The sequence below is a fragment of the Lemur catta genome, chromosome 11, assembly GCF_020740605.2.
Source record: "Lemur catta isolate mLemCat1 chromosome 11, mLemCat1.pri, whole genome shotgun sequence".
In the NCBI taxonomy this organism is placed as follows: Eukaryota; Metazoa; Chordata; class Mammalia; order Primates; family Lemuridae; genus Lemur; species Lemur catta.
The window spans coordinates 87,641,042-87,776,209 of record NC_059138.1 but is presented as its reverse complement, the minus strand read 5'-3'; the positions used below and the strand labels follow the sequence as shown (position 1 = coordinate 87,776,209).

The following is a 135,168-nucleotide window of genomic DNA, read 5'->3' as shown; positions in this document are numbered from 1 at the left end:
ATGCACCACCATGCCCAGCTAATTTTTTCTATATATATTTTTAGTTGGCCAGATAATTTCTTTCTATTTTTAGTAGAGACGGGGTCTTGCTCTTGCTCAGGCTGGTCTCGAACTCCTGACCTCAAGTGATCCACCTACCTCGGCCTCCCAGATTGCTAGGATTACAGGCGTGAGCCACCATGCCCGGCCTATAGTTTGCATTTAGATCCATGATTTATTTTGAGTTAATTTTTGTTTAAGGTGTGAGGTTTAGGTGTTTTGTATATGGATGTCCAATTGTTCTAGCACCATTTGTTGGAAACACTGTCCTTTCTTTTTTTTTGTTTTTTATCTAATCCTGTTTCAAAAACACTGTCCTTTCTTTATTGAATTGCCTTTTTACTTTTGTAAAAATCTGTTGACTGTGTTTATGTGGTTCTATTTATGAACTCTATTCTGTTCATTTAATTCTGGGTCTGTCCCTTCACAAATACCATATTAACTCTATTAACTTGAGTTTTAGAATAATGCCTAATATCAGGTTGTGTGACTCCTCCAATTTCATTCTTTTTCAGATTGTTTTGGCTACTTCATTTTCTTGGACTTTCCATAATTTTAGAATCAGCCTGTTTGTACCTATAAAATAATATTTTGGGATTTTGATTGGAATTGACACTAAATCTATAGAACAATTTGGGGAGACTAACACCTTAACTATTAATATATTGAATCTTTCAATTCATGAACATAGTATGTCTCTCCATTTCTTTTTGTTTTTTTTTTTTTCTTTTCTTTCATCAGTGTTTGGTAGTTTTTCAACATACAGACCTGGCACGTTTTGTTAGATTTATATCTAAGTATTTTATTTTCTTGGAGCTGCTATAAATTTTTTTCTTTCACTTTCCAGTTGTTCACTGGTAGCACATAGAAATACAATTAATTTTCATTTGTTGATCTTGTATCCCAAAACCTCACAACACTTTTAAGAGATTTTTGGTGGATTCCATGGTATTGTTTACAAAACTGTCTTATTTCTCCCTTTCCAATCTTGATGCCTTTTATTTCTTTTTCTTGCATTATTGCACTGGCTAGGACTTCCACTACAGTGTTGCATAGGGGTAGTAAGAGTGGACATCTTTGCTTTGTTCCTGATCTTAGCTAGAAAGGATTCAAAGTTTTACCATTACATATGATGTTAGATGGTAGGTATTTTGTAGATGACCTTTATCAGGTGAAGGAAGTTCCCTTTTATTCATAGTTTTCTGAAAGTTTTTGTAATGAACAGGTATTGAATTTTGTTAGATGCTGTATCATATCAAGTGATGATTATGTGAATTTTATTCTTTAGCCTGCTAACATTGGTTAATTTTAAAATATTGAACCAATTTTGAATTCTTGAGATAAATTCTACTTGGTCTTGGTATATTATTCTTTTTATGTGTTGTGGGATTGATTTGCTAATATTTTGTTGAGGTTTTTTGTGTCTATGTTCATGAAGGATATTGGTCTGTAGTTTTCTAGTACTCCCTCTGGTTTTGGTATCAGGTTATTGCTGACTTCAAACACTTTCTGGCCTCGGTGTGCCTGGCTGAGGATTAAGAATTATATTGATCTTTTTGAAGAACCTAGGGTTAGGTTTGGCGTGGTGGCTCACACCTATAATCCTAGCACTCTGGGAGGCCAAGGCAGGAGGATCACTTGAGCTCAGTTTGAGACCAGCCTGAGCAAGAGTGAGACCCCGTCTCTACTAAAAATACAAAAATTAACTGAGTGTAGTGGTGCCGGCCTATAGTCCCAGCTACTCGGGAGGCTGAGGCAGGAGGATCACTTGAACTCGGTAGTTTGAGGTTATAGTGCGCTATGATGACAGCACTCACTCTACCCAGGGTGACATAGCCAGCAACGTGTCAGTCTCATAATCTGAAGATCCTGAGTTTAAAGTATCACCTTTTTGTTCCATTGATTCCCTGCCCGCTGTGTTAATTTTACTGATTTCTGCTGTTATTGCTGTTACTCCCATACCTCTGCTTGCAGTGAAAGCTTAGCTTGTTGATTTGAGACCTGTTCTTCTTTTCTAATAAAAGCATATAGTGCTCTAAATTTCCTTCAGACACTGCTTTAGCTGCATCTCACAATTTTGATATTGTAGTTTCATCGTTTTGGACATAATTCCCTTAGAATTAATACTTGCTAGAAAATGGAGTTTGATGTTATTTAAAATTATACCAATATTCACGGAGGCTGAATATCACAGGCATAAAGGCACATCGTGACTATAGGATGTCTTTTCATACTTCCCAAGTAGTTTTATAGTTTAGCTATGAAGGTCCGTTACCAGAGCCAAACTTGTTCTTAACAAGAATTTTTATGTCCATTCAAAGCCTCTTACACCTTTCCGGGCCCATCCGTTCGCAGCTAGGAGTAGAAACTAACCAGCTTCTTCATACCAGGCGTGCTCGGGTGACGCCATGTCTTGATGTGCTGTCTAGTTTCTTTACGATGAAAGGAGCGGCTGGTAGCAGGGCCATGTAGATGAGGAGGTTCCGTGTGGAGGAGACCATGTCCTCGTGAATCTTCGATTTCGTCTCCTCCGGGTCCAGCTTCAGCCCGAGGCCGTCTGTCCGGAGCGTCGCAGCTCTGCCTCGCTGGCTGGAAGCCGCTGCACTCCACTCCCCTCGGCCTCAGTTTTCTTCAGTTCAAAATATTTTCTAATTCCCCTTGAGACTTCCTCTTTGACCTACGGATTATTTAGAAGTGTTTAATTTCCAGGTGGTGGTGTTCATATTTCTAATAATGATTTCTAGTTTTTAATTCCTTCATGGTCCGAAAATGTATTTTGTATGATTTTAAGTCTTTTAAGTTTGTTGAGGTCTCATTTAGATCCAGGCTATTGTCCATCTCGGTGAATGTCCAGTGTGTACTTGAGAAGATGTCTGTTCTCTTGTTGTTGAGTGTTTTATAAACGCCAGTTAGACAGCATCGGTTGGCCTTGTTGTTCAGTTCTTCTGTATCCTTATTTATTTTCTGGCTACCAAGAAAGAGGTAGGTTACCAAGAGAGGAATCTTGAAGTCTCAAACTATAATTGGGGATTTACTCATTTCTCCTTTTAGTCATATCAGTTTGTGCCTCATGGATTTTGAAGCTCTATCATAGGATTGCTATGTCTTAGTATCATTACTATGTGATGCCCCTTTATTTCTGACAATTTTTTTTAAATTTTTATTTTTTAATAAAAATAGATGGAATTTCACTCTGTCACCCAGACTGAAGTGCAGTGGCGCCATCATAGCTCACTGCAGCCTGGAACTCCCAGGCTCAAGTGATCCTCCCACCTCAGCCCCCCAAGTAGTTGGGATTCCAGGCATGAGCCACCGCACCAGGCCCTGATAATGTTTCTTCCACTGAAGTCGGCTTTGTCTAATATTAATATAGCCATTCTAGCTTTGTTTTTATCAGTGTTTGAATGGTATTCTTTTCCTTCTAATCTATATATGTCCTTACCTTTTACTATTTTCTTTTTTTTTAAGAGACAATGTCTTACTCTGTCACCCAGGCTGGAGTACAGTGGCATGATCATAGCTCACTGTAACCTCACCTCCTAGCCTCAAGCGATCCTCCCAAATTGCTGGGATTGCCGGCATGAGCCACCATGCCCAGCCTTTTTACTATTTTTTTAACAGCTTTATTGAGATATAATTCACCCATTTAAAGTCTACAATTCAGTGATTTCTCATATATTTATAGTTGTGCAACCATCACCACAATCAATTTTAGAATTTTCATTACCTCTGGAAGGAAACCCTGTACCCATTAGCTGTCATCCGCCAACCTCCCTATACTATCCCCCCACACCCAGCCCCAGGCAACCACTAATCTACTGCGTTTCATTCATTATAGATTGTCCCATTCTGGGCATTCCATAGAGAGTATTATACAGTGTGTGGTCTTTTGTGTCTGGCTGCTTTCACTTACCATTACATTTTCAAAGGTTCATCCTGTTGTAGAATGAGTCAGTACTTCATTCCTTTTTATGTGTGAATAATGATCTGTCATGTGGATGTACCACATTTTATTTATCCGTTCATCAGTTGATGGAGATTCAGGTTGCTTTCACTTTTGGGCTGTCATGAATAATGCTGCTATGAACATTTGTGTACAAGTTTTTGTGTGGACATATGTTTTAATTCTTTTGGGAGTAGAATTAACAGGTCATATGGTAACTCTTTAACTTTTTGAGGAACTGCCAGACTTTTGCAAAGCAGCTGCGTCATTTTATGATTCCCACCAGTAGTGTATGAAGGTTCCAATTTCTTCACATCCTCACCAGTACTTGTTATTGTCTGTCGATAGTCATAGCCATCCTAGTAGATGGAAAGTGATATCTCCTTATGGTTTTGATTTGCATTCCCTCATGACTAGTAATGCTGAGCATTTTTTCATTTTCTTATTGGCCATTTCTTTTTAGGAGAATTGTCTATTCATGTCCTTTGCCCATTTCTCAACTGGGTTATTTGCCTTTTCATTGCGTTATAAGATTTCTTTATATATTCTGGATTCTAGACACTCAGTCAGATAAATACTTTGCAAATTTTTTTCCCCATTCTGTGAGTTTTTTCTTTACTTTCTTGAGAGCTTGGAGGTTTTAGGAGGTGAACACAGCTACTCATATACCCTTGACTGAAGAACAGTTCTCCTCTATTGGGGAAGGTCGTCCTCTTTGACCAACCGTGCAGCTTCAGGAGGGAAGCACATGGAACAGTGAGGGAGGAAGGGGACGCCCACCTAGCCAGCCAGATCAGCCACATCAACCCTAGACTGACAGATACCACAGCCATTATCGTCCTCACATCCTCTTTACTTTCTTAATGGTGTCTTTTTTAGCTTAAAAACTCTTAATTTTCATGAGGTCTAATGTATCTATTTTTTTCTTTGGTTGCTTATGCTTTTTATGTCATGTTTAAGAAACCGTTGCCTTAGTTTACCCCTGAGTTTTCTTCTAAGAAGTTTATAGTTTTTGTTCTTACATTTAGGTATTGATTCATTTTGAGGTTTTTTTGTTTGTTTGAGACAGAATCTCACTCTGTTGCCCTGGCTAGAGCGCAGTGGAATCATGATAACTCCTGTAACCTTAAACTCCTGACCTCAAGGGATCATCCCACCTTGGCCTCCCACAGTGCTAGGATTACAGGTGTGAGCTGGCCTGGCCAATTTTTTTTCTTAAATGAGTTCATTTTATTTATATAGATGGGAGGTAGGGGTCCGACTTCATTGTTTTGTCTGTGGAAATCCAGTTGTCCCAGTACCGTTTGTTAAACATACTATCCTTTCCCCGTTGAATGCTTTTGGTACCCTTGTTGAAAATCAGTTAACCGTAGTGTGAGGTTTTTTTCCCCCTGGACTCTCAAATTTTGCATTATTGGTCTGTAGTTTTCTTGTGGTTTCTTTGTCTGGGTTTGGTATCAGGGTAATATTGTCCTCATAGAATGAGTTGTTGCCTTCTACTTTAACCTGTGTATATCCCATTATATTTAACATGAATTTCTTAGAGACAGCACAGAATTAGGTTATTTTTTAAAATACAAACTGATAATCTTTTAATTGGTATTATAAGACATTTACATTTAATGCAACTATTGAAATGCTTGGGTTTAGATATACCATTGTATTGTTTTTTATTTCTTCCTTTTTTTTTTACCCTATCTCTCCCTCTCCCTCTCTATACATATACGTACACACACACAGAGGCCAGGCACAGTGGCTCATGCCTATAATCCCAGCACCTTGGGAGGCTGAGGTGGGAGGATCACTTGAGGCCAAGAGTTCAAGACCAGCTTGGGCAACATAGTGAGACCTTGTCTCTACAAAAAAAAATTTTAAAAATTAGCTCCCAGCTACTTAGGAGGCTGAGGTAGAAGGATCACTTGAGCCCAGGAGTTCAAGGTTACATTAAGCTATGATTGTGCTGCTGTACTCCAGCCTGGACAACAGAGCAAGACCCTGTGTCTAAAAAAAAAAAAAAGTAAAAATAATTAAAATTTTAAAATATGCACATATGTAGCTGTTCTAGGGGTTGTAATATACATACTTTTACAATGGATTTAGAATTAATGTCTTACCTCACCACACAGGTCCCTTTTCCCTTCTCCCCTCATGTTATAGTTGTATTACATCTACATACATTGCAGCCTCCATCAGACAACGTCATACCTTTTATTTCAGCCATTATATATATCTTAAGGAAGTGAAGAATAGTCTCATATTTACGTAGATTTTTACCATTTATGTTGTTCTTCCTGCATTCCCAATGTTTTGAGTTTTCCCTTTGTATCATTTCTCATCTGTTTGAATAACTTGCCTTAACATTTCTTTTGGATTAGATGCGTTGGTTATGATTCTCTTAGTTTGCCTTCATTTGAGAATGTCTTTATTTTACCTTCATTCCTAAAGAGTATTTTTGCTGGATATAGAATTCTTGGGTGACAGTTATTTCAACATTGTTGAAATGTTGTTCCCCTTCCTCTGGCCTCCATGTTTTCTGGTGAGATATCCATACCCTTTCAAACAGTTGTTCCTCTACATGAAATGTATCATTTTTCTCTAGCTGATCTTAGAGTTTGTCTAGGTCTTTAGTTTGCAGAAGTTTTTTTTTTTTTTTTTTTTTTTTGAGACAGAGTCTCACTTTGTTGCCTGGGCTAGAGTGAGTGCCGTGGCATCAGCCTAGCTCACAGCAACCTCAAACTCCTGGGCTTAAGCGATCCTACTGCCTCAGCCTCCCAAGTAGCTGGGACTACAGACATGTGCCACCATGCCCAGCTAATTTTTTCTATATATACTTTTAGTTGTCCAGATAATCTACCTCTATTTTTAGTAGAGACGGGGTCTCACTCAGGCCGGTCTCAAACTCCTGACCTCGAGCGATCCACCCGCCTCGGCCTCCCACAGGGCTAGCATTACAGGCATGAGCCACCGTGCCTGGCCTTTTTTTTTTTTTTTTTTTTTGTAGAGACAAGGTCTTGCTATTGCCCAAGCTAGTCTTGAACTCCTGGCCTCAAGCGATCCTCCTGCCTCAGCCTCCCAGAGTGCTAGGATTACAGGTGTGAGCCACCACACCTGGCCTTCAGAAGTTTCTTTATGATGATTCCAGGCTTGGGTTTTTGTTGTGGTTGATTTATCCTGTTTGTGTAGTTCACTGTGCTTCTTTTATTTTTTTTTTAACAGAGTCTCGCTCTACTGCCCAGGCTAGAGTGCTGTGGCGTCAGCCTAGCTCACAGCAACCTCAAACTCCTGGCCTCAAGTGATCCTCCTGCCTCAGCCTCCCAAAATGCTAGTATTACAGGCATCAGCCACTGCTACCAGCTCTTTATTTTTTTCTTTTTCTAAATTTTTCTATCCTCTTTAGAGTTAGTCCTTTGATTTAGAGAACAAAGACTACAAAGCTCTCTGTTTGTTTTTTTTTTTTTTTTTTGAGACAGAGTCTCGCTGTGTTGCCCGGGCTAGAGTGAGTGCTGTGGCGTCAGCCTAGCTCACAGCAACCTCAAACTCTTGGGCTTCAGTGATCCTACTGCCTCAGCCTCCCCAGTACCTGGGACTACAGGTATGCGCCACCATGCCTGGCTAATTTTTTCTATATATATATTTTAGTTGGCCAGATAATTTCTTTCTATTTTTAGTAGAGACGAGGTCTCGCTCTTGCTGAGGCTGGTCTCGAACTCCTGACCTCGAGCAATCCACCGGCCTTGGCCTCCCAGAGTGCTAGGATTACAGGTGTGAGCCACCTCGCCCGGCCTGCAAAGCTCTCTGATGGCAAGTCTGCATCCTTCTATCTTTTTTTTTCCTTGTTATTTTATTATTTTTTTTTCTTTTAAGATTTTTTTTTTATTTCAGCATATTATGGGGGTACAAAAGTTTAGGTTATGTATATTACCCATGCCCCGCCCCACGCCCCCAAGTCAGAGCTTCAAGCATGTCCATTCCCCAGACAGTGCGCATCGTACTCATTATGTAGGTATACACCCATCCCCTCCCCCCCACATCTGCCCAACACCTGGTTAGTGTTATTCCCAAATGCTTTCATCTTTGTTTATATTTATCTTATTCCTGGCACTTAGCACAAGTCTCTAAGAATTACATAAAGAATTATTTCAGGCCGGGCGTGGTGGCTCACACCTGTAATCCTAGCACTCTGGGAGGCCAAGGCAGGTGGATTGCTCGAGGTCAGGAGTTCGAGACCAGCCTGAGCAAGAGCAAGACCCCATCTCTACTAAAAATAGAAAGAAATTATCTGGCCAACTAAAATATATATAGAAAAAATTAGCCAGGCATGGTGACACATGCCTGTCGTCCCAGCTACTCAGGAGGCTGAGGCAGTAGGATTGCTTAAGTCCAGGAGTTTGAGGTTGCTGTGAGCTAGGCTGACGCCATGGCACTCACTCTAGCCTGGGCAACAGCAAAGCAAAACTCTCTCAAAAAAAAAAAATTTTCAGTCATGCAAATTACCTGAATAGAATCAAGGGGAAAAAACAATGATTTCGTGTAGTAACACTAAGTCTTTTCCTTCTGCAATGATGGTTTGTTGGTGTTTTGCTCTTTTTTGTCTTTTTTATTTACTTTTTAAAAATTTTTTTATTTTTTATTTCAGCATATTATGGGGGTACAAAGTTTAGGTTATGTATATTGCCTATCCCCCCTCCCCCCCAATCAGAGCTTCAAGCGTGTCCATTGCCTAGACGGTGCGCATCACACTCATGTATGTATGTATACACTCATCTCCTCCCCCCCACATCTGCCTGACACCCGATTAATGTTATTCCTAAATGTGCTCTTAGGTGATGATCAGTGAAACCAATTTGATGGTGGGTACATGTGGTGCTTATTTTTCCATTTTTGGGATACTTCACTTAGTCGAATGGGTTCCAGTTCTAACCAGGAAAATACAAGAGGTGCTATATCACCATTGTTTCTTATAGCGGAGTAGTACTCCATGGTATACGTATACCATATTTTATTAATCCACTCATGTATTGATTGGGCACTTGGGTTGTTTCCACATCTTTGCAATTGTGAATTGTGCTGCACTGTGCTTCTTGATTTGTAAGTTTTTATCTTTTTCCAAACTATCATCTACTGACTCTATCCTTTGTTATTTCCATTCTACTATTACTCCCATCCAGCGGATTTTAAATTTTGGTTATGGCCGGGTGCGGTGGCTCACGCCTGTAATCCTAGCACTCTGGGAGGCCGAGGCTGGCGGATCGTTTGAGCTCAGGAGTTCAAGACCAGCCTGAGCAAGAGTGAGACTCTGTCTCTACTAAAAAAAAAAAAATAGAAAGAAATGATCTGGACAACTAAAAATATGTAGAAAAAATTATCCAGGCATGGTGGCGCATGCCTGTAGTCCCAGCTACTTGGGAGGCTGAGGCAGGAGGATCACTTGAGCCCAGGAGTTTGAGGTTGCTGTGAGCTAAGCTGATGCCACAGCCCTCTAGCCTGGGCAATAGAGCAAGATTCTGTCTCCAAAAAAAAAAAAAAAAATTTTTTTTTTTGTTATTTTTCAGTTCTAAAATTACTGTTTTGTTCCCCATTATATCTTCTGTTTCTTACCTGATAATTTCTGTCTTCATTTTAAGAATGTTCAATACTTTTTGAAGGCTGGTTATAAATAGCTGCTTTAAAGTCTGTATCTGATCATTTCAATATGTGAGTCATCTTAGTGTGGGCATCTGTTGATTGCTTTTTCTTCCATGTTGAGATTTTCCTGGTTTTCATACTCTGGGTTATTTTGGATTATATCTTGGATATTTTGCATATTATATTGAGACTCTGGACCTTGTGTAAACCCTAAACAGAATGTTGATTGTTTAAAGCGATTGCACCACTAGTCAGATTAGTCCTGTGTCTGCATTGGTCAGTCTGGGACCTGGACCTGTGCATCTAGGGTCAGACCCCATGTGCGCAGCTCAGCAGCAAGCCCACAAATTCACATGTCACTCTGTTGGGTCACTCCGCCATTTCCCTCTCTACTCTCCCTGACACTTGACAGTTCCCTGGGGCCTCCCTTCCGAGACCTCCAGCCAGAAATCCGAGGCTTCCTCTTCCCCGGCCTGCTGCACACTTCCTCCAGCTGCATCCGGGGCCCAGTGCAGAAGGGCAGGGAGAGGAGCCCCAACAGGTGGTTGTCCCCTGTTCTTGGGGCCATGGCTCCTCCAGGTAGAGGGTAGGGCTCCCTCTCAAGTTTCAGGTGCCTGCCTGGCAGATGCTGCCGTCACTGTCACTGGTGCTACTACCTCTGTGGCCCAGGAGCTGGGATGGGGAAGAGAGGAAAAAGGGAGGGGGATTCTTTCAACTTTCTGATTCGTAAGGACTTCATTTTCTGTTTCCCGGACATACTTTCTCCTGGAGTCCTTTGTGTCCCCACTGGGTGCGCTTCAGGTTTCAAGCTGCCTTTGTGTCCAGGCTGGGCAATACTGGAAGAAAAAAATGGTAACCGCCCCACTGTTCCATGGAACTTTGAATCTGGTCTCCTTTGGGCTGCCCCTGCGTCTGTCCAGGATTGGTGGTGGTCGAGGGAGACCATCCTGTTCGCTCGGCAGCCTCGTCACTGCCCACAGTGCCACGCCTTCCTGCATGGAGGCCCCCAGGGCGGGGCCTGGCTTTTCCCACTGCTGTGCCCCCATTCTGGAAAGCCCTTGCACAGCAGAGAGGCAAAGAGCCAAGCCAGAGCCAAGGCTCTGAAGCTGGGGCTCAGTTCCCCAGCCCCGAGCTCTTCCCTGGGCTCCCCCTGCCTTCTCGATATTCCTTGCTGGGTCGGCAGTGAAGCTGGCATCTCTCCAGTCTCGGGGCTCCCTGCCACCCCTTCTGCACCCAGCCCAGGCTGAGCAGCCCTGTTCTCACCTGACCCAAAGCTGTCACCTCCCCTGGGGCATTCGGCTTCTACTGCCTCTACACAGCTGCAAGTGATTTTTAAAATATGACCACGCTTCAAACTCTCCAGTGACCACTGTGTCAGGACACAAAGCCCACCTCTCTGCCATGCACCCCGAATGGCCACCACCCACAGGCTCTTTGCTGTTTCAGGGCTTTGGTCTTTGCTGGCCGTCTGCCAGACTGCTCTCCTCGTAGGACTCATCATAGCTGAGTCCTTTGCATTCTGCTGTTTCCACTCAAATGTCACCCGAGGGACAGTCCCTGGCCTCACGTCCCCCTGCCTGAAAGTAGCTGCTCTCTCCCCAGCCCGCTGTGTCCCTTCCTTCCTAGCACCGGGTGCTGTCTGCAGTGGGCTTGCTTTGCTGCAGGTGTGGCCCCTCTCCCCACTGGAACATGGGCTTCCTGTGTGGTCCCTGCTGGGCCCCAAGGCCTGACCCTCAGTCACATTTAGTTGAGCCAGTGAGTCAACTCGGATGGTCAAGAGGACAAAAAGTAGATCAGGAGACCTGGCTTCAATCAGGATAGATTTGTAGCAGGGAGACCTGCCTGTGGCACTGCTAGCGGGGTGGGTTCCATCTGCCAGCCTCGGGGTCTCCCCAGCCCACAGGAAGTTCTCCCAACTTGGTCCACTGGGACTCTCGTGCCAGACTTGGGGTGCAGAGCCTCAGCCTTGTGTTCCCCAAATGGGGAGCCTGTCTCCAGCTGGGCCAGCAGGGATGGGAGGGAGATGCGTTGAGGGCATCTTGCACTTTCACATCCAGGTCTCAGAGTGGTGGCCAGCCCCTCTGCTGGCCTCCCACCTGCCCTCTTCTATTATCAGAGCATGACAGGTGACGGTGAGGCCACTGGGGTAGAGAGGGAGGAGGTGGGAGGCCCTGGACAGGACCTATGCCCAGGGGTCTGCCCAGGGCCCCCTCGTGAGGGCCGCAGCTGCGACTCCACTCCGCATCGTCTCCTCCCACCTCTGCCCCAGTGGCTTTTGTCCCCAGCCTCAATGCAGAAGTCCTGGGCCTAGACTTGACTCCACACCACCCCGCCCCACCCGCTTCAGCCTCTGTTCGGGCATGCGTGCTAAGTCTAAGTCGAGCATGTCCCTAACAATCAGTACCTGTGACACTCCTTAAACCTGTCCCCAGAAGGTGGGAGGGCCCCTCCGGGGCTTAAATCTTGGATTTCTTTTTATCAAGGTGGTTTCAGCTGGGAGGAATGAGCTATGGCTTAGGCAAGGACAGGTAGGGTGAGAGTCTATGGCAGATGTGGACAAGAACTTGACGCAGGGACCCCACAGAAAAGAAGGGGACCCTTTCCTCCTGGATGTCACAGAAACCCAGCTCAGCCCCAGTGCCTTACCCACACTGCTGCCTGTTAGCCTCTCCCACAAAGCCAGACCTCCTTTCTCCCCAAAGCTGTGGTCTGCTCCTCTGTCCCAGCCTGGCCGCCAGTCACAGGCTCCTGCAGGGACCAGCCTGTGGGCAGGGCTGGAGCGGAGAGAGCCTGCCAGGAAGCCAGGGAGGGGGTCAGGATGTCTGAGGAAGGCCCCCACCAATACACAGCCCTCTACTCCAGACAACAGCGCAAAACCATAGGGGGGGAGGACCCTCTTGGCAACCCACATGTATGCATGTGCACATGTGTACACACAACATGTGTGCACTGTAGACAATGCATACATGCATGTGCGCTTACATGAATACAACAGACACAATGCAGACACACAAGTACACATGTGCACACAGCACAGGTGTGTGATGTATGCATGCACATGTGCACACACAACAGACGTGTGTCTGTCTGGACAGACAACACAGACCTACACACATGCCTATGTGTCACACACCCCTTGGCTTCCCTTAACGCACTAGTTTCCTTAGTGAGATGCAGGCTTGTCCCCAGTTGTGTTGAGTGACCAGGAGAAAGGGGTTGGGATTTTTTTTGTGCCTGAGTGGGAAGGGCTGATGGGGCCACCGAGAGTCCCAACCTAAAGGAGTCTGCCCCTGGAGAGCCCCCGCCTCCTGTTCCTGCCCCTGCCTTCCCCAGCCCTGCTCAGCAGCCCCATCCAGCCCAAGCTCTGGGCTGGTTACGGACGTGCCACCTGAGCCCAGGCCAGGGGCTATTTTAGGTACAGCTCCTTGGCCGGCAGCCCCCTTCTGCCAGCAGCTTTTCTACTGGCCACCTGCCGCCTGTCAGGCCTAGAATGCTGATTGGCAGTTAGCAGGGGTGGGGGCAGGGGAGAGACTGTTATAAAGCTGGGGGTGCCGGAGAGTAGCTGTCCCCGTCCAGAGCCCCCGTGGTCCCTGCTGCCACCATGGCCACCCACCACCGCCTTGTGATGGTCCGGCACGGTGAGAGCACATGGAACCAGGAAAACCGTTTCTGTGGCTGGTTCGATGCAGAGCTGAGTGAGAAGGGGGCCGAGGAGGCCAAGCGGGGAGCCAAAGCCATCAAGGACGCCAAGATGGAGTTTGACATCTGCTACACATCGGTGCTGAAGAGGGCCATCCGCACCCTCTGGGCCATCCTGGACGGCACGGACCAGATGTGGCTGCCCGTGATACGCACCTGGCGTCTCAACGAGCGGCACTACGGGGGCCTCACGGGCCTCAACAAGGCAGAGACAGCCGCCAAGCACGGGGAGGAGCAGGTGAAGATCTGGAGGCGCTCCTTCGACATCCCGCCGCCCCCCATGGATGAGAAGCACCCCTACTACAACGCCATCAGCAAGGTGGGCTGCCACAGGGAAGGCCTCTGGGAGGCTGCGGGGTCGGGAGCTGGGGTGGGGGGCCAGCTGTCTAGGGAGGGAACAGCTGTGTTCCTGTGTCCCCAGGAACGTCGGTACGCGGGCCTGAAGCCCGGGGAGCTGCCCACCTGCGAGAGCCTCAAGGACACCATCGCCCGGGCCCTGCCCTTCTGGAACGAGGAGATTGCTCCGCAGATCAAGGCCGGCAAGAGAGTGCTCATCGCGGCCCATGGGAACAGCCTGCGGGGCATCGTCAAGCACTTGGACGGTGAGGCCCTCCCCGGGGAGGGGCAGGGCTGTGCAGGCGGCCGCAGGAGGGCTGACAGCCCTGACTTCTTATTTTAGCAGAAGTTCCCACCGCCTGGTCGAGGCAGCCTTCCAGAGATGGGGTTTTCAAACTGTCCACTAATCGGGGGAGAGTTGAGAAACGACTTTAAAAAGTTTTGTGAAGCTTTTGCTTCCTTTCTGTGTGGGACACCACGTACCTGCGTCTTTCTGCAGGCTGTGGGTGAAAAGTCTGCACAGCACTGACCGGGCCCACCCTCGGCCTGGCTCCCTGGGAGGCAGCTCGCTGCGGTCAGAGGTGGGGCCGGCTCTGCGGGTGGAATCTGGCCTAAGGACACCCAGCTAGGAAAAAGAGGGCCCCACCACAGAGCATCGGGCTCCAAGTCCTGGTTTACGGTGGGATCCTGGGCAAGCCGCTTCAGCCGCTGGGGCGGCAGCAGCTCCCTGGCTCCTCCTGGCACTGCCTCTTGACGTGGGGCTAGAACCCCTGTACACACCCCCACCACCCTCCTCCCCACACCCTCTCCAGGCAAAGGCAAGACCACTCAAAAGAGCTATAGAGTGGCCAGATGCCCCCACTAAAAAGCAAGGGCTGAGAAATGGGCCTGGGGCAACAGCCTGGGGAGGCCCCACCACAGCACCCGGCGCCTCCACCTCTTAGGATCCCCAGACGCCAGGGCCGTCTAAGTTTAGCATCTAAATGACCTTCAAGCTTGCTGGGATCCTGGAAAGGCAAGAAGGGAGCAGGGTGTGCCCCAAACCTCTTGCTCCTGAGGGCTGATGGGCAGCCAGCCAGCGCCAGGTCTGCCAGCTCTACCCGCAGACGCCCGGCCCTGGCCCTGCTGCCTCTCCCTTCTGGGGGCTTCACTGGCCCCATGTGCCTCTCACAGCCTGGCCTGGGGGAAGGGGATGCACCACGATGAATGCGATGGGATTTCTATGGGAGTCAGGGTGTCCCTCTTCCCCCAGAGAACATCCTCTTAAGCCCTCCTGCACCGAGGGGGTGGGGTGGCGTGAACACCAAAGGTCGAGCTGCTATTCCCAGCACAGGGGCTGCAGGAGGCTGGCAGGGTCGGGTTTCCACCCAGCATGGCCCCCCCAGCTCCTCGGCAGGCCTGTCTCCCTGTCCTTCCTCCAGCCCCATTCCTCATCTCTTCTGCTCAGGATGTCTAGAATTGAGAACACCCTGGAAACCAAATGGCTGTTTTTCCTAACCCTCAACTTCAGTCTGGCCAGGGTTCACCCTGGACTGAGGAGTTTGGGGATGGCACCACCTCAAGTCACAGCCATTCAGGCAGGGACAGGTCTCTGTTTGATTTGCCACCGGCTATTTCTTAGGCTCTTGGCCCAACTCAGCTTTGCCTTGACCAGTTGGTACATTTCTGTGGCTTTACTCTCAGGGCTGGTAGGGCTGCTGCCAGGTGGACTGGCTCTGCAGCCCAGAAAGGTCACGGCATCTGCTGTATGGACAGGCGGGGGGCAAAGGGGCTAAGGACACCTGTTCTTCCTGTCCAGGGATGTCGGACGAGGCTATCATGGAGCTGAACCTGCCCACGGGGATCCCCATTGTGTATGAGCTGGACCAGGCACTGAAGCCCACCAAGCCCATGCAGTTCCTGGGTGACGAGGAGACTGTGCGGAAGGCCATGGAGGCTGTGGCTGCCCAGGGCAAGGCCAAGTGAGGGGTGGGCTTGGGCAATAAAGGCACCTCCTAGCACTGCCTGGAGTCAAGTGTGGCCAGGCACGCCAGGCTCTCAGGCTGGCTCCACAGGCCTGGCCTCTGGGGCCTGCCCTGCTCACCCCCACCATTAGTTGTGGGGACTCCAGGGACTAGGGGTACAGCTATCCCCCCAGGCCCATGTCACCAGGGGCAGGAGCCCAGTGCGCATCGCTCATCATCAGGCAGCTGAGCCAGTGCTACAACCACCCCAGAAACTTGCACTCTGGACAAGCCCCTGGGCTGACCCTGAAGCTTCAGAGCCATTTGGTAACCATGTTCTAGAATCAGTGTACTTGAGGCTACTTAGGGAGAAGAGGCCGAGTGACCCAGCCCTCCCTGTGGAGCAAGGACCACAGACAGGACACCACTTCTCTGTCAGCTTCCTTCAAAGGATGGGTGCTCCTCTGCTGTCCCTGTAGCCCCCGGGGTGGCACCTTGAGCCTCACATCCTGGATGGGACAGACAAGACCACAGGGGGTCTCAAAGCCAGCAACACCCCAGACTCTTGGGGCTTCCACAGCCTGGGAGGGGGACTTTCGGGGGACTGCCATTTCCACGGGAAAGAGACCAGGAAGCCCTGGTAAGAAAAGCGAGAGGCCTAAGGGGCAGGAAGGATGGGAGGAGGGGTTGGGCTCAGCCACCACCTGGGGCCAGCAGACTCCCAAGTGCAGCCATCACCCCAGGCCACTGGCAGGTGAGGCTGGGAGTTGGGCGTGTCTGCCTAGCACCTCCCAGGCACAAGAGGGACCTAATTCCCCAGAGGCTGGGTGGATGCCAGGCGGCGAGATCCATCATGGGCAGAGGCTCCCCAAGGCAGAGCAGCCCACGGCCCCCTCCCAGAGGAACTGGAACACAGGAGGGCTCTGGTTCCAGTCACACCATAACGTTTCTGCCTCTTCCTGGTAGCTCACTGTTGGCTGCACAGGGCGGAGGGTGCGTGCACACCCTGGGCACGGAGCAGGCGCACACCCAGGCAGGGGTCTGTTTCCGCATGGGGCTTTCAGCCTACAGCAGGGCAGCTCAGGGCTGGGAGCCTGTGTGAACCAAACTGGCAATTCTTAGTCCAAACGCAAATTGTTCAGAGACACAGATAGGCTGGGACAGAAAATAGTGGGCAGACAACAGGCAAAGGCCACTCTGTGTTACTTTTCCTGAAGCCAGAGTCAGCTGAGCGCACACCGGGGGGGGGGCAGCAGTGAGTGAGCCACATGGAAGAGCACATTGTGTCTGTTGTTTTCACGTACCCAGAGATGGGAGCTTGGTCATCCCTGTTCCCACTTCCACAGCCCAGGCAGAGGGACAGAGAAATGGAGTGGGGAGCACAGAACAGGCTCCAGTAAGATGACTTCCCTGCTGCCAAAACCGTCATGATCCACTCTGACTTTGGTCACAAACTCTGCTAAAAGCAATTCTCTAAGTTCACTGTTCCCAAGGGTCATTCTAAACAGCCACCACCCCTTACAAGCATGAGAAAAAGAAAAGGCAAATGTAAAAGGCAGCCTGGAGCCTCCAGATGCCCCAGCTCAGAACCCCTGTCCCTAGCTTGGCAGCAGACACACGAGGTCACAAGGGGGCTGGCCACAGGCGGAGCCTGGCTCAATATCCTGTTGGGGTCAAGGGCCAGGCTGCCTGGGAGGGCCTGGGAGCCTGCAGGAAGTGTGTCTGGGAATCACCAGGTAATTGCTGCATTTGGAGTGACAGGCTGAGCCACCCAAGCCAGAAGGAGCCCCGAGGCCCCGTCCTCATTAGGGACACCATTCCTGAAAGAGTGCCGAACCTAACTCTGAGGCCTCCTCTTCCAGGAATAAGGAAGCCACGTCTGAGAGGGAAGGGAAAGACAGGCTCCCAGCCTCACTCAATGAGCTCCACGTAGTTGGCAGGGAACATGCCAAAGTGGCCGTCTGGCCCATAGCCACGCCACCAGCCTTCGTCGATCACCTCGATGCCTGTGATGAGGTTCTCAGGGTCGAAGGAGATCTCTGTGTCATCAGCTGCAAGAAGGGCAAGCCCGGTTGCTGCATCAGCGGCTCCCTGCCACAACCCAAACCCCGAGCCCCGCCTGCTCAGGCAGCCCCCAGCGGACCTCACTGCACTGTGCTTCCTCCTCGGAAACATCCCTCTGCCATCGCACTAAGCCTCTGCCTAAGTGGAGCCGCACTGGTGACCACTGCCCAGGCGACCACACCCCCAGGGCACATCTTCCCACAAAGAATTCCCACAAAAGGCTGGAGTAGATGCCGCCCTCCAGCCTGCTCCGTGGAGAGCCTCAGTCTCCTTCCCCAAGACCTCCACCCAGGGATGCCCGGGGAACCAGCGTCCAGGCCTGGCCCACCTCCCCAGTCAGACCTCCAGGTTCTACAACAAGGATGGCAATTGGGATTCACACCAGGGGCCAGCAAACACAGGGAGGCCTGAGCTGTGTGGGATGGATGCTCCAGGGCCACACCAGAGGTGCTTCCACTCCTAAATGCCCCTCCCACCTTCCTGTCTTCTTGATGACATCCTCCCACATAGCCCCAGATCCTCCTGTCTCCTAACCTGGGGACCCTGTGGTCTGTGGCAGCTGGGCTGGGGCACCTTACCTGCCTGGTAGTCGTACAGGGCCCGGGCACAGAGCCCTTGCCCACTGAGCCCCTGGCCCTGCATGTGATGGTCGATGTGCCCAGAGCCAGCACCTTGCTGCTGCACCTGACCAGGGACAAGAAGATGTTACCCCAAACTCAGCCTTGACACCGGATCCCTGCCCCACGTGGCTCAGGTCAAGATGGGAGGGCATGGAGGGAAAGCAGTCTGTGGGCTTGGGGACTGCTGCTGTCCCCGTCCCCCCCTGGGTATAGAAGTCACAGGACAGTGGCAAATCCCAGCCATGGGTCACAAGGTACTCTCCCCACCCAGCATCTCCACAGAGTAGTGTTTGCCCAGATGACTTATGGCACAGGGCTGCTCCAAAAATTAATCGAGATAATCCATATGCGCTTTAAAAGCCGTAGCATGCCCCAGAAAACTCAGGCATTACATGATCAGTGTTCCTGAGCATGCAGCCCCTCCATGGTCCCACCTCCACTGCAGGGGACCCACCAGTGGGGGCTCCTCGTAGAAGTTCTCCTGCTCCGGGGGCTCCTCATACACAGCCTCCTCTTCCGCCTGCACCAGATGTGGAGGAGTGCCGGGTGCCGGCTCCTCACAGAGATCTGCACCAGGGAGCACAGCAGGTCTGACTCCCACACACCCCCCTTCTCCACCACCGCCCCCCTCCAGGGTCCCCATGGGGTGGCAAGTGCCATACCTGCCCTGGGCCTTGAGACAGCGGGAGTTGGCTCTCTGCTGAAGGGGGTCTCCGGTTGGGTGAGCTGCTTCTGCAGGAAGGGGCTCCGCAGCTTGCCTGCAAACCCAGGCAAACGACACACGACACCACTTCAGAAACACCACCTGGTTATGTGCACACACACCCTTGGTGTGCTCAAAGCAGGCTCCTGGGTCTTGTTCCAGCTTGCACAGCCACAGAGACCCAGTGCTGTGTGGGGAGCTGGTGAACAGTGCAGCCCTGTGTCCTTTGGGGCCAAAGTGGTGACCAGCACGGTCACTGACAAGGTCAAGGGCAGGAGGGGCTACCTGGGCCCCAGGAGTCCCTCCTCTTTGCTCACTCATCCCTGCCACCCTCTGATACCTCTTTCACTAGCCTCAGGGATGCCCTACATAGGCCCCAGGCTCCCTCTCAGCCTGCCCCTGCCCGGTGGCCAGGCCCAGAGGGAGGTCTCACCTGGCTGAGGGCTGGAGACAGAGGTGGTAGACATGGCCCTCTCCTTCTGTTTGAAAATCTCCCTCGCGTGTGTGGCCTGCTGACTGGCAGACTTCTAGGGGGAGCACATGTTGACTCCGGCGGGGGGCAATCACCTCCACTGCCCCTCCCCAGACGGCAGCCCCTCAAAAGTGTGTGTGGGACCAGGAAGCAACACGCAGAAGCCAAGAGGCTCACGGGGATTCTCTCGGGACAGGGCTTCGGTCCATGCCAGAGGCTTCCGCCCTTGGCTTCCCTCTCCGCTGCCACCGCTGAGGCGCCCGGATTCCAATCCGCCCAGCTGGCAGCAGGGCAGCCTCTGCTCAGGTCTGGCTGAGCCCTCAACCTGAGATCAGAGACCTCACGTGCGACTGTGACAGGCCCAGATGCGAAGGGCATCCGCGTCTTACCTGCTCCTCTCTGTTGCGTGAAACCACTTCTTGCTCCTGCTCACACATCCTGCTGGGAAGGGTGGGGGTGAAGGCGCACGCCCCTCAGTCATCCTTGCCTCCGTAGATGAGTGAGTGCTGGGACTGGGCCCCCCACCCGGCCCCCCACCTCCGGCTCACCTCTGAGGGCCACCCTGCTCCTGATAGCGCTGCTCCCGGCTCGCGGCCTCACGCAGCTCCCGCTCCCGGCGCTCCTGCTCCAGCTGCCGCTGTGCCTCCTCGGCCCGCCGCTTCTCCTCCAGCCGGCGGTTCTCCTCCTCCTTCTGCAGAGACAGCCTCCACCTCAGCCCCATTCTGCCCCGTGGCCTCACCCCCGCCCAGGCCTGGGTCCCACAGGCACGAGGTCAAGGGTGGGTGCCAGAGGCAGTCACTCGCTAGCCTTGTGACTTAACTCATCTACGCCTTAGACCGACCATCTGTAAATAGGCGCCGAGGAGACCAGATGCTATGTGGGCTACATGAGGAAAACCGAGACATAGCAAGTGGTGCTCACTCTATCTTCCATGTGCCTGGCACGCCCTGGGCAGCACTCACCTCAGCTTTGGCCCAGAAGCTGTCTTTGCCAACTCTTTTGATCTCAGATACAGCATTGGTTTTCTGGTACACAGAGCCCTGTGGGGAACAGAGCACCCACTAGAGACCCAGGCCCAGGGTGCAAGGTCAAGCCCACAGGCACCAAAGGTAGGGAGAATTTACTAGACTCTCGAGAGCGCAGGGGAGAGCTGCCAGGACTGGACCCAGCAGAGGCAGCGGAGCCTTGTCCAATGACCCTGGAGGAAACAAACACCAAGATGACCTGAAAGCGGCCCAGGAAACTGCCCCAACTGGGACACTGAGTCCCAGACAACACCTGAGGGGTCTCTGGTGGCACCTGGCCCTCATGAATGGGGCCAGGGCCCCTGCAACCCCACCTGCATACTCCTGGACAATGAGCAGGTCTGAGGCAGGCCTCCAGCCAGGGGCCACTCCCAGAAGCTGACTAGCATAACAGCGTCCACAGGAATCACCGCTGATGCCAAATGCACGTCTGAGGACGCCGTTCCTGGCCGGCAGCTCCAGCCAGCACCAGGGCCACAGGCCCACAGGTGTCTCCCCGCAACTCAGAGGGGCCTGCTCTGATTTTAGGCTCTGTCCTAATGCCACCTGAAATTCCTCCACAGCAGCTCCCTCCAGGGGCTTCCCAGGACGTGTTGGTGCCGTGGCCTCGAGGGTAGCTGGACTATCAGAGCCCCGTGTCCCTGCAGAGCCCCCACTCCGACCACACAGAGCAGGCTCCAGAACAGCTAGTCCAACTACCAGGTAGGGTCAGTGGGCGCTCACCACAGCTTGGGGGTTCATGACAGAGGCAGCCAAGCAGGCCGGGGCCCAGCCAGCCTGGATGCTGGGAACTGCACACTCCTGGCCCCCTGCCCGTGGGCCCCGAGCAAGAAGAGGGAAGGCGATGGGCGGGCAGCACTCACCACTGGGGCCTGCGGCCCCGTGTCCTGGAAGCGGCCACTCTCCCTGTGGAAGCTGTAATTGGCACCAGAGGCCTTGGCTACCTTCTCCATGATGCACTCGGGCTCCACGTCCTCCTCAGCCCGCGCGTTGATGGTCACATGGGCCCCCTGTGACGGGAGCAGTACTTGACTTAGGCTTTGCAAGGCCAGGAGTGGACGGGCCAAACTCCTGTCAGTCTGCACAGCACAGGCCACCACTGCACGAAGGACTGGGGTCAGGGGACCAGAAGGCGCCAGTCTGGCTGCTGGGAACCAAGGCATGAGTTCCCCTCAAGGGCTCATACAACTTGGAGCAAACCCCCTCAAACCCATCCCATCGTCTGTGAGGCCCTCGCCTCCACTGTGCCATCCAGCGGTTCGTCCTTCAGGTGCCGTACACTCCATGCTGCAGATCAGCAGATGGCTCAGCAATGATCTGCATGAAAAGCCTGCCTTCTAATCAATGAAAACTAACTTTAAATGCCATCTGGAAACCACAAAAGACCCTGAATAGCCAAAGCAATCCTGAGCAAAAAGAACAAAGCTGTCAGCATCACACTACTTGATTTCAAATTATACTATTATACAAAGCTACAGTAACCCAAACAGCATGGTACTGGCATAAAAACAGACACACAGACCAGTGGAACAGAAGAGAGAAGCTAGAAATAAATCCATACATTATAGCAAACTCATTTTTGACAAAGGCACCAAGAACATCCATTGGGGAAAGGACAGTCTTTTTCATAAATCGTGCTGGAAAACTGGATATCTATTTGCAGACGACGAAACTAGATCCCTACCTTTCACCATAGACAAAAATCAACTCAAAATGGATTAAATACTTTAACGTGAGACCTGAAACTATGAAACAACCAAAGAAAATATTGGGGAAACACTACAGGACATTGGTCTGGGCAAAGATTTTTTTGGGTAAGACCTCAAAAGCACAGGCAACAAAAGCAAAAATACACAAAAGAGAACACATCAAGCTAAAAAGCTTCTGCACAGCAAACGAAACAATCAATAATGTGACAGATAACATACACAATTGGAGAAATATTTGCAAACTATTCATTTGACAAGGGATTAATAACCAGACTATATAAGGAACTCAAACAACTCAACAGCAAAAATCAAACAATATGATTTTAAAAAGGGCAAAAGACCTAAACAGACATTTCTCAAAAGACATACAAATGGCCATCAAATATATGAGAAAAAAAATGCTCAACATCACTATATCAGGGAAATGCAAATCAAAACTATAATGAGGTATCATCTCATCCTGGTTAGAATGGCTATTAAAAGACAAAAAATTAAAATTGCCGGAGAGGATGTGGGTAAAGGGGAATTTTTTTTTTTTAAAGACACAGTCTCGCTCTGTTGCCTGGGCTAGAGTGTAGTGGCGTCATCACAGCTCATTGCAACCCTCAAAATTCCTGGGCTCAAGCGATCCTCCTGCCTCAGCCTCCTGAGTACCTGGGACTACAGGTGTGTGCCACCAGGCCAGCTAATTTTTCTACTTTTTTGTAGAGACAGGGTCTCGAGCGTGCTCAGGCTGGTCTTGAACTCCTGGTCTCAAGCAATCCTCTCACCTAGGCCTCCTAAAGTGCCAGGATTACAGGTGTGAGCCACCGTACCTAGCCAGGGGAACTTTTATATGCTGTTAGTGGGAATGTAAATTAGTATGGCCATTATGGAAAACAGTATGAAGGTTCCTCAAAAACTAAAAATAGAACTACCATATGATCCAGCAATCCTACTGCTGGGTATATATCCAAAAGAAATCAGTATATCAAAGAGATACCTGCACACCCATTTTTGTTGAGCACCATTCACAACAACCAAGATATGGAGTCAACCAAAATGTCCATCAACGGATGAATGGATAAAGAAATTGTGGTACATATACACAATGGAATACTATTTGGCCATAAAAATGAATGAAATCCTGTCATTTGCAGTAACATGGATAGAACTGGAGATCATTATGTTAAGTGAAATAGCCAAGCACAGAAAGACAAATATCACATGTTCTCACTTATATGTGGGAGCTAAAAAAGTGGATCTCATGGAGGTAGAGGATAGAATGGTGATTACTATAGGCTGGGAAGGGAAAGGTGGAGAGGGACAAAGAGAAGTTGGTTAATGAGTACAAAAATACAGTTACATATAAAGAATAAGTTCTAGTTCGAGCATTTGATAGTACAGTAGGGAAATTATAGTTAACAATAATTTGTGTATTTCAAAATAGCTAAAAGAAAAATATTGCAATGTTCCCAACACAAAGATAAATGTTCGAGGTGACAAATATGCTAATTACCTTGATTTGATCATTGCACATTGTACACACGTATCAAAATAGCACATGTACCCCAAAAATGTGTACAACTACTATATATCATTTTTTTTAATTGTGAAAAAAACTGCCATCTGGAAACAAGCACATTTTCTGGGAGCCACTGATTTCTTCCTAAGAAGCGACATCCATGACCTTATTCACTGGGTATACAGGTTGAGTATCCCTAATCCTAAAATCTGAAATCTGAAATCCTCTAGTGAACATTTCCTTTGAGTATCATGTCAGTGGTCAAAAGGTTTCAGATTCTGGCAGGGCGCAGTGGGTCATGTCTGTAATTCTAGCACTCTGGGAGGCCGAGGCGGGAGGATTGCTTGAGCTCAAGAGTTTGAGACCAGCCTGAGCAAGAGCAAGACCCTGTCTCTACTAAAAATAGAAACAAATTAGCCAAACAACTAAAAACAGAAAAAATTAGCCGGGCATGGCGGCACGTGCTTATAGTCCCAGCTACTCGGGCGGCTGAGGCAGGAGGATTGCTTGAGCCCAGGAGTTTGAGGTTGCTGTGAGCTATGCTAACGCCACGGCACTCTAGCCCAGGCAAGAGAGTGAGACTCTGTCTCAAAAAAAAAAAAAAAAAAAGTTTCAGATTCTGAGGTATTCTAGATTTTGGATTTTTGGATTAGGGATGCTGAACCTTTAAGTATATAAAGCAAATATTCCAAATATCCCAAATCTGAAACCCTTCTGGTCCTAAGCATTTCCGATAAACGATACTCAAGCTGTATACTCATTAAGCTTGGGATCTTCTCTTTCAGCTCCTAGACGGAGAAACTGAGGTATATCTGAAGAAATGTTGGCAGAACCAGAATCAAAGTCCTCAGTCTCCTTGCCAGTAACCAAAGAAATGCAAAAAGTCACCTGACAGGGGAACAATAAATCCCTTTAAAACAAATGTTTTTAGATTTAAAAAAGGTTCTATTATAGGACTGACAGGAATACATGCAGAAATGGACTGGAAAAGAACGCATCAAAGGGAATGTGCATATTAAGGTGGCGGGGACGAGGAACTCTCCCCGTCCTCCAAATCCTGACAACACTGCTAAGCTGTTTAGAGTCATCATGAAGCAAAATGGAACCCAGGGCCCAGCCTTCCCACGGGACCAGCTCCAGCATGGTCCTTCATCCTGCCATGCTGACGCCGGCCTGCAGGTGGCGCTGGCCACATTCCGACCTCCCTTGCACTTGCCGACTGAGAGTGCAGCGGCCCCTGGTCAAGTCCTAAAAGCCAGACAGAGAGTTAGTCGTGAGCACATGTCCGATTCCGGCTCTGCTCCCCGCTCACGCACACCCAGGAACCTGGGGGAGCTCAAGGTGCGAGGCCTGTTCTGAGTGGGGCAGGTCCCGCCGGGCCTCACCTTCAGGAAGCTGGCCATCGTGCTGACGTGGCTGGCGCAGGCCCCCTTCCGCACATCGTTCACGCCCTCGCCAGTCTGCAACACAAGCACGTCCAGCATGACCTTAGGTCTCCCCAAAACCCACTTCCATCCCCTGGGGACCCAGCAGCTTCCCTGTGTTCCAGAAAAGAGAAAACAGCAATCCCCACAACAAAAGCCATTCTTCTGTGTCACACAGGCAAGGTAAGTCCCCACACCTCCAAGGGGCTTACGGAGGCTCCCTGGGCAAGATGGCCATCAATTTCGACTGTGGGGGGTGCTTCCTGACTTTTCCTTGTCCCCACTAAGGGGTTCTGTTCTGCTGGAGCCCATCTCTATACTCCAGGTTCCTGAACACTCCCCTAAAGCCTTCTACTCCATCAGAACAACTACCCTGAAGGGGATGGAGCCAGAATTTCCTGTCACTGCTTTTACTCCATTTTGCAGGACTAATTCTGGGCTTGGAAGGTTAATTCTGCACACCAAGGCCACAGTTATTCTTTGGGCTGCAATAAATTAACTGACTATTCTGTTCATTCACCAGCTCTGAGCTGTTCTGCTGATCTGCAATGTTGTGCCCGTAAAACACTCCACTCCTGAAGTCAAGTCAGAGCAGCAAAGAAGACAATGGTGTTTTCGGGGTCACACTAGATGAGACAAGTTCCACGTACCCAGTTGATGAGGACAAACTTGGGCAGGCCGGAGTTGGGGTCCTTCACTCTGCAGAAGCCGTACATCACCTTCCCACTGTTGAGCTCCTCCACCATCTCCTCCAGGCCACCCTCTGCCAGAGTCATGAGGAGGGTCAGAGGCAGCCCCGGCACCCTCTGCTGGCCCTGACCCCTAGTCAAACAGGAAGGGAACTCAAGCTGCCCCAAACCAGGGCTTCTCACCTTCACCTGCATCAGAATCTTCCTGGGGACAAGTTTAAAATCAGATGCCTGGGCCCCACCCTCTCTAAACTGACTTATGAGAGCTGGATGGGACCCAGGAGTCTACAATTCTGACAAGCACCTCAGGTGATATTTATACCCACGCTAATTTAAAAACCACTCCTCTATACCCATAGGTGACTCTTGAAATTAAAAAATGTCACTTCCACTGCAGATGAGCCACCAGACTTCCCAAAGGACAATCTCTATGTCAATTTTATTGTTGCCTGGACCCCAAAGGGCCACAAAACAGTAGGGCCCATTGAGTCACCCCTGCCTGCACCCGTGCCCCCTCAGACTCCAGGGCCACCCAGATGCAAGGACCAGGTGGAACGTCCTGCAGCTGCGTAACTGGCTCAGACCTCACAGACCCTCAGAGGAAGAGGTGATGGGGGCCCAGGAGTGAGCTGCCCTAAACCATTCTCCCCTGACACTGAGGCTTAGGCCCCGTCTTTCCCAGGTTATAGAGAGGAGGAAGTGATCAGGTTTTTAGCTATAGGGCTCCACAGAGCCTGGGGCAGTCCAGAGTCCCCACTCGGGAGACAGCAACCTGCTGCCCTTGCAGCAGAGCCCTGTTCTGTGTCACTGGGGATGACAACAGGAAACTCGGGTTGCTGATCCCCGCAACTCCCAGTCACCTGCTTTGTCACCTGAGTCTATCGTTCAATGGCTATCCTTCTAGAGAGAGGATGCCTCAGGGAGAAGAGGTTGTAAGAGGGGCTTTCTACCAACAACAGTCACCAAATGGTGGAGAACACGCTCCAGACACTCACTGAACAATGAAGCCATGTCTAGCTCAGGACAAGAGGGGTCAGGCGAGCTCCAGAGGCGGAGGAGCGAGCTGGCCTTGAGGATGCAGAGCAGTCCGGGATATCAGCCGGGGGGTCCACAGGTCACACCCCACTGCCTCTGGCCCAGCCTACTCGGACAGCCTCTGCCCAGTGCTGGCCAACAGACTGTCCTTCCCTATGACCATCTGCACTGGCAACGCCTCTCCCCAGTGAGGGTGGGACCCCTGCGTACACTTGGCTCATGGCCAGGGCAGGACAAAAGCAGAGGAGGATGTGTCTGTGGGCTTTCTCCTCTGCCAGCATGAGCCCTGGGACTGGCATCCTCCCAGCTGCAGCTCCCTGGACACAGGTTGCCCATGTGCTGCAGAGGGCCAGCCTGTTTTCCCTCTCAGCTCTCCCAAACTAGACACAGAGAACGTGCTGCCCTCCACCCCCAGCAGAGAAAGTCAAGGAGGAGTATCTTCATTTACAAATATCTGAAGCCTGCCAGAAGCAGCCAGTGAGCACTGGAGGCCTCGTGCTATTCGGTGGACTAAGATGGCCAAGGCCCTAGTCTTGCCTGCTGCTGGTGCACGTCTCAACCAGGTGGGCCAGGGAACCCCCAGTGCAGTTGAGGTGGGTGGGTCTGCAGGAGGCAGGCTTGGGCCTACTCCCCACCCTCAGTGGGGGAAAAGTGTCACTGCAGTTGAGCCGCATGCAGGGGATACCTGTGTGTTGAGTCCTTTTCCTCCCACTGCAATAGCTGAAATGCCAGCCAAGATGGACCGCTGATAGTCACAACCCTCTCTTTTTTGCACACCTCACCCTTCTGTCTCCTGTTGTCCCTGAGAGCCCATTTGGGGTCATACTCACCCCCCGTGCCGGCCACACGGATGTCATTGCTGTTGCCTTCATAGGTAAAGAGAGCCCTGAAACAAAACACAAGTGGGCTCTGTAGCTGGCACCTTGGGTTCCATCTGCCCTCATCACACCTACCATGGCTTCCCACCACACACCAAAGAGCTTGGCCTAACAGTAACACCGTGGGCCCACTCTGCTCTGACCTGCTAGGCAGGTTCTCAGGAGGCTGCTGTGTAGTCTTCTCAGCTCTAAAGCTGGGACAGTGCTGGCCTGACTTACCATGGGGCTTGATGTGAGGGGAAAAGCCATGGAGACGGGGCCAAACATCTACTGCAAGGTAAATATGAAGTGTGGACTTTTACAATGACTTTGTACACATTCACGTATGAAATACTCACCTGGCTTCCAGGTATATGGATTTGAAAAGACAAAACATACCTACATATTCCTGAACCCAGAACACCCAAAAGGAGAAGCAATGAGACATACACACATCAGGCTCCACGGAAGGCCACCCACCATGCCTGTGCGTGTCTGCCCCAGCTCCCGTAAAGCCTGGCCGGTGGGGCAGTGGGTCCTTCTGGGCTTGAGACTCTCCGGCAAATGCGGATTTTACAGGTTGTGTTCAGCATCAGAAACCGCAGGGGCAATGACACAACATTGAGTCACACAGTTAAAACCAGGGACCCATCAACCCCCTCATGGGTCTGTGGGCAAATCTATCTATTGGAGCTTTATCTTTCCCTGGGTGACACCTGGACCATGCCTTCCTTCTCCTGTAAGACTAATTATTCATAAGAACTTTGGAAAAGATTCTGACCTTTTTAAACTTGTGCCCCAGAGGTGTTGAGGAAATACGGTAAATTTTATTAAATCTAGGCCATGGACAGTCCCTTGACCAGAACAAAGGTTACTAAAGGAGAACATTCTGGAAGAGGTGGTCTCCTGGAGATAAGCTGTGTGGGGGCTTCCCTGTGGTACACATGGAGCCAGCTGTCAGCACCAACCCTGTAGCAGTTCAACACCCTCAGCAGTGCAGGTGGACACGGGGTGAGGGCAGTGACCCATCAGACTGCAAGTCAAAGGTCCAGTGTTTCTTGTCTCCCCGGGCTCTGGAGCACAGGCCTGGGAAGGCAGGCCAGACCGAAGCTCCAGGGATAAATAGTCAGACAACAACCAAATCAGTTTCAACTTGGCTTACCCAGAGCCCTGCCAATGCCACCTGGCAGGGATGCCTATGCCTGAGAAAGATGGAAGAAATGAGACCCAGGCCCAGTGGATCTGCCTGGTAGGGAGGAGATGGGCCACCAGGAAGAGCCACTTCCCACCAGGAGAGACTACAGAAGGTGAAAAACACTGAGAGAGAAAAACACTCAGAGAAAAGTGACTAAAGAAAAGACCACAGAGAAACAAGGAGAAAGATTTGGGACGTGGTGCACTGTCAGCCTGAGCTGCTGGAGCTCTCTGGAGAAAAGAAGCCCATTCCTCTTGATGGTCACAAAGCCCTGGCTGCCAGAAGACAGGGAACTGGCACAAGCAACAGGGAACAGAAGATGGCAACTCAACCCAGCTCTTGCAAGAAGGGATCCAGCAGCTAATAAGAGCTAAGCTCGGTACCTGCCCCTAACCCTCCGACTTCATCTCCCAACCCCTACACCCCAGGCTGCAGTCTAAGCCACTTTCAAGAATGTTCCCAGTTCAAAGGCTTATTCCCACATTTGATTAGAGTTCTGCCCTTCTTTCAAATCATAAAAAAAAAAAACAGTGCCCTGGCCTGTGCACAGCAAGAAAGTATATAATAATAGGCACCTTACAGGAGGGGAGAGGAGGGCACGGGTAAATTCACATCTAATGGGTGCGACAGGCATGGTCTGAGAGGGCCATGCTTGTAGCTCTGACTTGGCCAGTGCAAATGCAATAGGTGTAAACCAAATGTTTATATCCCCGTAAAAATTATGAAATTAAGCAGACACAGGAGGTGACACATGAACCACCTGAGAACAAACCACAAGATAGGGGGCAGGAGAGCTGATGTGTGGCCCCTCACCCCATCTGGCCTCAGGGCCTGGCCCAATGCCCCAGCTCATTGTGTGAAACATTTTATGACCCACCGAACTGGAGATCACCTCTTCTGCCTCTAATATCCTCTGCCACTTTTTCTGTATGGCTCTTAGTCCAACCTTTTTTTTTTTTTTTAAATAGAGACAGGGTCTCGTTCTGTCACCCAGGCTGGAACTCCTGGCCTCAAGCGAATCACCATGCCCGGCCCACAGTCCATCTTTCATCTGAGCATCTACTACACATAACCACCCTGAACCAGGCGCTGAGGACAGAGACAGGGCCCACCCAACCCCTTCTAGTGAAGAGATAAAGGTAACAAGAAAACCCATGAGGGTTTCTGGCATGTGTCCAAGGGAAGTCAATCAGGGAGATGGAAAACGTGACTACAGCCAGGGAGCAGGGATCAAGGTAGGCCTCTCTGAGAAGGCAGCCTCGGAGCAGAGAAGTGAAGGCTAGGAGCCTCCTGTGATGACACGGAAGAAGTATGCTCCCACCAGAGGAAGCAGCAAGAGCAGGGGCTCTGAAGAGGAACCGCTTGCAAATTTGAGGAAGAGAAAGACGGCCAGGGAGTGGTGGTAAACAGGTGTGGCCAGTGTGACAAGAGGGAGGAGTGGCAGCATTTGGGTCATGTGGAGCAAGGAGTCTGGGCTTTCTTCAAGGTGCAACAGGAAGCCACTGCAGAATTACAGGCACAGAAGTGACGTGGTCAGAATATTTTTTCAGCTAGTGAGAGGGGACCTGCCACACCGTATCTGTTGAGTAACTTCCTTAATGGCTGTGACAATGAGGGTGGAGGCCAGGGGTTCATGCTGAATGGTATAACCCACAGTGCTAAGGAGCCTGGGGTTGGGTGAGGTGAGTTGGGTGGGTTCTGACTGGCTGAGAGGACAGAGGAAGCTCAGCACCCTCATCAGGGACAGAGAGTAGGTGGGGTGGGTAAGTGCCAGACCAGGGGTGATAACAGACAGCTTTGATAAGCCCAAGGAGAGGCTAGAAACGTGGGAGCCCTGAAGCGGGAAGCCCAAACTGCCAGGTGGGCTGCAAGGCATCATCCCCAAACCAGCAATAGTTCCGGAGAAGATGGAGCATGAAGAGAGACCCGGAAGGGCGACTGATTAGGGGGACTAGAAGTCTCCTAGGTGAGTCAGTACAGTAAACCTCATGATCAAGAGCATGTAAAGAAAGGAACAAAATCCCTAACTGGGCAGGGCTGGAGAGGGGCAGAGATTCTTCTGGGTTCCAAAGCCAGGTGGCATCATATGGATGTGAAAATGGGGCACCCAATGAGGAGATACTTTTGACAGGGTTTGAAGTAACAGGAGAAGTCTAAGGGCCCTCTGAGAATCACCAACAGGAACAGGAGAGAAGCAGAACAGAGAAATGATACCTAGAAACTCTCCTGAGAAAAATAACAGTGACATGTGGGTGAATTTCCTGAGGGATGATAAGGAGAGAAGGCAGAGAAATCCTACCAAGGAAGTCACAAGACATCCTTCCCGAGGTAGATGCCTCCCAAACAGAGCATATGCTGTTTGGCACAAGTGCCATCTGGGGCACCCATGGTGACTTGGCCCCAGACCTGACAGAAGAGACTCTGCACACTCAGGCAACTGGTGTTCTGAAGCTCTTTCCCTAATGGCCTGTGGCTGAAGGAAAGGCAAAGCTACAATGTCCTCAGTGTCCCAACGGTGCCACTGTATGAAAGGCACTCTGTGCTGGGCACCAGGGAAGTGCAGAGGAGATGAGAAAACTGCTTAGACAAGTGGAGATGGCCCCTACACAGCGGGCAGACTTAGACGGAAGGGCCTCAGTGCTGACTACAGGGTGGCCTCACCATGACTCAGCCTCTAAGGTCCAGTTTCTATTCTCCAAGGTTGGTCACCTTAGCCCATCATTCTCAGCATATTTCCCAGAACTGGAAGTGCTCAGAACTGGTCAGCGAAAATAGTTTAAGTAAATTAAGTAAATGGGAAAGTGATAGGGAACTACCATATATGGCTGTGCATACTTGCAGACCAGAGAGCAGACCCTGTGTGGGGGTTGCCCAGGGTTATTCCAGACACTCCAGATCCAGGTGTGCAGTACTGTAAAGCCCCATCAGCTGCAAGATGAGATCTACCACTGACAGCCTAGCAGAGGATGTCTTGGGTGGTGGAGGGAAGATGAGACCTCTGTCCAAACAGACAGCCAGCATCCTACTTTCACACATCTTCCCATGGCTCAGGCAGAGGAAGGAGTACTCTTCTTGGAAGTTCAGAAGTTCACACTCAAAGAGAACCAGGGACCCAGACCCCTGACCTCGGTGTCTGAAGCCTCGCACTGCCGGCCAGGCTGACAGACCTTTCTCAAAGGCCCATCCCTGAACACGGCGTTTGGAAGAAACTGGGCGTGGCTTTCGCCGTCTCAGGAGGGCTGTGCAGGACCCCTTTTTCCAGGAAAGTCCCAGAGCTGGAAAGAAGAACCTGGTGGAGCCAGCACACACAACCAGGCCGAGAATCCAACATGGAAACCCGCGGAGCCGACACCGGGTGGCCAGAAGCAGGGGGAGGGGCTGGGGACTCACTGGGTCCCCCCAAGACGGGTTTAACCTGTCCACGCCCGGCAGGGCAAGGGGTGACGAGGGTCGGACAGCACCCTTGCTGCGGCGTGGGGCGGGCAGACTGGCGAGCCCTGGACCACCTGCCGCGGCGACACTTGGCGCTCGCGCTCCCTCTCTCCCCCGCCCCCAGCTCGCCGCGACAGACCCGCCCCCCGAGAAGGCCCCCGGCCCGCCCTCCGGCCCGCCTCGCCGCCCACCAGTCGGTCGGGGACTTCTCGGTGACCACCCGCCCGTAGGCCTCCTGCAGCGCCGGCCCGTTCCGGCTCAGGTTCGCCGCCATGGCCCGCCCCGCAGTCTCCGCGCCGCCGCCGCCGCTTCCGGGCCAGGCAGCCCCTGACAGCCGAAAGCCTCGCCTCCGCCTACCGGAAGCCCCGCCCCGCCGGCGGGAAGCGGAAGTGGCGGAGCCGGCTGAGCCCGCGGGTCCCGGCTGCGCGTCGGCGCTGCGGTTTGCGGGTCCAGATTAGAGAAACGAGGAAGGGTCTGGCCTTCGGTTCGGGCTGCTGGGGCCCGGTCCCACCCAGGTGGCAGCTCCCCTTGAAGGCCTGGCCGAGGGAGCCCAGTACAACTCCGTAGTAGCTGCTGTCACAGAGCACCGTGCACATTCGTTTCTAATTCTTGTCACAGTTAATGCACTTATTTGAGAGATCTTGGATGCACCACAGTCTCCCTCCAGACGGGATCTTCCGAGCCTGCGTGTGGACCCCTAACAGAAGCTTGATCTAGGAATGAAGCAAGCTTAAATTAATGAATGCACTGCAAACCTAACTCAAGGTGCTTTTGTGCTTCCTGGCTCTCACCTGCATTCTTCCCTCTGCAGTTTGCTTGAGGCCCGGGTTGTGGAGGAATGAAGAGAACCCACATTGTGCTTCACCTCCATATCTGGGATGGTTGCCCTGCCTGGAAGGAAGGGGCCCATAATGCCTCAACCTGCACCCTTCCTCCAGGGAGCCCCAGTTTTTTCCATCCACAAATGTGCCTGCACTGACTGAACTAGCTACCTAACTGCATGACAGAGAAACGTGCCAAGGCCCAGGGCAGCTCACAGCTTTCTCTGCCATGCAGAATAACTCCCTCACTTCCTTCAAATACAGATCCACAGGCCCTTAGGACCAAGTTGGCTCTGGAGGTCAGTCTAAGATTTCAGAAAAGTTATACCATGTATATGCTGCATACTTTTATGTAAGTCCTATCACAGGATCTGAAACAGGAACTGGTAATCAGACATGTTCATTCTTCTGCAGCAATACATGTAAATAAGCCACTAAGTGGAATGTAAGAAAACTCTAAATAACCTCATGGCAGTTAAGGTCAATTTCTGCTGCCAAATGAACTACCAGAATCTTAAGGTATTGGGATCTGATTGTTCAGATAAGGGCTTGTGGACCTAATTTGGGCACAAACACTGTTCATTTGTTATGTCTATTTTTATTTGTGTTCACATCGTTGTTGCTTGTTGTCTTAGTTTCTTTCATGCTGCTATAACAGAATACCACAGACTGGGTAAATACATAGAACAGAAATTTATTTCCTCACTGTTCTGGATGCTGGGATGTCCAAGATCAAGGCACCAACAGCTAGTGAGGGCCTTCTGGCTGCATCATAACATGAAGGAAGGGCAAAGAGAGGGTGAGAGAGAGAGACAAAAGAGGACCAAACTCATCCTTTTATAAGGAACCCACTCCCAAGAAAATGGCATTAGTCCATTCATCTCTCAAAGGTTCCACCTCTCACCCCTGTCACATTGGGGACCAAGGCTCCAACATATGAACTTTGGGGGACACATTCCAACCATAGCACCTGTTTTACAGGCAGAAGCTCTACCCTCTGATGAAAGAGCAACCCATCCCAACCTGGAGAAGTCTCATCCCAACCTGGAGAAGTCTCAGGTCCTGGCAAAACACTCATCCCAACCTGGAGAAGTCTCAGGTCCTGGCAAAACACTCCTTCCCTTCAGCAGATCCAGTGTGCAGCCTTCGCCCTTCCTTCCAATCCATCCTGGATCTTCTCTTCCATAATGCAGGTCTCCCCATTTCTCTACTTTGACTTCACTACTGTATTTATATCAGAAAAATGAATTCACATAAATGGAGGCTGCCTAGCTCTCAATTTTCAATCTTTTTTTTTTTCCTTAACCTTGAGTAACATCTCTCTTGCCCTTGTTTTTCCCTCAGAGCAGACCCTCAGGTGACTTTCTGCTCAACCCCAGTCACTCTGCCCTCAATCCACATGATCTAGGGGCATTCAGCCCTCAGTCTTATGGTTCTTCTGTCTTCTCTTTAATATATTTCTTTTTCTCTTCTTTCTCTGGGAATGTTCCTACTTAAACACCTTCCAGTTGCTAGTTTCCTTCACACCCTTGGTTGCCAGTCCCCCCCTGGGGATCTGGGAGCACTTTTAAACATTTCAGTCAACTTAAGGAGAAACTACCCCTACCTGAAATCCTGTTGTTCAGGCCAAAGGAGCAGGTCTCTGTGTTCTGGAATTAGACATCTCAGTGACCAGGCTCATCCATGCTGATGAGGGAAAAAGCAAGAAAAACCCAGTCTCCATGGAGAGAAGGCCATGAGGAGGGGTCTCTGGTGGTGGGACACTGGGGGAGGGGAGCATTGGGATTTTGCTTCCTGCTCTAGAATGTGGGAACTGGTTTCAGCTTGACAGGCCAGAGAAGGCCTCTCTGAGGAGGTAACCCTGGAGCAGAGACGGAATGGGGGGTGGGGGTGTGTCAGGTCGTGGGAAGATCTGGGAGGAAGTGTTCAGGCATGTGTTAGGGCTCTGAAGTGGGAGCCAGCCTAATGGTCTGAGGAATGGGACACAGGGAGGAGAGGGCCAGGGTAAGGGCTTCGGGTTTTATTCTAGATATAACGGAAATCCTGATGGATTTTAAAGAGGAGAGGATGTGACCTCCTACATGCAGACCATCTCCACCCCTGTCTCTCTCACTCTGTTTTTCTTATGTTTTAGTCAGCTGTCTCTCTTGTTGATTGGTTGTTCCTTGGTTTGAGAATGTGAGATGTCTCCAGAGGTCATTCTTAGGACTTCTCTCTCTTCTCTCTCAACTAATTCCCATGACATTCTTGTAAGCCTCATACTTGTATCTGGGTGAAATCAGACCTGCTTTACCTCTTGATGTTCTCCTAGTAGGTTTCAGTGACAGGTCTGGGCCACAAAACCAGAGCCCTGAATGGTCAGTGTCCTCCACACTCCAAGGGCAGTTGACTATGTCCTAAAGGCAGCGGGGTCCAAGTTTGGAGGGAGGATACCACTGGCAGACTCCCTCTGGAGTCCACCATCTGGAAGGATTGGCACTAAGAAAAAGAACTGACTGTTCTGACAAGCACAGCAAGACCAGTAAGAAAGATTGCTCTTTATTCAAAGTATTCATCAACAGAAATGTCAGTTAGCATATTTTCTTAAAAGCCACCAGATTACATCTCTCTGTTCCAGCTATACATGGCCACATTAACTACAAAGTTAAAGAAATAAAATCATTGCCTTTCCTGCCCTAAAAAGAAAATTTGTTTATCCTACATGGTAAGTGGAATCCACTTACACAAACATTGCACATCTTGAGAGATTAAAAAACAAAAACATCTCTTCTGGGTCTTTGTAGTGGGGGGGGAGGGAAACCCAAAACAACAACAAAAATTTTTAAATTTTAAAAGATTTTTTAAAACAAAACCAAAAACAGCTGTCCTAGCTGGCAATGGTAGCACGTGCCTGTATTCTCAGCTACACGGGAGGCTGAGATGGGAGGATAGCTCAAGCCCAGGACTTCAAGGCTATAGTGCGAGGATTACACCTGTCAATAGCTACTGCAATCCAGCTTAGGCAACATAGTGAGACCCCATCTCTAAAACAAAACAAAACAAAACAAAACAAACCCCACAGCCTTCCCAGTTGAATCCCTGATATGATTTGAACAGAAAATACACAGTCAAGGGCAGGGAGGTGAGAGTGTATAGCAGATGAGGCTCCAGTCCTGACCCCCGTCTGAGACATGGGAAGTGGCCTTTGCTGAATGAAGTGCTCCCTCTGCCTGTAGGGCCCTCCCTCAGTGTCCATCCAACAGGACGGGGATCTCCCTCTCTCCTGAGGTCTTTTCCACTCTTGCACATTCCTCTAACATGTTCCTCTGAGGCTCTTTTTGGGGCTTTTCCCAGCCTTCCCTGAATTCTCACCAAAGGCTTCCTGGGAGCTTGTTTCATTAATAGGTCTCCTCTGTTGGCTCCCAGAAGGGTCGTGTGTCAATGCTTTTTTTTTTTCTTCCTTTTATGTTTAATTGACATGTAATAAGTGTACATATTTATGGGATAGTGATATTTTGATACATGTTTACAATGTGTAACAATCAAATCAGGGTAATTAGCATATCCACCACCTAGAACACATTTGTGTTGTGAACATTTAAAATCTTCTAGTTTTTTGAAAATATACACTAAATCATTTTTAAACATATTAACCTTACAGTGCTACAAGCACTAACTAGAGCTTATTCCTCCCACCTAGCATAACTTTGTATGTTAATCAAACTCTCCCTATCCTCCACTCCCCCACCTCTAATAAGTAGAATTCTACTCTACTTCCATGAGCTCATTTTTCTTTCTTTTTTTTCTTTTTGAGACAGAGTCTCACTTTGTTGCCAGGGCTAGAGTGAGTGCCGTGGCGTCAGCCTAGCTCACAGCAACCTCAAACTCCTGAGCTTAAGCGATCCTACTGCCTCAGCCTCCTGAGTAGCTGGGACTACAGGCATGCGCCACCATGCCCAGCTAATTTTTTCTATATATACTTTTAGTTGTCCAGATAATTTATTTCTATTTTTAGTAGAGACGGGGTCTCGCTCAGGCTGGTCTCGAACTCCTGACCTTGAGCGATCCACCCGCCTCCGCCTCCCAGAGGGCTTCATATTTCTTTTTTAAGCTTCTACTATAAGTGAGAATATGTGGTATTTATCTTCTGTGCCCTGACTTATTTCACCTAACATAATGTCTTCCTGGCTCATCCATGTTACTGCCATTGATAGAATTTCATTCTTTCCTATAGCTAAATAGTATTCCACTGGGTATATATACCACATTTTTGTTCATCTATTGATGAACATTTAGGTTGATTCCGTACATTGGCTATTGTGAATAAAGCTGCGATAAACATGGGGGTGCAGGAATCTTTTTGGTATAGTGATTTCTTATCCTTTGGATAATTACCCAGTAGTGGGATTGCTGAATTGTATGGTACTTCTATTTTTAGTTTTTTGAGAAATCACCATAGTGTTTTCCATAATAGCTGTACTACTCAACATGTCCACTGACAGTGTGTAAGAGTTTCCTTTTCTCTGCATCCTAGCCATCATTTGTTATTTTTGCCTTTTTGATAATAGTCATCCTAACTGGAGTGAGATATCTTGATGTGATTTGCAGTTCCCTGATGATTAGTGATGTTGAATGTTTTTTCATGTACCTGTTGGCCAGGTGGGTGTGGTGGTGCGTGCCTCTAGTCGCAGCTCTTCGGAGGCTGAGGCAGGAGGATCGCTTGCGCCCAGGGGTTTGAGTTTGCAGCGAGCTATGATGATGCCACGGCACTCTAGCCCAGGCAACAGAGTGAGACCTTGTCTCTATGTTTTTGACTTAGTCTATTTTATATAAGTATAGCCACTCTTACACACTTTTAGTTTCCATCTGTTTGGAATATCTTTTTTCATATCTTCACTTTCAGTCTATGTGTGTCTTTACAGGTGAAGGGAGTTTCTTATAGGCAGCATATAGTTGGTTCTTGTTTTTTCGTGCACTCAGCCAGTCTGTATCTTTTAATTGGGGAATTTAAACTGTTTACATTCAAGGTTGTTATTGATAGGTGAGGACTTAACTCTTGTCATTTTGCCTATTGGTTTCTGATAGTTTTGCACATCCTTTGTTCCTTTCTTATTATCTTTGCAATTTGGTGGTTTTCTATGGTGATAACATTTGATTCTCTAAATTTCAAAATATTAAGGGGTACAAATGTTTATGTTACATGGATACCTTTTATAATGCTTAAGTTGGGGCTTTTAGTGTGGCCATCACCTGAATAGTGTTCATTGTACCTGACAGGTAGGTTTTTACCCTTCCCCTCCCTCCTCCTCCTCCCCTAATTTCCTATGACCTTCACATCTCTTTGTGCCCATGTGTGCCCACCGATTAGCTCCCACACATGCTTCTAATTCTTCCCCACTTACCACACCTGGTATACCACAAGTGCTCAATCAGTGCTTTGATAATGCCACTTAACACGTGATTGTGAGGACTGGCTTGCAAGACCAGCTCCTTGAGCCACTGTGGGTGAGCTGGGGGACAGCAGGGTTGAGAGGCAGCCTCCTCTGGGCAGCTCTGCTGTTGCCCTTCAGCATGGAGCTCAGCTGAGCCCCTGTCCTTAAGGGTAGCTCTGCTGCAGGCAGCTGGATGCCATTGAGCACACCAGTCTGGGGGCCTAAGTTGTGGAGGATGGCAAGGAAGCAGAATCAAGGAATCACTATGGTCTGATAGGAATTTTTGCAGATTGTCTATGGCTTTCTGCTTTTTATATAGTCTATCAACATGGAAAGACCAGGGTGGGAACAACAGGGAAGCCAGAAAACTGGCCAAGGGAGAACAAGTCTTTTTTCCTCTCCTCTCACCAGTGGGTTTTCTGCTCCTGCCTGCATAGCATCAGGCTGTTGTCTTGGGGGTGCTGGCAGCCTCAGCCTCCATTTTTCAGAGGACCAGCATTCATAGCTAGATCCAATACAGGTCCAGACATTTCCTGGCACTGCTAGGGAGGAAGCATGTGTCATAGTCAGATAAGACGGCCACGGGGAATGGAGGCATGGGAAGAAGGGGTGGGGAGGGGAGGAGAGACAAGCAGCTCCATGCTGATCTTACAGTTCCTTCTCTGCCTTTTGAGGTACCAGGAACAAACCCCAGGACAGGAATTCTGTAGACCAGTCCTGTAAGTGCCTTCTCTGGTACTTAAGGAGACTTTCTCTTGATTTTGACAGACAGAAATTTGCCCATCCTTGAGCAACTGCAGTGATGTAATGTGGAATTCTATGGTGTTCACATATATTGCATACATATAATACATGTATCATATATATATATATATATATATATATATATATATATATATATATATATATATAACATAAATAGCTTTGAGCTACCAGGTCCATTGGACATTTGAATTTGGGCATTTTAACATCTTGTCATGAGATTTTTTTTTTTTTAGTAGAGATGGAGTCTTGCTCTTGCTCAGGCTGGTCTTGAACTCCTGAACTCAAGCAATCCTCCTGCCTCAGGCTCCCAGAGTGCTAGGATTACAGGCATGAGCCACCTTGCCTGGCCCTATCATGAGATTTTGACTCTTTTTTATGTTCTTAGAACTCCTGGGTCTTCTGGAGCCTGACAGAGGATCAAAATCTTATTCAACAAAACCAGAAGCTTCTGGGGGAGAGTTAATAGTCATTTGTTCGTTATGGATCAACTGCTTAAGATCATGCATCTCTCTGATCTCTGTGGTCCACAGAAAAAACACATTACTCCACAGTTGGCTCTTCAGACCAGTCCAGTTTCCAACCAGGGTCCCCTTGGAAGCCTGGTGTCTGCACATGTGTGTTATATGGGAGCTGCTTGCACCACAGTGCATCTTAAAACAGGATTTTTACTTAAGGAGCCTGTTCTCCAGCCTGACCTGAGCCCTTGGAAGGCATGACAAGCTGGTGACATTCCCAGTGGAGAGAACCCAGGGGATTTGCCAGGGGACAAGCTTGTCTGAGGGGTCTGGCAAGTACAAAGCCCACCTCAGACTTGCAATAGGTGAATGGCGATTTACACTGGGGAACCCAAAGGGCTGATTTTACTCTCTCTTAATCCATATCTCCAACAGAGGGCAGGCTTGGGGAAATTTTGACTGGACTCAGAAAATTCATCATTTTCTTAGGAGTCATAAGCTATTACACTTGAAAGACCAGAGTATGGTTACTCCTCAATACCGACTTGAGCCTGAATTTTCCCCTCTCTGACCTGTCTCTATCTGAATCAGTCCCACCTTCCCCAACTACATGAGTCACTATGTATAAAGTGCTCTGTGACACTTGACTGAAGGTGCACTGTGACAACTGCCCAAAGCACATGATCTCAGGCACCACATGGCATTGCTCCTGGGCAGAGCCTTATGCAGCCTTCCAAGAGGACACCTTAATAACAGCATTCTCCCCACCTATTAAGATTTATTGCTTGTTTAAGCAAAGACCAAAGGGATACCAAGGAGACAAAAATTAAAAAGGGAATCCTCACTATGGTGAGAAGGAACAAGACCTTACCATAAAAAGTTGCCTTATAGTAACAGGAAGAATCTAAATGGGGGACCCTCACAAAGGAAATACAGACCAGGCTCCAAGTGCTTCATCCTTTGCTAAGGAAGTGGTGATGTGAATAACCTCAGTATTCTCCTGGGGAAAGCTTCTGGCAATAAAGCCACAGCTATGCCATGGGAGTTTCTGGAGCAAATCAGTCTCCACAGTCATCTTCGGCTGCCCCTTGGTGTTAAGGCTGTAGACTTTCAGTTGGCCTGCAGAGGCTCCATTTGGCTATTTGGTCAGAGTCTTACTGCTTCTCCACCCCCTGCTCCTACTCACCCAAGCATCCTTTCCTGGGGGTGGACCAGCTTTATAACCACCTAGAAAAGATGAGGTCAAATTTGGCTTGAGAGATTTGAAGCTCCTCAATCTTCCTCCCTCTTTGGAGGTTTTATTAGAATAACTCCTTTCTCCTTCCCTTTTCTTTAAACTAATCTCTATTTTTTTAGTTTGTTTGTTTTTTGGAGACAGGGTCTTTGTTGCCTAAATGTGAGGGCAGTGGCATGATCATAGCTCACAGCAACCTCAAACTCCTGGGCTCAAGAGATACTCCTGCCTCAGCCTCCTGAGTAGCACTAAGACTACAGGCATGCACCACCATGCTCGGCTAATTTTTCTACTTTTTGTAGAGAAGGGGTCTCACTACATTGCTCAGGCTGGTCTTGAACTCCTGATCTCAAGCAATCCTCCCACCTTGGCCTCCAAAAGTGCTAGGATTATAGGCATGAGCCACGTTGTCTGGCCTAGCTAATCTAATCTCAAAGCTCTTAGCTGTAAGGGCTAACCTTAAAATATGTTGCATCAGAAAGCCAAGAAAGAAAGCCAGTCACCCAACAGTCTACTCTAATTTAACGCTCTAAAGAACCTGTCAAAAGTGTCCATATCTTCTGTTCTCCCTGAAAGGAAAAGGAGACTTAAATGTCAATTATCGGCTGGGCGAGGTGGCTCACGCCTGTAATCCTCGCACTCTTAGAGGCCAAGGTGGGTGGATCACTCAAGGTCAGGAGTTCGAGACCAGCCTGAGCAAGAGCGAGACCCCGTCTCTACTAAAAATGGAAAGAAATTAACTGGCCACCTAAAACTATATATAGAAAAAATTAGCTGGGCATGGTGGCACATGTCTGTAGTTCCAGCTACTCGGGAGGCTGAGGCAGTAGGATCACTTAAGCCCAGGAGTTTGAGGTTGCTGTGAGCTAGTCTGACGCCATGGCACTCACTCTAGCCCGGGCAACAAAGCAAGACTCTGTCTCAAAAAAAAAAAAAAAAAAAAAGTCAATTATCATTTAGTATCATTTAGAGTTATGAGTGAATTGCATTTTTATTTACATTGAGAAGAGTCTCTCTCCCTTGTGTTCTAGTCTATGAATGGCTCACATTTGGACTTGGTGTAGGCTCCTAGTGGGAGGAGCAGGGGATGGCGAAAAACCACATCACACAGAAAAGTATAACCCAAATCTCTTCAGGTTTCATAATTTTGTTTTTGCTTCTAAAAACAGTCATCTCTCATGGGGTGTTATGAGCTTTATATCCTGACATTTTCCACTTGCTGCTTCTTGGTGTGAGAGGAGAAATGCCGGCATGTGGCACTGTAGAGGAAGACTGGTGGAAGCTGCAGGGCGGCCTCCACTTCCCAGTGACACTGTTCTCAATTCCCAGGACCTTCCAGGGTGAGTGAGCTGATTCCCTGGCATGTGGTTCTGTGGCAGACAGGGTGTGACAAAAGCCCACTCTACCCTGGACAGCTGGGATGGCACTGAGTTTTAAAAGGCAAAGAGCACATGGTGAGGGCCCAGGCTGAGGCCCCCATGTGACGCCATGGTAGGCAGCAGCACCATTTGAGGCTGAGCAGGGGAGGCGTACAGAGCTCAGCACCCCCGGGAGGCAAGCAGATGAGCTGCGGCAGAGGGACCAATTCCAGTGTACCCAAGAAGGGCTGCAGATCAGAACAACAATGGCTGCTGATTTGGCATCAGAGACATGACATTTTCAAAGCCACAATGGCTGAGGATGGTACCAACATGCTGCGGCTGGAGAAAGTGGGTGACCAATGTTTGAAGCATAGATGACGGTCTGCCAGTGGCTCAGCCAACAGCTCAGAGTTTCACGGGAAGACCTCTCTGCCTGGCTAGCTCTCTTGGACAATGTCTCCTGTAAAACCTCCGAGGCACTTACATAGCATATTTCTGGGTCCACTCTCTTGCTAGTCTGTTGTACCTGGAAGAAAAAAGCAGAGGGATTGACACCCTCACTTTAATTGGTCACTCCCTTTCAGCGTGCAGCAGAGAACAGGGCTGATGTGAAGATGCTGCTGCCACTTCTTGTCGAACATCTAGGACTGATAGATGAATGGAATAAAGACTTTCCCTGGAGCAGGAGCATGTCATTTGTGGCTATAAACCCCTAGCTTGGAGTCCTACTGATGCTCCATAACTATCTTCTGTGGAAGGTTTAATAATGCAACACACCCCTACCTTTCTCTCTCTGGTCCTACAATATGGATGCAGGGAGGATAGAGAAAAGATACACAAAAGTCTGGAGTAGTTACAGCCCGCCCAACACACGAACTTCAGAACATGGGCTTGGAGTCTGGCTGCCAGAGTGTGAATCAGCACCACCCTCAGCAGCCGGGCTACCTCTCTTGTGCCCTGAACTCCTTACTTGTTTACCACAAGGAGACCATTTGCCTTGTGTGGTTGTGGGGAGGACTGGACAAGTCTGTACTGCACATGGGGCAGGTCGGGCACCTGCTGAGGGCTATGTAGGTGTGTACATTTATCCTTCATTATTATAATGATATCTGATGCCAGGAGACTGAAAATTAGAGAGATTTGTAGTTAGAACAGGCACTGAAAAAAGTCACTTTTGGTATGTCTAAAGTATCTCATAATAAGCGATAAAATAAATAAATACAATTTAAATTCTAATCAATTAAAAATCATCTGGGGATGTGTGCGGTAGCTCACACCTATAATCCCAGCACTTTGGGAGGTGGAGGAAGGAGGACTGCTTGAGGCCAGGAGTTCAAGACCAGCCTGAGTAACATTACGAGACTCCTGTCTCTACAAAAAATTTTAAAAAATCAGCTGGTGTGGTGGTGTGCACCCGTAGTCCTAGTTACTTGAGAGGCTGAAGCAAGTGGATCACTTGAGCCCAGGAGTTCAAGGTTTCAGTGACCTATAATTATGTCACTGTGCTCCAGCATGGGGGACAGAGTGAGACCTTATCTCAAAATACAAATAAAAAAAAAATCATTCTGTTATTGAGGAAACCCCAATGAGGGAAATAATGAGATCTACAGAGGTCTTAAGAAAAACATAAATTGCAAAAACCACATTCCATTCTAATCTCTTCAGACAGAAGAGAAGTAATGAACTAAAAGACTCCCTGGAGATGTTTTCTAAAAGAGCCAGCAATACCCTCTCCCAGTGCCACCCACAGGGCTGCTGCTCCTGCTGCCTGGGCTGCTGCCACACTGGCCCTTTCTCACCATGCCACCAACACTCAGAGATTAACACATGGTGATGATTCCCTGTGCCTGCTCCACTGACCACAGACACCCCCATGCTACAGTGCACGTGGCTATGCCTGGCCAAAGGGGTTGGAATTCTACATTTCTGGGCCTGGTAACTGGTGTTTAAGCAGTGGGCAGTGAGGGTCTGTTGGTGAAATAGCAACACACTGCTGACTTCTGAGCCTCAACCAAACTGAACACAGCAGCGTTTCCCACCTTGACTGGCCTCAGCCTTACCCTGGGTGTATCCAAGCAGACGTCCCTTGTTTTATGCTATAAACCTTAGAATTTAATCCAGAATTTTCTTGTCAGATTCTTCTGAGTCCATTCTTGGCTAATCACTGACTTTGCCGGCCTCAAGGGCAGGGCTGGAAATATTTTAGGATTTAGTAGCAGCAGTTGATGAGTTATCCAGCAGGATGGATTGCTTTTATCTCCTTCTCCCTCCTTAGAGTCAAAGGGTGTGGAAGTGAAAGAGCCGGGAGTCCAAGCCCAGGACACAACCACTGCACACCTGGGCTCAGCATGAGCAGGAAGATGTCTGTGGGAACTTGTGTAGCAAAGAAGCACCAGCTCAGAGCAAAGGTACCACCTGGAGCTGCCTGGGGCAGCCATGGCACAAAGTAACCCCCAAGAGGACGCGTACTTCTCTTTGTCGGCCTTGTAGATATGGGCTATCTCTGGTACCAGAGGGTCATCAGGGTTGGGGCACAGAGTAGGGAGCAGATGGACAAGAGAACTGGGAAGAAAAGAAAAGGTCAGTTAGCTGCAGCCATGAGGTCGTGGGTTGCCTCTGGGTCCAGCGAGCCTCCCTGCACTTGCACTGTCTATTGACCAAGCAGTTGTCTTCCCTTCAATGTCCCAATCTAAATTGTCTGCTTGACACTCCACTAGCTCCACCCCATGTACTGGCTAAAGGGCAGTCTCAGTGTGAACTTCACAGTGTGGCCCCAGGAACGCTGCTGCCCCAGGCACCCTGCGCTAGGACACTTCCCTCCTTAGTGAGTCCGGTTCTCATTCCCCTTCTCCACTGAAGTGCCCTGTCTTAGCCTCCAACTGCCCACGCCACCCCTGCCTGCGTCCCATACCACACACCTTTGGTGTTTGTTCCCAGAAGCCCTATTTACTGATAAGGAAACAGGAGTTCAGAACAATCAGGTAACCCCTAAGTCACAGACTTGGAACACTGAGTAAATGGGTAAAAACCAGATTGCGAACCAGGTGTGTGTGACTGCAAAGCAAATGCATTCCTGCTCCTGCATGCCACCACTGTCTCTGGATGTGTGCTCAGTGTGGCTCTCAGCAACTCTGGAGAAAGGGAATCACCCCACCAGGGCTGTGACGAGGAGCAGAAGGAACTCTGGTCCCCAGATAGAAGTGTGGACTATCATTCCTGGCTGTGATCTTGACTCACCATATGACTCCAGACAAACTGGCTCTGGCCAGTTCATCCAAGTCCTGACCACAGTTCCCCACGGTAAAGCTACAAATGGGAGGGGCAGGTTGCCTTTCTCAAGATCCTCAACCCCCCTACTGTTCTGAGCTCAGAGGCTGTCAAAAGGGCTGCAGACTTCCCTCCAGGTCACTCAGGCCCACCTGCCCTTCCTCCCTCCCCATGACTTGAGTGGCCACTCCCTGCCACTCCACTTTCCTCTCCCCTTCCTGAGCCCGCACCTAAGGCCACACTGGCCCTGGCTCTGCTGGCTTGGCATCCAGCAGACCCCAAAAGCTGGTAGATTATGATGGCTGCCTTCCTCCTTGTATTTTTCCCTGGCCTCAGGCAGTGGGCTAAGGCTACATACTCAAGGTTCAACTCAGAGAGGAGCTATCTCAGCAGGATGTTGGGCTATTTCCTGGATGCTTGAGCCTGGTGAGCATGCTCTGCCACTGCAGAGATTTGTACCACAGTGCAGGGGCAGGGGCTGTGTCCCTCTGGACTGACCATGCCCACTTCTGTAAGGCCTCTCTAGCCTCCTAAGGCCCGCCCCTGCCAGCTTCTCTGGTACCCTGTGGCCTCTTCCAGCTGCCCAGGGCTCTGCTGCCTGCATTCTCTCATACTCTACTCCCAGCTTGTTTCTTGGGCTTGGGACTCTTTCTCTCAGGTTGATTTTTCACCACGCTACTCACATTCCACCTGACAGGACACTGCATTCCCACATCTCCATTCAGGCTTCCCATGTGCACACAGCCCATGCTCAGCCCATCTTAGCTTGGAAGGAATATCTGCATGTCTAAAGCCCTGTTTAGACTGATTTCTTCAACCTCATCCAGAGACATGTATGTGTTCAACATCCCTTATTTGGGGAGGGAGGATTTCTCCACTGACTGTGAGGCCCCTGGGAGCAGGACCTGTATCTCTTCCTTCAGGGCTGACTCACAGTCCCCGTTGGTACTTGTTGGATGAATTAACGAGGGAGAAGGTAATGTAATATTTGCCTTCCTTATTTTTAGATAAACAGTAGAATCAATATTTCCTTCTTGCACCCCTATGAGTCTTGAGCACCCCACAGCAATTGACTGCTGAGAACCGCCAGGGTGTGGAGAACCAGGTTCCGCTGCTGACGCTGCCCCCTGCAGTACAGGACATCCACGTGGGCACAGCAGCAGTGGGGCTGTGTGACCTCGGAAAACTGCCTGCTCTGAGTCCCCATTTCTACCCAGTCAGTGCTGAGGTGAAAACGCAAGAGACAGGGCACGAGGAAAATGCTGTCAGTGTCTCTACTTTTTGATACGGTCAGCGCTGGAGACCACTGAGACCGTAGGATGTTGAAGCAGAAGCTGCCATTACTGTTGATATTGGGGTGATAAATTTTGGTCGTGAAAGCAACCTGCAGAGACAAGAGACCTCAAGTTAGACAAATCACAGGGACATCTGGAATATGAACTAAGTACAGCAGAAGTAGCCGCTGCTGGACTATACCTGGAGTGTGCTGTGCACCCAGCCTCACACAGTCCTGGGTGAGCTGGACCCCCAACCCCAAACCCTAATGGGTTAGGAGTGGGTGATCACTCAGGAGAAGTTCCCTAATCCTGCAGTCTCCAACTCCCAGGCCGTGGACTGGTACCGGTCCCTGGCCTGTTAGGAACCAGACTGCACAGCAGGAGGTCAGCAGCAGGTGAGTAAGCAAAGCTTCATCTGTATTTACAGCTGCTCCTCATTGCTCACATCACTGCCTGAACTCCACCTCCTGTCAGATCAGTCACTGTCTCCCATCACCCCCAGGTGGGACTCTCTAGTTGCAGGAAAACAAGCTCAGGGCTCCCACTGATTCTGCATTATGGCAAATTGAATAATTATTTCATTATATATTACAATGTAATAACAAAAGAAACAAATAAATGCATAATAAATGTAATGTGCTTGAATCATCCTGAAATCATCCCCCCTGTCCCAGTCCATGGAAAACTGTCTTCCATGAAACCAGTCTCTGGTGCCAAAAAGGTTGGGGACCACTACCCTAATCCATTCCCTGCTGGATTCTCACTCTGAATATAGGGCAATTTTTTTTAATGCTATCCTTCAGAAATGAGAACATAAGGGTATTAATACCATCTCTCCCAAAGTAGTGCACTCTGAGGATTAACAAGAGTGACTCAAGGCCCAGAAGTTCTATGCAAAAAACGATGACTCTGATTACTGACACAATGACAAAACATAGTCACTAAAGGAAAACAGCTCTACAGAATTCACTTCTCATCCCTTGTTTAACTGCTTATTTTGGTCTAGCTGACTTGGACAAGACTTGATATTTCAGTCATCATCGGTCTTGGCTGGACACAAGGCATAGATATTTTGTTGGCTTAAGATACATCATCAGCAGAAAAACCCAGGCCACGGGCCCTCTGCCAGGCCGCTGATCCTCTCCCCTTTCTATTTCACCCTTTATAAGACCCCTCTTCTCAGAATTTAGCCATCAAATACCCTTGCAGATTTCAAATATGCAAGGATACTAGCAAAAGACACGAAACCACATAAATGGCTTCCATTTGATTACTGGTGAAATTAATGTTACATATATGCAAAAGAATATTACACAACTATTTAAAAAGAATGAGGTGAATTTAAAGAGAATGAATGGGGAGAAGTGGGGGGAAAAATGAATGTGCTCATAGGAAACAATTTCCAAGATGTACTACTAATGGGAAAAGCAAGATGCAGCTACATGGAAAAGTCTGTTCCATTCATGGGAGAAATAAAGGAGCACACACAGGTGCTTGCACAGGTGTAGATTATGCCTGGAAAGAAAGAAAAAACAAGTAGGACTCACTGTCTCTGGGGGAAAGGAGGCAAGGGCTAGAGACACAAAGTATATAGAAGGTAAGAAGGTCCTATTTTCATTGTATGTCTCCTACCCTTTGACATTTTTTTTTTCTTGTTTTAAACCACAGCCACACATTACTGCTTCAAATGACCTCCCTGGACCTCAGCCCTTGCTATAGACAGGCCATGGTACCTCTCCCAGGGCTGTGTGGGCCTCATAGAGTCAGCTCCTGTGATGGGCAAGGTGCTCCAAGTCGGGTGCAGCTTTTACTGTTACAGGAACATGACGAGAATCAGGCTCACCTAGGACCCCACTGGGCCAGGGCTGGGGCAAGGCAACAGTAATGAGTTTGCTCCTCCCCTTGCTCTGAGAACCCATCCTTAGGCTGGATGGTGGATGCACAGGCATCCTTTATATTATTATTTATAATTTTTTGTATGCCTGATATAGTTCATAATAAAATGTTTTTTTTTTAAAGAACTTACTTTAGAATATGAGAAGAGGGCTTTGTGTAAGTGAGCTTGAACATATATTACCGTATGATGTTTCTCAGGAAGGGTCAAACTTCAAAAGGGTCTCAGAAGTAAGTATCTGCCTCAATATCTCCTATAAAGAAGATCATGCAATCTTGCCAGATTCCTCTTATTGTCAGAAAATTCTTGCCAAAACATAAATCCAGTTGATCTTGTTCCCTCCCCCGTGGAAGGAGATTTTAAAAAGACAGAAGCACTTTCTTCTCTTGTAGAGTATTACTCCCACTTTCAGTTCACATCTCTCCTTGTTAAAATAATCCCAACTCACAGAGCTTACTTCTTAGTCTTTTAATAATAACCCCTGTTTTCTTTGCTTTGTCTTTAGGCAATTAGGATCCTGAAAATGCCCAAGAGACATAAAGGACTACATCGGTATGTGTTTACTGTAAGGAAGTTCCTCAGTGGCTTGCATGCTAATGAAAGAGATAAGCTGGAAAATCACCAGCAGTCATGAGACACTACCACAGTCTCTCTACAAGGAAGGGGCAGGAGGGGGTTGGAGGATCAGAGACCCGTGAAGCATGCTCATGCTTTTCCAACCAAACCCCGCTGAACAGCCGTTATACTACAACCCTGTGGAGCTATTTTAGCATCTGTCATCACCCTGTTCAGCACACCCCACTCTCTCTTGCCAAAAGCTGGAAAGGGCCCCAGAATCCTGAACACACTGAACCAAGATTTAAAATACCCAGGCACCAGGTGCCCTCTGGTAGCGATGCCTGGGCAGAGCTGTGGCTGGTGATCCCAGAAAGGGCTTCTTCATGCTGGTTCAGACAAACAACATGAAAAATAGTGGCTAAGAGTCTGACCTAGACTGAGCCATCAGGACAAGTCAGGGTGGTAAGACACAGTGACATCACAACCCCTGAGCTGTGGTGCCCTGACACAGACTCAGGACTTCTGAGTAAATCTTGTCAAAATGCACAGCCTTAGTCCTATCCTGAGAAAACATCACACAAACACAAAAGGAGGGACATTTGACAACATAATTGTTCAATACTCCTCAAAAGCATAAGGTCATGAAAGGCCAGGGGAAACTGAGGCACCATTACAGACTATAATGATGAAGACACAACAATAAATGAATGCTGGGTCCTGGAACACAAGGAGGACTTAGTGGAATGTGAGTTTAGTTTGTAGTATCATGACCAATATTAATTTCCTGGTTTTTATCATAGTAGACACAGTATTGTAACATGGTGACATGAGGGAAAGCTGGATGAGCTATATAAAAACTCTTTATACGATTTTTGTAACTTTTTTCTAAGTCTAAATTTGTTCAAAATAAAGTTTTTTTCTTTAACAAGCCTGCCACATCTGGGTTTGAGTCCCAACCTCCACTATGGGCACGTCATCCTCAGGAAATCATACAGCCTTCTAAGCTCCAGTTTCCTCATTCACAAAAGAGAACTGGTATTTTTATTTTAAAATGAGAATAAAAATAGGGCCAAATGCGGTGGCTGACACCTGGAACCCCAGCACTCTGGGAGGCTGAGGTGGGAAGATCATTTGAGGTCAGGAGTTCAAGACCAGCCTTGGCAACCTAGTTGAGAACCCGTCTCTGCAAAAATAAAAATAAAAAAAATTAGCCGGGTGTGGTGGTACACACCTGTAGTCCCAGCAACTCGGGAGGCTGAGGCAGGAGGATTGCTTGAGCCTAGGAGTTCAAGGCTACAGTGAACTATGATCACTTCACTGGACTCCAGCCTGGGTGACAGAGCAAGACCCTGTTGTAAGAAAAAAAGAAAAAAGGAAAGAAATATATTGGGGCATGCAGAAAGAAATAGGGAGGAATATACACCAGGATGCCAGCTATGGTCTTCTCTGGGTCTGCAGCAGACTGACTTTCATCTGTATATCTAGTTCTCTAATTTGATAATAATTAATGTTTACTCATTTTGCAATCGGGAATAAAAAGATGTTAAAAGGGACGTGAATCTCACACACACTGTTGTGTGACCACAGCCCATCCTGTTGGCTCCACTGCCTAACACCCCAGAATCTGCCTCTTCTCCCCACCTCTATGCCACCAGCCATGCGTCACCACAGAGCCTCGCCTGGCTGGGGTCCCTGCCCAGCCTCTTCTCCACAAGGCAGCAGGTGACCCTGTTGGTATGTAGAGCCCACTGAATCACGCATCTGTCAGCCCCCAGTTGCCCACACAATGGCCATGCAGACCCCATTCCTTGGGCCGTACCCCTCTGGCCTCCTCCCCACTCCAACACACGCTCGCTTCCCCAGGTGTTCCCTGTGGGCCCCGCCCCTCCTGGGCTGAGACTCTGCAGTGCCCCCTCCCCAGGGTGATCTCCCCAGTCACCCTGGCTCCTACTACCCACCACTTCTGGGCTCCTCTTTAGCACTGACAGTTCACACACTAAATGTCCTCTCTCTCCTGCACAGGACTGTGGGCCTCAGGAGGGCAGGCTCTGCCTGGGCATGTGGAGCCCAGGTAAGACATGGGCATGATGGTCCAGACAGCAGGACAACCTGCAGACATGGGCACGGTGGTCCAGGCAGCAGGACAACCTGCAGACAGGACATCCCAGCAGCGCACCAGCCATGCCTAGGCAGGGTGGTCAAGGCAGCTCCCCCAGGCTTCTCCCTCCCTTTGGTGGCACTGTTCTCTGAGGTTTCACTGATGGGATGTGTGTGAAGGGCAAAGGAAGGCTTGCTATCCTTTTAGCTTAATGAAGGAAACTGAAGGTGTGATAAGATGAATGATTTGCCAGGGTCTGAGACCAGGGTGTGTCCACTTCAGCACCACTGACACTCAGGGGTGATCCCTCTCTGTCACGGGAGGGAAGGCTGCCCTGTGCACTGTAGGGTATTGAACAGCATCTCTGGCCTTTGTTCACTAGACACCAGTAGCAACCGCCAGCCCCCCAGTTTTGATAACCCAGAATATCCCAGGATATTGCCTAAGTGTTCCTGGTGTAAGGACAAAATCGCCTCAGCTGATAACCCCAGTCCCAGAGCATAAATAAGGAACTGCGAAGGAAGGAGCCAGAGCCTGGAGAAGTGACTAGACTCAACTACACAAGAAGCATCAGTAGAACTGTGGCCTCAGTAGGGAGGCCAGCTCACCACACTAACCCTAGCTCACAACGAGATTAAGTCCCAAAATCCCAGGAGGCTGTCACCACAGGGTGGAGCAGCAGGCCCTCAGAGAAGCCCCATGCACAGCTCTCTTCGCTAGAGATTTGAAAGGCCCCTCGTCACATGCTGTCCTTCACCCAAACATAACGGGGGTCATGGGGGGGGGCCTCACCTTTGGGGGTTTAAAAGGGTAATCCGTAGGAAAGTGGATGGTCAGAAAGAAAACACCTCCTTGGTAAGGACTGTCATTCTGGAAGGATGAGACACAGAAAGAGATCAGTGAGCATGCTAAGCACGAAGCGCAAGAAGCAAAACTGGAGCGGTGTGCTCAGCAGCTACTACCTACCGGGCCCATGATGGTGGCCTGCCAGTAGAACACTACAAGACAAAAGAGAGATGGGCACGTAAGAGACCCCCTAGTAAACATGTCTATTCTACTGAAAAGGCACTGTTAAGTTTAGTGGGTGCTGCCACACAAGACACCTTTACTTCTGGCACCAACTTCAAGCCAGGGGTTCCCAAAACCGCACTCAGATTCAGTAACTTGCTAGGACTCCTGGAGCTTGCTGAAAGCTGTTGTACTCATGGTTATGGTTTATTACCGGGAAACAACACAGATTAACATCAGGAGGAGTCCAAATGCAGAGCTTCTGTTATCCTTTCCCCATGAAGTCAGGATGTGTTACTCTCCTGGCATCAATGTGTTGACAACACAACACACGCAGAGTGCTGTCAACCAGGGACACTCACCTGAGCCCCAGTGTTCAGAGGTTTTACTGGGGCTCCCCCTGAGAGTATGACTGACTGACTGAGTGCCTACAGGGCTGATCTCAGTCTCCATTCTCCAGCCCCTCCAGGCAGACCCAAGCCCTCACCTTAAACCATATGGTTGGTCTATTTGGCACGGGAAGTCCTCACCCTCAATCACATTGCTGGTGTGTGGGTCAAAGTCTTCAGGCAAACAAAGATACTCCTATCAGGTATTATGTCTTAGAGATCACTTCCCAGGGATTGGGGATGAAGTCCAGATCTTTTTGGGGGCAAGATTAAATTCTTTACTATACAGGTGCCAGCAACTATAATTCAGTCCTCTCTTTGCACAGAATTAAGCCTTAACCAGGCTTCAGCCATTTTCCCCACTGCTCTTTATAAATTCTTTCTATCCCCTGGTTCTTTCCTTGATTAAGTCTAAAGCCCTCTCCAAAAAGTCTCTCTCAGAAGCCAACTGCCCATGGCCCTGGAGTCTCATCGGTGCTACCTTCATCGGTATCCTCTGCCCAGTGCCTGAGCAGTGCCCTGTGCTCTGGGCACTCAATGACAAGGGCACAACGAGCACCGCTCATTCTTCCCTTCCAGGTCCTCACCTTTGGAGGCCAGGCTGCACTCCGTCACCGGTTTAGAGCCTCCTCTTGCTGCACATCACACCTCATACCCAAAAGTAACACATCTCAGGTTACTTTTCCTGCTCCACTGCCCCAAACAGCTCCTGTGCACTCAGCACAGCTACCCTAGAGTGGACCACTCACTCACCTTCAAGCCTCCCCAGTCATATGAATGGTCTCAGGGCAACAGACTCCACAGCCTTTGTGGAAAATGCCTACTCACCCTTAGGAGTGGGTTGCTGAGACCATCTGAGGGGCCTGTTATTCTCAAGAGAATTCTGTCTTGTATAGATTCCAAATAGGTATGGAATTAGTCCAAGGTTTCAGACCCAGTCCTGTTCAGATTTTCCTGCCACCTGTTCAAATACCCCACAGGCTCTAGCCCTGACAGCAGAACCAGGAAAGCACAAAGCCATGAGGTGGGAGCACAAGTGCAGGGACTGAAACAGAAGCTTCCCAAACCCCCAGAGGTGCCCAGAGTCAGTCAAGACCGCCAGGAGCCTCTTTCAGTATTTCAAAGAAATGCTTTTGAAGAGAACACCTTTACCTGCAATAAGGCTGCCTGGGCTAATGAAAATAGCACTTCTTTTGCTTTTGATTGTTTTATTCCAATTCATACTAATCATTAGTTGGCAAGTAGACGTACTCTTGCCTAATAATAATGTAGAACAGAATTCCTTATGAAATAAAAGTGGTACGGGTTTCTTGTTTTTTGGTTGTTTTTTTAGAGCCAGGGTCTCACTATGTTGCCCAGGCTGTTCTCGAACTGCTGGCCTCAAGTAATCCTCCCACCTTGGCCTCCCAAAGTGTTGGGATTATAGGTGTGAGCCACTGCACCTGGCCAAAGGTGTTTTTGACAAAGTATTTCAGAATAGGAGGTTAGGATCCTCTGGGCTTGTTTACTTTAACCCCTGAGAGCTATTGGGGCACTGAGCAGAGTTTGAGGGCAGAGTCAGAAGAGAAGGCCCCAAAAGAGAAAGGATGAGAAAGGAAATAGAGGAGGGATGCTGGAAAGGAGGTGCTTGCCCATGGGGCAGGCATGAAATGGCCCCAAACGGTTAGCCAGCTTCCACGGCTGCCTGAAGCATGTCCACTGAGGGATGGGTTATGGTGGCCTTGATGCTGGCCTCGCCAACAGTGCCAGCTGCCTCCAGCCTCAGGATGCGGCTTGGGTAAGAGAGAGTGGGTGCGAGCTGAGCCACACGCTGAGGAGATGCCTCTAGATGGCTAACGCTGAACTAGAGCAGTTCAGTCTGACATTGATCTCATTTAACTTGACATTGTCTTAGTGACAGGTAAGAGGGGAAACATGCTATGGAGACCTGGGGTGCTTGTGCGGACAATACAAGCAAAACAGTGATTAATGGGGAGCAGGTTGACAAACAGGTGCCAGGAAACAGTGGAGCACCGTAGCCCTTGTTCATTATGCTCTGCACAAGCAGCTGGACTCATCTCTGCTCTGCTCCAAAGTTGAGTTAATCTCCCACAAAAACCTTTGAGCCCTCCATTCCCAGTGGCTCCGTCTGCCCACCCTTGGTGCCTCTGAGCCCCAACCCCTCCCAGGACATGCAGGCACACATGTGACACCATCCCCTCCTTTTCTCCAGCTTTCTGAAATTTTTCTTTTTTTAATTGTAGTAAAATATATACATATATATATAACATAAAATATGCAGTTTAAACTACCTTAAAGTATACAATTCTGTGACATTAAATGCATTCACAGTGTTGTGCAACCATTTCTAAAACTCTTCCATCACCTCCAAAATGAAATTCTGTACCCACAAAACCGTATTTCTCCCTCCCCTCAGCCTCTGGTAACCTCTTATCTACTTTCTGTCTCTATAAATTTGCCAGTCTAGATATTTCATGTAAGTGGAATCATATAATAACAGTCCTTTTCTTTCTGGCTTATTTCACTTAGCATGTTTTCAAGGTCATCCATGTTGCACTGTGTGTCAGAACCACAGTGTTTACCCACCAACCACTGATGGACACATGGGTTGTTACCACCTTCTGACAACTGTGCATCATGGTGTGTGAACATTGGCATACACGTTCTGAGTTCCTGTTTTCTTTGGTCCATGTACCTAGGACACCACCCTTGGTATCACTGGTATCTCCTATGATATCTCCCCTCTGAGGTATCGCCCCTCCCACCCACTTTTCCTACAGTTGCAACTACTGCAGCCTCACAGTGAAGGATGGGTATCCGGGAGCCCAAGAAGCCCAGAGTACAGACTTGGAAACCCTCATGCTGGGCAGCTCAGCCTCTGGCCAACGGCTGTGAGAGGTGGCAGAGAGCTGGCACCAGTGCTACTTCTCCCTCTAACCCTCTCCTGACCATCTACCAGAGCTGTTTCTTCAGTCTCCCCCAGGGAAAAGCAGAGATGAGAGAAAGGAATAGATACTGCCCCTTCCTTTGGCAGAGGCAAGAATCCACTGCCCTGACCCTCATTGGCCCTCCCGCTCTGCTCCTAGGTACTGCACCAGACTCTAGACTAGTGCTGCAACAATGTTTACACGAGTGCCCAAGTCTGACTTGGTCAGAGGCACTTTCCAGAAGTCAATGTGACTCCTCAGGCCAAGCTGGCTTTCTTATGCCCCAGGTTCTACTTTGAGTATAACCTGACCAGCCAAGCTGCTGTGAACTCTGGCCTAGGCCTCGAATGAAAAGCAATTCAAAAGCAAATGAAGGGAACACAACTGAGTTTCTTAAATACTGGTTGGCTGATAAATTTGGGGGTCTTAACTGCAACACTCCTGCAATCTGAAGACTCAAAAAATACTTACAATCATTACCCATAGGTCCCGCAGAACACTGGGCAGGAGGATCCCTCTGCAAGTTGCTTAATTCCTAGAACACAAGACAGTGGGTCAGCGCTGGTATATGCCTGGGATGCTGCCTCTATACACCAATCCTGATACCCAGAATGAATTCTCCTGGTGGGAGGGGGCTCCTAGGCCTCAGGAGGGGGTTGGAGACAAGGCAGGTCATGGCGGTCTACTCCCTGCTGTGAAGATACCAGAGAAGTAGGTATTACCATTTCCATTTTATAAATTAGGAAACTGAAATATACAGAGCTAAAGTTACCTATTCAAAGAGCTGGAAGAGGCCAGGTAAAGAGTCAGTCACATGTAGATCTATCTGTCCTACCCCCAAGCCTAGCCTCTCACCTGCGCAGGTAGAGGACACTCCCTCCCAGGTTCTCAGGATATGGGAGAAAAAGAGCCCTAGGAGAGTGTTCTGGGAGAAGGGCAAGTGCCAGGTTTTAGCTTTGGGCTAATACATTAACGCATGGAAGCAATTAGCACAATTAGTTGCTCAATTAAGGAAAGGGCCCTGGTATTTCAATCTCTCTACCTCCCCTACCACCATCCCAATCCCAATCCCACTACCCACCACTGGGTGTTTGGCAAGTCCTAGGGCTTTGAACATGAAGACTAAGGACATACAAGCCAAAATCTAACACTGCAAGAATTACACCATAACTAGATTCCCTTTAAGGGACACCAACTCTGGCCACAATCCTTAAAAGTGATCCTGTCCCAGCATGAGTCTCAAGGCCCAAGATTTTGGGCAGTGACTCTCAAACTTTAATTTGCATGTATGAGAATGTTTCCTATACAGTATTCCTTCTCCTCCCCAGGTTTCAGACCTCAGTAAACATCTGGGGTCTCCACAGATGTTCTAACGTGAAGGAAGGAGACACAAATAATGGCACATCATGTGGCAGGGAAACTACTCAGAAGATGACAAACCCCAGGGTCCAGGTACGTGTACAAAGTTCACACCTGGCTTATGACATTCCTTCTTACCTGAACTATACCTACCGCTGTGCCATCCACAGACCCTCCTGATCTCAGCATGTCTCTGGGCATGCTGATCATTCTCGTAACCCCCACCTCTCTGGCCACCCTGTACTTATCCTACTTCTCCTCAAATTTAATCAGCCAGGATGGGAGTATTAATACCACAGAAGCTACAAATCAGGGCCATGTTTTCTCCTCCAGGGTTGATTTTTAAATATCTACCAGTATACCACTGGCCAGTTCTCAATTAGCATCTAGTATGTCCGAACCCATTTCCTCACAAGTAAAATGGGTTACACTTGGTAAGTATTCAGTAAGCAGCATTATGAATAGTCACAATAGAAGTGAACTTGGGGAACAATTGAGGTTGTGCAAGGGGACCAGAGGACACGTTCAGAAATGTAATAGAGCTACAGAAACCTCTGTGGAACACTTCCTTTTTGCTTACCTCTCCGCTCTGTGGCCCTCACTATCACTCTGCAGGGGATTTGGAAAAGCTGGCAGTACAGGCCAATTTCCCTCCAGCTCACAAGGTTTTCCCACACCTCCATGGTTTTACACCCACTGTACCCAGAATCCAGAATCCATATCCCTCCTTTTAAGGGCTGTGATGAACAGTTACTTATGATACCTTAATGATTCCTGAAAGGCCAGAAGTAGGTCCCTCTTGATAGACACTAACCAGCACCCAGGTGTTTCAAATGCTATCTGGCACTTCCAGGAAGAATAATGTGAGTTGAAAGAAATTAGTCCACTCAGGGCAGGCAAGGTGGCTCACGCATGCCTGTAATCCTAGCACTCCAGGAGGCTGAGGCAGAAGGATTGCTTGAGCTCAGTAATTTGAGACTAGCCTGAGAAAGAGCAAGATCCTGTGTCTACTAGAAATACAAAAATTAGCCGAACGTTGTGGCACGAGCCTGTAGTCCCAGCTGCCTGGGAGCCTGACGCAAGAGGATCGCTTGAGCCCCGGAGTTTGAGGTTGCTGTGAGCTATGATGATGCCACTGCACTCTACCCAGGGCTACAGAGTGAGACTCTGTCTCAAACAAACAAGAACTCATCCACTCAAAACACTGCATTCCTGTGCTCACCTAATAGGACTAGAAGACTCAGGTCTGAGCTCCAGCTCCATCACTGGGAAAATCACTTTCACCTCTTTGGGCCTCAGTGTAATTACCTGTTAAGTTGTAATTATACTTGCCTGCACTTTTGTGTGGTTATAAATTTTCTTAATATAAATTTTTAAATGTATATAATGTGTGCAAGAGCACCCACTAAATATCAAGAATAACAGTGTATACAGGATGCTACCATTAGTATTATTAAAAGGGGGAGGAGAAACGGGTAGAATGAATATATATATGCATATTTCTGGAAGAATACTTAAGAAGCTAATAACACTGGTTGAGGAGGAGAATCAGATTCCCCAAGGAGGGGAATCAGATAGGGCTGAGGACGGGTTTGGGTGGGAGACTTTTTCCTGTATATCCTTTGTACATTTTGAATTTTGAACCATGGGAATTTATTACCTAATCAATAAATATATAAATATTTTATTAATTGTAAAGGACTATGCAGGTTAAGGTTGTATAATAATTACTGTTACAAATAACAATGATAAAAGTAAAGAGTCCTGAAAAAGGGAAAGGAGGTTCAAGTATCAAGTATTAATAGAGAAAAAGAGTTAAGCAAACCATGGTACACACTCAGTTCTTTTACTGTGTTTTATCAAATCCAAGACACCATCCTTTGTAAGACACAAGTTAACTTTATGTACAACTAAGAAAGAAAACATACTGGCAATTAAACTAACACCAAATGCTTTCTTTACACCTAAACTTTAATTTTATTTAAAAATTATTCTTATTGAAGGAACTCTTTTAGGCTTATTTAAACAAGGGTTTCTGGGTTTTGTTTTGTTTTTTTAAATCAAGTATCACTCATGCATACTAAAAAAGGAAAAACAGCCTTTCTGCTTGGGGGCGCTGCCGAGGAAGCATCATTAAAGTCTCTCTTCCCACAGTGGTCACATCTAAGTCAGAGTCTCCTAAAGAACCTGAACAGCTGTGGAAGCTATTCATTGGAGGGTTGAGCTTTGAAACGACCAATGAGAGTCTGAGGAGCCATTCCAAGCAATGAGGAATGCTTGATGACTGTGTGGTAACCAGAGATCCAAACACCAAGCGCTCCAGGGGCTTTGGGTTTGTCACATATGCCACTGTGGAGGAGGTAGATGCAGCAATGAATGCATGGCCACATAAGGTGGATGGAAGAGTTGTGGAACCCAAGACAGCTGTCTCCAGAGAAGATTCTCAAAGACCAGGTGCCCACTTAACTGTGGAAAAGATCTTTGTTGGTGGAATTAAAGAAGATACTGAAGAACATCACCTAAGAGACTATTTTGAACAGTATGGGAAAATTGAAGTGATTGAAATCATGACTGACAGAGGCAGTGGCAAGAAGAGGGGCTTTGCTTTTGTAACCTTTGATGACCATGATTCTGTGGATAAGACTGTCATTCAGAAATACCATACTGTGAATGGCCACAACTGTCAAGTAAGGAAAGCCTTGTCCAAGCAAGAGATGGCTAGCGCTTTATCCAGCCAAAGAGGTCGAAGTGGTTCTGGAAACTTTGGTGGCAATCATGGAGGTGGTTTTGGTGGGAATGACAACTTTGGCCATGGAGGAAAATTCATTGGTCGAGGTGGCTTTGGTGGCAGCCGTGTTGGTGGTGGTGGATATGGTGGCACTGGGGATGGGTACAATGGATTTGGTAATGATGGAAGCAATTTTGGAGGTGGTGGAAGCTACAATGATTTTGGCAATTACAACAATCAGTCTTCCAATTTGGACCCATGAAGGGAGGAAATTTTGAAGGCAGAAGGTCTGGCCCCTATGGTGGTGGAGGCTAATACTTTGCCAAACCACGAAACCAATTGGGGTGGCTACGGTGGTTCCAGTAGCAGCAGTAGCTATGGCAGGGGAAGAAGGCTTTAATTACTCCCGGGAAACAAAGCTTAGCAAGAGAGGAGAGCCAGAGAAGTGACAGGGAAGCTACAGGTTACAACAGATTTGTGAACTCTGCCAGACACAGTGGTGGCAGGGCCTAGCTGCTACAAAGAAGACATGTGTTAGACAATACTCATGTGTATGGGCAAAAAACTCAAGGACTGTATTTGTGACTAATTGTACAACAGGTTATTTTAGTTTCTGTTCTGTGGAAAGTGTAAAGAATTCCAACGAAGGGTTTAATGTAGTTTTCTTTTTTTTGCACCCATGCTGTTGATTGCTAAATGTAATATTATGATCATGATGCTGAATAAATGTGTCTTTTTTTTTTTTTTTTTTTGAAATGTGCTGTGTAAAGTTAGTCTACTCTGAAGCCATTTTGGTAAACTTTCCCTAAAGTGTGAAGATGGAACTCCTTCAGGGTGATGTCAGCTTCTATTTGAAATTCATTTACAACCTGCTTGGGTGCAGAAGATATTGTCTTCAGAAACTTTGGTGTAGTTGAACTGACAGTTACTGTTGCGACCTGAAGCTCACCGTTAAAAGGGGTCATCCAAGGAAAATCACGGAATTATTGGTTATAAAGTTGATTGTTGGCATATCCTATGCAATATATCTAAATTGAATAATAGTACAGGATAAAATTATAGATGAGAATGAAGCTTGTGTATCAACCATTATCACGTAAAATCAATAAACGGTTTAATTCTCTTGAAAAAAAGGAAAAACAAGTGAAATAAATAAATTGATTTGTTCAGGAATTCCTAAAACTTCCCATGCAGAGCCCAACACTGAGTCATTGATGTCCGCACAATACCATCATCCTCTGTGCCTTCCAAAGCAATGGTGATGAAGCAATTCTTAGAGTCCTCCACTACTGTTTCTGGAGTTTTCTTCCAAGCCATTGATACTCATTCTACAAAGTCCCATTATATAATCTCTTTGCACACATCCCAGCCTGAAAAACTGACCTAGCCTCACCAACTTGAGGGTAGGTGGTACCCTCCTTTCTTGGGTCTATGAAGCATTTGGTTACTTGACATGGAAACAGGAAATTGCACTCCTTCCTCCAACAACAAATATTTGCTCCACTAATATGAAATTTACTCTCTATTGTTCTGTTTCTGTGCCTATGTTCACAGATGCTTTTCTTTTCAGTGCTAAATCACAGAATGTTTTTGAAGATTTTTTTCACTTTTTTTTGAAGGGGTGGGGGGTTGTGAGGGGGGTGTTCAGTTGTCTTGTTTTTTTTTTTTTTGTTGAGACAGAGTTTCCCTTTGCCACCCTGAGTTGAGTGCAGTGGCATCGCTGTAGCTCACTGCAACGTCCAGTTCCTGGGCTCTAAGATATCCTTCTGCCTCAACCTCCTGCGTGCGTAGCTAGGACCACAGGTGTGCGCCACAATGCCTGGCTAGATTTTTTTTCTTCTTTTTGGTAGAGATGGGGTCTCACTCTTGCTCAGGCTAGTCTCCTTTGTATGGAGACTACAAATTTTGGAAAACTTTTGTAAAATTTTCTATTGAATATTTTGTAAATAAAGGTACATTTAGCTACAATTTCCCATTTTCCCTAGGTATGTCAACTTTTGGGACACCCTGTAGTAGTACCAACAATGCATTTACCTCAGTAGGAACTGCCATACTCCAGTTCACACATATAATGACAATTAAGTGACAACTGCTGCCTGACAGTGATTGTAAGAAGCATCCCATCCCAACTTCAGAGAAGTGAAAATCTGAAAAAATATTCATCTTCAAGTAGATGCAATATGGTATTATCTATATTTTCCTGATTTTCCAAGTTCTCTCTAGAAAGCAATTACTAATTTTTTAATCAGAAGTCAAGTTTTCTTGAAAAACTAAATCAAGTATTATGCAATCATTGAAAATTATAGTTTCTAAAAACTACAGAATAATAGGAGAAAATGCCATGACACAACATTAAGGGAAAAGAGGGGAGGGGAGGCAGAATATAAAATTTGATGTAACTGGCTGGGCGCAGTGGCTCACGCCTGTAATCCTAGCACTCTGGGAGGCCGAGGCGGGTGGATCGTTTGAGCTCGAGTTCGAGACCAGCCTGAGCAAGAGCGAGACTCTGTTTCTACTAAAAATAGAAAGAAATTAGCGGGACAACTAAAAATATATATAGAAAAAATTAGCCGGGCATGGTGGCACATGCCTGTAGTGTCAGCTACTCGGGAGGCTGAGGCAGAAGGATTGCTTGAGCCCAGGAGTTTGAGGTTGCTGTGAGCTAGACTGACACCACGGCACTCATTCTACCCTGGGCAAAAAAAAAAAAAAGAAAAAAAAGAAAAGGGATGAAGTTGGTTGGCAAGGGCTGTAGGTTAGAAGCTAAGAGGGTAGCTAGTAGATGCCACACTCCTGGCTCAGCCCTGCATACTGCTGGCTACCTGCTAGGCACCTACCCCACTTCCTCCTTTCTGAAGAACTCCAGTTACATAATTTGCAGGGCCCTGTGCAAAATTAGTTCAATAAGAATTTCATGATAGTGACAGCAGAGCATAAAACCAAGGGTGGGGCTCTTCTAAGCATGAGGCCCTGTGAGAGTGAATGTGTCAAACACCCATGAAGCCAGTCCTGGTTTCTTTCTCTCCTTGATTCCTATCAAGGAAAGTTCTCCCTAGCCTCACGACTTCAATTACCTTGGATCTCTACTTACCACTTCATCCTCATGGTCCAAACTTGTTTCTCCAAGTCCTCCCTTTTTTAAATCTTATCAGCCTACACAGGTAGGTTCAAACCTACACTCCTTATTTTCCTACCCTGCTCCCTGCCTTCAAAACTTCTAATTCCCATCCTAGACAATGACAACACCATCCAGCCAGTGACCCATCTTGTGAACCTCCTTGTCTAACTTTCACCACATCCTTTCCTTAAGTCCTGTCAATTCCACCTCTGCTCTGGCCTGCTATCCATTCCATAGTCATTAACTTGGGCAAAGCCTTTGCTGGACATTCACAATAGCCTCTACTGTCCCTCTGCCCCACTCCAGTCAGAAGGATCTTTTCATAACACATACCTCAGCATGTCATTCACCTGCTTCAAAGTCCCAGGATGACAAATGACCCCTTTTAGACAATAATTTGTCAAAATTATCTCTTTTGGATACCTATTTATAAAAAATGAGTCATACTCTTAGAGATCCTGTAATTCCACCTCTGCCAAAGTTAATAATTTGAATTAAGGAAAAGGCTCATTGGACAATGTTCATCACAGCACATACTTAATGAAGAATTTAGAATAATGATGGCAGTTAACTCATATCCAATGCTTAGTATATGCCAAGCATGTGCTAAACACGAATCACCTCATTTAATTCTCAAAAGTAAGTTACTGATCACGTACTTGTGAAACGCTGTTAAAAATTACAGTTATAAATACTATTCACAACATAGAAAATGCCTGCGTTTAATGTTATGTGAAAAAGTGGGATACAAAATACAGTATTTTTTTTTAATATGGGAAAAAGACTGGAAGTAGGTACAATAAAATATCAATGAATAGTGAGGTGGCAGAATTAGAAATACTTTTTCTTTCTCCTGCTGTTGTGCACTTCCCAAATTCCAGTTAATACCTTAAGCCTCCATAAAGACTCCCTGTTACCCGCAAGATAAAAACCAGTTATTCCAGCACTGTCCTTAAGGGCCATACTAGTCCCGAACCCACCCACCCCAAAGCCAAGCCCCGTGGTCTCCCTGTTGCCACGAAGGCCCTTTTCCCTTTTCTCCACCTGCGCAGCTCCTCCTCAACCCAAGACCCAGCTCCACCCTCCACCCCTCTCTCGAGCCCTTCTGGAGCCCCCACAGGAGCAGACCCCCTTCCTCTGGGAAGCCCGCACGGCCCACCGCCCGGGAGCCTGCACGTGGCCGCCGCGGCCCCGCCCGCGTGACGCGCGCACGTGACCCCGCCCCGCCCCGCGCTCGCGCCGTTCCTTTACCGGGTTGCGCCGTAGGCGGTACCGCCTTCCTTCCAAGCAGTCTCCGTGGCACTTTCGTCGCCATTCACATCGGCGCCCCGCCCGCCTCGACGCTTCTGACGCCCAAAGAGTTGGAAGGTGCGAGAGTGCTTACTTTCTGGATTCGCTTCAGCGCCATCCTAACCCCCGCTGCTGGGGACCGGGACAGCCCGGCTAGGGCTGCCTGAGGCGGCCCGGTGCCGGCTCGCTGCCGCCGCGCTCCGGGAACCGCCGCCTGTGCGTGCGCGCCGCGGGGCACTGTGGGGCTGTCTTCGTCGCTTGCCGCGCGTCACGGTGCGGCCGAGGCTGGGGCCCCGTGGTCCTGCCTCGGGTCGCTTACGCTGGCCGCCCGCATCTGGTCCTGCGGCTTCGACCTCTGGTTAGCGAGGGCCTGAAGAGGCCCGCGAAGAGAAGGCCTGGTTGGTTTCACAGTGACCCGCTGAGCACCTGCAAGGTGCCACACGCAATGCTTCCTGTCCCCACCTTCCGGGCACCTTCCCAGGTTGTCACATAACTAATGAGAATAGTGGTTTTCAACTCTGTAAGTATACATACCCTTTTGTGCATTATGGTAGGATGTCTTACAGCTGTTTCCATTTAGACTTATGTACATACACACATAACCATATGCAGTTAGGGAGATCTGCATGTTCAGTAGTACTTCAGGTGATTTTGATGCACTGCCAAGGTTGAAAACCACGGCCTTAAACTGTATGTATCCTAGACTTAATTCTCTGTTTCCTTCTCCTTTTCCCAAGACCCGGTAGGTAGTTTTTCAAAATGGGTTATGAACAAATTAATGTGTCATGAAATTAGTTTAATGGGTTGCAACCAACATTTTTAAAAAATGAGGTAGAAGGCCGGGCGCGGTGGCTCACGCCTGTAATCCTAGCCCTCTGGGAGGCCGAGGCGGGTGGATCGCTCGAGGTCAGGAGTTCGAGACCAGCCTGAGCGAGACCTCGTCTCTACTAAAAATAAAAATAAAAATTATTTGGACAACTAAAAATATATATAGAAAAAATTAGCCGGCCATGGTGGCACATGCCTGTAGTCCCAGCTACTGGGGAGGCTGAGGCAGTAGGATTGCTTAAGCCCAGGAGTTTGAGGTTGCTGTGAGCTAGGCTGACGCCATGGCACTCACTCTAGCCCTGGCAACAAAGTGAGACTCTGTCTCAAAAAAAAAAAAAAAAATGAGGTAGAATAGAAAAAAATATGTATCGGTGCATTTCACATACGAAAGGTAGGAATTGCAAAAGCTTCGCTGATGTGTGTTTGTAGATGGTATTCATTCTCCAGACTGAGACACTTGAGTGTGAAAGGGATTGCTAAAGTAATTACTCTGGGACCAAAGATGTAATCTGGGATTGTCTCTGGCCTTCCAGGACACATGGTCACCTATATGTTTGTACTCAGTCAGGATATAAAACGTACTACAGACATTCTGATGGTTTTCCAGCCATGTCCCTGGCTTCTGTTCTCCCATTCTCCCAATCTGTTCTCCACACAACTCCACAACCTCTCTCTGAAATGTAAATCTTGCCATGCTGGGTCTTTGCTCAGAACTTTTAACAAAAGCCTATGACCTACAGGGTTTCATTAGCTGTCACAGAAGGCCTTTAAAAATCCAGTATCCTGGGCCGGGTGCGGTGGCTCATGCCTGTAATCCTAACACTCTGGGAGGCTGAGGTGGGCAGATCACTCGAGGTCAGGAGTTCAAGACCTGGTCTCTACTAAAAGATAGAAAGAAATCTGGACAACTAAAAATATATAGAAAAAATTAGCCGGGCATGGTGGTGCATGCCTGTAGTCCCAGCTACTTACTCGGGAGGCTGAGGCAGGAGGATTGCTTAAGCTCAGGAGTTTGAGGTTGCTGTGAGCTAGGCTGATGCCACAGCACACTAGCCAGGGCAAAAGAGCAAGACTCTGTCTCAAAAAAAAAAAAAAAATCCAGTATCTTCCATCCTTACCTCTTCCTCCCCAATCTCTAGCCCAGCTGACTATCTAGGGTTTCCATCCGTGCACCATCTACATGCCTTTACTCTTGGCTGTCTTCAGTCTGGAAAGCTCCCTCTTTTTTCCCCCTAAAACAGAGCAATCACTAACCTTCCAAAGCCAGCTCAAGCATCACCCCATGAATTGCCCAAATCAGGCACCTACCCTTGGTGTCACATCTTTATAACACAAATTCCTGTTAGTCTATGGGTCATCCATCTCCCCACAATGTTTACATGGCCCTCCCTCCCCATAAAACAAGGTGATCCTAGACTTTTGTAAATGTTTATATATTTGTGTAAGAATACAAACCTCAGTGATAATGATGATTATCTTTGGATGGTAGGTTTACTAATGATGTTAATTTCCAAAATTTCTACAGAGAATTTCCATCATTTTTATAATCTAGAAAAAGAATGAAATAGTATAGGATTGGAGGGGTGGAAAAAAGACAATAAAAATAAAAAGAAATAGGATGGAAAATGAAAAATTCAATTTTTACTCCCTCTTGGTAGTATTGTGCAGTTTTGTGAACTTTTTACTGTTTATACATGTTTAATTTTTAACTTTGAAATAGTTTTAGATATACAGAAATGTTACAAAAATAATGGATGAGAGATTTTTAAATTGATAAATTTTAATTATAAATATTTAAAACTTTGTGCACGGTGGCTCATGCCTGTAATCCTAGCACTTTGGGAGGCTGAGGCAGGAGGATCACTTGAGCCCAGGAGTTTGAGCCTGCAGTGAGCTATGATTGTGGCACTGTACTCCAGCCTGGGTGACAAAGTGAGACCCTGTTTAAAAAAAAAAATTTTGTGCCTCAAATATCGCCATCAAGAAAGCAAAAGACAACCCACAGAATGGGAGAAAATATTTGCAAATCATATATTTAATAAGTGTCTATGATCCAGCATATATAAAAAACTCTTAAAACTCAGTAAAGAGACAACCTAATTGAAAACTGGGCAAAAGATTTCAATAGATGTTTCTTTAAAGAAGATATACAACCAGGTGGGAAATAAACACATTTTAAAAAAGCAATAATTAGTCATTAGGGAAATATAAATCAAAGCCACAGTGAAATACCATTTCACACTGTCTAGAATGGCTATAATCAAAGGAATAGACAACAAGTGTTGACCAGGATGTGGAGAAGCTGGAACCATCACACATGCTGGTGGGAATGTAAAATGGTGCAGTCACTTTTGGAAAACAGTTTGGCAGTTCCTCAGAAAGTCAAACTAGAGTTACCATATGACCTAGCAATTGCATTCTTAGATATATACCCAAGAGAAATGAAAATATGTCCATACAGAAACTTGGACACAAATGTCTACAGCAGCATTGTTCATACTAGCCAAAAGGTCAAAACAACCCACATGTTCAATGAGTAAACAAAATGTGATATATCCACACACTGGCCACTTTTTTGGAATGAAGTACTGATACATGCTACACACGGATATATTAGATTTTGGGGGTTGCTGTAACAAAGTACCACAAATTAGGTAGCTTAAACAATAGAAATTTATTGTCACAGTTCTGGAGGCTAGAAGTCTGAAATCAAGGTATCGGCAGGGTTGGTTCCTTCTGAGGGCTAAGAGAGAGAATCTTTTTTCTTTTTTATTTCAGCATATTATGGGGGTACAAAAGTTTAGGATACAGATATTGCCCTTGCCCCCTGCCCCTGAATCGAGCTCCAAGCATGTCCATCCCCTAGATGGTGCACATCACACTCATGTATGTATGTATACACCCATCGGCTCCCCCTCTCCCTCCCCCCACATCTGCTCGTCACCTGATTAATGTTATTCCTAAATGTGCTCTTAGGTGATCATCAGTGAAACCAATTTGATGGTGAGTACATGTGGTGCTTATTTTTCCATTCTTGGGATACTTCACTTAGCAGACTGGGTACTAGCTCCTTGTAGCCTCAGGCATTCTTTGACTTGTAGGTGGTGTTCTCTATTGTCTTCCCTCTATGCACATCTGTCTCTGTGTCCAAATACCCCCACCACACACACCCTCTTTTTTTAAGAGACTGGATTTTGCTCTGTTGCTCAGGCTGGAGTGCAGTGGTGCTGTCATAGCTGGCTGCAATTTTGAATGTGTGGACTCAGGCAATCTTTCCACCTCAGCCTCCTAAGTAGCTGAGACTACAGGCATGGACCACCATATCTGGCTAATTTTTTATTTTGTAGAGAAGGGTTGTTGCTATGTTGCCAGGCTGGTCTTGAACTCCTGGCCTCAAGCATTCCTCCCACTTTGGCCTTCCAAAGTGCTGGGATTACAGGCCAAATTTCCCCTTTTTATAAGGACACAATTGTATTGAATGAGGGCCCACCCTAATGACCTCACATTAACTTGATCACGTTTTAAAACCTGATTTCTAAATAAGGTCGCATTTATAGGTACTGAAGGTTAGTATTTCAACATCCTTTGGGGGAACACAATTCAACACATAACAAGGATGAACCTTGAAAACATTATGCTAAGTCTGAACTGTTTTTACGCAGAACATTTCTGACACCAAATATATAGGGGTTTTCTCCCTCGTACCAACCAATTCTTTAACTCTCCAGATACCAACTGCTGTCTTACAATTCTGTTTATTTCTGACTGTAACTACCTGGAGTTAGGACAGGCAGACCCCATAGGTTAAACACTCAGTTTCACAAGACTGCCCCCACTTCAGATGACAGTCGCAAGCCTCCAGTTGCCACCTCTACTTCTGACCAACTGGCTATAAATTGAGGGTTCCCTACAACCCCCTCCTCATGGTCAATAATTTGCTAGAACACCTTTAAAAAACTCAGGGAAACGCTTTACTAGATTTACTCATTTATTATAAAGGATACAAATGAACAGCTAAATGAAGAGGTACACAGGGCTATGTCCAGCAGGGTCCTGGAATGGGAGTTTTTGTCCCTTGCAATTGGGGTACACCACCCTCCTGGCATGTGGATGTGTTCAACCCAGAAGTTCTCTGAACCCCATTGACATGGTTGGTTAAATCATTGGCTATTGGTTATTTATTTATTTGGACAGAGTCTCACTCTGTCGCCCCAGCTGGCATACAGTGGCATCATCATAGTTCACTGGAACCTCCAACTCCTGGGCTCAAACAACCCTCCTGCCTCAGCCTCCCTAGTAGCTGGGACTCCAGGCATGCACCACCATGCCCAGCTAATTTTTTCTATGTTTAGTAGAGATGGGGTCTCGCTCTTGCTCAGACTGGTCTTGAACTCCTGAGCTGAAGTGATCCTCGCACCTCAGCCTCCCAGCGTGCTAGGATTACAGGCACCAGCCATCGCACCCACCCCGGCCATTGGTTATTGAACTCTAATAGCCCACCAAGAGTCACCTCATTAGCATACGTCAGGTATGGTTGAAAGGGGCTTGTTATGATTATCAAAATACGTTTCCTATCAAGTCTATCACTCAGGAAATTCCAAGAATCCTAAATTCTGAGGGACCAGGGACAAAGACCAAATATGTATTTCTTATATGACATTAAGTGAAAGAAGGCAGTTACCAAAGGCTGAATATCATATTATTCCAATTATATGACCTGTCCAGAATAAGAAATTCTACAGAAATAGAAAATAAATTAATGGTCACCTGGGGCTGCGACTGAGGGAGGGAGAGAATGGGGAATGATTGCTAATGGACAAATTATATGCCCCTAAAGCTATTTAAAATATATTTTTAACAATAGTAAATAATATAGAGTTCTTGCATACCCTTCACTCAGCTTCCCCTAATGTTAGCATCTTCTATAACACAATGATCTAATTGCAGAAAATTAACATCTATACAATACTATTAACTAATTTACAGACTTTATTCAAATTTCTTTTTATTAATATTATTTTTTGAGGCAGGATCTCACTTTGTCTCCCAAGCTGGAGTGCAGTGGCATGATCATAGTATTAGGTTTGTTCCGAGTGGGAACCCGAAAGTATGTATAGGACATAATATTTAGATAGTGATCATAAAGCCTGTGAAACAAAAGCCATGAGTCTGGGGAGTCCAAGATTGTAAATCTAACTTTGACCACAGATAGCTGCAGGACCCCAGACAGCTGCAGCAACGCTGGCATTCCTATCCCACCTGATAAGGACTGAGCTACCCTCCTCCCCTATCTCTGCAGCTGTTACTCACTGTCCCAGGAAAACTCTCTGTAAAACTCAAGGCTTTCCCCTCCCTGGGTGTGGACGCTCTTTGGCTTCCACCCATCTGTAGCCAGATGCTCAAAATAAACACATTTTGCTACACCTCAGGCTTCGTGTGTCTCCCTCTCAGCTCCAGACCTAATGCATAGCTCACTACAGCCCTAAACTCCTAGGCTGAAGTGATTCTTCTGCCTCAGCTTCCCAAGTAGCTGGGACTATAGGCAAATGTCACCATGCCTGGCTAATTTTTAAAAATATTTTGTAGAGATGAGGTTTCACTATGTTGCCCAGGCTAGTCTCAGAACTCCTGGCCTCAAGCAATCCTCCTGCCTTGGCCTCCCAAAGTGGTGGGATTACAGACACGAGTGAGTCACCATGCTTGGCCTCAAATTTTGCTAATTGACTGATCCTGGACTTCCAGTTCTGGTCCTCAAATCAATAGAAATTGACATGAGACCAGAAAGATTTAGGCAGGCAAAACTTTATTTGGGGCTTTTGCTCAAACAAAAGGGAGGCAGTACTAGTTAAAAAGCAGCCAGACTGACTCTCCAAACAAAGGGCTGGGGGACTTTTAAAGGGTAGTAGGAGATAAAGTTTAACACCAGCATTGAAATCATAGCCTGTAGAGGTGGGGTTTTGTTGTCAGCTGCACATCCAGTGATCATGCTTCTTCATACATCACATGTCTCATTAGTGTGTTAAATCTCCATCCTTGGGTGTGATTTTTAGCATTAAAATGAAGGAAAAGGTTTACCAGTGGTAAACTTTGGGCTTCATCTTTGGAGCAACCAGTTTGTACTGGCTGTGACTGGGGCCAGTGAGCCCCTGCTGCAATGGTTGCCATGTCCTGTTAAAGCAGAAATACCTTCTGTTGAAGGTGGGTGTTAATCATTTTCAAGGTTTTTGTTCAGTATCGTAAGCAGACTTAAGCTTTGGCTCAAGGCTCAAGCAGGTGGCCAAAGTTCACCTCCTATTCTATCTCATAACTGATGTCCTTTTTCTAGTCCAGGATCTAGGTTAGCATCCCACATTGCATTTATCTTGTCACCTTAGCCTCCTACAATCTTGAATGAATTTATCTTGTCACCTTAGCCTCCTACGATCTTGAAAGAATATTAGTCTTTGTCTTTCATGACCTTGACACTTTAGAAGAGTACTAGAAAATTATTTTGTAGAATGTCTCTCCATTTGGGTTTTCTGATGTTTTCTGATTAATGAGATTAAGCTTATGCATTTTGGGCAAAAATACTACAGCAGTGATGTGCCCGTCTCTGTGCATCATGTCAGAATACATGATGTTGTTAAGCCTTATTACTCATTAAGTCGAATCACTTTGTTAAGGTGATTCTCTACTGTAAACTTAAAATTTTTTCTTTTTATTTTTTTATTTCAGCATACGGGGGTACAAATGTGTAGGTTACATATATTGCCTTTGCCCTGCCTGAGTCAGAGCTACAAGTGTGTCCATCCCCCAGATGGTGCGTACTGCACCCATTAGGTGTGAATATACCCATCCTCTCCTCCCTCTCACCTGGCCTACACCTGATGAATGTTACTACTATATGTTCACATAAGAGTTGATCAGTTAATACCAATTTGATGGTGAGTACACGTGGTGCTTGCTTTTCCATTCTTGTGATACTTCACGTAGTAGAATGGGCTCCAGTTCTATCCAGGATAACACAAGAGGTGCTAGATCACCATTGTTTTTTGTGGCTGAGTGATACTCCATGGTATACATATACCACATTTTATTAATCTACTCATGTATCGATGGGCACTTGGGTTGTTTCCACATCTTTGCAATTGTGAATTATGCTGCTATAAACATTCAAGTGCAGATGTCTTTTTTATAGAATGTCTTTTTTCCCTTTGGGTAGATGCCCAGTAATGGGATTGCTGGACCAAATGGTAGGTCTACTTTTAGCTCTTTGAGATATCTACAGATTACTTTCCATACAGGTTGTACTAGTTTGCCATCCCACCACCAATGTATGAGTGTTCCTGTCTTTCCACATCTACACCAACATTTGTTGTTTTGGGACTTTTTGATAAAAGCCATTCTCACTGAAATTAAGTGATATCTCATTGTGGTTTTGATTTGCATTTCCCTGATGATTAGAGATGAGCATTTTTTCCTATGTTTGTTGCCCATTAGTCTGTCTTCTTTTGAAAAGTTTCTGTTCATGTCCTTTGCCCACTTATTAATGGGGTTGTTTGATTTTTTTTCTTGCTTATTATCCTGAGTTCTATGTAGATTCTAATTATCAGTCCTTTATTGATTGTATAGCATGCGAATATTTGCTCCCATTCTCTGGGTTGTCTGTTTGCTCTCATGATAGTTTCCTTGGTTTTGTGGAAGCTTTTTAATTTGATCAGGTCCCATTTATTTTTGTTGTTGTTGTGATTACCTTTTGGGTCTTCTTCATAAATTCTTTCCTAAGGCCAATGACTGTAAGAGTTTTTCCAACATTTTCTTCTAGAATTTTTATAGTTTCATGCCTTAGGTTTAAGTCTGTTATCCACTATGAGCTGATTTTTGTGAAAGGTGAAAGGTGTGGATCCTGTTTCAGTCTTCTACATGTAGCTATCCAATTTTCCCAGCACCATGTATTGAATAAGGATTCTTTTCCCCAGTGTGTGTTTTTGTCTGCTTTGTCAAAGATCAGATGGCTATATGAGGATGGTTTTATATCTGGGTTCTCAGTTCTGTTCTTGTGCCAGTACTGTGCTTTTTTAATATTACTATAGCCTTGTAGTATAGCTTGAAGTCTGGTAAATTGATGCTTCCCAATTTGTTCTTTTTGCTTAAGATTGCTTTTGCTATATGGGGTCTTCTCTGGTTCCCTACAAAGCACAAAATCATTTTTTCTAGATCTACGACACATGATGTTGTATTTTAATAGGGATTGCATTGAATCTGTAGATCACTTTGGGTAGTACAGACATTTTAACAATGTTGATTGTGCCGACCCATGAGCATGGTGTGGTTTTCCACCTGTTTACATCCTCTGCTATTTCCTTCCTCAGTGTTTCATAGTTCTCCCTGTAGAGGTCTTTCACCTCTTTAATTAAATATATTCCTAGATATTTTATTTTCTTTGTTGCTATTGTGAAGGGTATTGAGTCTTTGATTTGGTTTGCAGTTTGACTCAGTTGTTGGCATATATGAATGCTACTGATTTGTGTACATTGATTCTATAACTTCAGACTTTGCTGAATTTGTTTATCAATTCCAGTAGTCTCATGGCAGAATCTTTGGGGTTTTCTAGGTACAAGATCATATTGTCAGCAAAGAGTGATAGTTTGACCTCTTCTGCTCCCATTTGGATGCCAAAAATTTATCTTTTTTAATTAATAAGTAACTTAGGAGAAACTTTGAGACAATTCAAATATCCTGTTTCTTATCATACTTTCATGTACTAATTTTAGCTTCCAATCTTTCCTACAGCAGTTTTTACTGTGGTGTTTTCCAAATAATAATCTTCTATTTCTATTTTTCTTTCTACATTTACTAAGTGAATTTGTACTATAAGGAAGAGCTATCCTTTTTCTTCTATTTACTTATTTATTATTTTGTTTATATTTATATTTTAGTATCATTATTTATTCTGTTGGTCAGATTGTCCTAGATTTGGCTATTGAGAGCTTGTTGCAGGCAGCCTCTAAAATGGCTCCGTATTGTCCCCCCATCATATTCAGACCCTTGTGTAATCTCCTCTCCTTGATTGTGGGCTGGATTTAGTGACAATTCTTTTTTTCTTTCTTTCTTTCTTTTTTTTTTTTAAGCCAGAATTAAGAAATAACCTAACACTTCTAATAAATATTAATAGAAGAGAGGATGGTCACTTCTGAGATTAGGGTAAGAAAAGACCAGCTTCCATCCTGAGCAGGCTCTTTTGTTCTCTAACTTTCTTGCCCCTTAGCTCACTTCCTGTTCTGGAAGCCAGCTGCCATATTGTGAGCTGCCCTGTGGAGAGGCCCATGTGGCAAGGAACTGAGGGAGGCCTCCTAACAACAGCTGGTGAGAAACTAAGGCCCTCAGTCCAGTAGCCCACAAGACATTGAAACATGCCAACAACGATGTGAATGGATTATTCCCTAGTCAGGCCTTGAGGTGATCCCGGCTGACAGCCTGACTGCAACCTCATGAGAAAATTTAAGTTAAAGGAACCTGTAGTCATTTACTAGGGCTACCATAAAAATATATACTGGAAGCCAGGTGCAGTGGTACATACCTGTAATCCCAGCTACTTGGGAGGCTCAGGTAGGAGGATTGCTTGAGCTTGAGGCTATAGTGACCTATGATCATGCTACTGCACTCTGACTTAGGTGACAGAGCCAAGACTCTATCTCTTGAGACAAAAAGCAAAACCACATACTGGGTAGCTTAAACAGCAGAAACTTATTTTCTCACAGTTCTAGAGGCTAGAAGTCTAAGATTTATGTGTCAGTAGGTTTGGCTTATTTTGAGGCCTCTCTTCTTGGCTTGCAGATGTAACTCAGCTTTTATTATTGCTAGCCCTTTCCCCTCTGGCTAAAGTGATTTCCACGAGATTTAAAAGGCAAGTGCCCTTTCCCCCCCTTCACCTTTCTCTTTTTCCCCTTTTGGGAGATAAATATTAAAGATGAGTATATCAGCCAGGCGTGGTGGCTCATACCTGTAATCCTAACACTCCAGGAGGCTGAGGCAGGAGGATCACTTGAGCTCAGGAGTTCAAGACCAGCTTGGGCATCCATCTCTACTAAAAAATAGAAAAAATTAGCCAGGCATGGTGGTGCATGCCTGTAGTCCCAGCTGCTTAGGATGCTGAGGCAGGAGGATCACTTGAGCCCAGGAGTTTGAGGTTGCTGTGAGGTAAGCTGATGCCACAACACTGTAGCTTGGGCAACAGAGCAAGACTGTCTTTACCAAAAAGAAGAAAAGAAAAAGGCAGCATGTATGGGGAAAGTTAGTAAGTGACCACAGGGAAACGCACAGACTCAGAGAAGACTTTGACTTGACAACCTTCAATTTATATCTCAGGCTGATCCTTGGCACAGAGGCAGTCTACAAAAGTCAAAAACAGTAACAAAAACCAGTGTGGTAAAGGAGAAGAATCTGAGTTTCAGAGTCGCAAAATTATTAGATTCACATGCCCGTTTTTCAACAAAAAATAACAAGGCATACAAAGAAAAAGGAAAATATGGCCCATTCAAAGGGAAAAAATTATCAACAAACTTTCCCTGAAAAAGAGCTGATGGAGGATGTACTCCACAAAGACTTTAAAATAATTGCCTTCAAGATGCTCAAAGAACTAAAAGAAGATGTGGAGAAAGTCAAGAAAGTGATGTATAAACAAATGGCAATATCAGTAAAGAGACAGAAAACCTAAAAAGAAACCAAAAAGTAATTCTGGAGCTGAAAAGTATAACTAAGTAAAAAATTTGCTAGAGGAATCCTAAGGCAGATTTGAACAGGAAAAAGAATCAGTGAACTTGAAGATAGGATAATGGAAATTATTAAGTCTGAGGAACAGAAAGAAAAAAGATTGAAGAAAAGTGAACAGAGCCCAGTGGATCTGTTGGACATCATCAACATATTCACTGTGGGAGTCCCAGAAGGAAAGAAGAAAGAGAATGGATCAGAGAGATTGTCTGAAGAAATAATGGCTAAAAACTCCCAAAATCAGATGAAAGAGATGAATATACACATCCAAGTAGCACAATGAACTTCAAATGAGATGAACTCAAAGAGACTCACACGAAGACACAAAATTAAACTTTCAAAAGCTTAAGACAAAATCTTGAGATTATAAACAATGTGATTCATCACATTCAAGGGCTCCTGAATAAGAATATCAGCAGATTTCTCACCAGAAACTTTTAAGGCTAGAAGGCGGTAGGCTGATACATTCAAAACGCTTAAAGAAAAACACTGTCAACCAACGAACCTTTATCTGGTAAATTGTCATTCAAAAGTGAGGGAGAAATTAAGATATTTACAGATAAAAGCTGAGGGACTTTGCTACCACTAGACTGGCCCTGCAAGAAATGCTAAAGGGAGTCCTATATATTGGTAAAAAATATTAAAGAATAAATACATGAAAGGAAAGATACCCTATATTCATGGATCGGAAGACTTAATATTGTTAAGATGTCAATATGACACAAAGTGATCTACAGATACAATGTGATCCCTATCAAAATCCCAATGATAGTTTTTGATGAAATAGAAAAACCCATCCTAAAATTCATATGGCATCTCAAGAGGTCCTGAATATCCAAAACAATTTTGAAAAAGAACAAAGCTGGAGGACTCACACTCCTGATTTCAAAACTTACTACTAAACTACGGTAGTCAAGACAGTGTGGTACTGGCATAAAGACCAACATATAGGCCAATAGAATAAAATAGAAAACCAAGAAATAAACCTTCACATATATGGTCAAATGATTTTCAGCAGGGATGCCAAACCGTTCCCTTGGTAAAACCATTCCCAGTCTTTTTACAAATGGTGCTGGGAAAACTGGATATCCACATGCAAAATAATGAAGTTAAACCCTTACATAACACCTTATACAACATGCATGAAACTGCAGGTGAGCAGAAAATTTAAAAATAAGTTAAAAAATATATAAGACAACACCTTATATACAGTTGACTCATAAATTAGGTTGGGCAGCTATAACAAAATACCACATACTCAATGCCTTAAATAATAGAAATTTATTTTCTCTCAGTTCTGGAGGCTGGGAAGTCCAAGATCAAGGTGCCAGAAGGGTTGGTGTCTGGTGAGGGCTCTCTTCCTGGCTTGCAGACACTCACTTTCTTGCTGTGTATTCACATGGCCTTTCCTCAGTGCATGTATGGAGAGAGCATGTGCATATGTGCAACAGAGTGAGCAAGCATGAGTACACATGTACTCTGGTCTCTCTTCTTATAAGAATGCCAGTTCTATTCAGATTTGTACCTTACCATTATATCTCATTTAATCTCAGTTCCTTCCTACTGGCCCTGTCTCCAAATACAGTTACATTGAGGGTTAAAGCTTCAACATGTGAATTCGAGAGGGACAATAGTTCAGTCCATAGCAACACAAAATGGATTTATGGTATAAATTTAAGACCTAAAACTCTTAAAACACAACAAAAGCTTTACAACATTGGATTTAACAATGATTTCTTGGATATGACACCAAAGACACAAGCAACAAAAGGAAAAATAGACAAACTAGATCTAGTGATAATTAAAAAGCTTTGTACATCAAAAGACACCATCACCAATAAGGCAATCCACAGAATGGGTGAAAATATTTGTAAATCATGTATCTGATAATTGATTAATACCCATTATATAGAGAGAACTGCCAAACCTCAACAACAAAAACACAACCCAATTTAAACATGGGCAAAGGACTTGAATTGATATTTCTCTTAAGAAGATAAACATATTACCAATAAGAACATGAAGAATGCTCAACATCACTAATCATTAGAGAAATGAAAGTAAAAACTACAGTAAGATACTACCTCACATCCATTAGGATGGCTGCAATAAAGAATAAAACAGAACAGTAAATAAGTGTTGGCAAGTTTTGTAGAAATTGGAACCTTTGTACACTGTTGATGTGAATGTAAAATGGTAAAGAATTGAAAGCAAAGAGGTATTTGCACATCCATGGTCATAGCAGCATTATTCATAGTAGCTAAACATAGAAGCAATCCAAGTGTTCATTGTGGATGAATGGATAAGCAAAATGTATATATACATGTAACAATATTATTTAGCCTTAAAAAGGAAGGAAATTTTGATATATGATACAACATGGATGAACTTTGAGGACATTAGGCTAAGTAAAACAAGCCAGTCACAAAAGACAAATACTGTACAAATACTGTATGAATCCACTTATATGAGATTCTTTTTTTTTTTTTTTTTTTTCCCTGAAACAGAGTCTCATTCTGTCGCCTGGGCTAGAGTGCTGTGGTGTCAGCCTAGCTCACAGTAACCTCAAACTCCTGGGCTCAAGCAATCCTCCTGAGTAGCTGAAACTACAGACATGCACCACCATGCCTGGCTAATTTTTTCTATTTTTACTAGAGACAGGGTCTCACTGTTGCTCAGGCTGTTCTCAAACTCCTGAGCTCAAGCAATTACCCCACCTCGGCCTCCCAGAGTGCCAGGATTACAGGCATGAGACACCACGCCCAGCCATGAGATTCTTACAGTAGTCAAAATCATAGAGACAGGCCAGGCATGATGTCAGGCCTGTAATCCTAGCACTTTGGGAGGCCCAGGTGGGAGTATTTCTTGAAGCCAGGAGTTTGAGACCAGCCTGGAAAACATAGAATCTCTACAAAATAAGACGAAAGACAGGCATGGTGACACACACTTACAGTCCCAGCTACTTGGGGAGGCTGAGGCAGGAAGATTGCTTGAGCCTGGGAGTTTGAGGCTGCAGTGAGCTATCATCGTGCCACTGTACTCCAGTCTGGGTGACAGAGCGAGACCTTGTCTCTTAACAACAACAACAAAAAAATCATAGAGACAGAAAGCAGAATGGTGTTGCCAGGAGCTGGGAGGAGAAGGAATGTGGAATTATTGTTTAGTGGGTACAGAGTTTCACCTTTGCAAGATGGAGAGAGTACTAGAGATGGATTGTGGTAATGGTTGAACAACAATATGAGTGTAATTAATACCACTGAACTGTACACTTTAAATTGGTAAATCGTGTATTTTACCACAATAGAAGAAAAGTGACAAAGTAATTTAGTCCATAAACATCTTCTCCTCTGATAACATTTGCTAATCATAGCCAATTTAAAGTTTCATTTGCACAACACAGGATATAGCTGCTTTAAAAAAAAAAAAAGAAAAGAGTTTCATTTGACAGCCTTGTAATTGGGTCAAAAATCAAAATCCAGAACTTGTACAAAATCCAAGACTTGTACCAGAGTCTAAATACATTTGGATCCTGTGGCCTTAGGGTAAGTAGGAACCTGAAGTAACTTTTAATTTTCAGCCCAGTTTTGTATTGCTCAGTTGTCTGGGGAACCTCAAGCCTTGAATTTGGTTGCGATAATCCTAGATTGCTGATATTGCAGGTGCTTCACAGGAAAAAACGAAGATCCTCTCTGAAGGAAGGTATCTTCATCCAAGGCCTCAAATTATTCCTCCAAATAATTTTTCAAGTATAATAACCAGCATTATTGTAAGAACCAGGAAAAACAAAAGACATTGGAAACAGACATACAAAGACTTCAAGCACTCGAACTATCAGAAACAACTTGTCAAGAGCAGAGGTTTAAGAGGAAGTAGAAGTATCTCTATTGCTTAAGGGCTGTCCTGTTTGAAGAAAAATTATTTTTCAATTTTAAAAATTATAAGATCCAACTCACTCTAGCCCGGGCAACAAAGCGAGACTCTGTCTCAAAAAAAAAAAAGAAAGAAAGAAAAGAAAAATTATAAGATCCATTGCTCTTCACTGTTTCTTCTCTTTCTTCCTAAAAATACACAGCACTTCTAAAAATTGATAAGGAAAAGACCCAGTGGGAAAAGCAGGTGAAGGATATGCATTACAATTCACAAAGGAGCAAATCTAATAGCTAAAAATAGTGTGAAACAATTCTCATCCTCATTGGTAATCATGGAAAAATAAAACAACAATGGGATATTCCTTTTCACCAAAAGATCAGGGCCTTCACATGCTTCTAGTGGAAGTACGGATTGCTGCAATCTTTGGAAAAAGGAGTTTGGCAAGAGATGTAAACATTAAAAATACACATATTTGAAATTTTACCTTAGGGAATACATTTTATGGAAATAAAGCTCTAAAGTGTGAGTGCATGTATACACACACATACAATTTTCCACCGAACCGTCTGTAGGGGAATAAGTATATTCACAAATAATTAAAAGACAACTGAAAACTACCTGAATAGCAATCAATAGGAGAATGTTTTACTAAACTGTAGTACCATTTTACTATGGATTATTTATTATTACTATTAAAAAAATGAGTTACATGTGATTGAATTTTAAAAAATAACTATATAACATAAAATTGACCTGTTTTAAATATACAATTCAATGATTTTTAGTAAATTTACATAGTTATGTGGACTTCACTACAGTACAATTTTAGAATACTTCAGTCACCCCCAAAAGATCCCTTATGCCCATCTGCAGTTAATCCATACTCTAACCCTCAGACCTAGGCATTATCTTTCTTTCTCTTTAGATTTGCCTTTTCTGGACATTTCATATAAATAGAATCATACAAAATATGATCCTCTATGGATCATACGACCGTGCCTGGCTAATTATTTTTATTTTTGTAGAGATGGGGTCTCACCATGTTGCCCAGGCTGGTCTTGAATTCCTGGCCTCAAATGATACTCCCACCTCAGCCTCCCAAACTCTGGGATTACAGGTGTGAGCCAGCAAGTCCAGCCAAATTTCTCTTATTTATAAATTACCTTGTCTCAGGTATTCTGTTATAGTAGGACAAAACAGACTAAGATACTACGTAAAAGAAGTCAGACAAAGAGGATCATATTAGAGATGGGGTCTTGCTATGTTGCCCAGGATGGTCTCCAACCCGTGGCCTCAGGTAATCTTCCCACCTCAGCCTCCTGAGTAGCTGGGATTTTAAGAAAACAACTATTTTAAGTCACTGGAGGCAAACAAAGGCAGGTAGAAGCTGGAGGCAAGTCTACCCTTAAAATCAACTGTGCAGGGCGAGGTTTGCACATTGCTGGCCCTTTACCTGTTGGGTTCCTACATTTGCAGGTAAGTTTAAAGCTCAGGTGTCGGTACACAGATGTTCAGAGTGCCAGCATTTGGAAAGTTAGAGGGTAATCTGGGAGAGGTCCCTGCCAAAGGAGTGAGCCTCCAAACTACATATAAACCCTACCCAGATCCTCAGTGGACTGCTCAGAGCCAGGGCCTGGACACTGACAGTACTGAGCTGGGTGAATGGAGAACAGCCTGAGGTGACATCCAGCCTTCCTATGAATTCCAGGTACCATTGGCTCCTTGCCTTTCAGCCCATAGGGCTTCCTTTAGCATTTCTTACAGTGTAGGTATGCTAGTTAAGATTTCTCTTTTTGGCTGGATGCAGTGGCTCACACCTGTAATCGTAGCACTCTGTGAGGCCTAAGCGGGAGGATTGCTTGACATCTAATAAACTGTTGGGTGTGGTTACCTAGAGGAGACCAGCTTGAGCAAGAGTGAGACCCCATTCCTCCTAAACAAATACAAAAATTAGCCGGGCATGGTGGCGCATGCCTGTAGTCCCAGCTACTCAGGAGGCTGAGGCAGGAGGATTGCTTGAGCCCAGGAATTTGAGGTTACAGTGAGCTATGATGATGCCACTGCATTCTACCCAGGGTGACAAAGTGAGACTCTGTCTCAAAAATAATTTTTTTTTCTGTTTTTGTTTTTATTAAAACAGTTCCATTTACCCAGAATTCTAGAATATGCAAACTGTTAATAATCTATAATGACAGAAAACAGATTAGTGGTTAATGAGGATTGGGGAGAGGGAGAAGGGAGGGATTGCAAGGGACATGAGGAAACTTTGCCGGTAGATATGTTCATTATTTCAGCTATGATGATAGTTTTATGTGTTTATGTCCAGACTTACCAAATTGTACACTTTAAACGTACAGTTTATGTTGGTTACCTCAATAAAGATACGTTTTTTAAAAGACACAGAGAGGTTGAAGACAAATGGGTGGAAAAGATATACCGTGCAAAAAATAAATAAAATAAAGCTGGAGTGGCCATGCTAATATCAGATAAAATAAACTTCAGTATTGTCAGACTTAAAGAGGGGCACTTTATACTGGAGAGAGTGTTAATTCATCAGGAAGATGTTAACAATGAGAATGTCTCTACTCCTAATAATTGAGCTTCAAAATACATAAGGCAAAAAGCTGACAGTAATGACAGGAGAAACTGGTATATCCACAATCAGAATTGAAGATTTTAACTCCCCTCTTTCAGTAACTGATAGTACAGCTAGGCAAAAAAAATCAGCAAAGATTCATAAGATTTGTACGCCATCATCAGCCATTTTGACTTAATTGGCATTTATAGAACACCTGGTGACTACAAAAAACACATCTTTTCAAGTGTGCAGGGAACATTCAGCAAAATCAATGATATGCTGGGCCATTCAAACAAAATCCAAAAGGCTGAGTCCTTACTGTGTTTTCTCTATGGCATTAAATAAGAAATCAACAAACAATATCTTAAAAATTCCCAAATATTTGGAAGTTAAACAACACATCTAAATAGCCCACAAGAAAAACTAGAAATAATTTTGAACTGACTGACTATAAAAATACAACATTTCAAAATTGTGGAGTATACCTTTTAAAGCATTGGTTATGTAGGAATTTATGATATTATATGCCTATGTTAAAGAGTAATGATTATGTATGTTTCCAACACAAATGATAAATATTTGAGGTGATGCTCATTACTCTGATTTGATCATTACACATTGTATACATGTACCAAAATATCACACTGTGCCCCTTAAACGTATACAATTATTATCTCAATTATAAGTAATAAAAGCAAAATAGTAAGAAAAGCCAATAATCAATGGTCAAAAATAATTCCATAAAAATGATTAAAAACCAACTTCCTATCTCAAAAAGCTAGAAAAAGGCAAATTAAAATCAAAATAAGCAAAAGAAGACAAACACTACATCAAACTTAAAAACTTATGTGCATCAAGGGACAAATCAACAGATAGAATGGGAGAAAATATTTGCAAATCATATATCTGATTGATAAGGGCTTACTATCCAGAGTACATAAGGAACTTCAACAACTTAACAAAAATTGCAAAATCAAGAAACCTGATTTAAAAATGGGCAAAGGACTTGAATAGACATTCCTCCAAGAAGATATACAAATGGCCAACAAGCATATGAAAAGGTGCTGAGAGAAATGTAATCAAAACCACAATGAGCTGTCACCTCATACCCATTAGGATGGTTACAATTTTTTAAAAACCCAGAAATAACAAATGTTGGTGAGAATATGGAGAAATTGGCACTCTTGTGCATGATTAGGATTGTAAAATGGTGCAACTACTATGCAAAATAATTTAAATTAAAAATAGAACTACTCTGAGTCCCTCCCTCCATATCCACTTCAGAAAAAAATAATAGAACTACCCTGTGATGTAGCAGTTCTACTTCTGGATACAACAGTATATCCAAAATCATTGAAAGCAGAATCTTGAAGAGATATTTACACACCTATGTTCATAGCAGCATTATTCACAATGCCCAAGAGGTGGAAGCAACCCAAATACCCACTGACAGATGAATGGATAAACAAAATGGGGTATATATGTGCAATGGAATATTATTCAGCCTTAAAAAGGAAGAAAATCCTGCCACATGCTACAATATGGATGAGCCTTGAGGGCTTTATGCTGAGTGAAACAATCCAGTCACAAAAAGACATGTACTGTATGATTCCACTTACATGAGGTATCTAGAGTAGTCAAATTCATAGAGAAAAAAAGTTAAATGGTGGTTACCAGGGGCTGGGGACAGGGGGAAATGGGGAGTTGTTGTTTAATGGTTATCGAGTTTCAGTTTTGCAAAAGAAGAAAGTTCTGGAGATCTATTGCACAACGCTGTGAATATACTTAATGCTACTGAACTGTAGACTTAAAAATGGTTCAGTGCTAAGAGTTATGTACTTTTTACCACAATTAAAAATAAAATTGAAATGAGTAGAAGGAAATAAAAGTATGAGCAGATATCAATTAAATGGAAAATAAGCCACAGTGGCTCATGCCTGTAATCCTAGCACTCTGGGAGGCTGAGGTGGAAGGATCCTTTGGGGTCAGGAGTTCAAGACCAGCCTGAGCAAGAGGGAGACCCTGTCTCTACTAAAAAAAAAAATAGAAACAAAAAATTAGCCAGGCACTGTGGTGAAGTGCCAGGAGGCTGAGGCAGGAGGATCTCTTGAGCCCAGAGTTTGAGGTTGCTATGAGGTAGGCTGATGCCACAGCACTCTAGCCTGGGCAACAGAGTGAAACTCTGTCTCAAAAAAAGAAAAAAAAAATGTTTGGGCTGGGCGTGGTGGCTCACACCTGTAATCCTAGCACTCTGGGAGGCTGAGGCTGGAGGATTGCTCGAGGTCAGGAGTTTGAGACCAGCCTGAGCAAGAGTGAGACCCCGTCTCTACTAAGAAAAAATAGAAAGAAATCATCTGGACAACTAAAAATATACATACAAAAAATTAGCCGGGCATGGTGGCGCATGCCTGTAGTCCCAGCTACTCGGCAGGCTGAGGTAGAAGGATTGCTTGTGCCCAGGAGTTTGAGGTTGCTGTGAGCTAGGCTAATGCCACGGCACTCTAAGCCTGGACAACAGAGCCAGACTCTGTCTCAAAAAAAAAAAAAATGTTTGGAAGAATTCACCAGTGAAGTCATCTGGTTCTAAACTTTTCTTTGTGGGGAAGTTTTTGATTACTGATTGAATCTCTTTACTCGTTACAAGTCTATTCAGATTTTCTATTTTTTTCAAAGCCAGGCCAGTAAAATATTATTTTTAAAAAACAGATTTTCTATTTTTTCTTAGTAAGTTTAGATAATTTTTGTTTTTCTAGGAATTTTTCCATTTCATCTAGGTTATCTAATTTGTTGGTGTACAAATATTCATAGTACTCTCTTATGATCATTTTTGTTTCTGTAAGGCCAGTAGTAATGTCCCCACTTTTATTTCTGATTTTAGTTAGCTGTGTATTCTTTCTTTTCTTCTTTGTCAGTTTAGATAAGGGTTTGTAAATTTTGTTGATCTTTTTAAAGAAATAACTTTTGGTTTCATTAATTTTTTTATTTGTTGCACTGTGTTCAAATACACATAACATAAAATTTATCATTCTAACCATCCTAACCCAAGTGTACAATTCAGTGGTACAGGTTGAGTATTCCTAATCCAAACATTTGAAATCTGAAATGCTCCAAAATCTGAAACTGTCTGAGCCCCGACAAGATGCTCAAAGGAAATGCTCATTGGGGCATTTTGGATTTCAGATTTTTGGATTAAAGATGCTAAACCAGTAAGTATAATGCAAATATAAGACTATAACAAGTTCCAAAATCTGAAAAATTCCAAAATCCAAAACACTTCTGGTCCCAAGCAATTCAGATAAGGGATACTCAACTTGTTTTAAGTAAATTTACAATGTTATACAGCCATCATCACTGTCCATTTCCAGAACTTTTTCATCATCCCAAACAGAAACTCTGTCCCCATTAAATAATAACTCTCCAGTCCTTCATTCTCCCACTCTCTGGTACCCTCTATTCTGCTTGGTGTGTCTATGAATTTGCCTATTCTAGGTATCTCATATAAGTGGAATCATTCAATATTTGCCCTTTTAAGTCTGGCTGATTTCACTTAGCATAATGTATTCAAGATTCATCCATTGTATTAGTCTGCCCAGGCTGCCATAACAAAATACAACAGACTGGGTGAATTAAAAAACAGAAATTTGGGCTGGGCACGGTGGCTCACGCTTGTAATCTGGGAGACTGAGGTGGGAGAATTGCTTGAGCTCAGGAGTTTGAGAACAGCCTGAGGAAGAGCCAGACCCACCTCTACTAAAAATAGAAAAATTAGCCCCAAGTTGTGGCACATGCCTATAGTCCCAGCTACATGGGAGGCTGAGGCAGGAGGATTTGAGCCCAGGAGTTTGAGGTTGCAGTGAGCCTTGATGACATCACTGTACCCTACCCAGGGTGACAGAGCAAGACTTTGTCTCAAAAAAAACAAAAACAAGCAACACCCCCCCTCCACCCCCAGAAATTTGTTTCTCACAGTTCTGAAGGCTGGGAAGTCCAAGATCAAGGTGCTGGCAAGGTTGGTTTTTGGTGATGCCTTTCTTCCTGGCTTGTAGATGGCCCCATCTCACTGTGTCCTCACATGACCTCTTCTCTGTGCTTACATGGGGAGAGAGAGAGAGGGAGAGCTCTCTCTGATGTGTCCTCTTCTTATAAGGACACCAATCCTATCAGATTAGAACCCTACACTTATGATCTTATTAATATTTAATCCTGATTACCTCCCTAAAGGCCCTGTCTCCGAGTATAGTCATATTGGGGGGTAGGACTTCAACATACGAAGTTTGGGGTACACAAACTGTAATCACCATGTGGTACAATCAATCTCTTGAACTTACTCATCCATCCTATCTAACTGAAATTTTATATCCTTTGACCAATATTTCTCTATCCTACCCAACTCCTGGTAACCACCACCTACTCTCTACTTCTGAGTTCAGCTTTTTTAGATTTCTCATAAAAGTGAGGTCATATGGTATTTGTGTTTATGTGCCTGGCTTATTTCACTTAACATAATGTCCTCCAAGTTCATCCATGTTGTTGCAAATGACAGGACTTCCTTCTTTTTAAGGCTGAATAGTATTCCATTGTGTATATGTACCACATTTTCTTTATCCATTCATCCACTGATGGGTATTTAGGTTGATCCCATATCTTGGCTATTGTGAATAATGCTGCAGTGAACATGGGAGGCAGATGTCTTTTTGACATACTGGTTTCATTTCCTTTGGATATATACCCAGAAGTGGGATTGCTGACTCATATGGTAATTCTATTTTTAATTTTTTGAGGAAATTTCCTGCTGTCTTCCATAATAGCTATCCTAATTTACATTCCCACCAACAGCGTGCAAGTGTTCCTTTTTCTCCACATCCTTGCCAACATTTATTGTTCATCTTTTTGATAACAGCCATTATAACAAGTGTGAGGTAATATCTTATTGTGGTTTTAATTTGCATTTCTCCGATTATTTGTGGTGCTGAGCATTTTTTCACATACCTGTTGGCCATCTGTATGTCTTCTTTTGAGAAATATCTATTCTGGGGTCCTTTGCACATTTTTAATAAAGTCTTTGTTGCTTAATTATTTTTATTTCTATAAAATTGATAGTAACGTCCCCATTTTCATTTCTTATTTTAGTAATTTGAGTCTTCTCTCCTTTTTTTTCTCTTTCTTGGAGACAGAGTCTCGCTCTGTTGCCTGGGCTAGAGTGCCATGGCGTCAGCCTAGCTCACAGCAACCCCAAACTTCTGGGCTTAAGCCATCTTCCTGCCTCAGCCTCCTGAGTAACTGGGACTACAGGCATGTGCCACCATGCCTGGCTAATTTTTTCTATATGTTTTTAGTTGTCTAGCTAATTTCTTTCTATTTTATTTTTGGTAGAGACAGGGTCTTGCTCTTGCTCAGGCTGGTCTCAAACTTCTGAGCTCAAACGATCCGCCCACCTCGGCCTCCCAAAGTGCTAGGATTACAGGCATGAGCTACCATGCCCAGCCAATGATTTTTTAAAAATTGTAAAATTTATAGTGTTTTGGAAACCTGGAATATCATTTAGTGTTGGTGATTTTGTTGGAAGGGCAATCTGTGTGTGTGTGTGTGTGTGTGTGTATTAAGTGTGAATGTGTATCTGTATATATTAATATATGTACAGATATGTATAAATATATATGTGTATATGTGTGTATACTATACATATGTATATGTGTATGTTTTTCTATGTATGTACATACAGATTATACATGTAACAGAAAACCCTTAAGGCCAGGCGAGGTGCCTCACGCCTGTAATCCTAGCAGTCTGGGAGGCCGAGGCGGGCGGATTGTTTGAGCTCAGGAGTTTGAGACCAGCCTGAGCAAGAGCGAGACTCAGTCTCTACAAAAAAAAATAGAAAGAAATTAGCTGAAATAATTTATCTTTTTAAAAAAAGAAAAAAGAAAAGCCCTAAAATATTGATAAACTACTGATCTAGAAATTCAACTCTTTGAAATTTGGCTTAAGGAAATAATCATGGATGTTTATGGGGCATTTTGGCTACAGTATTTATTGCCCACATTCCTTATAATAATGAAATTATAGGGGCCAAGGCTCTTGGCCCTCTGAAGTTTCACTAAAAAATCAATTCATAAGAGGCTGATTGGGGTGGGGGGGGAGGGAGAAAAAAAGAGGCTGATTAATGGGAGAAAAGGCATACAAACTTATTTAACATACATACATAGGGAGAATCACAGAGTGATTACCCCTCCCAGAGAGTTTTGAAGCTTCTGTTCTGCCTGGCAAAACAGGTTATGAAGGGGTAGAAGAGGAATTCTGTTGAGGTACAATAAAGGATGACTATGAAGAGTGAATGGATAGGGGAACAGAGATTAATTTGTAAATAGTTCTCTCAGACAGTGAAAGGGTCTGTCCGGGTGTGGTTACATTCTTGGTCTTACAGGAAGGGGAAGAAAAAACAATTGTTCTCCTTGGTGGGTCTGGATCTTAGGCAGATAAAGGAACTTCAACTTCTTTGGGCGGGGTGGTTGAGGAGGAATGTCAGAGAGACCTTAAGGCTTTTTCAATTCAGTATGTCAAACCGCCATACTTTGGGGTATCAGTTTCTGAGCTCCAACATTCCCGTCTGCAACATTCCTAGAAGTCTTACACTCTAAAAGCTGAGTGGGTGGCTGTGGAGCCAAAAATTGAGCTGATAGCTGAGTGGCGAAGTATCCCATCAAACCAGTCTCACATTTCTGGGACTATGCAAGTCCCATTAAATAGCTGTGTTTCATTTCAGGAGATGGCACTGAAAAGCAAAGGTTAATGTTTAGAACATTCCAGGCACGGTGAATCTCACCTGTAATCCTAGCACTCTGGGAGGCTGAGGTGGGAGGATTGCTTGAGCTCAGAGTTTGAGACCCCATCTGTACTAAAAATGAAAAAAATTAGCCGGGCATGGTGGTGCCCACCTGTAGTCCTAGCTACTCGGCAGGCTGAGGCAGAAGGATTGCTTGAGCCCAGGAGTTTGAGGTTGCTGGTTGCTGTGAGCTAGGCTGATGCCACGGCACTCTAGCCCGGGCAACAGAGTGAGACTCTGTCTCCAAAAAAAAAAAATGTTTAGAACAACCTATAAACCAGTTTCCTTAGAGTCTGGAGGGCAGTCAGACTTTAAGCATCAGTTAAAGTGGAAGTTGGAAGTAGGCAGTGGTGATCTGACAGATTTTTCTAACCTGTAGTTTGTATGTCATAAGGTATGCTTGCAGGATGTCAGGGAAAAGACAGTAGTAGCAATTTCATTGAGTCTAAGTCAGAACAATGGAAGAAAAATTTCTAAACATTAGTTTGGAGACTTGTAGCCAGGAAAGAATTCAGAATTCAATCCAAATCATATGCGAATAATAAAAACTCAAAAACAGTGAACAAGGCTGGAATCTAGAATCTAATAATACATGTACTATAGTTTTCTTCTGAAACATAATTATTTTCTCTCTAGTTTCCTATTTCTACCAAGGATAAATCATAGTAGGACCAATTCATTTGCAAAATGAATTTTAGTCTTATTATACTTGCCTGATTATTTGCATAAAGTGCAGTAAGGATAGTGATTGGCCATATCAGCTGTTTTTAAATTGGCTTTACTGAAACTTTTAAAATTGGGAATCTGGTATTAGATTTTCAAAAGCCTTCAGGCTAGCCAAATGAAGGATTTATGTCTTCTCTTCCTGTGGATACCTGTATGAATTGGGTGAATTCCTTTTTTTTTTTTTTTTTTTTAGATGCCACGAAGTAGGTGGCAATGCCTTAATCGTATGCGTGTTGTACAGGCCCGAGAGCCTCTTCCATCCTTGTCAAGGGGAGTGCTAACCTTCTCTGCTTTCATACAACACCCTTTTTTCTTGAGGTCTCAGAATAACTTGGGATTCCTGGGCCTATCAAAAAGTGACAGTCTTTACTTATTACAGGTCAAGAACCTTATAAAGGAACTGCTAGACAAGGTACCATGACAGTCTTTCCAAGGGGCTTTTTATCAGCTCTATAAAGTCAACCTCAATTCCACAAAGAAGTCTGGTCGTATCTGAAAATATGCCATTCCAGTCAAAGCCTTGATAAATAACCAAAGTTTGTGTTCTGCTACAAAAGAAAACTTTTTTTTTTTTGAGGCAGAGTCTTGCTCTGTCACCCTGGCTAGAGTGCCGTGGCGTCAGCCTAGCTCACAGCAACCTCAAACTCCTGGGCTCAAGCGATCCTCTTGCCTCAGCCTCCCGAGTAGCTGGGACTACAGGCATGCGCCACCACACCCAGCTAATTTTTTTTTATATATATTTTTAGTTGTCCAGATAATTTCTTTCTATTTTTTAGTAGAGACAGGGTCTCGCTGTTGCTCAAGCTGGTCTCGAACTCCTGAGCTCAAACGATCCTCCTGCCTCGGCCTTCCAGAGTGCGGGGATTACAGGGGTGAGCCACCACGCCCAGGGCCCAGATTCTTGTTGAATTTATACAGAGTAACTATTTTGCCATAAATTCAGAATACTCACAAATAGTTTCAAAATTCTGGAGAAATCAGGTAGAGAGAAAGATAAATGCTTCAATTTTTTTTTTTTTTTTTTTACAAAAGTATACTTTACCCAATTTATTGTAAGCTGTAAAAATACTGGCAGCAATATTTATGTCCAACAATAGGGCTTGGTTAAATATGTGCTGGTTCACCATACAGTGGAATGCTAAAATTCAAGTTAAAGAAGGAGATTTGATTTCAGCGAACTTATATTATTTATTTAAAAAAACCAACAAGGCTTATTTTTAAAAAAATGATCTAACCTCCCTCATTCTGGTGGCAATCATTACTGCCTTGAATCAGGCCATTTAGCATTGGCCACTCCCCAAACTCTTCCTCATCCTGGTCTTTCTGGATTTGTACGTATTTGGGGGTCTCACAATGGGGGTCTCACAAGTCCCCGTGGCTTTACTTAATCAGCTCCCATTTACAGGGCATTCATTATCTTCTGAATTCAGAGGTGGTAATTGTGGAGTTCCACTTTACTGAAGAGGGTAAAGAGGCTCGGAAGCATTGCATGGATTCTCCTGACCGGGAAAGAGACCATGGACCAGGCAACTTATTAATTGCTTTACAACTCATTTAATCTTCACAGAGAGGAAAGGACTTATTTTTAGCCCCATTTTTGAAATGAGGAACTATGGCCCTGGAAAGGTTCTATTTTGCCTGAGCTCCTAGAGCTGATAATCAATGGAGCTGATCCAACCCAGGTATTCAGGGTCCAGAGCTAAGGGTTTAATCACTGCTTTGCTGTCTCGTATTCTTATTAGTAGGAAAAATTACAAAATAATAATTATTAATGATATTTAATATAACTCCAAAAAGTGTTATCAACAATGATTTACATTGCCCAGAGCTTTTTTAATTGTTTCCACTTACAAGAGATCATTTATTTCTGAAAACTCATTTTGCAGAGATTAGGAACTGGGGCTCAAAAATTTACCTGCCCAAGTACTTATAACTGTGAAACCCCACTGCAGGAATTCACGATTCATTATTTTTGTTTAATAATACAATATATAAGGAATAATAAAAGTGCCTCACATTCCTTTGGGCTTCACAATGTGATTTTTACAGAGTACCTGGCTCGGGCCAGCAATTCGCCCAACACTGCATGGCACGTTAAGAAGTAGGAAAGTTATTATTTTGCTTAATAATAACAACAACGCTTTACACCCCACTGCTGAAGAAAAGGATTTTCTTACGGAAATTAAACTCTAAACTCCAATCGCAGAGAGGTGTGGACTTCAGTGAGGCCCTGGGGCTAGTTCGTGGCCCGGGGGCAGATTATCCCGCTGGTTTGGCACGGCAGGCGCCGCCGGGCGAGTTCCGGCCTCCTGGCACCTGGGCAGGTGGGCGGTGGGCGGGCTCCGGGCTGCAGGCTGACTCGGGCCGCCCCGCCCCCACCCCGCCCGGGCCGCCCCCTGGCCGCTCCCAGCGCCCCTGGGGCCCACTTACCCCCCACCTGAGCCCCTGGAGCGCGGCCCGGAGCGCCGCCGGGTCGGGCTAGCTGCCGGCCGCCCAGGCCCCTCCCCGGCGCCGAGCCGCGGCCGCGCGGAGGAAGCGGAGGAGGCGGGAGCGGAGACCTCGCCGCGCTCATGGCGTCGCCGGGGTGAGTACCGCCTCGCAGGCCTTGCGCCCCTGCGGCTGCCAGCCGGGCCGGGAGCAGCTCCGGCCTGCGGGTTCCGGCCTCCGATCTCCGGCATCGGACGCAGCCCCGACCCGTCCCGGGGCGTCCCCGCCCGCCGGGCCCGCCAGGCCCGCGGCCCTCTCTCGCCGACCTTGGGCGGACGCGGCCAGGCGGGCATGAGGGGCCGGGGGGCTCAGGCCAAGGACAGAGGCTGCCCGGGGTGCAGGGGCTGCAGGGTGCGAGGGCCACGGGGGATTCAGGGTGGGCGCGAGGCCCAGGGTCCCGGGGGGGGGGGCAGCAAGAGGTGGAGCCCGGGAAGCTGCAGGGAAACCGGAGTGTGGGTCCGGGGCAACCCACGGAGGCCTTGAGAGGCTTCACTTCGGCGTCTGGCATCTGTATTTTTGGTTTTTAAACTTGCTGTTGTTAGGAGTTGATGCTTGTTTTCAGCGTCGTTAAGACGTACCCAGAATGTCCCAGAATGTGAGGGCCAGGGGCAGACCCTTTGCTGAGAGGCCCTGTAGCCGCTCTGGGATCTCCCTGCTTAGGGCCGTTGTCCACGGGCCTCCTTAGGGTGGCTGTGTTTACTCTATTACTTCCTTTCAACTTTTTTGGTTTAAAACGTATTTTCTTTTAGAAAATGATGGTGACACTCATAGTTTGTAATTTTTTTTTTTTAAATTCTCCCTTGGCAAAATAAAACCTTAGCAATTCGTTATTACTATTTTGTTTGGTAATGAAATATGGGAATGACAGAATTAATCCAACACCTTCATTTTATAGTGGAGGAAAACTAGGCCCAAGGTCATTACTTTAGTTGGTAAAATTCTTTGACTGTTGTCCATCATTTAGAGGGTCTTAGATTTAGTGGCTGTGATAGCAGTTCAAGGTGTGCATCTTTAGAGTTTACAAAGGGGTTTGGGGGGGCGCTGTGGGGTGGATATGGTGGATATTATGCCTCTTAAGGTGAGGCCTGAGCCAGGCCAGTATAGTGAGCCTGAATGAAGCAATCGGGATTTGAAGCCTGGCTTGCAGACTCCAGCCAGGTTATGGGCAATTTCCACCCACCTACTGTCTTTCTGGGCTTGGGGGGCAGCGGTGATCTCCAGGACCAGGACTTCATTGCTGTCTGAGTACCCAGTACTTTGAGCTCATAAATAGAATAAGAAAGGGCTCCCCCCTAGGAAGGCCAGGCTGACTGACCAGGGGTTCAAGGTCTTTCTGCATTCCTGCCCCACTTGTCAGGAAAGGGTGGAGCAGAGCCTCCTGGAGGCAGCATGAGAGTGGCTGAGCCTTTGTGGATCTGCCATGAAGCTTTTTAAAAAATCATGGTGCATTTGGTGCCCAAGCACACTTCTTGTAGACATGAGTCAGAGGTGGGGACTTAATATTGGGCTGGTAATTCTGTGAGCCAGTAGGACCTAAAGCGTGTCTCTGTAGTTGGTGACATTTGATATTTGTAGTTCTGACTATTTCTGAGTGACCCCATTACAGTCTGCAGTCTGTAATAATTTTCTGAAGGTATCCATTGCAAAGCTGAAAACATTTAGTATACAAGTCATGCGTGAAATAATGATGTTTCCATCAACAACAGGCCCCACATACGACAGTGATACCATAAGATTGTAGTGCTGTATTTTTACTATACCTTTTCTAGGTTTAGAAATGTTTAGATGCACAAATCCTTATACTACTGTGTTATTGTTGCCTGTGGTATTCAGGACAGTAACGTGCTGTACAGGTTTGTAGCCTAGGAGCAATAAGTTCCATGTAGCCTGGGTGTGCAGCAGGCTCTACGGTTTGTGTAAGTACACTCTGATGTTCGTACAGGGATGAAATCTAATGTATTTCTCAGAGCGTATCCCTGTCATTAAGTGATGCATGGCTGGTACTTTATTTTATGGGGAAAACTATGTACTTAGTGTATGTACAAATGTAAGGACAGTCCACATCTCTAGACATAACTCCCAAGTTTCCACTCGTTGGGCTTCCCTGGTAGATCAGAGTCTAGCCAGGAGACAGTGCTTCCTGATATCTCTGGCCTGTTTCAGTCAGCCGACTAGCAAACATTAACCTCCACTAGGTGTTGTGGGGAGCAAATCCAGAGATAGAGGACAGTGGTAATTCTGACTGGGCTGTCCATAGAGGAGCCTCCAAATCCATCGTTCTTTACTAAGTGACAGTCTCCGTGAGAGAATTGGGAAGGAAAGAAAAATGCTGACCATTTTTGAGAATCTTACGAATGTGCCAGGCATTGTGCTAAAGGCTATGGCAAGAAGGAAGGCATCGAAGGAACAGATGTATGAGAAACACGTCACAGCCCAGTGTGTTCGGAGCTAAATGGAGAAAAGGCCAGAGGACGAGGCTGGGGCCAGACCATGGGACCTGGCCTCATTTGTGGACTCGCTCCCCACCACTTGGTGAAGAGTGTTTTCCAGTGGAGAAATGACACTATCACGTTGGAGCTGTGGGATAATCCACGTGACAGCAGTGTGGGGGAGGCAGAGAGTACAGAAGGCATGGAGCTCATGCATCTGCTGCCGTCTACCCTCTCAGGATGGGCCTCACTGTACTGCTCCTCTCTGGTCTTTGCCCCTTACCTGGCTGTCTGACAGCTGCCCAGATCCTCCTCACTTGTCTGTCAACTCCTTCTGCATGCTCTTTCATTGTTGGGGTTCCCTTGAGTTCTACAGTCCATCTCTGCTAATCCCAACATGTTCTCTTGCTTCGTCACATCCATTTTAATGGCTTTAACTGTCTTTTAAATTAGAGGTTCTTAACCTAGGTTCCATGATTCATGGATGGGCTTCTTGGGGTCCCTGTGTTCCCTGAAATTGTATGCAGCATTGGGAGTGCTGTGTATTTGCCTGGGAGTGAGGTCTGTAGCATTTATCAGATTCTTAAAGGGGTTCTTATGCTTAACAATGTTAGAACTAGTCATCCTGAATTTCCAGATTTTCATTTCAAACTGTGCACTAGATATAGCTTCTCGAGTTTCTTTAGCAAACCCAGGTTACCTGTGCAATATATATTTTTCAGGTTTTTCATTGGTAGATAATTTGAAATATACAGAGTATAAGACAATATAGGTCAAGTGTATTACACTTGTGGGTTTACATAGACAACCACTCTCAAAATCTTGGTATATTTTTAAATAGTTGTTATTATCTGAGAGACAGTCTTACAGAAACAACTATAGTCCCTTCCCCTACCCCATCTGAGTTTGGTGAGCACCCTGGCAGACATTTTCCTTTGCATTTACATATGTTTATTCTTTGCTCTGTTTTTACATAAATGCTGTCATACTGTTCTGCAGCTTGCTTTATTTGCCCAACAAATAAATGGGCCTTGAAATTCTTTCCATGCCAGAACAAGGAAGAGATCTACCTAAATTTTGGCAGTTGTGTAATATTCTATAGCATGATTATATTATTCCATTAAGAATGTTTCTGGTTTTCTTTAAGATAATGTTTCTCATCTGTTTCTCGCTCTGGTCATCTAGAATAGACAGAAAATTGATCCAGGTGAAGTGGCTCACATCTGTAATCCCAGCACTTTGGGGAAGCCAAAGTAAGAGGATTGCTTGAGGCCAGGAGTTCAAGACCAGCCTGAGCAACATAGTGAGACACACTTGCTGCCCTGACCCCTAATCTCTACAAAAGTAGAAAAATTAGCCGGGCGTTGTGGTGCATGCCTGTAGTCCCAGCTACTCAAGAGGCTAAGGCAAGGAGGATTGCTTAAGCCCAGGAGTTTGAGGTTGCAGTGAGCCATATTGATGTCACTACATTCTATCCTGGGCAACAGAGGGAGACCCTGTCTCAAGAAAAAAAAAAAAAAAAGGAATTGGACTCTGTGGTCAGGGGGGGCCTGCCCATTTGTAAACTGATGCTACCAAATTATCCTCTTAAATGGTTGAGCCATCTTCCCCTCCACCAATTTTTAAGAGTTCTCTATACCTCCCAACACATGATGACATTAGACTTGAAAAGTTTTGTCTGTCTGATGGAATTATTGAGTCAAACAGCAGGATGCTAATGGAACCTTCATTTATCCAGTCGTTAAAGACAGAGACTTCATCCCTCCCCGTTGTATTCCCTCAGAAGTATTGAGTACGAATTTCTCTGATTTGATGGTTAACATCAAGTTCTAACCACCCATATTCCAGGAGTAACATTTGATCTCCATAAGTCAACTCATACTCCTTAGCTTTTTGTGTTAGAAAATGTGGTCACTGTGGCACTTAAGTCCTTCCTACCCTAGGCCAGGAGTACTGGAGTGAGACCTGCCCTAGGAGGGAGGTGCTCAGGCTGAGGCTGGGTAGAGGGTGCTCAGGTTCTGAGCCTTCAGCTTGCTCAGTAGCTGCTGTGGCTAATGCGGAAGGGACATGGCTTTGCCAGTAGGACTGAGACTGCATTAACTCTCCTCTCAGGCATCTAGGATTGCCCAGTTAGCCAGCAGCCACCCAGAGTGTTCCCCACACTGGGTATAATAGGAGAACTAGCAGGGATGGAATAAGACGGAAGTGTCCCTGGCTCTATAGGGTAGCTCTCCAAACTTAACATGCTCGTGGGTGGCAGAGTGCACCAGGGCTTCATTGGATACACCAGCTACATGGTGACCTCTCCATGGAGACACGGAAGAGCCCACCTCAGTGCAGGGGAGGCCCTCTTACCCAGAACCACAAGTGGCAGGGACTTTCCAGTCCTTGAGAATGTTCTTTTAAATTTAGATCCTGCCCACTTCCAACAAGTGTGTTGTCAGGCCCTGTTATGCTTTTGCATATATTATTTAATCTTCTCAGCAACCTGTGCAGTAAGTACCGCTATTATTCCCATCATACAGATGAGGACTCTTAGATCCAGCTAAGTGGTTTAAGATAAAACTTGATGCAAAATGACCCCTATTAGATTTGGTTGCTGAGGCACAAACAAAAATGTTGGATTCTGTAGTTTTTGTTGTGATCACAGAGCATATGCAACGTCTCCCAGCATCCTCTGGATGAAGCTGAAATAAGGATGTGCTCACATGGGTTGCAGGAGTAAGACGCTGTAGTGACAGAGTGGACAGTACCTTCAATTATGGCTTAAGAGATGCCTGAAAATGGGACAAGTTAGAAGCAACTCTTGGCCTTTAAAGGATTCACACCCGGAGGCTCCAGGAGCCCCACCTGCGTGCTGGGAGCATCTTTCCTTCTGTAGGTCAGATGTGGTGGTTCTATTTTAGGTTCTCTGAATTGTGACTTTTTATAAAATTGTCAGTTGCTTTATCTTTAAAAATAAGTAGCATATATACATGGTACAAATTTCAAAAGGTATAAAAGGGACCTAAACGAAAAGTAAAGCACCTTCCGCCCTGTTCCCAGTGAGAAGCATCCCTAGAGCTCATCCTCCAGGGCACATGCAGCACAGAGGGAAAGGCTTGTCATTTTTGTTTCTGTTTTGATTCTTGACTTTTTCTTATGGATTTATAGACCTTCATAATTTAAGAAAAGGAGCCCTTTGTCATTTGTGTAATTTTTCCTTAGTTGGTCATTTTGCCTTTTTTTAAAAAAGTCCTTAATGTTTTCTTTTAGTGCATTTTTTAAAATTCTAATTTTAGATCCAGTTGGTATTCATTTTGGTGAAAGGAGTAGTGGGATCTACCTTTATTTTTTTTTCAGGTTGTTGTGATTGAATAATTCCCAGATGCTCAAAGCCACCTGGATCAGTGATGACATTTCCAGCTGTATTTGAACCTATTTCTGGGGTCTCCTTTTACTGATTTCTCTACGTATTCATGAATGAGTACTACAACCTTAAATTATTATTTATTTAATTATTTAATTATTAAATTATTATGTGCTATCATCTGTCAGACTTTGTCTTCCTTCATTACTACTCTTTTTCAAAATTTTCCAGATTATTGTACAAATATTTTTCCTAGAATCAGCTTATCTGGTTGTGAACCTAAATTCACTTAACAGGTAAACTTAGGGAGAATTGACATAAAAAATTATAGTAAACGTTTTTTCCAAAAACAGGGTATACCTTTTCATTTGTCCAAGTCTTTTATTCAGTATTTAAAAATTCTTCTCGTATAGGGGTTGCACATTTATTACATATATTCTTAAAATTTTTTCTTACTGCTACTATAAATGGGAGTTCTTCCAGGTTTTTAACCTGTCTGTATATAGGAATGCAGTTCTTTATTTTTAACTTTCTATGTATGTCCCCAGCTTACTGAATTCTTTCATTGTTTGCAGTAGTTTTCAGGTTGATCTCTTGGGTTTTCCAGATCTACCTGCACCATAATTTTTTTGTGTTGCAGATGAAATACAAGTTGATTCTGTCTTTACTGTGGTTAAACCTTGGTGTCAGGTGGAGTTTGTAGAGCATGTGTCTTTAGGAAGGTCGCCAACAGTGGCCTCTCCTGTCCACAAGTGCAGAATTGACCTTCCTAGAGCTCCAGGCCTCTTCCAGCTCACGTGCCTGCTCAGTGTCTCCAAGGGTGGAGATTTGGTGTGTCCCGGGCCAGCATGTTAGTGCCAATTTACTCTTGATCCCCCCCAAGTCTTGTTTTACCCACAACCTTCTCCACCTGAGACAGGAGCAACTAATTGAGCCTGAAAACTTGAACCGACCTTGGCTCCTGTCTTTCTCTCACACCCTGTTCACTCTGTTGAAATCCTTCACGGATACATTGAGAGCCTAGCCATGTGCCATGGCCGCTGGTGCTGCTGTCCAAGTCTGAGCCTTTGTTATCTCTTCTCTCAGCCCAGCAGCTGGTGACATAGACAGGCCTTTCACCCTGGATGCAGAGCCCTGTTCATGGCTCCTCAGTCCTACAGTATAAAAACCAGAGTCTTCCCTGAGACCTGTAAAGCTCTGACTTCTCCTGCTGTCTTCCTCCTAGTCACTGGTCACTCCATTGCTTAAGCCACAGGGACCTCCCTGCTGTTCCCTGAGCACCTTTGCTCCTTTGTTGCAGCTGTGACTGCACCACTCTTCCCCCAGTACCTGCCTGCTTCCTGCCCTCACCTCCTCCCAAGGCTGTCCTCACATAGCCCCTTCTCTGGCAAGGCCCACTCCAAATACCCTTCAAACACAGCAATCTGTGCTCCCCACCCCCATTCTTGGTACACCTGACCCCCTGATGTTGGCCTATGCCTTTTCTCCCTAGCACTTTACATCTTCTACCATATCCCATATTAAAAATTACTGGGGTTTTTTTGAGACAGAGTCTTGTTCTTTTGCCCTGGCTAGAGTGCCGTGGCATCAGCCTAGCTCAAAGCAACCTCAAACTCCTGGGCTCAAGCAATCCTCCTGCCTCAGCCTCCCGAGTAGCTGGGACTATAGGCACTTGCCACCACACCCGGCTAATTTTTTCTATTTTTGGTAGAGACGGGGTCCTGCTCTTGCTCAGGCTGGTCTCGAACTCTTGAGCTCAAGTGATCCTCCCGCCTTGGCCTCCCAGAGTGCTAGGATTACAGGTGTGAGCCACTGCGCCCGGCCTAAAAATTATTGTTAATTGTCAGTCTTACCATGCCTTGTTGAGTGTAAGCCAAGAGCAGAGCATTTGTGTCCTTCACTGATGTGTCCCAAACTCCTAAAAAGGTTCCTAGCAGTAAATAAATATGTAGATAAATCTAAGAGTGCATTGACTTCCTTAATGTATGTAAATCTGTTTGGATCCTTGTAGGCACCTCATGAGAAGTTGTGTAGGGTAGGGATGGTCAGCCTCATTTTATAGATTAGCGTAGTGTATGTGCGATGTGTGTTTAGTAGCATTTCTGCGGTGAGTGTTCCCCTCTCTCTCCAGCCTAACTCTAATGTAAGCTCTTGAAGGATTATGACTGTGTGGTTTGGTGGGGTTTTTTTTTTTTTTTTTTTTTGGTTAGAATGGCTCCGTTGTCCATATTGGAGTGCAGTGGCACAATCATAGCTCACTGCAGCCTCAACTCCCAGGCTCAAGCGATCTTCCTACCTCAGCTTCCTGAGTAGCTCGGACTCCAGGTGCACGCCACCACGCCCAGCTATTTTTTAAGTTTTTAATTTTTAATTTTGGTCTTGAACTCAAATGATCCTCCTGCCTTGTTCTCCCAAAGTGCTGGGATTACAGGCCCCAGCCACTGTGCCTGGTCAGGGCTATGTTAAAAAGCCCTGATTCCCATTGTACAGTGAGCCTTACACACATGGTATTGACCCTTCTCTCTTCTAGCTTTTTGAGACTACAGTATACAATAAATTATAGTTAACCATATTCACCCTACAGTATTGCAGAACACCAGAACTCATTCCTCCTGTGTAACTAATTTGGTATCCATTAACCAATCTATGTCCTCCCCTGTCTCCTGTTCTTTTTCCCTCCCTTCTCCCCTGTGCTGGCCTCTGATACCCATAATTCTCTCTACTTAAATGAGCTCAAAATTTTTTTTAGCTCCCACATATGAGTGAAAACATGGGGTATTTATCATTCTGTGCCTGACTTATTTCACTTAACATAATGTTCTCTCGGCTCATCCATATTGCTGTGAATGACAGGATTTCATTTTCTTATGGCTGAATAGTATTCCTATGTATATATACCACATTTTAAAAAAATCTATTCATCGGCTGATGGACATTTAGGTTGAATTCCATATCATAACTATTGTAAATAGTGCTACGGTAAACTTAAGAATACAGATATCCCTTTGATATACTGATTTCCTTTTCTGCAGATAATACCCAGTAGTAGGATTGCTGGATCATATGCTAGTTCTATTTTTTGTGTTTTGAGAAACCATCACCCTGTTTTCTGTAATGGCTATACTAATTTACATTACAACAATGTATAAGACTTTCCTTTTCTCTGCATCCTTGCCAATATTTGTTATTTTTTTGTCTTTTTGATAATAGCCATTCTGACTGGAGTGAGATGATATCTCATTGTGGTTTTGATTTGTATTTCCTTGGTGATTAATGATGTTGAGCATTTTTTTCATATATTTGTTGGCCATTTGTATGTCTTCTGAGCAATGTCTGTTCAATCCTTTGGCCAGTTTTTATTCAAATTATTTGGGTTTTTGCTCTTGAATTATTTGAATTCTTTGTATATTCTAGATATTAGTTCCTTGTCAGATGAATAATTTGTAAATTATTTTCCAGTTTATAAATTGTCTCTTCATTCTATTGATTGTTTTCCTTTGCTATATGCAGAAGGTTTTTATTTACTTCAACGTAGTCCCATTTTTCTGTTTTTGCCTACGCTTTTGAAGTTTTACCCATAAATTTTTTGCCTAGACCAATGTCCTGAAGTATCTCCTCTGTTTTCTTCTAGTAGTTTCACAATTTGGAGGCTTCTGGGGTATTTTGTTTTTTTTTTTTTGTTTTGAGACGGAGTCTTGCTGTGTCACCAGGGCTAGAGTGCCATGGCATCAGCCTAGCTCACAGCAACCTCAAACTCCTGGGCTTAAGTGATCTTCCTATAAGTACACGCCACCACACCTGGCTAATTTTGCTATTTTTAGTAGAGATGAGGGTCTTGATTTTGTTCAGGCTGGTCTTGAACTCCTGGCCTCAAGTGATCCTCCCACCTCGGCCTCACACAGTGCTAGGATTACAGGCATCAGCCACTGCACCCAGGCTTACGTTTAAGTCTTCAGTCCATTTTGAGTTGATTTTTGTATATGGTGATAGATAAGGTCAAATTTCAGTTTTCTGCATATGGATATCCAGTTTTCCCAGCATGATTGAAGAGGATGTCCCTTCCCCAATGTGTTCTTGGAGTCTTTGTTGAAAATCAGTTGGCTGTAAACATGTGGTTATATTTCTGGGTTCTCTATTCTGTTCCATTGGTCTATGTCTCTGTTTGCATACTAGTACCATACTGTTTTGGTTACTGTAGCTTTTGTAGTATATTTTGAAATCAGGTACTATAATATCTCCAGGCTTTGTTCTTTTTGCTCAGGGTTGTTTTGGCTATTTGGGGTCCTTTATGGTTCCGTACAAGTTTAGGATTGTCTTTCCTATTCCTGTGAAGAATGTTCATTGGCATTTGATAGGGATTGCATTGAATCTATAGATTATTTGGGTAGTATGATCATTTTAGTAATATTAACTATTCTAATCTATGAGCATGGGATGTCTTTCCATTTGTTTGTATCCTCTTCAATTTCTTTCATCAGTGTTTTGTAGTTTACGGTGTAGAGGTCTTTTACTTCCTTGATTGAATCTATTCCTGGGGTTGTTTTGGTTTGTTGTTTTGTGGTTGATGTATCACATTTATTGACTTGTATATGTTGAACCATCCTTGAATCCCTGGGACAAATGCCACTTGATCACGGTATCATTTTTTTGATGTGTTGTTGGATTCAATTTGCTAGTATTTTGTTGAGGATTTTTGCATTTATGTTCACCCTTTAGTTTTCTTTTTTTGTTATATCTTTGTCTGATTTTGTTATCAGGCTAATGCTGGTGCCACAGAATGAATTAGGAAGAATTCCCTCCTCTTTTTTTTTTTTTGTTTTGGAGACAGAGTCCTACTCTCTTGCCCCAGTTAGAGTGTCATGATGTCAGCCTAGCTTACAGCAACCTCAAACTTCTAGGCTCAAGCGATCCTCCTGCCTCAGCCTCCTGAGTAGCTGAGATTACAGGTTCGCACCGTGATGCCCGGCTAATTTTTCTGTTTTTAGTGGAGATGGGGTCTCACTCTTGCTCAGGCTGGTCTTGAACTCCTGACCTCAAGCAATCTTCCGGACTTGGCCTTCCAGAGTGTTAGGATTACAGGCGTGAGCCACCACGCCCAGCCCCAGCTAATTTTTTCTATTTTTAGTAGAGATAGGATCTGCCAAGGCTGGTCTTGAACTCTTGACCTCAAGTGATCCTCCCGCCTCAGCCTCCCAGAGTCCTAGGATTACAGGCGTAAGCCACTGTGCCCGGCCTACTTTTTTTCTTTTTTTTTTTTAGTTTGAGTAGAATTGGTGTTAGTTGTACTTTACAAGTTTGATAGAATTTAGCAGTAAAGCCATGTGGTCCTGAGCTTTTCTTTGTTGGGAGACTTTTTATTACTGATTCAATCTCAGTACACATTATTGGTCTGTTCAGGTTTTCTTCTTCCTGGTTCAATCTTGGTAGGTTTTATGTGTCTAGGAATTAATGGATTTTCTCTAGGTTTTTCAATTTGTTGGCATATAATTGTTCATAATAGTTTAATCATCTTTTGTATTTCTGTGGTATCAGTTGTAACATTTCCTTTTTCATTTCTGATTTTATTTATTTGGGTCTTTGTTTCTTAGTGGAGCTAGCAGATTATCCATTTTGCTTATGATTTCAAAACACCAACTCTTCATCTCATTGATGCTTTGTATGTTTTTTAGTCTTTATTTCATTTAGTTCTGCTCTGCTCTTTATTATTTCTTTCCTTCTACTAATTTGGGGCTTGGTTTTTTTTGCTTTTCTGGGTACATCATTAAGTTGTTGCTTTTTTTTTGTTTTTGTTTTTTTTTTTTTTTTTTGAGACAGAGTCTCACTCTGTTGTCTAGGCTAGAGTGAGTGCCATGGCGTCAGCCTTGCTCACAGCAACCTCAAACTCCTGGGCTCAAGTGAACCTACTGCCTGAGCCTCCTGAGTAGCTGGGACTACAGGCATGCGCCACCATCTCTGGCTAATTTTTTCTATATATATTTTTAGCTGTCCAAATCATTTCTTTCTATTAGTAGAGACGGGGTCTCGCTCTTGCTCAGGCTGGTCTCGAACTCCTGAGCTCAAACGATCCGCCCGCCTCGGCCTCCCATAGTGCTGGGATTACAGGTGTGAGCCACCGTGCCTGGCCCCATTAAGTTGTTTATTTGAAACTTTTCTACTTTTTTGATATAGTTGTTTATTGCTGTAAATTTCCCTCTTAGCACTGCTTTTGGTGTATCCCATAGGCTTTGGTATGTTTTGTTTCCATTTTCATTTGTTTCAAGAAATTTAAAATTTTTAATCTTAATTTCTTTATAAACTCAGGGTTATTCAGGAACGTGTTATTTTATTTCCTTATATTTGTCTAGTTTCCATAGTTTCTTTTATTAATGATTTCTAGTCTTACTGCATTGTGGTCTGAGAAGATACTTGATACGATTCGGTTTTTAAAACATTTGTTGATACTTGTTTTGTGCCCTACCATGTGGTTTATCCTAGTGAGTGTTCCATGGGCTGATAAGAAGAATGTGTATTCTGCAGCTTTTGGATGAAATGTTTTGTAAATGTCTGTTAGGTCCATTTGGTCTGTAGTGCAGATTAAGTTAAATTTTTTTTGTTGATTTTCTGTCTAGGTGAGCTTTGCGGAAAGGGTGCTGAAATCCCCAATTATTACTGTATTGGCAATCTATCTCTCTCTTTACCTCTAATATTTGTTTCATGTGTCTGGGTGCCCCAGTGTTGGATGCATATACAATTACAATTGTTGTGTCTTCTTGCAGAATTGATCCCTTTATTATTATATAATGACCTTCTTTGTCTCTTACGGTTTTTGATTTACAGTCTATTTTGTCTCATAAAAATATAGCTACTTCTGCACACTTTGGTTTTCCTTTGCATGGAATTTTTTTTTTTTTCCAATCTCTTCACTTTCAGTCTGTGTGTGTCTACAGGCAAAGTGAGTTTCTTGTGGGCAACATATAGTTGGGGTTTTTTTTTTTGGAAACAGGGTCTTGCTCTGTTGCCCAGGCTAGAGTGCAGTGGTGTCATTATAATGCACTGCAACCTTAGACTCCTGGGTTCAAGCAATCCTCCTCCTCAGCCTCCTGAGTAGCTGGGACTACAGGTGTGTATTGTGCTACCACACCTGGCTATAGTCTATATCTTTTAATTGGGGAATTTAAATTAAACTGCTTACATTCAAGGTTGAATGTGGACTTGTTACTGTCATTTTGTTAATAGGTTTCTGATTATTTTGTATATCCTTTCTTTCTTGCTCTTATTGTTTACCTTTATGAGTTGGTGGTTTTCTGTAATGAGAAGCTTTGATTCCTTCCCCTTTCTCATTTGTATATCTGCTTTATCAGTGAGTTTTATACTTTCATGATGGTAAATATCATTCTTTTGCTTTCAGATGTAGGACTCCCTTAAGCACTTTTTTGTGGGGCTGAGTCTCGTGGTGATGAAGTCTCAGTTTTTGCTTTTCTCAGAAAGACTGTTATTTCTGAAGGGAATTTTAATCTTTTCAAAGTGTGTCATTACCCTATAGAGGTATGATGCCCCTCCACCCCAGATTTGGCTTGAATGTTAGTGTGTGTTCAGTTTTGTTCTCCAGGAAGGTATGTTGAAGTCCTAACCCCTAGTACTTATGAATATGACCTTTTCTAGAAATGAGGTAAAAAAATCAGATGTGATCAGTTAAGATGAATTCACAGTGGATTCGGGTGGGTTCTCGTATAAGACTGGTATCCTTATAAGAAGTACAGAAGAGACACAGACAGACACAGGGGACAAAGCCATGCGAAAACAGAGATAGAGGCAGATGACAGCTGTCAAGCCATAGATACACTGTACTAGTTTCCTGTGGCTGCTGTCAGGAGGTACTTCAAACTGGGAACCTTCAGAAAAACAAACAACAACGACCAAAAAAAAAAACTAAACAAATTTATTTTATCACAGTTCTGGAGGCCAGATGTCTAAAACCACAGTGTCGCCAGGGTTGATTCATTTTGGAGACTGAGGTACTTTCTGGCCCATGTCCCTCTCCTAGCTTCTGGTGATTGATTGCCAGCAATCCTTGGGTTGTAGGTGCATCACTCTAATCTCTACCTGTCATCACATGGTGTTCTTTCTATGTATCCTCTTATAAGGATACCAGTCATTGCATTAGGGGCCCACTTGATCCCAGTATGATTTCATCTTAATTAAACTAATTACATCTGCAAGGATCCTATTTCCAAGTTACATTCATAGTACTGGAGTTTGGGCTTGAACACACCTTTAGAAAGCACAGAGTTTAACCCACCAAGAGAGTTTGAAAAGGCTTATTACTCGTGTAGTGAGGCTTTTTTGGGTAGAGCAGAGAGCTTGGGGTTCTATTTTGGTTTGGAGTGGTAACTGATTGAGGGTCCCCAGCCAGTTGGCCCAGATATGGAGCAGAATAGGGAGGGAACTTGAAAGCTGTCAACATCAAACATCGAAAATGGAGTTAGGCTCTTTATTATCCAATGCAATTAATAATAATATTGTTGATTATAATACAGTGAATAATTGCACCTGTGTTTATCACATGTTCCCCTTGTTCAGAATCATTTTCGTATGCCATCCTGTTTTATTGTCACTGCCCAGCAAAGGAACCAGGTGTGTTGCTAGGAATTAATCACAGTGATTGATTATAAAACAAGACCCAGGCCCTGCTCACGAGGTTTGTCCTAGTTATTCTGAGCATGGACAGACTGTCCAAGGAGTGCCTGACTCTGACGTAGGTTAACGGAAAAATGAAAGTGTGACTTACCCCAGTTGATAATTTCTTATGCAAGAGTCCACTTGCTTAAGGCTTCTTGGCCATGGCTCTGGGGGAAATAAAATAAATAAATTAAATACATTTTTTAAAAAGAAAGAGGAAATGGAAAGGAAAAAAGAAGAAAGAAAGACAAGGAAAGTCAGCCCTGCACGTCTTCTGTGGCGAGAGTCAGCCAGGCAGATGGCCTCCAGAGTAAGGGGTGGGCCGCCGGAGCAGACCTGCCGGAAGCAGGGTCCAGCCTCATACCATTTATGCTGGTGACGGGTGTCCTAAGAGGGGAGGTCTGGCTGGCTGCCCTAGCTGGTAACTCCCAGGGTGGATTCTGTCTGTGCCCTGGAGTTGGTCAGAGTCTTGATTCCTGCAGTCAGAATCAAAAAAACCAGCACGTCTACTTGTCACCTTAGTGAGAAGGAGCTTCGGACACCCTGGACTCTGAGGGTGGTGGTCAGGTCAACCCTTCCCTAGAGATGGGTCTGTGTGAGGAAGTGCCCCGGGAGGGTAGGTGAGCTGCAGCAGCAGGTGGCCCCCGGACAGTGTCTGACACCACACCCTGGGGCTAGAGAGGACCTTAGCAATGCCCTGTATTCAGACTGTATTCTAAATACCACCAAGAGAATATTTACCTTTTAAAAATTACCTCCAATATTAAAAGTAGAATGTTTTCCAGGGTCGTTAAGGATATGGGAAAATATTTGTGATTAGTTAAATTAATAGAGAAGTAGAATATGTAGAGAAAAATATGCTATGTAAGGGCCTGGGTGGGCCCCAGGAGAAGATGAAACTGGACAGCCACTGGTCAGGGAGAGAGAAGGAACGCGGCCAGCGCAGGGCTGTCTGCCAGTTAACGGAATGGGCTAGAGCAGCGTGAGTAGATTAAAAGGGGGAGAAGACACATTAACATAGGGTGTAATTTTCAAAAATATAACGAGAAAAGGAACAAACACATTTTCTTGATACTTTTGTGTATTTTACATGTATCTTATTTTTGGAATCAGAAAAACAATATTTGTGATATTATTAGGTTGGTGCAAAAGTAATTGCGGTTTTAGTATTGTTGAAATTTGCCATTGAATATTGGAATACATTCTTAAATGTGGTTATGTTATACATCATTTTAATGCACATTTCTTGTTTATGTTTTTTTGCTAATGACTTTTTACTTACTATTTATTTTATATTTATTTTACACTGTGGAAATGATGTTAGACAAAAAGCAAATTCGAGCAGTTTTCTTATTCAAGTTCAAAGTGGGTCGTAAAGCAGGAGACAACTGGCAACATCAACAATGCATTTGGCCCAGGAACTGCTAACATGCAGTGCAGTGGTAGTTCAAGAAGTTTTGCAAAGGAGACGAGAGCCTTGAAGATGAGAAGCACAGTAGCTGTCCACCAGAAGTTGACAACGACCAATGGACAGCAACCATGGAAGCTGGTCCTCTTAACAACGACATGAGAAGTTGCCGAAGAACTCACTGTTGACCATTCTACGGTCGTTGGGCATTTGAAGCAAATTGGAAAAGTGAAAAAGCTCTAAGGAAAAGTGGGTGACTCATGAGCTGACCGAAAATCAAAACAATCTGTCATTTTGAAGTGTCGTCTTCTCTTCTTGTATGCAACAACAACAAACCATTTCTCGATAGGATTGTGAAGTGCGACAAAAAGTGGATGTCATACGACAGCTGGCAATGACCAGCTCAGTGGTAGGACTGAGAAGCTCCAAAGCAGTTCTCAAAGCCAAACTTGCACCAAAAAAGGGCATGGTTACTGTTTGGTGGTCTGGGGCCAGTCTGATCCACCACACTTTCTGAATCCCGGTGAAACCATTACATCTGTGAAGTATGCTCAGCAAATCGATGAGATGCAGTGGAAACTGCACTGCCTGCAGGGATATTGGTCAACAGAAAGGGCCCAATTCTTCACAACAAAGCCTGACGACACGTCGCACAACCAGCACTTCAACAGTTGAACGAATTGGGCTACGAAGTTTTGCCACATCTACCATATTCACCTGACCTCTCGCCAACCGACTACCATTCCTTCAAGCATCTTGACAACTGTTTGTAGGGAAAACTCTTCTACAACCAGCAGGATGCAGAAAATGCTTTCCAAGAGTTCGTTGAATCCTGAAGCATGGATTTTTAGGCTACAGGAATAAAGAAACAAACCTCTTGTTGGCGAAAATGTGTTGATTGTAATGGTTCCTATTTTGATTAATAAAGATGTATGTGAGCCTAGTTATAATGTGGTCCAAAACCACAATTACTTTTGCACCAACCTAATAGAAATTTTAAGAAACTGCCCTGCAGAGGGCTGCCTTGCCTGTGTCTAGGACTGTTGGAAGTGCTGTTGTTCTCTGCAGTCTTGGTCCAGTTCTGCTGAAGACTCAGCAAGGCTGCAAGGCCTGGATCTTGGAAGAGGGCAGGAGCTGGAGTTGGCAGATTGGCTGGTTTTATAATCTTTTAAATTGCTGGTGTAAATTATAAGTCACCTGGAACCTGTCTGAGCCTTAAAAATAATGACCTAGAAGGGAGCTGGAAGAGTCATGCTTGGGTCTTGGCTCTGTGTTTGCTAAGTTTTGATGATGTTCGGCAGATCCCTTGGTCTAACCTGAGCACTGCTTTCACCTTGCAGGGTGGTGTTGGGTATCATATCAGTCTGCTAGGGCTGCCATAACAAAATACCAGACTAGGGGTTTAAATAGCACGTATTTATTTTCTCCCAGTTCTGGGGGCTAGAGGTCCCAGATCAAGGAACCCACAGTTTCGGGTTCTAGTGAGGACCAGCTTTCTGGTTTGTAGATGGCTGCTGGGCCCTCACGGGGACTTTTCTTTGTGTGCCTGCAGGGAAAGAGGAAGCCCTCCTCTTATAAGGATACCAGTCCTGTCAGATTAGGGCCCACCCTTATGACCTCATTTAACTTTCATTACCTAGAGACCCCATCTCCAATGCAGTCACATTGGGGTTAGTGCTTCAACATATGAATTTGAGAACATAGTTCAGTCCCTTACAAGTATTAAAAGATATATCATGTATGTAGTTACATTGTAAATCTTAAAAAGTGTTAGACAAAGATGCTGTTGCTATTCTCTCCCACAAGGCTTGGCCCTGACTCCAGTTATAACCCAGGGGTTTTGAGAGCAGCACGGGACCCACCGCCATGGTTTGGTTTGTGCATCTCAGTCAGTTGTGGAGTGCTTCAAGTAGTTTGTTCACAAGAATAAAGTACAGAATTTACAAACAATGTACTTTTTATAAATTAGCACAAACTGGAGGTTATCTCTGTGACAGTGTCACTGTTTGGTGCTTTCTTGGAAGATAGAAAGGGTTGAAGTTAAACTCGTATCCTGTCCAGGGCACAGCCTGGAAGGTGTGTCGCAGGGGTGGGTCTCCAGCCTGAGCACACACCTCTGTGTGGTGGGAAAAGACCCGGCTAGCTTTCGGGATGCAAAGACCTGTCCTCTGTCCTCTCCCTGCCTGGGATTCTCTGCCACAGCGTCCACAGCGTCCCTGTGCCTCGAGGCCAGGCCTGCAGTTTCCCCTCTGGAGAACTATTTTTAACTGGTCGTGTTGTTTCTTTTTTAAAGGTTACTTTTGGCTTTTTTATTATTACAAAAGCAATAGATGTTCTTTGCAGAAAAATGAAGAAAAGGCTATGAAAACTCCTGTTTTTATCAGCATCCGGGTCAGATGGAGTCAGAAAATTGCTTCCTGCTCTGCCCTGTGAAGTAACTAAGACAGCCATGACTGTAGTGAATATCACAGTTACTGGAATTTTTCTCAGAGAGTGAGAAGCCTCTGGGCAGAGGAGGAGACCCCAAGGAACATGCTGGAATAACATCTGGAGGTCTTAAAATTTGCTCTGGAAGGGTTGCTTTAACTGACACAACTTTTGTCTTGCTAAGGAATGGAACGGGGTTAAGGGAGGAGCTGGAATGCTCTGCCTTCATGTTGGACAAACTCAAAGTTTGGAATACACTTTTTTTTTTTTTTTTTTTTTTTTTTTGAGACAGAGTCTCACTGTGTTGCTCAGGCTAGAGTGCCGTGGCATCAGCCCAGCTCACAGCAACCTCAAACTCCTGAACTCAAGCAATCCTCCTGCCTCAGCCTCCCATGTAGCTGGGACTACAGGCATGCGCCACCATGCCTGGCTAATTTTTTCTATATACTTTTAGTTGTCCAGCTAATTTCTTTCTATTTTTAGTAGAGACAGGTCTTGCTGTTGCTCAGGCTGGTCTCAAACTCCCAAGCTCAAACGATCCACCTGCCTCGGCCTCTCAGAGTGCTAGGATTACAGGCATGAGCCACCGCTCCTGGCCTAGAATATACTCTTGAAAGAGTGTTGGTTTGAAGGGAACCGGATTATCAAGTCTCCTTGGGGCACCCATTTGTCCCCTCTGGTTCTGACCCCAATTCATGGCATCATTTTAATAGTTGTATGAGTTTTATTAAATTAACACATGCTGCTTCTATTTAAAAAATTCAAATAAGACAAAAAGAAACTGATGCTATACTATCCGGATATAACTAATCACCATTAATTTTTTAAACTTTTTGTTTAGAAATAATTTCCATTTAGAGATAAGTTACAAAAATAAAAAGGCCCCATCTGGATTCTCCTGTTCTTAACATTTTACTTCATTTGCCATTCTCACGTATCATTCTTTCTCTTGCTCTCTGTGTATGTATGTGTATGGAGACACACACATATAAATACATTTACCTTAACCATTAGAGATGGTCTTTTTTCAAGCTTCTGTAACAAAAATATCATAGACTGGATAGCTTATAAACAACAGAAATTCATTTCTTACAGTTCTGGAGGCTGGGAGTCCAAGATGAAGGTACCGCCTGGTGGGGGCCAATTCCTCATAGCACCTTCTCACTGTGTCTTTACCTGACTGGAGGGGAAACAAGCTCCCCTGGGCTTCTTTTATAAGGGCACTAATGCTATTCATGAGGGCTCCACCCTCACGACCTAATCACCTCCCAATACCATCATGGGGTTGTGATTTCACACATGAATTTTGGGATGACACAAACATTCAGTTCTCGACAGAGAATAAGTTACATACATCATCATACTTTATCCTTAAATCCTTCAGTATCTGTTTCCTAAAAATCAAGATACTCTCTTCCATAACCTCAGTACAATTAACAACATCAGGAAATTCATCATCAGTTACACCCTTATTTCAATCTTGTCAGTTGACCCAATAATTACCCCTTCTGGTTTAGGATCCAGTCTAGGGTCAGGTGTTGCATTTGGTGTTCCTGTCTCTTTAGCACCCTATAGTCTGGAGCATTTCCTCAGTCTTCCTTTGTCTTTTACGACATGCACACTTTGGGATAAGGCAGTTCTCCTCCTCTAGCTTGACATTTCTCATTTTGGGTTTGTCTTCGTGATTAAGTCAGGGAGCACACTGCATAGGTGATGTGTCCTTTCTCAGGGTACCACAGCGGGTGCACATGATGGCCATCTGTCCCCATTATTAAGGTTCATTTTGATTATCCAGAGCGTGGCCCATGCTGTCCAGTGTATAACTACTGTGTTTTTTTTTCTCCCTTGTGCTTTAAGCAGTCTACAAGGAGACATTCTAAGAGTGGACAAATACCTTGCTCCTCAAAAACATTTCCCTACAAGGTAGCATTTGTTAGTTCTTGCTTGAAGCAATCTTGATTATATGATGGTTGCAAAATGATACTATTCTGACTGTAGCACTCCCTCCATATTTACCATTCTGTTGTGAGCAAGAATCTTCTCTCCCCATTTATTTATCTTTGTGGACCCACTAACTCCTGTTTTTAAATGTTTTAAAATAATTACTGTATTTAATTATGATTGCACTCACACCGTCCCATGTTTAGCCAGTTGGAGGCCCTCAAGCTGGCTCCTGTGACCTGTGGCATGCCCATCATTTTTTTCAGCACTTCCTTAGTGTCTGAAATAAGATGCCCAGACTCCTCTTATTCTTTCCCTGCCCCAGCCCCAGCACCATTCAGGATCTCCAAGGAGTCCTTGTTTCTGTTAGCATGGAATGGCATTAAAGGGTGCCAGGCATGCTCATTGCCATGACAGTGTCTTTGCTTCTTGGCCCTTTCAGTGGACAGAGCTAGGAATGCATGTGTGCATGCATATACACACAGAAATACACATGCACACATCTGTATATCTACACACACACACATACATAGGCGTGCACATGAGCATGCAAATAAAAATCACAGTTCATACCAGTATGTCTCTGCAAGTTGTAACTTCCTCCATTCCATATTTGCATGCCCTTTCTTCAACGGTGAGAACCCTGGCTCCTGACAAAATGAACACATTTGCTCATTTGCTCATTCCTATGATACACCTAAAATAGTTTATTCTTTTTTTTTTTTTTTTGAGACATAGTCTGTCTCTATTACTCAGGCTAGAGTGCTTTGGCATCAGCTTAGCTTATGGCAACCTCAAACTACTATGCTAAAGTAATCCTCCTGCCTTAGCCTCCCGAGTAGCTGGGACTATAGGTGCATGCACCCATGCCCGGCTAATTTTTTCTATTTTTAGTAGAGACAGGGTATCGCTTTTGCTCAGACTAGTCTCGAACTCCTGAGCTCAAGTGATCCTCCCACCTTGGCCTCCCAGAGTGCTAGGATTACAGGTGTGAGTCACCAGGCCAGGCCTAATAGTTTATTCTTGATTGGACTACAGTTATCATACATACATAAAAGAACTCAGGATCACCCCTCCCTGCCCACTTTATTAACTTAGATAAACATCCTTTTAGATTTCTTGTATTATATACAACTATAGATAAATATTATGCTGCACATACTGTTCTTTTCCTTCCACTAAATAATATATTAACATCTTTCCATAAGACTTTGTCCAACATTTTTGTCCACAAAAAGAAATCTTGTATGTTTTAATGGTTGCAGAATAACACCATAATTCCCTGTTATTGCACCTTGATTTTAAAAGGCATCCAGTTTTTCACTATTATATATAAAGCTGGCATCAACACCTTTGTAACTAAATCTTAATTATTTCCTTAGGATAGAAGTGGAATTACTGGTCAAAGGGTATGTATATTTTTATGTCTTTCTGAATGGCTGTATTTATGCTCTGGCCAGCAGTTTTTGAGAGTGCTGGTTTTTCTAGACCAATGTTTCTCAACTGTGGCTGCATATCAGAATCATTGCGGGTACTTTTAAAAGCAGTGATGCCCAGGACTGGCTCCCTGGGATTCTGGTTTCATGGATCTGGGGTATGAACCAGGGTTTGTAGTTTTTAAAAGCTCCCCAAGAGATTTTCATATGCAGCCAATTTGATAGATGAAAGTGAATTTTCAGTATTGTAATTATGATTTTCTTCTGAAATTGTTTCAGACATTCAGATTTGGGAGAAGTGGCCCCAGAAATAAAACCGTCAGAGAGACGAACAGCCGTGGCCATTGCAGGTAAAGTTGGACTCTGAAACAAATGTGCTTTTGTTTTGTTGGGATTCTGGGCTCCAGCCCTCCTTTGAGCTGAGCATTGTGGACCTCAAAAATGTGCTTAAGTCTTTTACGTTCCCTTTTACAAGAAGATTCCATCTAAGGGTCTTTTAGGCATTCCTCATACATTCAAAATTGGATTCAGTTTTTGTTTTGTTTTGTTTTGTTTTGTTTTTGAGACAGAGTCTCGCTCTGTTGCCCAGGCTAGAGTGCCGTGGCGTCAGCCTAGCTCACAGCAACCTCAAACTCCTGGGCTCAAGTAATCCTTCTGCCTCAGCCTCCTGAGTAGCTGGGACTACAGGCGCACACCATGACATTCGGCTAATTTTTCTATTTTTAGTAAAGATGGGGTCTCACTGTTGCTCAGACTGGTCTCAAACTCCTGAGCTCAAGCAATCCTCCTGCCTCAGCCTCCCAGAGTTGCTAGCATTATAGGCGTGAGCCACCGCACCCAGCCCATTTTTAAGATTTAAAGCAAGGTCTTTAACCAATTGGATTAAAAAAATTGTATTGAAGTATAGAAAAGTACTCAGATTACTAGTGTATAGCTTGATAAATTTTACCCACACAAACCAGCATTCCAATCAAGAAGCCAAATAAAGGCCGGGCGCGGTGGCTCACGCCTGTAATCCTAGCTCTGGGAGGCCGAGGCGGGTGGATCGCTCGAGGTCAGGAGTTCGAGACCAGCCTGAGCAAGAGTGAGACCCCGTCTCTACTAAAAATAGAAAGAAATTATCTGGCCAACTAAAAATATATACATAAAAAAATTAGCCGGGCATGGTGGCTCATGCCTGTAGTCCCAGCTACTCGGGAGGCTGAGGCAGTAGGATCGCTTAAGCCCAGGAGTCTGAGGTTGCTGTGAGCTAGGCTGACGCCACGGCACTCACTCTAGCCCGGGCAACAAAGTGAGACTCTGTCTCAAAAAAAAAAAAAAAGAAGCCAAATAAAACCATCTCCCCAGAAGTCCCCTTCTAATCACTTCCCACCCCTCCTCTACTGGGGAAACCACTATTCTTATAAAAGCATAGATTAGTTTTGCCTGGCTTATACTTTATATAATCACTCCAGAATTTATTTTATCTCATGCCTGAGGATTCTACTTCATAGATCATTCTTTTTTAAAAAATTAAAAAAAACAAATCTAAGTGAACATTGTGTGGTATTTAATAATTCATAATGCTGTACAGCCACTACCTCTTAGCTATTTAGTTCCAGAACATTTCCAATCCAGATATAGTAGTGCACACCTATAATCCCAGCTACCTGGGAGGCTGAGGCAGGAGCCTCCCTTGAGCCAAGGAATTTGAGTCCAGCCTGGGCAACACAGCGAGACCCTGTCTCTTAAAAAAAATTTTTTTTCTCCATCATTTGAAAGTAAGACCCTACACCCATTAAATGGTTTCTCCCCATCCGTCTCTCCTCCCGGCCCCTAGCAATCCTAGCATAAGTCTTTGTTATAGCTCTGTTGATTGATTTTGAATGTTTCATACAAATGGAATCATAATATGTGAGCTTCACTTAGCATAATGTTTTGGGGTTCATCCATGTTGTTCCTTTTTATGGCTGGGTGATGTTCCTGTGTGTGTGTGTGTGTACACCCCACAATTTATCCATTCATTTGCTGATGAGCATTTGGGTTATTTCAACCTTTTGGATATTGTGAATAGTGCTGCTGTGAACATGCTTATACAAGTACTTGTTTGAATCTCTTTTGATTCTTTTGGATATTTACCTAGGGGTAGAATTCCTGGGTTATATAGTAATTATTTTAACTTTTCGAGGAACTACCACTATTTTACCTTCCCACCATAAATGTATGAGGGTTCCGGTGTTTCCCCGTCTTCACCAACACTTGTTATTTTCTGTTTTTTTGTTTGTTGGCTTGTTTGTTTATTTTTGTTTTTAGTAGCAATCCTAGTAGGTGTGAGGTGGTATCTCATCGTGGTTTTGATTTGCATTTCCCTAGTGACTAATGACATTCAGTATCTTTTCATGTGCTTGCTGTGTATCTTTTTTAGAGAGATGTCTATTAAAGTCTTTTCCCATGTTTTAATGGGTTGCTTGTCTTTTTTTTGTTGTAAAGCTGTAAGAGTTTTTAATATATTCTGAATACTAGGCCCTTATCAAATACTTAATTTGCAAATATTTTCGCCCATTCTATTGGTTGTCTTTTCACTTTCTTGATAATGTCCTTAGATGCACAAGAGCTTTTTATTTTGATGAAGTCCAGTTTACCTATTTTTGTTTCCTGTGCTTTTGGTGTTATATCTAAAAATCCCTTACCAAATTCAAGGTTATGAAGATTTACTCCCATATCATCTTCTAAGAGATGGTTTTAGCTATTATATTTAGATCCTTGACCCTTCTTGAGTTAATTTTTGTATATGGTGTGAGTGAGGGGTCCAACTTTATTCTTTTGCATGTAGATGTCCATACCTCATTCATAACACTAACAGCTCCAAGGTGTGACATGATGCCTTTACTGTTCAATAATAATTATTCCAAAATTTGATGAAAAACTCTTTGGTGAGTACTGAGTACTATAATAATTAGGGGGAAGATCATTCAGTTTGATAGGTAAAAAATGGTTTTAACTGCCCCATTTTCAGCTCTCCAACAATAGGCTTGTAACAGTTCTTACTGGGCTCACTTTCTGCCGCAGGGCCTGGTCCACACTCTGTTCTTATGTTCCATTTGAGCCCAGTGCTCCCACTGAGTCAGAGCTTGTCTTATCCCCCCCAATAGGGAGTGTAGTCGAGTCTGGACATGCATCCTTGACCCCATCCACCTGTTGTCTCTCTGGCTCCACACGGGAGTTATTTCCCTCCCATAACCAAGGAAGGCTCTGTTTTCTCTTGATCTGGAGGTTACTCCTGAATCCAGCTGAAATCTACTCTCAGAACTATACCAACCCCATCTCGGGCATCTCTAGACTTCACATTCTCTTATCTAACCATGTTCTTTCCTCATGACATTTTGGAGTCCTTGGAAAAATTCTTCTGGTATCTTTTCTTCACTTTGAATAGAGTAATCCTTTGACTACTTAACATTGTGGTTTGATCTGTGTGGACCGTGCGTCTTCTCTGATATTCTCATGCTTTCTGAGCCCCCTTTTCTTTCTCTCTTTTTCTCTTTCCTGCTCAGCACGTGTTTGTCTCGCAGACACAACATCAAAGAAGACAATTTGAAATGTTAGGTTTATCTCCCTGACTATATGGGAATCATGAGAGAATTGATAAACCTCAAAATTTGGGACTCTTTTCTTAATTTATAAGCTTTTCAATATATAAATTTTGAAGCAGGTGATACTTTTACTTGGATCAAAAGTCAAAACAGTGAAAACACACACAGAGAAGTCTTGCTTCCACCATCCCAAGCTGCCTATTCTCTCCTTTATATTATGCATTTGTAAGCAAATCTGTAGGGCTTTAAGGTCTTTTTCCCAATGTAAATATCTGAATTACATTAAAGTAAATACATCCTATAATTAAAATGTTAATGTTGAAGGACATATCATGATGTTAGAGACTTGAAACAGAGTTGCAGCTCTTCCCCAGTCTGTCCTCGCTACCCCAGTGTATTTGTGCTGATATAAATATCATTTTAAGTGATTATAAAAACTTATGCACCCAACCAAGTTTGGTAAATTCTTTTTTTTTTTTTTTTTAATTTTTTTAATTTTTATTTTTTTGAGACAGAGTCTCACTGTTGCCCAGGCTAGAGTGCTGTGGCATCAGCCTGGCTCACAACAGCCTCAGACTCCTGGGCTCAAGTGATCCTCTTGCTTCAGCCTCTCAAGTAGCTGGGACTACAGGCATGCACCACCATGCCCGGCTAATTTTTTCTATATATTTTTAATTGTCTAGCTAATTTCTTTCTATTTTTTTTTTTTCAGTAGAGATGCGGCCTCGCTTTTGCTCAGGCTGGTCTCGAACTCCTGAGCTCAAACGACCTGCCCGCCTCAGCCTCCCAGGGTGCTAGGATTACAGGCGTGAGCCACCCTGCCCAGCCCAAGTTTGGTAAATTCTATAAGGAATATATTTTTGAACAAATCTTTGTCCTGTATGTACCTGTTACTACTTTGTGACATATTTTGTGTTGGAAAAAAAAATAAAATTTACATAGTTCTTCTCACTTAGGCCAGAGAGTAAAAATATAAAAATAAATAAATAGTGGCCAGGCTCAGCGGCTCATGTCTGTAATCCTAGTACTCTGGGAGGCCAAGGCAAGAGGATCGCTTGAGGCCAGGATTTTGAGACCAGCCTGAGTGTGAACAAGACCCCAGTCTCTACAAAAAATGGAAAAATTAGCTGGGCGTGGTGGTACGTGCTTGTAGACCCAGCTACTTGGGAAGCTGAGGCAGGAGGATCCCTTGAGCCCAGGAGTTTGAGGTTGCTGTGAGCTAGGCTGATGCCATGGCACTCTAGCCTGGGCAACAAAGCAAGACTCTGTCTAAATGTGTGTGTGTGTGTGTGTGTGTATGTGTGTAAATACATACATATATAAATAAACAAGCTAAAGCCAATAATAGCACTAAAAAACATCAGTGCCATATTGTCACTTGAACATTTTAATAGAAAGTTTCTAACCTGCTGATGAAACTGATTGTATGTATTCTTCTTCCTTCTAGATTTGGAATGGAGAGAAATGGAAGGAGATGACTGCGAGTTCCGTTATGGAGGTAGAAACTACTACAGGATTTGGCAATAGATTAAATTAGGGAAAGGAGGGAATGGGTAAAGTGACTAATAAATGGGATTTTATGTTTTGAACAATTGAGAGAAGTTGCTATCTTGGTAAGAAAGGAGGATTCTGGGTTTAGCTTAAATTACTTTGTGTCAATAAGGGGCATATTTTTTGATTGATGCTTCATTTCCATTTGCTTTTTCCATAGATGGTACAAATGAGGCTCAGGACAATGACTTTCCAACAGGTAAGCATTTTCTCTCTGCTTTTTCTCTCTGTTCTAGCTTCCTATTCTATGGAAAAGGGGTATCATTTAGGCAGGTAATTCCCGCACTTAACCGTATCAAATCACCTGGGGACCCAGGGCACTCAGATTTAGGATGGCCTAGTTCATTAATCCTTTATACACCATTAATAATATTGCTAAAAAGAAAAAACCCAAACCCCTGGAGAGCTTGTTAACCACAAAGAGTAACCAACTCCCTACCATCCCCCATCCTGCCACCACCACTAAACATATCTACTGCCTGTAGTGAGTTAGTGTCTCTGGAGTTGAAGCCCAGCGATGTCTTATTTTTTAAAATGTTCCTGAAGTAATTCTAATCCCTTCAAACAGCCAAGTTTGGAAACCATCCATTTGGTCCAGTGGCTTCACTTACAGATCAGGGTCTTGGGCCCATAGCTGTCTAGCAGCCTTCCACGGGCCACACAGCAGGCATGGGTGCAGATATAAATAGCTTTGTTTGCTCAGTCTTTTCCTCATTGCCCTTTATACTACTATATTGCTTAAAAAATAAAAACAGTTGTTCTGTCTGGACAAGAGAAACAATTGTTCCTAGTTTCATTCAGGGAAACTAGGGAACCTGAATAACACCAGTGAAGGAGACCCTTCCCACACGGTTCTTTTGTTTTTGCAGTCAGTTCACAGGTCCCCTGTACTCTCTGGGGGTGTCCTGCAGCCACACTGCCTGTAGAACTCTGTGAGTCCTGTGTCCAGTGCCGTGAGTCCTGCTGGTCACCTGGGGAGTGGTCCTGAATCTGTCACTTGAACTTCCTAGGAAACGGGAGAAGGGCTGGATCAGCCAGTGTCTCTTCTCGTGGTTTATTTGAGCATCTAAGGTGGCATCTTGCATGTTGCTTCCTCTCTTAATAAAGGAACTGAAGAAAAGCCTGTAGCTCGGTGGAATTTGTATTTGTCTGTTCTGTACATTAACCGTTAAAGTGAGCTAATTATGTGCAGTGTGAACATTAGTATAATGCTGGGCCAAGACCTGGGATGGTAGATGGAACCTTTGGACGTAGCAATACTACCTAGCTTGTAAGGTTTTATACAGTGTATCGGCACAAATAAGTACACCCTCAGTAACAGTCTGCACTGAATATTTTAATGCATTAAAATTAAAAACTGTATTATTGGTCTCAGATTTGCAAAATGGTTGTTTAACTGATTGCTCACACTATGCTTAGTGGTTTCTTATTGCCTTTAAATATTCTCCAAACTATTTGCAAAGAGAAAAGAACATTAACTAGAAAGCCAGAGAGTGATTCAATGGTGATGCCCCCTGTGGGAACTTCCTGGTGACATTGAAAAAGCCCACAGCAGGGATAGAATATGGGGTGAGCACGAGGGGCCCATGGCTGGGCTAGAACATGGGGCCAGAAGCACAGGAACACCCTGGTGGGGAGGGGGTTGTGGTCTGGGAGGTGGGGCCTGCATTCAGCTTCCAGGGCTCTTGTGCTACTCACTGTAGCCAGTGTTAGATCTTATGGGTTTCTAGAGAAACCAGAAATCCAGATTTTGCATGAACTCTCTCAGTTGTTAAATTTGACTTCTCTATTTCCATTTTTTTTTCCTTTTAAAAATGTCACACATATCTGTGATTGGGGTGGTACTATTTTACCTTGATGTAGAGGTTCCACCTTTGCTTTGATCTCAGGTCAGCCTTTGGTACACCCTGAGCCTCCCATACCTGCATCCTGCTCTCTGAAAGGAGTTACACTGTTCCCCACCTGCTGGGCTCTCCCTTAACAGCTGTACCCTGACTCAGGAGTACGGGGTGAGCACTTACGTCTTCATTTCTTTCCACAGTGGAGAGAAGCAGGCTTCAAGAAATGCTGTCACTTTTGGGCCTAGAGACATACCAGGTTCAGAAACTCAGCCTCCAGGACTCTCTGCAGATCAGTTTTGACAGCATGAAGAACTGGGCCCCTCAGGTTCCCAAAGACTTGCCCTGGAATTTCCTCAGGAAGCTGCAGGCCCTCAATGCCGAAGCCAGGAACACCACCATGGTGCTGGACTTGCTACCGGATGCCAGGCCTGTGGAGAAGGAGAGCCAGATGGAAGAGGAGATCATTTACTGGGACCCAGCTGATGACATCGCCGCCGACATTTATTCTTTTTCTGAGCTGCCGACCCCTGACACGCCTGTGAACCCCTTAGACCTCCTTTGTGCCCTTCTGCTCTCCTCAGACAGTTTCCTGCAACAAGAAATAGTGTTGAAAATGTCCCTCTGCCAGTTTGCACTCCCTCTTGTGCTGCCTGACTCAGAAAACCACTACCACACGTTTCTCCTGTGGGCCATGCGGGGCATTGTGCGGACATGGTGGTCCCAGCTCCCGAGGGGGTTGGGGAGCTTCCGAGAAGACAGCGTGGTCCTGTCCAGAGCACCCACCTTTGCCTTTGTGCGCATGGATGTCAGTAGCAACTCCAAGTCCCAGCTTCTCAATGCCATCCTCAGCCCGGGCCACAGGCAGTGGGACTGCTTCTGGCATCGGGATCTCAACCTGGGCACCAATCCCCGCGAGATCGCAGATGGGTTGGTAGAAATTTCCTGGTTTTTTCCCAGCGGCAGGGAGGATTTGGACATTTTCCCGGAGCCTGTGGCCTTTCTGAACCTGAGAGGTGACATCGGGTCTCACTGGCTGCAGTTTAAGCTCTTGACAGAAATCTCCTCCGCTGTGTTTATACTGACGGACAACATCAGTAAAAAGGAATACAAACTCCTCTATTCCATGAAGGAGTCAACCACAAAGTACTACTTCATCCTGAGTCCCTACCGTGGGAAACGCAACACAAACCTGAGATTCCTGAATAAATTAATTCCCGTGCTGAAAATAGACCACTCGCACGTCCTGGTGAAGGTCAGCAGCACGGACAGCGAGAGCTTCGTGAAGAGGATCCGCGCGATCATCGGGAACGTGGCGCGGGCCCCCTGCAGGAGGCTGTCTGTGGAGGACATGGCACACGCGGCCCGAAAGCTGGGCCTGAAAGTCGATGAGGACTGTGAGGAGTGTCAGAAGGCAAAAGACCGGATGGAGAGAATTACCAGGAAAATCAAAGACTCAGATGCCTACAGGAGGGACGAGCTGAGGCTGCAGGGGGACCCCTGGAAAAAGGCAGCCCAAGTGGAGAAGGAGTTCTGCCAGCTCCAGTGGGCCAAGGACCCCCCTGAGAAGCACAGGGCTGAGCTGAGGCGGCGGTTGCTGGAACTTCGAATGCAGCAGAACGGCCAAGACCCCAGCTCGGGGGTGCAGGAGTTTATCTCGGGGATCAGCAGCCCCTCCCCAGGGGAGAAGCAGTACTTCCTGCGGTGGATGGAGTGGGGGCTGGCACGGGTGGCCCAGCCTCGGCTGAGACAACCTCCGGAGACTCTTCTTACCCTGAGACCAAAGCACGGGGGTGCTGCAGACTTGGGCGAGCAGCTCTGGCCCGAGCCCCTGGGGGTGGAGCATTTCCTGCGGGAGATGGGGCAGTTCTACGAGGCCGAGAGCTGCCTTGTGGAGGCAGGGAGGCTGCCGGCAGGACAGAGGCGCTTTGCCCACTTCCCGGGCTTGGCCTCGGAGCTGCTGCTGACAGGGCTGCCCCTGGAGCTGATCGACGGGAGCACCCTGAGCACCCCCGTCCGCTGGGTCACGGGGCTCCTGAAGGAGCTGCACGTCCGCCTGGAGAGAAGGTCGAGACTGGTGGTCTTGTCAGCCCTGGGGGTGCCGGGCACAGGCAAGTCCACGCTGCTCAACACCATGTTTGGACTACGGTTTGCCACGGGGAGGAGCTGTGGTCCTCGAGGGGCCTTCATGCAGCTCATCACAGTGGCCGAGGGCTTTAGCCAGGACCTGGGCTGTGACCACATCCTGGTGATAGACTCTGGGGGATTGATAGGTGGGGCCTTGACCTCTGCTGGGGACAGGTTTGAGCTGGAGGCTTCCTTGGCCACTCTGCTTATGGGGCTGAGCAACGTCACTGTGGTCAGTTTAGCTGAAACGAGGGACATTCCGCCAGCTATTCTGCATGCATTTCTGAGGTTGGAAAAAACAGGGCACATGCCCAACTATCAGTTTGTGTACCAGAACCTCCACGACGCGTCTGCCTCTGGCCCTAGGCCGAGAGACAAGAGACAGCTATTGGACCCGCCCGGCGACCTGAGCAGAGCTGCAGCCCAGATGGAGAAACAGGGTGACGGCTTCCGGGCGCTGGCGGGCCTGGCATTCTGTGACCCAGAGAAGCAGCACATCTGGCACATCCCTGGCCTGTGGCACGGAGCACCCCCCATGGCCGCCGTGAGCTTGGCCTACAGTGAAGCCATATTTGAATTGAAGCGATGCCTGCTGGAAAACATCAGGAACGGTCTGTCCAACCAAAACAAAAACATCCAGCAGCTCATCGAGCTGGTGAGACGGCTGTGAGTGTGGAGAAAAGCCAAGTTCAGGTGCAGGAGGCTGCTTCGGGCAGCCCGTTCTGATGGGGTGTCCACGTGGGGGCTGCACCCTGGCACCCGAGAGTAGCCAGTGTCTGATCCCCATGAGAAGGAAGAGAAGCAAAGACAGGGGTTTGGAGTCTCCTAAACAGTGTTAAGAAAGGAAGTAGCCTCACAGACAACCTCAGAGACCTTGTCAGGAATATAAAAGGCCCTGGGGCTGGGGAGACACAAGCAGTAATTTGTTCTCTCAGCCCGTCAGAGATCCCGTGGGGTTGGCCCTCTGTACAGCTGCTCTTGTCACCGGCCCCTGCAGTTGGGAGCAGCTTCCTCAGTCACTGCAGGCCTAGGCAGGCAGGGGACACCCAGCACAGACGTGGGGAGGTTGTCCTGAGGAAGCAGAGGTAGGTCTTGCCCCCACCCAACCCAGGGCCCTCCTGGTGAACCGGCATTTGAGATGTTTTGGTGACTTGATCCTGGCCCATGTAGTAAGTGCCTGCTGTGTGCAAGGCACTCCTGTGCCACCGTATTTATTGACTGATCTGTGAAGCCTTCCCTGACCCCTGCCCAGGAAGAGATCATCGGTAGCCCTGTTGCACCCCAGCGCACTTTGTTATACCTCTGCCACGACACTTCACACAGCGCGTTGTAACTCGTGTTGTTTACATGTCTGCCCCCCAGACTGTGAGCTCCTTGAGGGCAGGGACTGTACATTATCCAGCTGTGTCCCCTGGGCCTGGCACATTGCAGGCGCTAAATAAATCTTTGTTGAATGAATGCACAAATGATAGTGATGGGCAGGTTCTGCCTCTCTGTTCCTTAATTCTCCTGTGTTTCCTCAAAGAGGACACCTGAGGAGGGGGCATGATACACACGTCTGGGGTGGCGGACAGCACAGAGACGCACCATGGAAAAGTGCCATGCTGTGCCCTCTCTGTAAGCAAAGAGCCATTTTTCAGGCTGTTACTGGGAACCAGAAGCAAATAACTTCACAATAACGCTGAGGAGTCTCCATCATTGTCCCATTTCATGGGTGATGACCAGGAGGCCTAGGGCCAGGGGGCCCCTGCCGCAGAGCACACACCTGTATGGGCAGCGCAGGAGCAGAGGAGGGGCAGCGCTCTCACCACTCACCCCCCGCCTCTGCCTGACCTCTCATCCCCTCCAGACTCCCGCGGCTTCCAGGCTCAGCCCCCCAGCCCCAGCCAGGCAGTGCAGCCTCCCTGACATCATCCATGGGCCCCTAGCCAAGGGCTTCCAGCTCCTGCCCTGTCAGTTCTCCAGCTGGAATCCTTCCCAGGGGCCACAGTCAACCCTGCTGAGCCTTGGAACCACACCCCCCTGTATCACCAGCTCGAGAAATCTGCTTGATCCTCTAAAATCAAGAGGATCACTGATTGCTGCCTAGGCCTTGGAGCCTCTTTCCCTTTGTGTTTCTTGACATCAGAGAAATGAGGCCCTCCCTGAGCGGTGGCCGAGGTCCCACCACGTTTCTCATCCTCCTTTCACCAGAGTCAGCAAAGGGCGCCTTCACTCCAGGGCACTCCCCAGCCCTCTGGATGATCCTCTCTGGAGGTGCCTGGCAGCCTGCCCGCCTGCATGGCTCTCTGGGGTCCCAGGTGCTCCACCTGCTGCTCCCTTGACATTCAAAATTATTGCCTCCGGTACGCTGGGAACCTGGTTCTCTGTAAACCTGGTCTTTTGCTACTAAGTTTAGGAAAACCTTTCCCATCTGAAACTCAAAATATCTCTAATCCTCAGGTTCTAAAAACTTCTCTCTCTCCCTGGATCATTATAAGATGTTGGTTCAGTTGGGAATACCAAAAGTTTTTCTTTTTATTTTTCCCCACTGAAGCCACACAGGGCTGCCCAGGGGCTTCTGCACTGTAGGAGTTTCACCCAGGAATCTCATCAGGCACTGGAAACCCCTCTTAGAATTGTTGAATATCGGCCAGTTTCCTTAAAGAATGATTCCTAAACTCTGGAACAGGGAAGCTAGCCCTAGTGGCTCCTTACAAATCAAGGATTCTTTACATGGGATCTGTCCATTTCTCAAAGTTCAATCATTGAATTTCTGAAACTTAAATATATGCACTTTCCCCCCTGGGTAAGAGTTTGTAGCTTTCATCACATTTTCAGAGGGATGCAGGGTTTATAATAGACTGTAGTGACTGTTTAATAAATGGGAAAATTATTCCATATGTCCCCCAGACCAAAAATACTGTGAAATTCAATCAGGCATTTGCCCAAAATATTTAACCTTTTGAAAACAGACCAATCTAAAAACTAACAGACTTGGAGCAAGAGAACTCGCCCTGGCCAGCTTGGATAGGACCACTGTGGAAGACTCACGGTAAAGCAACCTGAGGAATTCTAGAACTGCCTGGGTCATGCCTGGCCCCATCAGACGTAGGAACAGGAGAGGATGCCCCGACACTGACTTTTCCAGGAAGAGTCACTTACGTGCTCCCCCCGCCCCCATCGTCCTTTCTGAGGAGTTAATGGTTCAAGTGGGCCTGTGGAAGGGTCTTGCCTTCAGCCCTCCAGCCAGCACTGCTCTTAGGATTTCAATTTCCACAACACCCGGGTCTTGCCTGGCAGCCCTGGAACTCACAATGCCGAGCATCAGTCTGCCTTACCCGTTCTTGGATGTGCACTACAGCCAGAGGCCCCTCGTACATCAGACCTGAACCTCTGTGGATCTGAGAGACTCCAGAACGTGCTACAGGCCTACTGGGCAGTCATGTGCTTGGAGCCAGGCTTAGTGGTGTGAGTCACTCAAGGGTGGACAGGGTGGCGGGCTGCTCCTAAGAGGATGGCCATGTGCTCTCAAGAGGGTCCTGTTACTTTGATGAAAGGGTGAACCAAGCAAGTACCATCTTGGAGGAAGTGAGCCTGAGAATGCTTGAGACAAGGAACAAGAGTGTCTTCCCTCTGCCGAGAGATGGGGTGTAGCTCGCTTCAGCACACGCCTGGCCTGGTTCTGAATCTCGGCCTTGCTTTCTGCTACTCACATGCCCCTTGAGCAAAGGTACTCAGCTTTCTGAGTAGGATTGCACACTACGTTGCAGCTGTACGTTCTGTTTCTGTGCTAAGCCCTGGCAGGGGCACAGGTGAGCCCTGTTTGTAGGGTCACTTGCTCCTGGATACAGCTGCTCCATATCTGGGTAGTCCCCGAGGGCCACTCAGGAGCTGTCTGCACCATGCCACGGAAACCCAGGCAATTCCCTACCCCAAAATGGTTCCGAACCCTCACCCCCACCAAGTGATGGGGTGAAACCCCGGATCCTGAAAGAACATAGTCCCTGGAACGAGAGGCCTTCTACCATGTACTGGTTCCGTAACTGCAGGTGAGTGAGTCTCTGAGCCTCCATTTTCTGTTCTGTGAAACCTAGAAAGACTGCCTTGCCTCCTTCATGGGATTGGCAGGAGAAGCACAGTGCATCAAAACACCAACAGGGAAGTTACAGAAAAATAAAATACCACCCCCCAAAAAAGAGAAAATATCCCCATTAAAATTTTTCCACAGATTATTTAAAACAATGTAACAATTCATATTAATATATTAAAAATGTCATTTTAAGTTATTCTAATCACGCAAAGGTACCCACGTGATCCCCTTCCACCAATCATAGTATAAAGAAAGATACATATTTGAGCCATGGAAATGTTTGCCACTGAAATGGTCTTGGGAAGATCTAGCTCAATTTACAATTCCTGAGAAGACACCTCAGGCCTAAGGGAAAGTGGCTTGCATAGAGAAAACCACAAATTTGATCGTGTTGCCTACTGCCTCATGGGCAAAATGACTCCCAACATAGACCCCCAAGGACAGCCTTGGTGATACGGCTCCTGCTCACCTGGCCAGCACTGTCTCTTGCTGCCACTAGTACGTCGGGCCCCAACAGTTGTCACGCCATTATCACCTTTGCTGTTCTTCCCCTCCCTTCTTTCCTCTGGTCAGGGTGGTGTCACTGTGTTCTATAAGAACCCTCAAAGGCTGGTTCTTCCTAAGAGGATGTGTAGATATCAGGGACTCGTATTTTTTTTTCAATTTTACTTTTTGACACTTAACTGCTCACTCTGCCAGGCATTTCATGGTGTAATTTTCACAACCACCATTATTGTCCCCATTTTACAGATGAGGGGAACTGGGACTCAGGGAGGTTCAGTCACTTGCCAAATTACACAGCCAGGAAGCAGGGGGTCCAGGATTTGGACTCTGGCAATTCAGATGGCTGATCTGATGTTCCTCACCTAAGATTATCTGCAAGGCGTGGTGGCACTTGCCTGTAATCCTAGCACATTCGGAGGCAGAGGCTGGAGGATCACTTGAGCCCAGGAGTTTGAGGTTGCAGTGAGCTATGATCACACTACTACACTCTACCTGGGGTGACAGAGTGAAATCCTATCTCAAAACACCACCACCACCACCACAAAACAAAAACTGTAAGACTATTGAAATTTATGGAAACTTTAAAAAGAAAAAATATTGTCAGTTTAAAAGGATTATTTAGGAAAAGTTGAAAGTTCTTGTTTTTGCGAAGTATTGTGGATTGGAGAGCATCTCATCTCTGTTCTGTCCCTTTATCCAACATGCAGAACAGTTGGAGGCCAAAGTTTTAAAAAACTAAGAATAAAACATTCCTAGTGAAGTGGGCATGGAAGACCCTGTGCTTTTATCAAGGGTCTTTTGAAGCCCCTGCTTCCAGTGGTCAGAGGAGTCTCGGTCATGGAAAATGGACTGGGCGGAAGTCAAGAGACTTGTGTTGTTCCCTCTCTTCCTCTCCCAGTGTGATGGTGGGCAAGTCACCCCCCACTACCCTTCCACTTCCGCATAGATGCTAGTCTAGTCCTCCCTCCCACAGGAAACCACAGCGTTATTCGAGTATTGTACCGTTAGGATGAATGATGTCGGTCCAGAACGGCCAAATATTGGCAATTTCACATGATTCAAGGTAACAGCCAGTAACCGCTCATTTATTAAATACTATCTTGATCCTAGCAGTACTATGAGGCAGTATTATTAAAGCCCATTTTATAGATAATGGAACTGGGACTTCACTGTACAAAGATTGTTATACGTGGGGCTGACTCCAGAGCCCATGTTTTTTCCATTACTGAGGTGAGTTCTAAAATAAGATATCCAGTGTTGCTATTTTTCCATTTCTTATTAATAATTACTGGATACCAGTTACAGTGGCAACGCTCTGGTTTGAGTATTATAGGCCCTGCGAAATTCCCATGAATTCCTTGCTTTCTGGCTCTTTCCCCCTTACTTAAAATTTTCCTTCCCTAGGGGCCAGCCACCAGCATATGATCACACGTGGCAAACCCTACCCTCTGCATAACTCATCCTTGGAGAACTGGGTAAAATTTTAACCAAAATATGTTTCTTCTTTATTTGTGGGTAAAAGCCCGGAGATATTTATATATTTTTAAGAATACTATTTGGAGACAGAGCTCAGCAGCCTGATTTCTAGGACCCGCGAAAAACGCTTTGCTCCTCTCTGAGCCCCGAGGACTCAGGCTGGGCGGGGCGGGGGACCAGCGGGCGGCACACCCATCGTCTCTACGAGGTCTTCGAGGGCAAACCCTCACGCTTCGCATCATCAAATTTCCCGATCCGAAATCCAATGCAAGCAACGACCACGGCAGGGCGGAGAAGGGCAGGGAGCAGCGTTCCAGGGCAGCGGGGGAAGGCGGGAGCGCCAGGTCCCCACACCACGCGGCCCCGCCCCGCCGAGGCCCCGCCCCGCCGAGGCCCTGCCCCCGCTGACGTCGCACACCCGCGCGCTCCGATTTGGTCTCGTCCGTGCCCCACCCCCACCGCGCCGCGGTACGTCCCGCGCTGCGCTCGGCCTAAAATGGCGGCGTCCATGTGTGGCCCATTGCTGGGGCCGCGGGTAAGTGGGCGACGCGGCGGGGCCCAGCGAGCTGGGGGTGGGGTCCCTGGTTTCCGCCTCACGCGTCCTCCCCCCACAGGTGCTGTCCTGGAGCCGAGAGCTGCCTTGCGCTTGGCGCGCCCTGCACACCTCCGCGGTCTGCGCCAAGGTGAGCGCGGCCGGGGCGGGGGGCGGAGGCCTGGGCTCGCCGCGCGGGTGCAGGGGTCAGGGCCGGGGTCGGGGGCGCGGCGAGGGCTGAGGGGGTGTGGCCCGGGGGCTGGGGGCGGGGCTCGAGCAGGGGGTGGGGAGAGGGTTGGGATCCGGGGGCGGGAAAGCGGTGTGGTCTGGTGGCCGGGGTTACGGTGAGGGTCGAAGGGCGGATGGGGGCGGGAGGGGGAGTCTGGTGGAGTCACGGCACCTTTTGCTCCTAGAACCGGGCGGCCCGAGTCCGCGTGGGCAAGGGGGACAAGCCGGTGAGTTATGAGGAGGCACATCCACCGCACCACATCGCCCACCGCAAGGGCTGGCTGTCGTTGCACACAGGTGAGGGGACTCCAGGCCCTCCAGAAGGAGCAGTCAGTCCGACTGACACGCAGAGAATGAGCACGTGTCACAAATGTTGTTGAACTCAGGAAATAATGCCAGGGTCAGAAATCTTTTAAACAAATTCAAGGAGACATTAAAAAGTAGCCGTATGGATAGATCAGGATGTTGAAATGAATTTGAAGATGGATGCAAAACTTTCTTTTTCCATGGGGGCAGGGACTCGAGCCTCCACTGAACAGAAATTATTTGTATGTCTACAGCCAAGAATTACTTTTCATTCCTATCAGTTATCTATAATTTACAGAAATGTAAAATAGCTCAGCGGCAATGAAAGGTATGAAGTCCATATGGAATCTGATAACCTGAAGAGTGTGTTCTTTTTTTTTTTGAGACAGAGTCTCGCTTTGTTGCCCGGGCTAGAGTGAGTGCCGTGGCGTCAGCCTAGCTCACAGCAACCTCAGACTCCTGGGCTTAAGCGATCCTACTGCCTCAGCCTCCCCAGTAGCTGGGACTACAGGCATGCGCCACCATGCCCAGCTGATTTTTTCTATATATATTTTTAGTTGGCCAGTTAATTTCTTTTATTTTTAGTAGAGAGGGGGTCTTGCTCTTGCTCAGGCTGGTCTCGAACTCCTGACCTTGAGCGATCCACCTGCCTCGGCCTCCCAGAGTGCTAGGATTACAGGCGTGAGCCACCGCTCCTGGCCAAGAGTGTGTTCTAAGTAATGCAGTTTTCCACTGAAGCACAAATTTTTCTCTGCAAGTATGTATAGTGGATCCTCATTATTCATGGATTGAAGGCCACTCTGGGATGTGGGCAGAGCAGTGACCCTACGTGCATGTTCCAGCTGAGGTAGCACAAGGCTCTGCCTAATTTCAGCTCTCATATTGTAAAAAGTGTCCTTTTCATGGTCCAGAGCCATGTTTTTTACATTTTTATGCTTTTGATTGCTGATTTTGCTATTTAAAATGGGCCCGTAGTGCTGAGGTGCTATTTAGTGTTCCTAAGTGTAAGAGGGCTATGAATGTTATGGAGAACTTACTCATGTTAGAGAAGCTTTGTTCAGGCATGAGTTCAGTGTTAATGAATGAACCATATATATTTAAACAGGTGTCTTTAAACAGAAATGCACATGAAGCTAGGTTATGTATTGATATGTTGATGAAAATATTGTGCCCAGAGGCATGAAGAAACCTAGCCCTGTATTTCTCCTAGGAGCAAGGGTTCAATATTCACTGATTCACTGTTCACAATGACTTTATAGAATATAACTACTGTGAACTGTTGAGAAGCAACTGTGTTTTGTTCCGTATGAGGGTTTTCAACGTGGATGTTTGAGATGCATTTAGAGAACTTACTTAAAATACAGATTCTTGTCCCCTCCCTTTCCGGTTGTAGCCTGAGGTCTGGGCTCAGACCTCTTTTAACAGACATTGTAAGGGCTGCAGGGGGGTTGGGTCCACACTGAGAATCCACTGGGGGAGGCTGTGTCCCTAATCTTAAGAGTAGCTGGTGACCTCATCTTCTGGCCCATGGAAGGCCCAGTGCTTTTATAAGGCAACCAAGAAAGGCTGGGAGAGGGGCTGGATGTGGAGACATTGTTTGAGTTGTGCCCTGGCTCAGGCCTCCGTCTTCATTTTTGTAAAACAAAGATAATGATAATACCTGCTTCACAGGATTGGTTTGAGAATTAATGAAATAATGTACTTTGAACTTCCATTAGTAGAAAAAAAGAGAAGGGGCAGGGAGTGAGGGGTGGAATTGAGTGTCGGTGCTTTTGGATGTTGACTCAGGAGTTTTGGCAGGCCCCTGGGGCAATAGGGCTGACTCCTCTTGGTGCCCTTCCCTCCTCAGGTAACCTGGATGGGGAGGACCATGCCGCAGAGCGAACGGTGGAGGATGTTTTCTTTCGCAAGTTCATGCTGGGTACCTTTCCAGGCTGCCTGGCAGACCAGCTGGTCCTAAAGCGCCGGGCTAACCAGGTGGACATCTGTGCCGTGGTCCTGAGGAACCTGCCTGCACACAAATACTACTTCCTTGTGGGCTACAGTGAGACTCTGCTGTCCCACTTCTACAAGTGTCCTGTGCGACTCCACCTCCAAACTGTGCCTTCAAAGGTTGTGTATAAGTACATCTAGGACAGTTCCTTTTTTTTTTTTTGCATCAAGCTGTAGCCGTAAAGAATAGAAACGTGGAAAAGGAGTAAAATAGAACAAGGGGGAAACATCCTCTTGGAGGACTGAAGCATCATTTCTCAGCTGCTGTTGAATAAAGACCCTCCATATTGTCCTGTCTCTTTTTTTTCTTTACTCTTTTTCTTTTCTTTTATTTCAGAGACAAGTTCTTGCTCTGTCACCCAGGCTGGGGTGTAGTGGCATCATCATAGCTCGCTGCAGCCTTGAATTCCTGGGCTCAAACGATCCTCTTGCCTTGGCCTCCCAAAGTGTTGGGTGAGCCACTATGGCTGGCCTGTCTTTACTCTTTTTTTTTTTTTTTTTTTGAGACAGAGTCTCACTCTGCTGCCTGGGCTAGAGTGCCGTGGCATCAGCCTAGTTCACAGCAACCTCAAACTCCTGGGCTCAAGCGATCTTCCTGCCTCAGCCTCCCAAGTAGCTGGGACTACAGGCATGCACCACCATGCCCGGCTAATTTTTTGTATATATTTTAGTTGTTTGGCTAATTTCTTTCTATTTTTAGTAGAGAGGGGGTCTCGCTCTTGCTCAGGCTGGTCTCAGAACTGACCTCAAGCAGTCCTTCTCTCTGGCCTCCCAAAGTGCTAGGATTACAGGCGTGAGCCACTGTGCCCAGCCCTGCCTTTACTCTTTAAGTGAGGGAACTAGGGTAGGGTTTCTTTGAGGGTGTGTCAGTTCTCGAGGGAAGGCTGCCAGTTGTCTGAAGTTTAGCTGATAGTTCAGCGTCTACCTTGTGCCAGTCACTCTATCAGGCACTTTACCTAAGTTTTTGTTTTCTCTCAAAATGGAAAGATCCATTTTTGGTGATAATAATAGTAATTTAAAAAAAAAACAATATGATTGCTCACTTTTGTGGCACATATACTAAACTTAGAGCAATACAGAGATTAGCATGGCTCCTTGCAAGGATGACATGGAAATTTGTTAACCATTCTATGTTTTTAAAAATAAAAATAACAAAATGAGCCAGGTATGGTGGTATGCTATGCTTGCAGTCCCAGCTACTCAGGAGCGTGCGGTGGGAGGATCGCTTGAGCCTGGGAGTTGAAGACCAGCCTGGGCAACATAGATCTCATCTCAAAACAAAAAAAGAAAACAGTATGAACATACATCGAATTGACCATGAAGTTTTCTTGTAATTGTACCCTAGATAGAGAACTACTGTGAACAGTTGGTTACATTTTATTTCCAAGTATACCTTTTTCCAGAAATACTTAAGTGCATTTTCATCATTTATTAAACTTTCATTGAGCACCTACTCTGTGCCAGGCACTCTTCTAAGTGCTTGGGGCTCAGTAATAAGCAAAATGTTCCACCCTAGGATTGCTGCTCATATCCTAGTGGAGGGGCAGGGAGGCTGGGGCAGCATGAGACCCCATGCAGGTGAAGCAGGTAGACATGCAGGTAGATGGGGGAAGAGCATTTCAGAAAGTTGCATCCACAAACGCTAGCACACGGTGCTAGGAGGTGGCTAGAGACTGCTGATCCTGACCTTGACCCTCACCCTGTGACCCTGAGCCTCAGCCTAACACACGCACCAGAATCCTGACCCTGAACTTGACAATGGCCCTGACACACAATAACCTTGACCCTGATGCAGACCTTTAGGAATTTTTTTTAGATTATAAGTTAACATATTTCTCGGCTCTACCTTGAGGCACTGTGGTGATGGAAAATAGAAACGGAAACGGTACACAGAGTTTGCCTCCATCAGTGACCTCACAGCTGCTGAATTGGTTCAACATCACAGTGGCAAGCGGAGAGTACGCACAGGTGACAAGACAGTTACAGAAGCAAGAAATCCAACAGGCTTCTGAGAAAATGCAACAGGACCAGCAAGGAACTGAAGGAGCAGCTTCCTAAACTTGGCTCTGCCTCAAGGGCAGCAGAGTCTGACTGAATGTGCACAGCTCCGGGCCTGCAGCACACACCTGCTGGCTCTCACCTGCACCCCTCCTCTTCTATCTCCTCTCACCTCCTCCAGGCAGCCCTCCGAGTGCCATTCCTCTGGTAGGTAACACCCTCCAGTGCCTCCACACTGCATAATAAACCATACCCCAGCTCTTACATCTGACTTCTAGGTTCCGCCAAAACCAGATTTGCCTCTCCGGTACTCCCCCTGCATTCCCCAAGGCCCCAGCAACACTCCCCAGGGTGCGCTCCCGCCACCTCCACTCTGTTCCTTTGCTCATGCCAGTCCTGCACGAGGAGGGCCCTCCCCAACCCTCACCTGTCATCAAGATCTGGTCCATAAGTCTCCCCTGAACCCTCTTCCAGGCCCATAGGTGCGTATCTCTTTACTGGACGTGCTACAGCATGGAGACTGCTTTGTGTGGCTGGTTCCCTTTAGACGCTGTGAGCTACTGAGGGCAATGTTGCATCTTACCCGTTTTTACGATTCCCAGCACCTAGCACAGCTACCTGGTGAAAGTTTGTGACACAAAATAAAATTCAAGGCAGTGTTTTTTCTTTTCTTTTTTGAGACAGAGTCTTGCTCTGTTGCCTGGGCTACAGTTGCCTGGGCCAGAGTGCCATGGCATCAGCCTAGCTCACAGCAACCTCAAACTCCTGGGCTCGAGTAATCCTCCTGCCTCAGCCTCCCGAGTAGCTGGGACTACAGGCATGCGCCACCATGCCCGGCTAATTTTTTCAATATATTTTTAGTTGTCCGGATAATTTCTATTTTTTTTAGTAGAGACGGGGGTCTCGCTCTTGCTCAGGCTGGTCTCGAACTCCTGAGCTCAAACGATCTGCCCGCCTCGGCCTCCCAGAGTGCCAAGGCAGTGTTTTGTAGT

The 135,168-nt window shown here is 45.7% G+C and overlaps 6 protein-coding genes and 2 non-coding genes across 14 annotated transcripts; 5 read left to right on the top strand and 3 right to left on the bottom strand.

Moving 5' to 3' along the window:
* The first annotated feature begins 11,956 nt into the window (after positions 1-11,956).
* Positions 11,957-15,645, top strand: PGAM2 (phosphoglycerate mutase 2). Its single transcript, XM_045564775.1, has 3 exons — positions 11,957-13,625; positions 13,728-13,908; positions 15,441-15,645. Exons 1-3 carry the CDS (start codon positions 13,209-13,211, stop codon positions 15,605-15,607), a joined length of 765 nt encoding a protein of 254 aa, XP_045420731.1. The 5' UTR covers positions 11,957-13,208; the 3' UTR covers positions 15,608-15,645.
* A 1,058-nt stretch (positions 15,646-16,703) lies between these two features.
* DBNL (drebrin like) lies at positions 16,704-32,673 on the bottom strand. Of its 4 annotated transcripts, none has more exons than XM_045564773.1 (13): positions 32,506-32,673; positions 27,661-27,716; positions 25,757-25,869; positions 25,068-25,142; positions 21,333-21,479; positions 20,407-20,484; positions 19,993-20,135; positions 19,834-19,885; positions 19,406-19,499; positions 18,932-19,027; positions 18,724-18,836; positions 18,228-18,333; positions 16,704-17,636 (listed from the first exon to the last, which is right to left on the bottom strand). In XM_045564773.1, exons 1-13 carry the CDS (start codon positions 32,586-32,588, stop codon positions 17,497-17,499), a joined length of 1,296 nt encoding a protein of 431 aa, XP_045420729.1. In that variant the 5' UTR covers positions 32,589-32,673; the 3' UTR covers positions 16,704-17,496. The 4 variants fall into 4 exon arrangements, with proteins under 4 accessions (XP_045420729.1, XP_045420730.1, XP_045420726.1 ...); XM_045564774.1 differs by having other exon boundaries at positions 19,834-19,882; positions 32,506-32,633; XM_045564770.1 differs by lacking the exon at positions 32,506-32,673 and adding an exon at positions 28,168-31,846.
* A 9,289-nt stretch (positions 32,674-41,962) lies between these two features.
* UBE2D4 (ubiquitin conjugating enzyme E2 D4 (putative)) lies at positions 41,963-64,501 on the bottom strand. The gene is given in 8 exon segments (XM_045564765.1): positions 41,963-42,887; positions 44,831-44,894; positions 44,897-44,923; positions 46,907-47,012; positions 52,248-52,325; positions 52,422-52,453; positions 56,251-56,314; positions 64,369-64,501. Coding segments are annotated over 8 exon segments (441 nt in total). The 5' UTR covers positions 64,393-64,501; the 3' UTR covers positions 41,963-42,841.
* LOC123647363 (heterogeneous nuclear ribonucleoprotein A1-like) lies at positions 59,412-60,131 on the top strand. The gene has a single exon (XM_045564763.1). It carries the CDS (start codon positions 59,412-59,414, stop codon positions 60,126-60,128), a length of 717 nt encoding a protein of 238 aa, XP_045420719.1. The 3' UTR covers positions 60,129-60,131.
* LOC123647362 (up-regulator of cell proliferation) lies at positions 64,339-124,526 on the top strand. 4 transcript variants are annotated; one of them, XM_045564762.1, is made up of 6 exons: positions 64,339-64,352; positions 113,930-113,956; positions 114,263-114,333; positions 119,000-119,050; positions 119,264-119,302; positions 121,145-124,526. In XM_045564762.1, exons 4-6 carry the CDS (start codon positions 119,017-119,019, stop codon positions 123,736-123,738), a joined length of 2,667 nt encoding a protein of 888 aa, XP_045420718.1. In that variant the 5' UTR covers positions 64,339-64,352; positions 113,930-113,956; positions 114,263-114,333; positions 119,000-119,016; the 3' UTR covers positions 123,739-124,526. The 4 variants fall into 4 exon arrangements, with proteins under 4 accessions (XP_045420718.1, XP_045420714.1, XP_045420716.1 ...); XM_045564758.1 differs by lacking the exon at positions 64,339-64,352 and adding an exon at positions 92,292-92,432; XM_045564761.1 differs by lacking the exon at positions 64,339-64,352 and adding an exon at positions 112,330-112,529.
* On the bottom strand, positions 90,026-90,152 carry LOC123647892. Its single transcript, XR_006738420.1, has one exon. It is a non-coding gene; the product is annotated as a U6atac minor spliceosomal RNA (small nuclear RNA).
* A 5,040-nt stretch (positions 124,527-129,566) lies between the features above and the next one.
* Positions 129,567-132,468, top strand: MRPS24 (mitochondrial ribosomal protein S24). Its single transcript, XM_045564764.1, has 4 exons — positions 129,567-129,655; positions 129,735-129,803; positions 130,066-130,177; positions 132,036-132,468. Exons 1-4 carry the CDS (start codon positions 129,617-129,619, stop codon positions 132,317-132,319), a joined length of 504 nt encoding a protein of 167 aa, XP_045420720.1. The 5' UTR covers positions 129,567-129,616; the 3' UTR covers positions 132,320-132,468.
* A 745-nt stretch (positions 132,469-133,213) lies between these two features.
* LOC123647842 lies at positions 133,214-133,316 on the top strand. Its single transcript, XR_006738378.1, has one exon. It is a non-coding gene; the product is annotated as a U6 spliceosomal RNA (small nuclear RNA).
* Positions 133,317-135,168: the final 1,852 nt, after the last annotated feature.

What these genes read in the sequence shown, in the direction of transcription:
- PGAM2 (XM_045564775.1), top strand. Translation starts at nt 13,209, where the DNA reads ATGGCCACCCACCACCGCCTTGTGATGGTCCGGCACGGTGAGAGCACA. An exon ending in ACTACAACGCCATCAGCAAG is followed by an intron (nt 13,626 to 13,727) that starts GTGGGCTGCCAC and finishes CTGTGTCCCCAG; the next exon opens with GAACGTCGGTACGCGGGCCT. An exon ending in CATCGTCAAGCACTTGGACG is followed by an intron (nt 13,909 to 15,440) that starts GTGAGGCCCTCC and finishes CTTCCTGTCCAG; the next exon opens with GGATGTCGGACGAGGCTATC.
- DBNL (XM_045564770.1), bottom strand. Translation starts at nt 28,280, where the DNA reads ATGCTGAACACAACCTGTAAAATCCGCATTTGCCGGAGAGTCTCAAGC. An exon ending in AGTTTGTCCTCATCAACTGG is followed by an intron (nt 25,143 to 25,756) that starts GTACGTGGAACT and finishes CTTGTGTTGCAG; the next exon opens with ACTGGCGAGGGCGTGAACGA. An exon ending in GAGCAGGGTGGCCCTCAGAG is followed by an intron (nt 19,886 to 19,992) that starts GTGAGCCGGAGG and finishes CACCCTTCCCAG; the next exon opens with CAGGATGTGTGAGCAGGAGC.
- LOC123647363 (XM_045564763.1), top strand. Translation starts at nt 59,412, where the DNA reads ATGCTTGATGACTGTGTGGTAACCAGAGATCCAAACACCAAGCGCTCC.
- LOC123647362 (XM_045564758.1), top strand. An exon ending in GTGGAATTACTGGTCAAAGG is followed by an intron (nt 113,957 to 114,262) that starts GTATGTATATTT and finishes AAATTGTTTCAG; the next exon opens with ACATTCAGATTTGGGAGAAG. An exon ending in CTGCGAGTTCCGTTATGGAG is followed by an intron (nt 119,051 to 119,263) that starts GTAGAAACTACT and finishes CTTTTTCCATAG; the next exon opens with ATGGTACAAATGAGGCTCAG.
- MRPS24 (XM_045564764.1), top strand. Translation starts at nt 129,617, where the DNA reads ATGGCGGCGTCCATGTGTGGCCCATTGCTGGGGCCGCGG. An exon ending in GCCCATTGCTGGGGCCGCGG is followed by an intron (nt 129,656 to 129,734) that starts GTAAGTGGGCGA and finishes CTCCCCCCACAG; the next exon opens with GTGCTGTCCTGGAGCCGAGA. An exon ending in CCTCCGCGGTCTGCGCCAAG is followed by an intron (nt 129,804 to 130,065) that starts GTGAGCGCGGCC and finishes TTTTGCTCCTAG; the next exon opens with AACCGGGCGGCCCGAGTCCG.